The 141,370-nt window shown below is 38.1% G+C and overlaps 9 protein-coding genes and 1 long non-coding RNA gene across 39 annotated transcripts in view; 6 read left to right on the top strand and 4 right to left on the bottom strand.

The window, feature by feature from the left end:
• Positions 1 to 2,270, bottom strand: part of LOC148735418 (uncharacterized) — a 2,770-nt gene extending 500 nt beyond the window's left edge. The window contains exons 1-2 of the long non-coding RNA XR_015998862.1: positions 768 to 2,270; positions 1 to 639 (exon numbers count right to left, since the gene is read on the bottom strand). The exon at positions 1 to 639 is cut by the window's left edge and continues 500 nt beyond it. This is a non-coding gene — a long non-coding RNA (uncharacterized LOC148735418). The remainder of the gene's footprint in view (positions 640 to 767) is intronic.
• LOC111328722 (gamma-aminobutyric acid type B receptor subunit 1) overlaps positions 1 to 45,990 on the top strand; it is a 59,549-nt gene extending 13,559 nt beyond the window's left edge. For 4 of the 26 annotated variants that reach the window (XM_088753746.1, XM_088753745.1, XM_088753747.1 and 1 more), the window contains exons 3-20: positions 12,412 to 12,502; positions 26,943 to 27,038; positions 30,354 to 30,701; positions 31,312 to 31,455; positions 32,282 to 32,458; positions 33,190 to 33,315; positions 34,117 to 34,182; positions 35,397 to 35,618; positions 36,325 to 36,561; positions 37,133 to 37,196; positions 37,969 to 38,058; positions 38,836 to 38,986; positions 39,701 to 39,833; positions 40,282 to 40,389; positions 40,865 to 40,993; positions 42,242 to 42,250; positions 43,654 to 43,992; positions 44,512 to 45,990. In XM_088753746.1, the coding sequence (XP_088609872.1) occupies positions 30,405 to 30,701; positions 31,312 to 31,455; positions 32,282 to 32,458; positions 33,190 to 33,315; positions 34,117 to 34,182; positions 35,397 to 35,618; positions 36,325 to 36,561; positions 37,133 to 37,196; positions 37,969 to 38,058; positions 38,836 to 38,986; positions 39,701 to 39,833; positions 40,282 to 40,389; positions 40,865 to 40,993; positions 42,242 to 42,250; positions 43,654 to 43,992; positions 44,512 to 44,787 (2,568 nt within the window). In that variant the 5' untranslated portion in view covers positions 12,412 to 12,502; positions 26,943 to 27,038; positions 30,354 to 30,404 and the 3' untranslated portion in view covers positions 44,788 to 45,990. Of the gene's footprint in view, positions 1 to 3,732; positions 3,751 to 5,023; positions 5,043 to 8,134; positions 8,655 to 12,086; positions 12,249 to 12,271; positions 12,503 to 20,890; positions 21,542 to 24,742; positions 24,762 to 26,942; positions 27,039 to 30,353; positions 30,702 to 31,311; positions 31,456 to 32,281; positions 32,459 to 33,189; positions 33,316 to 34,116; positions 34,183 to 35,396; positions 35,619 to 36,324; positions 36,562 to 37,132; positions 37,197 to 37,968; positions 38,059 to 38,835; positions 38,987 to 39,700; positions 39,834 to 40,281; positions 40,390 to 40,864; positions 40,994 to 42,241; positions 42,251 to 43,653; positions 43,993 to 44,511 lie in introns of those variants that run through there. The other 22 variants (XM_088753754.1, XM_088753755.1, XM_088753753.1 and 19 more) reach the window with 19 other exon arrangements.
• A 2,722-nt stretch (positions 45,991 to 48,712) lies between these two features.
• On the top strand, positions 48,713 to 70,457 carry LOC111329182 (TPR repeat-containing protein DDB_G0287407). Of its 3 annotated transcripts, none has more exons than XM_022933812.2 (25): positions 48,713 to 48,853; positions 49,525 to 49,906; positions 53,013 to 53,081; positions 53,524 to 53,630; positions 54,801 to 54,934; positions 55,871 to 56,004; positions 56,905 to 57,033; positions 57,133 to 57,225; positions 57,345 to 57,401; positions 59,062 to 59,204; positions 60,710 to 60,815; positions 61,451 to 61,555; positions 62,127 to 62,300; positions 62,683 to 62,870; positions 63,326 to 63,537; positions 64,395 to 64,665; positions 65,167 to 65,272; positions 65,766 to 65,894; positions 66,243 to 66,358; positions 66,515 to 66,647; positions 67,199 to 67,315; positions 67,842 to 67,976; positions 68,154 to 68,243; positions 69,220 to 69,378; positions 70,137 to 70,457. In XM_022933812.2, the coding sequence occupies exons 2-25, from the start codon at positions 49,529 to 49,531 to the stop codon at positions 70,245 to 70,247; spliced, it is 3,396 nt and encodes a 1,131-aa protein (XP_022789547.2). In that variant the 5' UTR covers positions 48,713 to 48,853; positions 49,525 to 49,528; the 3' UTR covers positions 70,248 to 70,457. The 3 variants fall into 3 exon arrangements, with proteins under 3 accessions (XP_022789547.2, XP_022789530.2, XP_022789539.2); XM_022933795.2 differs by lacking the exon at positions 48,713 to 48,853 and adding an exon at positions 49,131 to 49,271; XM_022933804.2 differs by lacking the exon at positions 48,713 to 48,853 and having other exon boundaries at positions 49,397 to 49,906.
• Positions 70,458 to 71,599: 1,142 nt separating this feature from the next.
• LOC111329314 (U1 small nuclear ribonucleoprotein A) lies at positions 71,600 to 76,351 on the top strand. The gene is made up of 7 exons (XM_088754829.1): positions 71,600 to 71,739; positions 71,834 to 71,951; positions 73,255 to 73,427; positions 74,168 to 74,273; positions 74,930 to 75,013; positions 75,375 to 75,492; positions 76,049 to 76,351. Exons 2-7 carry the CDS (start codon positions 71,888 to 71,890, stop codon positions 76,206 to 76,208), a joined length of 705 nt encoding a protein of 234 aa, XP_088610955.1. The 5' UTR covers positions 71,600 to 71,739; positions 71,834 to 71,887; the 3' UTR covers positions 76,209 to 76,351.
• A 2,526-nt stretch (positions 76,352 to 78,877) lies between these two features.
• LOC111328713 (large ribosomal subunit protein uL11) lies at positions 78,878 to 82,017 on the bottom strand. Its single transcript, XM_022933202.2, has 5 exons — positions 81,855 to 82,017; positions 81,695 to 81,768; positions 81,227 to 81,407; positions 79,470 to 79,666; positions 78,878 to 78,937 (listed from the first exon to the last, which is right to left on the bottom strand). Exons 1-5 carry the CDS (start codon positions 81,889 to 81,891, stop codon positions 78,929 to 78,931), a joined length of 498 nt encoding a protein of 165 aa, XP_022788937.1. The 5' UTR covers positions 81,892 to 82,017; the 3' UTR covers positions 78,878 to 78,928.
• Positions 82,018 to 82,126: 109 nt separating this feature from the next.
• Positions 82,127 to 92,285, top strand: LOC111328691 (epsilon-sarcoglycan). 3 transcript variants are annotated; one of them, XM_022933185.2, is made up of 12 exons: positions 82,127 to 82,309; positions 82,396 to 82,481; positions 83,107 to 83,220; positions 84,841 to 84,983; positions 85,475 to 85,547; positions 86,301 to 86,496; positions 87,095 to 87,227; positions 87,765 to 87,982; positions 88,857 to 88,883; positions 89,449 to 89,586; positions 90,450 to 90,613; positions 92,010 to 92,285. In XM_022933185.2, exons 2-11 carry the CDS (start codon positions 82,454 to 82,456, stop codon positions 90,601 to 90,603), a joined length of 1,224 nt encoding a protein of 407 aa, XP_022788920.2. In that variant the 5' UTR covers positions 82,127 to 82,309; positions 82,396 to 82,453; the 3' UTR covers positions 90,604 to 90,613; positions 92,010 to 92,285. The 3 variants fall into 3 exon arrangements, with proteins under 3 accessions (XP_022788920.2, XP_022788913.2, XP_022788927.2); XM_022933178.2 differs by having other exon boundaries at positions 82,169 to 82,309; positions 90,450 to 90,595; XM_022933192.2 differs by having other exon boundaries at positions 82,169 to 82,309; positions 90,450 to 90,617; positions 92,010 to 92,149.
• A 1,762-nt stretch (positions 92,286 to 94,047) lies between these two features.
• LOC111328332 (N(6)-adenosine-methyltransferase non-catalytic subunit METTL14) lies at positions 94,048 to 107,018 on the bottom strand. The gene is made up of 12 exons (XM_088754828.1): positions 106,866 to 107,018; positions 103,417 to 103,587; positions 102,973 to 103,044; positions 102,265 to 102,333; positions 101,781 to 101,868; positions 101,189 to 101,244; positions 98,999 to 99,033; positions 98,395 to 98,539; positions 97,702 to 97,794; positions 96,716 to 96,931; positions 95,593 to 95,704; positions 94,048 to 94,499 (listed from the first exon to the last, which is right to left on the bottom strand). The coding sequence occupies exons 1-12, from the start codon at positions 106,929 to 106,931 to the stop codon at positions 94,198 to 94,200; spliced, it is 1,425 nt and encodes a 474-aa protein (XP_088610954.1). The 5' UTR covers positions 106,932 to 107,018; the 3' UTR covers positions 94,048 to 94,197.
• A 45-nt stretch (positions 107,019 to 107,063) lies between these two features.
• LOC111329817 (poly(ADP-ribose) glycohydrolase) lies at positions 107,064 to 123,764 on the top strand. The gene is made up of 24 exons (XM_088754826.1): positions 107,064 to 107,315; positions 108,080 to 108,206; positions 109,745 to 109,885; positions 110,607 to 110,676; positions 112,016 to 112,108; positions 112,711 to 112,766; positions 113,108 to 113,171; positions 113,811 to 113,897; positions 115,088 to 115,162; positions 115,722 to 115,814; positions 116,082 to 116,138; positions 116,265 to 116,365; positions 117,096 to 117,187; positions 118,199 to 118,265; positions 119,260 to 119,335; positions 119,860 to 119,904; positions 120,023 to 120,125; positions 120,923 to 121,001; positions 121,559 to 121,667; positions 121,819 to 121,876; positions 122,341 to 122,385; positions 122,528 to 122,595; positions 123,020 to 123,080; positions 123,406 to 123,764. The coding sequence occupies exons 1-24, from the start codon at positions 107,201 to 107,203 to the stop codon at positions 123,624 to 123,626; spliced, it is 2,103 nt and encodes a 700-aa protein (XP_088610952.1). The 5' UTR covers positions 107,064 to 107,200; the 3' UTR covers positions 123,627 to 123,764.
• Positions 123,765 to 125,395: 1,631 nt separating this feature from the next.
• On the top strand, positions 125,396 to 133,761 carry LOC111329396 (ethanolamine-phosphate phospho-lyase). The gene is made up of 11 exons (XM_022934100.2): positions 125,396 to 125,683; positions 127,572 to 127,690; positions 128,133 to 128,292; positions 128,830 to 128,904; positions 129,049 to 129,262; positions 129,834 to 129,916; positions 130,530 to 130,624; positions 131,071 to 131,195; positions 131,797 to 131,951; positions 132,600 to 132,689; positions 133,162 to 133,761. The coding sequence occupies exons 1-11, from the start codon at positions 125,526 to 125,528 to the stop codon at positions 133,307 to 133,309; spliced, it is 1,422 nt and encodes a 473-aa protein (XP_022789835.1). The 5' UTR covers positions 125,396 to 125,525; the 3' UTR covers positions 133,310 to 133,761.
• Positions 133,762 to 138,392: 4,631 nt separating this feature from the next.
• Positions 138,393 to 140,035, bottom strand: LOC111329569 (carbohydrate sulfotransferase 5). The gene has a single exon (XM_022934303.2). The coding sequence runs from the start codon at positions 139,827 to 139,829 to the stop codon at positions 138,558 to 138,560; it is 1,272 nt and encodes a 423-aa protein (XP_022790038.2). The 5' UTR covers positions 139,830 to 140,035; the 3' UTR covers positions 138,393 to 138,557.
• Positions 140,036 to 141,370: the final 1,335 nt, after the last annotated feature.

Here is a 141,370-nt window from a genome sequence, read left to right as displayed (position 1 = left end):
TGCAACATGCAAATCTTCTGCTTTGCCAGCTTTCAGTATTGAAGCTGTTTGTTCAGTATGTGCTGTGGGATTATATACATCGTTCACCTTGCTATAAAGCTTGTGCAGTACATATCCTCCAATATATTATAACCCTGCCATTTCTCTATTACACAGTTTAGTAGGGATATTGGGATTTGGTGATTCATCTTTCTGTTTGCTGTGAGCTGTCAAACAATCAGCCACTTTGGTACTAAGCAATGTTGCCACATTACTTGACAACCCCACAAAAATCTTTGTTGAATTGAGGCCTATTCTTGAATAGTACTTCGAGTAGAATTGTTCTGCATTTCCAGTTTTAACCAAACGCATATACATGGATTCTACTTCTGAGAAGTTCATATTTTCTTCATCCCAGGCAATCGTATATCTTCGTAGCTCTTCTTTTACGCTATGAGGGTAGATTTTCTTTCAATTTTTTTATCTCGTGCTTTCATTGATAACGCTTCGAAGTCTTCAGCAGTGAATTTGGCTTCTTGAGTCGGTTGATTTCCCCGCGCTTGTTCCTCCTTATGCTTTATTGTCTTGTCTTTTTAATCCAGCCTTAGTCTTGCATTTCTTTTGGCACAACTCGCAAACAATTCCCTCTTCATATTGAACCTAAAAATCGAAAGACTTTCAGTAAAAAAAATATGTTGTTGTACTACGACCGATGCCATTGCTAAGGGCATCAATAACTACAAAGTTTTGGGCGAAAATAACGTTTTAAAGGCTTCTGAAAGACGTACAGAGTCAGCTGCTTCGACAAAGTGCTCTTGTAATTCTTCCTCGTTTTCCAAAGTTTCCAATATGGCATCAAAATCGTCGCCGAACAAAAATAAGTCGTTCATGTCCTCCATGTTGTTTTGGTTCTGTGCAGGGTCATTGGTCACGTGACGTTCAAGCGAAGCTCAGAGGACAGACAATAGGCCGGCCCTTTGAAGTTTGCCGCGTTTCCTAACCAGTCCCCTCTACTAACTATGATGTAATAGAGATCTACTATCAACTGCTGTCACTAAAGGCTTAATTCAAGATAAATTATAAATGAACCGATCATGTTGGACGGTCTCAAATATTGCATATTTTCCGCGCCCTCAATCAATCGCCTATATAATAATCTTTGTCGAGCCTTAGCGCGGCAGACAATTCACAATTTCTTCGATTTCCACTTCCTTTCTAAACATCACTAAACAAGCGTTATTCTGTTGCAACAACGGCTACTTTAATTTCCCAAACAGCTCTAATTGTTTTACACGAAAGCATTTTCAATGAAACCCACTTTATTATTATTATATTTTTATAACTCAGTCATTTGAAACTTTTACAGGCACATGTATGTTTACCTGAAGTATATTCCACTATCTTGCATGTGCATTGCATTAATTTATGTAAACAATCGACTACTCTTCTTCCATTGATTTTTTTTAAGGTTAGCTTAGCTTTGCTTTGCTTTACATACACATCACATGCGCTGCCACTGTAAGGATAATTATGATCCCCATCAGTAATATTACATCATATCCCTACGGAACATTGTTATGAAACATTCCCATTTGACTTGTAGCCATTTTCTTTCAAGGTGGCAAAATATATGTAAATTGCCGAAATTAGTAAGAATTTCTAATTGACTCCAACTAGTGTGGTCATACCAGTGCTCCCCTCCCCAGTAATAAGTTGGGAAAAGGACATTTGTATGGTGCTATCATTGTTTACGTTTGGGGATATCCCATCCCTGATGTTTATTTGGCTGGATGGGCACAGCAGTACACAGGCTAATTACAAGCTTTTGGTTACTCCTCATGACTAAGTGTTAACTGGGAATTGACAGCTGGCTTAATCTAATCAATTTTCTCCTGAACATTTTTAACAAACAACTTTGACTTCAGAAATACTTCTGATAATTTCCCTCTGACATTTCTAATTTGGAAGATTAATCATCATAATCATTATGTTCTTTCCACCTCCATAAACACCCAACATAAGTTCTTTGTTTACAATTTAGGCAGCTTCTGAATATAAGAAATCAAGTTTAGAAGGTAGTTGATTCATTCAAGGCTGTTGCAATATGAGAAAAGACAATACAGTGCTTTATTCACATAAATTGATTAAATTATATTATTATAATTATTTTACCTTACAGTACTTTTGTTTTTTAAACAATTTTTTTTTTAATTTGTTTTCTAGTAGTACCAAGATGGTAATGTTACTTTGTGAATCAGGGAGCTATATAAACCAGAAGTATTCTGTTAGCTTACTACATTTTATGTTGCACATGGCAGTAAGTTAGTAAAGAAAGAAAAGAAAAAGCAAAAAGAAATAAAATAAAATGATTAGTGAGGGAAGAGCAGCATAAAAAAAGACATACTACAAATTATTCATAATTGTGATGGGAAACAAATACTTGTTGGGAAAGTAAAATTATTGCTCAGAAAAAAGATTACAGCTTAGAAAAAAAAATTACAAACTAAGGTGGAAAGTGAAAACTTAATTTATCACCATTACAATGGACATTTTGTAGTTAAACATACCTCGGTTTATTCTTCCTCTGGTTGAGCCAATTTTTGTATTTTGGGGGGCTTCAGTCCTAAACATGTTACAGTCATAGGTTTTTGGCCAACTATGATGCATACAATAACGAGTGGGGATAGGGTGTCCGTGCAACACAGGCATGTTTTGTCTTCCGGGGAATCTGACCGAAGTGCCGTTGACATACCGATTTATACGGTTCAAGCCACTGCTTTATAAACCTGATGGTGCAGCGTCCTCGGATCACCGCTTCAGCCATTCAAAAACCGTCCCATTTTTAGTCTTAATGCTTATGCTCTTCTATAAACAAAACTTACGTGCCACGGAGCCGCCAGCGAAAAACAACAATTTCATGTCGTGTGCAACTTCAGTTCAGCTTTGGCAAATTATATAATTGAGCTTGAGAACTATCCAAAAGGTGAACGGAGTTTCAAAGCTAAGTTTACAATATTTTTTCTAAGTTTTGCCTTTTTACGCTGTCGATTTGACTCACGGCGAAAACATTGTAAAAGTTAACGGCATTTTATGGTTTCGTCGAGGTGTCTGCTGACCAATAAAATACTGTATCGTGCCTTAAAAAACGTATTTCCGCGGTGTCGGAGAGATCTTGGTTTAGTGACGCCAAATCAATGACAACACAATCACAAACGTCCATCATATGTAAATGATACGTGGTAGGCTGCTGGATAACTACTGAAAATTGGAAAAGATTTGCATTTGAAACTATTGCATTGTATTGGTTACCATTTGCTTGCACTGTGAAGGTAGAGTTTTTGACTTTGAGACTCACAGTTCGGTGTTTTTCGAAGTTTGAGACGGTTCACAGGATTATCTAGGAATAAAAACACTATAGTACGAGGCTGTAAGTAGTCTTGATCAAATGGTTCATTATTGACTCGAGGTCATTTTCATTTCTAAAGTACACTTGCCAGGCCCATAGGAACAAATTTTAAATTGAGGGAGCACTATGAATAACACAGCTGTGGGTCAAATGTCCATCATGGTAAGCGGATACTTCCGGGGAGAATCCGCCCCGTTCTAGCTAGAACATTCTATAGCCATTCCGTAAATTTTTAGACACTTTTGCAACACAGTATGTTGTCAGACTCGAGCTAAATATTTTAAGCTGATTTTTGATTATGATACGGTTTGCCTTGTGGTATGAAATTTTCCGACTCCAAAGCTAACGTTCACAATTCGTCACTGGTAAGTCTTTTTTTAATTAAATTTTTCCGGCTACCGTTCTAATCAAAGGCTTTTAATCGCTAACGTCAGCGGTTTTCTTAATTTTAGCTGTTTTAAATCACGTTTTTCATACTTCTTTTATCGTGTCAGTTCTCCAACATTTAAAAAAAAAACTTCCCGTTGTGTTTTATGGCTATTCAACAGGGCTTTTAACTTAAAGACCCAATTCGTTTTTCGTGATATCGCTATTTGTATAACGATGAAGGACCACGAAGTTTCTGATTAGAAAGATGACAAATATATCAAAGACGTGGGCTAAAATTTATCGGCTTTTGATTGACAGGTCAGTTGCTCACGTTCTCCCCAAATCCTGCGAGGCTTTATCACGCTCAAAACCTTGGGAAATATGGCCTATTGCCTCAAAGTTATAGACGTCTTGTTTATCCAAATTAAAATAGCTTAAATGCATCCAAAAAAGAAAAAAATAAAGACAAAATGGTTGTTTTCAAAACGTGTACAGTATAGATTTCATTACATGTAAGTGCCTGAGTCGCACGCGTGTTGTTACTTTCGCGATGACGAGATACACGTTTCACGAAGATTAGAAATAGATATTCATGGCATTTGTGATTCACTTACGTTTGGGTTTGGGTTTTTTAATGAAGCTTAACTGGTTTTAATTATTTCTTTCAAATGTCGAGATTTTTATCAGTTGTTTGCGCGGTCTAGAGTCGACTTTCAAGATTGCCGATAATTAAATCGCAGTAAGGAAATCGATATTTTCTCACGAATAGCCAAAACGTGGTGTTGTAAAGACAGACTCGTGTAAATATACGTATTTCTCCATACGACAAACTTGAAAATCATCATATGATGTAGACTGTCCTTGAAGAAGAAACTTTCACTGACAAGCTGTCAAAGAACCCTGCACAAAGCTGTCTGCCATAATTTCTCGTTTTCGTCGAATAAATTGAATGTTATTTATGTGACAGTCTGCCGTCATGGTAGAAGAAATTACCTCGGAATGCAACTTAGAAAACGCGAATACCCTTCCAAAAAATTTTGTTGCGCTGAAATTATTTTTCAGTTATCTTTTGCGATGATTATTAGATGGATGTGTGTTTACAAACAGTGTCACATCGCTAGTTTAGGGGCAAGTTTTGCCGCCTAAGTATGCAAATAGTTAACAGTTGGCAGCCGTTGTAATCATATCGTACCCTGAAGAACTGGAAGAATTTCAAATGTTGTTTTTACACGCAAGGTAATTTAGAAGACTCAAAATTCCCAGCTTCGCCGCATTGGAAGAAAGAAAGGTATTTATGGATTTGTGTCCGTGCGAATTATCAAAATGATTTTATACGTAATCATAAATCTGAAGAGCTTAGAGGTTTGCAACCATGCATAAAGATTCGTAGCTCTAAGATATATTACATTCAAGTAGTAGACTATGGTTTGATCTCGATTCGAAGAGAGTTCGTTAAGCTTCTTTGCTCTGCTAAATTCAAGTCGAATTTTTTAACCTTGTAAGTGTTACCAATGAAATTTCTTTAATAGTAAAAGCTTTAGTTATAACGAGATAGATTTAATTTAAGGTGATATTTTTAAAGCAGATAATGATTTTGAGTACACGTTTGGTTCTTTAGCGTTTTAAGACTAGAACATGTCTTTTTTCCCCTTATTTATGGTAGCAAAACAAAGTATGAATATTTTGGAGTTTCAGAATTGTCACTTTCAATCTTAAGAGTGACATGTTAAAAAGTGTAATGTTTGATTTTCACTTTAATGTTACTGCAAACCCACGGGTCAAACAGCGTGTCATATTCGATGGCAGTAAAAACTTGGCTTTTCATTTTCACAGTTTCGGATGATCAAGAGGTTACTTTCTTCCCACCCAGTCACTAATCGACTATATCATTTTTCAAAAGCGTTTTTAAAATATTTTTGAAATATTCCCTGGCCGACTAAATCGATCCAGATCGCCTCTGATTCCGGAAGATCGATAGTTAAAACACGAAGGAAAGGTTTTATGACTATTAGCATCTTTTTTTATGAGATTATTGCGGGATTACCCTTGCCCCTCCGGCTCAGTTCCATGAGGTCACGAATTGCTATATGAACCGAGGCGAAACGTTTACCATGCGAGTGGTGAATGACCACAAATTTGGCGTTCATCTAATTCCCCAGCGGAGTTAGTGTTTTTCCCATACGTTTGACAAAGATGCTTAAAACTTTTTCTTTGTTGTCGATCAAAATATCGTCAGAATGTCTCCGGAATGGTTGGAAACGTCAGCCGAAGTCCAGGGTGACTTAGCTGCTCATAGCTAATTAGGAAATTCAACTCTTCTTGTTTGAACAGATGCCCACTTTTTACAAAAATTTGTAAAATAATGCGACATGGCATCATTTCAGATATCAGTCAAACAAGGTGTCCCTCGAAACTGCACTTTCTGCTGGTAAAGTACTGGAGATCTTTTGCAGTGCCTTTCTAAAAAATTCTGATGGGAGTCTTTAAATCTTTCTTGGCTGAACAGTTTAGGCCTGAATTAAATATGACTTTGCTAAGAGAGTTAAAGATGCTTCTCTTTTGTTAATTAGGTAAATTTATAAGGCATTAGTATTTATATAACATTCCGAGTTGGTGATTCGAAATAAGCAATCTCGTAATGGAATACTTCTGCGAATCAAAGACTTAAATCATTCAAATCGCACTGAATAAGATTTGGCCGGGTTTTGAATAACTCCAACGATTAAACTTTATCGCGAAAATTATGTAATGTTCGTTATATGAGCAACGCTTCACTTCACTTCACATTTAAAAGAAATATTCAACCGATATGAAATCTTGCGACGGCGAAAAAAGAAGAACTCAAGTGAAGGATAATCTACCTGAAGTGGAAGAAGACTTTGAAACATAAAGGAAAATAATATGATATAGCCAGAAGTCGTGTATAGGATTTTTAAGATGAGCCTGGGAGGCTGTCTTTGACAGCTGTTTAATGATTTTCTTAGCAGTGGATGTCTGTAAACATCAGATCGCAGGCGTGCGCGCGAGCACACGCAATTGTCAGCGGTAGCTATAACAGATCATGAGCAAATGTCGATCTTATAGAATCCAGATTTTTAAATGCGCGAGAACGCGCGTGGAAATTGCTAAACTCACGAAAGCTATTGCATGAAAACAAGTCCGGTGACCCCTTCTTTTTATTGTTCCAATATAATAACGTCGAAAGGAATCATCAGAAAAAAAACTAGAAGATTCTATGGAAGGAAATTTGTGAAAATTGCCTTTTTTCTAGATTTTCTGAAATTCCGCTCCGTAGAATTTTTTAAAAATCTTCGTGCATTTTCCTTTTCAAGTGCCAAAAGCAATCACTGAAAAAATTCACGGGGTCACCGGGTTAGTTTTCGAATTATTTAAGCCACAAGCTAAAAAATGCGTCTGAATAAGCCTACGAAAGCGTTGCCATGGAAACTGCTAGTGACGAGATGACACCTATTTTTGGATAGCTAATGATTATATAATTCAACCCCGTAAAAGTGTTCAACTGGCCTTGTTCAGTCTTTCTGTTGTATTCTTTCAAAGTTACAAACCATCAAAAAGATGAAAACTGATACCAGCCACCTAACTCGAAGTAGTGTGCAATTCATAATTAGCCACCTACATAGCTCCGGCTAGAAGAATTCTGTGGGGGACATTTAGGGAAATTATTTGTTAGAGAGGAAATTGAATATAAGTTTTCAGCAAGATACATACCTCATGAAACTTCATTGAAGTCTTATCAGATACAGAGTTTGCAGAATTATTCCAGTTCGGACGTAATTTAGCCAGTTCCCTGATTAAAAAGCTACGGAAGTATCTGATGTGTTGATTTTGCCATTGCGCTCTTTTTCGCAAAAACCCGTCGTGTATGTTGACCCCCATGTTTTCCCGCACGCACTAGCTATAGCTATCTCAGCGCTGGGAAATCTCAACTCGTATCATTCGCATTCGTCTTAAAATCTACAGGTATCTATTGTTTTTCTACCGTCATCAATCATTGTCTCGGTTCCACCCTTAATCGGTAAGAAAGCTAGTTGAATAAACAAGGACAGATAATGTATTGAAGCCACCTAAAATGACAAACCAAATCTAACTAAAGATAAACTTACTTCACTTCCTGTGGAAGTCTGATGGTAATCTAATGGTAATCTCAAAGAAGCATTACTTCACAGGCAATTCGACTTTTACCGCTTCTTTTCGCCTCCTTACTGTTTCGACGTCTAAATTCACAGCAGTCTCAATCGTCTGGTCTCTGGTTAAAGTTCAAAATGCTTTTTGCAGTAAACCATCGATTACATTGTTGCGAAACAATGCTGAAGAATTGTCGTCATTTTACGATATGTAAATATATATCAACTTTGTTGATATATCCAAATTATTACGATATGTACCTTGCTTAGGACCTTAGAGTTTAACAATTTCGACATTCAATTATTTTTCTTCTTCCTCTTCCGCAAACAGAGGCTATTTCGAGCTCTTACCCCAGACATCCTTTTAGGAAGCCGCTCCGTTTGTTCATTAGAAAAACAAAACAAAATAAAACCTCTTAAATTATTTTTTTTGTTGTATTCCTGGTTACTTCGAATCTTTGAAAGCCGATTTCTTCATAGACTTTGAAATTTCATTCGCGAAATGTCACTTAAATTAATTTTCTCAGAGAGCGACATAACTATTTGACCTAGCAGGTTAATATTGATTCTTTAAACAAAGATGTTATTTCAGTGCAAACTGAGGAAGTGTTTAAACGGCTTACAGTGGACTTCTGCAAAGCCAAAATGTAAATAATGGTATCCCCTCTCCCTGCAAGGCCGGAAACTTAAAGGTGACGTTGTAAAACGGCGGCCAGAAGTATCATCACAGAAAAGGCTGGACAATTCCTGACAAAGTAAGTCCAAACGAAAATTAAACGAGCAACAAGGTAAATTTTTTATAAAAGAATGTGACTGGTTCTCCCAAAGCAATGCTATCGCTTTCTCTCATCTCAAAATTAGCTGTTGACGGTTCTTTAACATGGTTTGTTCGTCTTCGAAAAACCCAGTCTTTAATTTTCAAGTTCCTCGTTTGCAATCTGACCAATCTATTTTCATCTTGAGGATAGCCTCGGCTGGTTTTCGTCGCATCTTTGGAGTTCAGTTCAGTTCTCAACTGAAATTGTCATTCTGAATACCATTACTAAGGTCCTTCGTAGTTCCGGTAGAAAACTTTGTCAATGTACGTAATTCACAGTGCGATGCAAAATTCTTGCTTTCGGTCATCTCATACTCTTTCGGCTTCACATCAGCTATTTTTCAGAGAACCATTGTAACATTGGGTGATTGCAGGTTACCCCGAGATTTATTCAAAAACTTGATGTCTTCTTTCCACGCATCAGGCATGAATTTGTATTGATTACTGATTTGTTGAAAGAAAGATTCATTCATGGTGTCGTTTCTGCATCTCAATGAGACGTTGATCGATGCTTGAAAAGCCACTTTTTCGCTAAAATAATACCACCCTGTTCGTTTGAAAGTTTTGGGGTACCTAAAAATGTTACTTTGTAGATTTTGTGAAGAAAATGTTTCGCATGCTCAAGGAAATTGAAATACAGTCAGTGAAATCAAGTAATGATTTTGAATAAACATTATTCTATTGAGCAAATTCTGAAATTTTTCTGACAGCACTGGCTGAAACGGCCATTAAAACTATTACTGGATATATCATCGATATACAGACAATTATCGTAAATACTGTAAAACAATATCATGGCCGATAGCTAGTCATTTTAATGCGAGAATGTCAGCATCATTTTTTTTTTCTTTTTGCCTAAATTTAGCATTGAAACAAGAATACTGAGTCAGCCTAAGGTGTTAAAGATATACACTCTTATAAGATGATAGGAACTTAAAAAAAGCTATAAAGAGGGAAGAATCTTTCTGTGTTTTAAAAGAAAAAATATTAAATAGAGACGTGACTTAAGGAACAATGATAATGCAACTTTAATGAAAATAGAATTAATTGGGAGTGTGTGGAGGCGTAGAATGTGAATATATCTGAACATGGGTAATCAGATGCTCTTGAAGGGGCGGTTGTGGTTATGTTTCTAAAAATACAAATGGCTCGATAATCCGTTTTTGTGCTAACGATATATATATATAAAAAACATATTTCTTATCTAGGCGTGATGTCGATTATTTTACTTGCGTTTGCTCTTCCTCATCTACCATTGAAATTACAAAAATGTTCTGAGGGCAGTAAACTTGTACCTTTTGTAGAATATTCTAATTTGTAGAGAAAATTTTTTTATTCATTTATCTAAACTTTAATATCATGCATTCATATTAAAAACCGATGGAAACAAAAATCTACCAAAGAAAAATTGAATTTAAACGTTCAATACATACTAGATCAGCAGGGATTTGCTAAAGCAAAGGCATAGAAAAAACCAGGAAAGATTTATTACTCGACGTTTCGGGGTCATCGTGACTCCATTATCAAGAGACTAGTTTAAAAACATGCAAATAAGGAAAGGTACAAGAATAGCATAAATTAGACTGAACGGTTTAAATAAACACCTTGGCGCGGATGGAATCCGTTTGCACGTTCAGTGTTGGCTTACGCATGCGAATATACAACATTTCATTAACAAGGCAATCAAATTTGCCGTTACATTTCGTGATGACGTTGAAAGCCTCCACCTCCAGCACAATAGTGCCACCTCCAGCACAATAGTGAAATGCCTGAACGCTTGATCGAGCAATTCAACGTCATCACGAAATGTAACGGCAAATTTGATTGCCTTGTTAATGAAATGTTGTATATTCGCATGCGTAAGCCAACACTGAACGTGCAAACGGATTCCATCCGCGCCAAGGTGTTTATTTAAACCGTTCAGTCTAATTTATGCTATTCTTGTACCTTTCCTTATTTGCATGTTTTTAAACTAGTCTCTTGATAATGGAGTCACGATGACCCCGAAACGTCGAGTAATAAATCTTTCCTGGTTTTTTCAATACATACTAAACAGTTTTATTTTCAAGCGATACGAGTGTGGAGAAATTGGAAGAATTTTCGAAAACCACCGAGTCGAATTTTCCCAACTGCTTCGTTTTTCAATGAAACTGTTGAACAGGAAAAAAGCTTAGCATTAATGGGCTCCAGTCAAAACACACCTATCAACCGCTGAGAGCACAGGAAAATATCGTTAACATTTCGTGACGATGACTTTTGTACATTGTTTTTGTCCACACTTGTAGAATTGCTGGAACATAACGTCTATCGCCAGCTAACGTTGTCTGTTTTTAAGGAACGGCTCTAGCAGGAAAAATTTTAACTTCCAGGTATTTTCAGCGTCAAAAATTTTCCTTATTTGATTAGCTTCCTAATATGGAAAAAGCTTGTGACTCCTTCTCAACCAATCAGGTGCAAAACTAAAACAGCTCATGTCTTGGTCACTTGCGTTTAATTTTCCCGCGCTCTAGCCGGTGAGCTAAATTTTATCGTGAGATTTCATTGGCTCCACGTAATGTCATAACCATAAGTTGATAGCTTCGATATTCAGTCGAATAGCACTCTAGGCAAAGAGAAATGTCACCCTTGTAAAGAGTCAATTCTATTGTTTTCCCTCAGCGGTTGGATTTTCCAATGAAAGTATGTTTGAATTGTTTTGTTTGTTTATGATTATTTGTGGAAAGGTGTCCTAGCTTTCTTGCGTGTATCTAGTAGCTTTAGCAGGAGATTCAAAATTGTCTCTATTGCCATGCGCTAATCTGAAATAGTGGGCTACAGGAGGTGTGCATGAATTGTTCCAGATACGAAAACGATTAAAACAAGAGTTTTAAAGTATCCTTCGGCCTAAATTGAAAAGTGGTCTATTTTCTTTCTATTGATTGGTCGACTGACTGGCATGAAGTCGCAGAAGACAGAACTGTCTCGACCAAAATTCAACAAACCATTATTTTTTTGGCTTCCACTCTACTTCTTTTATCTTTAATACTGATATTTCTTTGAGAATTGTCTTAATGGTGTGTTGCCATTCACCCTAAAACTCAATGATGGTGTATGGTAAAAGTAAAAGAGTCTTAAGGAGTATTCTTAGTGGCTAGGCTATGGTAATGTTAGCTTATAGTTCGCTTCTAGAGCGACTAAGCTTAATAGCTGGTCTGAAATACATACAGTGGAAAAAAAATCTTCAACGACAACAGAGTTTATAAACTCGAATGAGGGTCAGTAATCCTCAACATTACTCGACTGAAGACTGACACGCTCCGCCCCCTATTATTTATGCACGATTTGCACTTCTTATTAAATGCTTGCCTCTCAGGCTTTTCCCGTTTGACATCGTTGTCTGGTATTTTCCCGTTGCTAGTTAACTGAACGATTTCTACCGTCATCGTGTGTTTAATTTCTTCATTTCCATAATTGATACCGGAAAACAAGTAGCTTTTTGGCCAAACACGACCGTTTGCCTCAGCGTTAAGCTTGGTCAGTTCAACAGTCTTCGGTAAGATCCACCAGTTTGTCGCTTCAGTCGAAACGTAACGGTCCTTTCTTGGAGGTCAGAACGTTCCTGGGTTGAAAGTTCAATCAAAGCATAATTTCCGATAACTCTACCAGAAGAAAACGTTCTATAAGCAGACAGTTCTCTTTCGCCGTCTTTTCTACAGATAAGAGGAAAGAGGTCACCCCAGGAAAAGCTGCCGCATCGGCTGAGAAAGCAAAATTTATATATTCTGTACATATCCTTCGAAATATCAGGTGAGCAAAGCAACTCCATTCCAATTTTGTTTTGTTTTTTGTTTTTACATTTCATTACGTAACCTAAAATGATTTTTTCCTATATCTCTAAGTCACTGTCAACAGCTACATGAAAACACTTTTCCATTTTTGAATATTTTTTGTGCCTCAAATGCAGTTATTGAATTGTGGCCAAAATAAATGTTGTGTCGTATTTTCAATCTTCACGCAAAGCAAAAGAAAAACTTGGACTTGTTCAACTAAATTAAACGTGATGAATAAAATTTCAACTGAGATAGCAGTTGAGCATGAAAACGTTTCGAACCTGAGTAAGATTTGTAAGGAAAAATGTTTTAACATTTTACTTTTCCCGTTTTTTTGTGTAACTGTTGGCACTCCGCTCAACATAATACTGAAATTAATTGTTAAAACAACAAAGTGAATGTTTTAATTAGAATATTTTCCAAGTTGACAGCTGTCCCCTGAGCTTTAAACGTTTCCCTTGAATTTGTCCAAAGAAACTAAAATGAGAGCTAAACGTTATACATTAGTCAAGCTCTTGGTTTTTACAAACTCACGCAACTTGTTTCAGAAACACTTTGCCATTATTAGAGAAATAAAATGGTGTAAGATATACAATTAAGCCCTCGTCGCGAAACCTTGCAAATTAGAGAAATTAGCATTTTGGGAAATATTTCGAATCGGAGGTGAAATCAGTGGTCCTGTGGCGCCGAATGAGATATACGTGTGAATGTTACTGCTCTTTTATATACAACTCCCACGAGAAGAATCATCTTAAGACCCTAACTTTTCCACATGACATCGCAAAGTCTGCTCAAAGCTATCGCACTTAGAAACGGCTTTTACATAATGTAGCACTTACACACACAACCGGATATTTTAGACTTGGTTTCCATAAGGCGCTGAAAGGAACTGAAAGCAACTAAAACTGCAAGGCAAATCAGTCGCTTCATTTTTTTCCCTTTTTTTGTTGATCCTGATGCTCAGTGATATGTCGTGTTCGCATTTCATGTGTAATGTTTTATCCTCATTTTCTTATGCCCACGCAAGGTAAGGGTTCCGTTCACGAAAAAAAAGACCTGAATTTCTTCCTCTGACGAAGTTTCATTTCTGGACTTGTCCACTTTTCCTCATCCAACCCGTTGGAAACAGAAGCCGATCGCAGGAAGCTTTTTTAGGGCTCTATTTCAGAAAATTCGCCAGAATATATTGCTATTTCATCGAACCAACCACTTTTTTGGCCTTTTCTCTCTTTTCGTTTTTTAACGTCTCAATCTTATCACCATGGGAAGGTACTCAATTGCAGTGAATTCACCTGCCGTCAAAGTAGTTCCGGTGACATAACACGAACAAAGAACATTTGGCACCTATTAGATAGTTGAGTAATTACTTACGAACCATACATTTGCGTTCACGCCACATATGTGCACGATTTAAAATCAACTTTTTACTGACTGTACAAGTGAAAGGTTCAGAATAGCTTCGACTCTTTGAATATTTTTAAAAAAAAAAACTGCAGTCTGAGAGGTTCCAGCGAGACCCATCCTCTGTTTTCCTCTCGGTATCAGGTCTTACGATTTACGGTTATTTTGTCGCACATCTGCTGCGCTGACCTGTGAAGTTTTAACCTTTTTCAGAATTATATACAAACATAACCTTTTCGTTGTTATAGCCTTAAGGTGATTTTATGCAGCTACTTAAAAAGTATAATTAACTGCTGTCTTTTCAAACGCCGATGTCATTGTAATATTAATGCCTTTCGTCAACGCAGACGTGAGTCGGTAGTATTTGCGCCAAGTATATCTTTTCAGTTCGATCAACAGCTCAAACTTCTCGCTGCTCAATAGTACGACCGAGTGATAAAAAAGGTAATACTGTTCCTGTTCGGATATCTTGTCACGATCTTAGTGGATTCACAGGTTTGCTATGACTTTAACAGCTGTTTGGTAAAATTGAGAGAAACTTGAGTTCTAAAACGAAGACCCTATTTCTTCTAGTTGGAATTTGATTCTGGGTTTGTCAAAGTTTGAAAGAGTCTCCGGTCTTAGTTAGGTGAGCTGTTAGAATTCTACACATCTCCGTATTCTGGGCGCGACCCCTTTTTTCACTGGCGAATTTACTCGACAGCTTGCAAAGTTTAAAAGTTTATTGACATTTTCAGTTATTGCGTCTCTCTCCTTTATTTTCTCATTCTTCTCCAAATCGAACTCCTTATCTTGCGGTTTTATTAGCTAAGCGTGTTTTACTGGTAGGGATCAGTGCAGGAGGTATCAGATTGTCTCTATTTCAGTGGGAAACTTCCCAAGTTTCACCTGATGTGAAACTTGATTTTTCCTTGACAAGCTAATCGAATATTGATGTGAACGACTTCCGAAAGACCATGTCTGAGTTTTTTGTTTACTTTCTGATTATTTACTTTCTGATTCTGTTTACTTTCTGAAAATCAGACCTGAAAAAAAATCAATTTCTGTGACGCTGAGGTCCGACAAAGTTTTTCTTCTGTCCATCAGGGTAAGACGATATGGCGCACTTTGCGCTAAAAAAAATGGGTGATGGTGGTGCCATTTCACTTTAAAATAGTACGTGCACTATTGATGAGGTGCTTAAATCCATTTGTTGTATCAAGGAGAAAATTCATGCGAAAATGCGAAGAAACATTTGATTTTTGAAACATCCGTGAAGAAATGCTTTAATTTTTGATAAACATTGAAATTAAACATATCTGGAAAAGATTAGGGCTCTATCGTTCACGAAATAGCGATCTCTGGTTGTTTCAGCCCTGCTAGCTTCAATTGCTACAACAATCTGACTAATACGTATGATGCACGATCCTCGCAGTAGGGTGCGCTATTTATGCAATAGCGAAAATCAGACCTAAAAAAAATCAGGCCTGTACGGGATTCGAACCACTGACCTCTGCGATACTAGTGCAGCGCTCTACCAATTGAGCTAACAATTGAGCAGGCCGTTAAGTCGATTCGTAATAAACCCGTGATGATAAATTAGATACAATGAATATATAAAGTTCATATATTTTTGAACTGCGGTTATAGATACGTATGATGCACGATCCTCGCTGTAGAGGGCGCTATTTATGCAATAGTGAAAATCAGACCTGAAAAAAATCAAGCCTGTACGGGATTCGAACCACTGACCTCTGCGATACTTGTGCAGCGCTCTATCAATTGAGCTAACAAGCCAACTGGGTGCAGGCCGTTAAGTTGATTTGTAATAAACCCATGATGATAAATCCGATACAATGAATATATGAAGTTCATCACGGGTTTATTACGAATCAACTTAACGGCCTGCTCTAATTACTTGAAAGCGTACACCGTAGACTGTGTTTCTTTTCCATATTTGGTGTAGTACAAGAAGCAATTATAAACGTCATCGTACCCATCATTCTCTGCATTATACAAGTTTAACTCAAGCTCTTTTGTTCCCATATCATTTCTGTCTGATTCAAAAGCGAGGAATTATAGTCATTTGAAACTTGCTTAAAATGGTTATGTACGACCCTGTCAATTTTAAAGCTTGTAGTCTTATCCACATCGTACCTAATCGCTTGCTTCTTCAAGGGACTCTTTTCGGTAATTTCGGGAACCCTATGAAACCAAGAGTGACTAACATCTAATTTCTCCTTACAATATCACCCCTGAATCACACATTAAGGTCACGAGAATAAAGGAAATGATCACCAACTAAAGAAGCTCTTGACTGTTAAATAAATTCTCCTTGTATATATAAAGAACAGTATTAGGAATGGTCATAATCATGTTAAGGGTTAACTTCAAGTTCATCGGCGCGGATCAGCTTGTAATTTTTTTTTTTTTTTTTTTCACATATCAAAACATGCTTTATTTCTTACAACTGTGATCATATTCTTTAACGGGGGAAAGAAAACCATCTGCAATTTTCTTCGCTCTAATATGCGGCTTCATAACTCAGTGATAACACCACCCAACAAGTTCGAACTCAATCAACGCCTGGATTTATCAGCCTTCTTTTAAAAGAAAGTTTATTTCATGGTCTTTCACCTGTGAAGTTCAGTTCTTTTATTTGCTTCCAGATCCACTAAGCGGAATGAAGTCTGAAAGTAAGACTTGCTCACAATAGGCGTAAAGGGATCGGCAAAGAAATCGCGATCACCGACTTGCATACTTAAAACCAACAGACCTCCGTGGTCTAAACCTGGTTACTTACGATGTTTTTCTACTCTAACACGACAAATTGAAAATGCAGTGTATTTCACTTCAATCTGCTTTCTGTCGAAAGTACTTTCATATTTTGTAATCACCTTCCTTAATTCTGCTGAACTAACATGTCAAATTGAAAAAGCCTTCAGTTTTTTTTTCTCATCGCATCTGTCGCTCCGTCTAATATACTTATTACCTTCGAAAATTCAACTACACTACCATGGCAAGTAGCAAGTGCAACTTTCTTTCACTTCTCATCTGCTAATCTGTCAAAAATTCTGTCATATGTTGTTCTCGTCTTCGTCAAATTTTTAAAAATTAAAAACAACCATGCCAAGAGGCATAAGCAGTTCGATTGTTATAAATGCACCTCTTTCTTTACACTCATTTGACAGAGATTATTTGCATCTCTTAGATGCAATATCTAAAATGTATCATAAACCCTCTCAAAGTGATCATATGAAGTCAAGTTCGAGGAAACGAAAAACTCTTTCAATACAAAGCTTTTTCTTTGGCTAAGAAAACATGTCAAGCGTTTAACAGGCTTTCCGAAACGAGAGCTAGATCATGTCTGATTGCAATATACATTAAACTGAATAAGTATATTTAAAAAAACAGCTCTAAAGCGTCTCGTTTTCCAAATCGTGAGCCAACAATTTGGCCGCTCCTAAGAGTCGAATAAACCCTAACTTGAAACTATAAAATAAACTCTTTCCTATAATTTCGTAACAAAAATTGGGACTTTCATCAGAGCATTTTGTCATCCTAGAGGTTTGGTTGTCAATGTCATCCACAAATGACTTTAGACCATGATCACGAAACATAAAACCAAGCTCATTAAATACACAGTAGATCGATTTTAATTACTCCCTAAGCTCAGAATAATTCAAGCCATATCGTGTCGACCTTTCACATTGACTAATAAATATAAAGCAAATTTACCAAAAAGTGGAGACATTAAGAAAGCTGTCAGATACCGCTCTGACGTAAGATCAACACATTTTTACATTGAGCATGAACGCTTAGAACATTAAACTAAGGGATTTTGTCAAACTAAAACAAAGCCGTGTAATCTTGAAGATGGCATCCAATGTCAGTGCATTTGAAAGAAGCCATCCTCAACCTGTAAGGTAGAAATGACGATAATTTTGAAACCTTATCTGTCCGTTTACAATCAAAGTTGGTTTTGGGCTCAATTATATTTCTTTAATCCTACTGAATCATTGTGCACTGCTCGGGGTGCATCTAAATACAACTGTACAACTCGATACAAAGTTATAAATGTGAACTCGAAGCATCTTGCAAACCTTTTTAAATTTTCCACTGGTCGAAAAATTCGAAGGTGCACGGTTGGATGTCGTGCAAGTATTCGCTTTGGTGGAAAAGCAAGGATTTCCATGCCTGTAGGTTAGGGTTAAAAATCTTTTATTAATGATCACCTAGGCAGGGAGATTAGTCTGAGTGCGTCTTGAAGAAAAAAAGTATGAGCGAAAATTGAAGTGCGGTTTATGTAGGAGCTATATTAGCCCTACTTGATTAACTGAAAAACCTCCTCCTTTTAAGAAAATATTAATGCCATGGCCAAGCCTCACAAAACATTTTTATTTCTGGGAAACAGGTATGTTCTCAATGTTTTCCTTTCAAAACATTTAATTAGCAGATAATTTATGCTTTCGCGTGCATTATTGGAGTTTGATGCACACTGAGAAATTAGCAAACCATGAAAAAGGGGCGAAATTGTTTCTTAAAGAGCATTCGAGAACAGTTGTAACTGCTGTAGTGCTCCTTAAACTTCTCAAGTGCATCAATAGGTTGACAGGCAACTGAAGTAGAAGACGAGAAAAAAGGGGAAAAATTTTAAAACACTCGGAAGCGAATGTGAAGGGACTTGCACGAGTTTTGAATTGTTTCAATTTTTGCCTTAGGTCTGTTAACGTTTCGTGTAGACAAAGGTTCTCAAATTGTTTTTTGTGCCACATTATGCATATCTTCAGGCGAGAATGTTGCTTATTCCAGCTCCTCATTGACAGTGAATAATCGCTCTCAAATTCCGACCACGGTTGTATAAGACACCGGACCATTCATTCAAAATTACGTTTGATCTAGTCATCAAACAGAGTTTTCTAGCTTTGTTGTAGTTCTGATGTGTAGAACAGAAATTACATTTTGCAGCTAGAGCAACCTTGAAATGAAAGGAGGGAGTTAGAATGATAGAACGAAGTAGAGATAACCCAAAGATCAGTTAAAAAGCTAATAGGGACTTAAATTGCGAGGAAACAGATAATCTGGTTCGATGTACATGATGTACAGCTAAAATAATGCTGATTTTTTAAAGATATTCCGCTTTCTACGAGAAGTGGTTTACGCTCGTGTGATGCAGTGAACTGGAAGTTTAATTACTACAGGACTCAAGGTTGCTTCGGGCTAATCATTTTTACATCAAACTTTTCCATCTTAGCAACAAACGAAACGACGAAAATTAAACAGAATTTTGTTTTGCAGCTCTTTGGTGCAATTTTTCGGCCAAAGCAGTCGGTTGTAGATTTGTACGACAAAACACTGCATCGTTTGTCCAAACGAAGGGCTTCCTGTTTCAAACCGCAAAACCTTTCTCTTTTTGCAATTCTCCTTGAGTGAAAAATGGTTCAAATTATCAGGAAAAAAACAATCACGACTAGTATGATCTGGTAGAACATGCAGAATTGGATTTGAATCATGTCTGTCCCTCTCATGCCGACAGCGCATCGTTATCTTTCACACAGAGCTCAAGAATTAAATTTTTGTCAGCACAAAAGTGAACCACGCACTGCCAAGTTACACCGTGCTCAAGGCTTGCTGTTCAGAGAAACGCCGAGTCCAAGACGCCGGACAGTGAGACTGTTACCTTATTCAAGACTCATAACATCCCCAACCATACCCTATTGGGCAACGTGTATCCGTGTATACCAAACAAGAGAGTTTTCCCTGTATGACCAATAAATGTGCTACTTCGCAAACCTTTAAATTCTGTGCCTGAAGTATAATGAAACATCTGCTTCCGCCAACATATAAATGGATGAGTTATGATATTTCAACAACAGAAAATGTTAGTATTTACATTGTTAATAATTACATGAGGTGTAGAACTGAACAAATTTGTTTTTGGGCGCATCTTTGAGAAGAATGACCATGACCTTTTCTTATGCTGCATTTACGGCACAAAATTATGAAATAGGCGAAAACCTCTGATCTCACTTGGCCATCTTCGTGGAAAACATCCGCATTACCAAAATGGCATCCGATGATGTCAAGTGCGAGAGCTTAAATCATATTCTGTCTATTTTGTGTAAAAATTTAGGCTATATGAAGATTTATTACAACCCATGGCATAAAACCATTTTATTGTCCGTTTAAGTCAAAATTGAATTACTACCGAGATTTGGAAAGTAATTTCCTGAAACATTTGTTTATATTTGTACCAAAATGGTTTGAGAAAGAGAATCTTTTTGTGCTAAGGGAACAATAGGCAATTTAGTTGCATTTTTTTATGAACGAAATTGTTTTGGTACGGAATTATGACAAAATTAATTTTTCAGCCTCCATATCCCTGAAGGTGCCAAATGGGATTTTATAAGTTAAAAAATAAATTCAAACCGGGTCTGTCGATTTTTCATCCGTTCTATTCAGGTATAAATTTAGAGTATTAGCGCTTAATACGTACCTCTAAATTTCCCAGCTATCACAAGAAATCTCTTCTGTATCATCAATTAGGAGCCGTCAGGATATATTATGACGTTCATTTCTGAAGTTGATCAGCTGAAGATCTCCCTAGCGGCATCAGTCTGCTGGAGAAAAATTGGTCAGCGATAGCATTAACCTGCAAAGGGACAGTTCTGTAAAAGTGGTTCATTTAAACTGAGCAAATTAATGTTTTTTTCCAATGTTAACTAAGAGCATTTTTAATAAGGTTCACAAAAATCAACGTTCAGATGAAACTTTTGAAACTGACTGAAACGTCCGTAGTGTTTTAATAGTCTGTAAATTGCTTTTGCCGCCTGCATGTGCGCGATATATCGGCACAGTTCGCCCGCGGCACGCCGCATGTCTTTGAATGGATTAAAAGAACATTTTAATGACTAAAGTGCTTTTAAAAGGCAGGAAAATTAAGGGAAAAATTGAAATATCAATTGGATGGAGATTTCCGCTAGAAGTCAGGAAATGTGCGGTTTGAGAATTCTAGACAACACTCTCCTCGTGCATGTTTTAAACAATCGTTTTTTTCTCGGTTGGTAAGTTTATTTGAAATTCTGTCTGCATTGATATGATTCGTAAGACTCCATTTACAAAAAATTCTGTTTATCAAAAGCAAAAACACAAACAAACTATTGCATCTATTCTTCCATTCACGAATGGAGTACATAAAGAGCTATTTGGACCACATGCAGCCATCGAGTATTTTTAATTCAATCTTTTTTAACTAAATTCGCTTGATTTAAGCGATTCAACTTGGGCTGTATAAAGGCCAATTAATTGAGGTGTAAAGATGGACTAATGAAAAAAAAAAATTAGCCTAATGTAAAAAGCAGAATGACGTACGTTGTAGATTATTAATGGAAATTCTTTTCGGGGACCTCTGGTTGTCTGGGAAATTCAGTTAAAACTGCTTTGTCGACCGCGTACAGATTTTGTATCACACTGTGAAAGAAAACACCTTTTAGCTCTCGGTGGAAATAAGTTTGGATCCTTAAAAGCCATTTTGAGGCCAATTTATCTCTCCTGTGACGGTAAAAGAGAGCAAATTCAACAGTTGATAACCACAGAATTACATTGAGCCATGATGAAAAGACCGCAAACTGCAAAGGTAAATACTGTCCATTACACCCTCGTGTATGCCTTCATGTAAACAAAATTGAAATGTTGGGGATAACCTCAGTGTGTGAGAACGTTTGTTGAGTTATAAATAAAGAATTAAGCTTATCGAAGAGTTTAGTTTCAAACTGAACCTGATGAAAACGAATGAGACAAAAGAATATGTCACTCTGTGGCCCTTCGATTTAATGACAAACAACGGCTTCTTCCCTTTTTACGAAGAAGAGTTTTTCGATATCACAAATGTACATCTTCTTGACCTCTTGTACCTAATTCAATCACAAAGCTCAAATTTGACACTTAAGAGGGTTGCCTTGAAAATTGTTTGTTTCTGTATTCAAGCCCTGTCAGTTGACTTCTGTTTATAACGTAACACTTTAAAAAGTCAACTCTAATTCTAATTTTGAAATTGAAAATGTATTTGGCAAGAGAGATCCACCATACTGTCAATTGACAAGGCTTTCTCAGGCGTGCAAATGTTGTGTTTTGAACGAACACGAATGATTTCAGGACAAAAACTGAGGCGAGAAAGTAAACAACGACCACTACAACAACAATAATAGCAAAACCCAATTGAGTGTTCCTTTCTTGAAGATGCAGAATTCCAACAATTATTTTTTTTATTATAAATCGCTCAAATTCGTGCCGTTCAAATATTGCTTAAAGTTCTGGGTGACATATATAAAAGGTGATTTGTTATTCTAGAAAGTGGGTGCTGCTTTATCTATTGTGGAGCATGCGTTTGTATTTGACCATTTTCATAACAAAGAGGAGTAACAGTAAACCAAACTTTTGTCACGGTTTTCTTTTGTGGCAACATGCAAGTTCGAGGTTCATAAAAACTGAACTTTGCCTAACAGGCAGGATATTCTTCAAATTTCTAACCGACGCAAGCACACTCGGAAATCAAAGCACTCCAAGGTTCAAAGGCCGCGTTTTCTCGTGTTTCTCCTCTGAAAGGAACGGGCCGAGTCCAATGAAACGACCAACGGGCATTTGCTGTTTTCTTCGGCAATGCTCGATAAAATTTATCGTTTTATTATGGCATATTTTTCAGCTTTCCAGTTCATCATTATCAATCAATATTCCTCGGCAATGTCTTTGCGTGAACGGCAACAAAAATGACTGCATTGCGTTGTCACATTTTAAATACGATTTTATCATAGTGTATCCACTTTTTTATATTCAGCAGAATAAAAAACCTTAATTTTTGTTCAATTTTATAACTGTTTACAGAATTAAACCCTCTGATAGAGTTAAATTCTTTTTTTTTTTCGTGTGAAAGCTTTTATTTCATAAAATCGAACATTTCCGCCTACTACATTGTCATTTGAAGTGTGATTTTTCACAAACGCAAGCAGGTTTTTTTTATTGCCAAGAAGGCAGTGTCGTAATCGGTCAAAATTGCCATGTTTACTTGAATAACTTTTCCAAATAAAACATTTCTACAGCATCATTTATCAGCATTCAATATTTCACAAAGAGCAAAAACGATAATTGTCGGAAATAGCATCTATGATTAACCTGGAGTCAACGACATCATGCGAATAATTGCCTTCGAGGAGGCACGAAATCAAACTGCGTAGGCCGCCAGGATTTTAACAAAACATCCAGACTGTTCCATAATTCCTCAAACATGAAGCTAAGGCGTTTGCGCGAATAAAGAGAAAAGTACTTCTTTCCATGATTACACAAAATCCAGATCGGTTTCTTTCTGTGACTCTTTAGTAGAGTTAAAAAGAGATTTTAAAAGCTTAAAATCCTACGCGCGTATATGAGATCGTCAGCTCAAAAACTATAATTCTATACAGACGTGAGTGGTATCTTACTTAAAATAAATTTACTGTCGTTTTCGATTGGCGCTCGTGATCGCTGATGTAAATTCAGTTAACATATCATGAGAGACACAAGTGTAAAGTTAATTTGGATAAACTAATAGCGAATGTAGGTTGGAGAGGTTCAGATTAAATTAAGCTAAACAAAGCGAGCTTTTAAGATGAAGTTCAAGTCCAAGGCCATCTTCGTGGTGAGGTTTTTCGCACTTCCGCGGCTCAGGGGGTCCACAATCACCTTTAGTGAAAGAGTTCATGTAGCTAACTTCATGCAAATGTGATGTTAGAGAAGGACAGCTGCCTCGAGTCGAACAGCTCAACTCCACAAACGACTCTTTGCCTCAAGATTCTTTGTTGAACGGGCATGCACAGATTAAGCGTCAGCACTTAATTGTACGTCAACCACGTTTAAAAATGGTACATTGAAAAGTATTTGTTTTGCTTTTCTTTTTTATATATGTGAACTATCTAACAATCGAACAACTTTAGCTGCATGATTTTATCTTTCACTACAAACTAGGTATAGTTACAAGGGTTTTGCAGTGGGAGGCTAAAATTGTAGATAACTTAGCCCATTGTCTGCTAAGAGTGACTAGCAACTAATTTGCCCTTTCAATATCACCACTGAGTCAAAGATAAAGCTCACAAGAACAGAGAATATGGTCACCAACTTAAGACGCCCCTGATCTTTTTTCAAATTCTTCTTGTCTGCACCTTAGAAAATGTATAGAAAACAACAAGGAGAATAAGAAAGTCCCACAAAGTTTAGGCTAAATAACACAGTTAAGTAGCCTTTTTCTCGGTTGCAATTGGTGACTGATTTCCAGATATAAGTAACATGATATTTGATATCAATGATCTTAAAACTACCAACTAGCCAATGTCAAGAGGGAAAACCTATTCTTTGGATATATGCTGTAAGAAGTGACCCATTAGTAACGGCAGAGTGAAAATTAGAGAGGTCTGGGTCGGTATGTTCATTACACAACTCGATCCAGACCTCCCTCGCCTTTTCACTCCACTAAAATCTTAGCTACGGTTTAGAATCTATGACTAACACGAATTTAGGCTCGTAATCTCGCAGTAGGCACATTGTAGTCTCCCTTTATTTTGTCTAATTTTTGTATTGTTTTCAATACAATGTAACGGCTAATTGAGGCTTGGCCTTGCATACTAAATTTTACCGTCCAGTTTATAATTGCAATAGATCATTAAAAATTTATTAATGCTGAATGTATTTGGGTCGCTCAGAACTCGATTGAAAACATTCTGCTGCATTGTTAAGACCGAAATAAGGGCCTGATGGAAATTTCGTTTCCCTTTCGTGATGCAATCTTGCACATCACAATGCGAATACGATCGCAGCATCGAAGCGTTCAGGTATGGTAGAAATTCTGTTGTTTTGACAACTGAACCAGATAATAACAAAGATTGCGTTTAAAACCTAATGTTCTAAAAGTTTAAAAAAGTAGGTTAAAAATTCTGAGACTCATAACATTATTAGCTTTCATGAGATAGATATCCTCCTTTTCATTATTTTTCCTTTCGAAATAACTAGAGTTCCTTGCAAATGTTTATTTCCGTCATTGCGAACAATTTCGTCTTCCCCGGGTGGTCTTTTCCAACCAGCTATGTCACTGATATTTTTCGTTAAAAATATTTCATGTTTTTCTTTTGTAAAGAAATGAGTATTTCTTTGAGATATTTCAAAACTGATTTGGGCCGCAGTGATTTTGATTTTTCAAAGTTTCTAGTGTTTTATGATTTTTAATGATCTTTAACTATGGATTTCGTTCGATTCTTCTTGTCTATCCGCTGTTCTGCTACAGTTTTGTTCTATATTTTTTGCCTTTTTTTTGTTCTGAACATCCCCCAAGTAAGCATAATAAAAGTGATGCTAAGAACCCACGCAGTTCAGCAGACAAAACAGATTCACTCTGCCAAGTAATTTTAAGCACTTTTTCTCTAAAGTGGCACATCATCAAATTTGGCGTGTGACATTCACATCCTAACTGTTGGAAAACCCGAAGCGAAATTCGCTCCAACTTTCTTTTTTCTTCATTGGCGATAGAATATATATCTTCAGCGGAAAAGCAGGCATCATGTTGTGAAGTTAAATCAGAATGGTCGGTTCAAATATTGAATGTAAATCAACTATAGCAGTAGATTTTCAGATTGTTAGCTTCAGCGCTTTCACTTTTCTTTACCATAGATTTATAATTGTTGCAAGGACCCTCGCCTTCGATATTATTATGTTTTTTGCGAAAATAAAGATTACCATGATTATTATTACTGCCATTAACATAATTATTGTTTTTGTGACTAAAATGATTTTTGTTTTTAAGTGATGTGCATCGGTTCAGTTAGAATATATCGCAGATGACGTCACTATGTGGTAAGAATGAAAAAAGAACCACACGAGGCGTAGCTGAGCGTGTCGCTGATATTCCACTGAATATATCATGAATAAGAACCAATCAAAAATACTCTTATATTCAGCTTATCAAATAAATAAATATTGCTTGTAATATGAAAGGAACGGCCTTGTTTATTGATCAGGAAGCAGTTGCTTTAAATCTTTACATGACTCATTTGCCTGAAAAAAAAAAAAAAAAAAAAAAAAAAACAATGCGAAGTACCGGTCAAAATTAGTAATTTAGAAGAGCTTTTAAAAGTAGGCGATTTGTAACTCTTATATATGAAAATCACGAAAAGAACAAGTTTCCTTCAACTTGGTTTGCTAATGAAAATCACCGGGTCAATTATTGAATCATCAAACGGCGCTAACCTGCACTAATATGCTAAGCATAAAGTGAGAACCCTGTGGCGACTCGAAACCGCTCGGTGAATTCATTCGTGAATATATAACGATGTAATGAAGGCTTAAAACCTATACGTAAACACAACGTTTATGTAAACCCGATAGAGGTCTACCACCGTTCATTAAAGAGCGTTTATGTGATCTACTGATTAATTTGTTTGATCGATCCGCGAAAAATCTCTACTCTAATTGGTTTACGGTGCGACTTGTTTGTAAGTCTCTGTTAAAAGACTAAGGCGTCCAATGAATTTGTTCTCGTTGAATCTTCCTGTTTTTCTCCCGACTGAGTCCATTCAAATGTTTATATAACAATAATGTTTTTTTTGCGAATGAAAAAGAAATAGGGAGCAGGTTTTTTACTTAATTTGATTATGACGATGGTAAAATATTTACGTGTCTTTTGATTCGAGGAGTTTTGTACAATGACGTCTTCGATGATCCTTCTTTCATCTCCATAACCATTTAATACGAAGCATACGTTAGGTTTGATTTAATTGTTTTCTAAGGAGTTCCAAATCAGTAAATAATCATTCACTTTTGAGGTTATTTTGACAGCAGTAATTTTATTTATGTAAGCGTAATTAAGCATAATTTTTTTATTCACTGCTAACAGTAGATCATGGTTATAACTTTATGAGTGAGGTTGTCGCCAGGCGATGTCACAGTTTTCGTTTCCTTGTACTCTGAGCATCGTTCAAAGCTCTAAATTCTAATTACTGCCTACATCCGTTTGAATGTAGAACTGACGTACTCGCTCAGCAAGACATTTTATTCTCAAAGAAACGGACGACAAACCTGTGAAGTTTGAAAAACAGCCGGCCGTCGAGAGTTTGAAGGTAAATCTTTATTTCAGTCTACAATGTAAAAAGTTAACACAAGTAGAGTTGAGGTTTTTACACCTGGCGAAATTTAGGCAAGATTTTTCAAAATTGTGACTAGCAGAGATTATCTCCTTGACGCTTCATTCTTTTACCCCTTTGATTCTGAGTATTTGGGTATTTTAACCATCCAACCTAATTAGGACATCATTCGATGTTTCTGATTCACTTGAAGGTAATTCTTTGCGTCCAAACGAACTACTCGGCGGCTTATCGATCGCTCTTTGACTCTAAAATGTCGACGAAAAATTTTGCCAAAAAACAGTTTTTACCATTGTCTTCAAATTAGGACAAACTCGTGAATTGTAAATGGTTGCTAGGTTTTTTTTTCTCTCCTTCATCTAAAACTGAGAATAGGTGACTTTAAGTGATAGCGACAAGCAAAAATGACCATTAATGAGACGAAAGCGCCATTAACCGAACGTGCATCTGAAGGAAATATTCCATACTCGCCAGATTCGAATAAATAGATGACATCAGATATATAGACAGGTGTAGTTTTGCCTGGAGCTAGGTCTTGTTAGGCGGGATTCCAACCTTAATCCGCCTTCTTATCGATAATAATCAGTGACTTCCCACTATAGCCTGCTGTCAATTTAAATTAATTTCAAAATTGTGGTTCTAAGCTCAGCGTGTTCAATGGCTGATGCGCTCACACTTCCTTTGGGGCATATTTAATATCTCCATGCCAAAACTTGCCTGTGGCTTTGCGCGCACTGTCTAAGGTAGAAGTAATAAATCATGGCTGCATAATCACCCCAGAAGGACGAGCTGTCGTTGAAAAGAAGATATATTTGACTTTTAAAAGTCTGCAGGGTATATATATTTGGTAGGAAATATTACTTACCGTGATATCAATTAAACAATAATCAATTCGTCACCCTCTGAAAACCAAGTGGTGCTCCTCCTAATATTTTCTCCAGCAAACAACAATCATTACACAGTTTGACTTATCGCGAAAAAAAGCTGAACCTAACGCTATCATGTTTTACTTTCAAATTATACATCACATTTTTTTAAATTACATTTTCAAATATTGAGAGCTAAGGAGCGCAGAGGTAAGATGTTCCTTCAATGTGAGTACACTTTTTAATCGACGCTGTGGTGTTTGTTCATTTTTTGAAGCTAATAAGGGTTTAAATGATTTCAATTCGAAATGAACTGAAAACGAGCTAGAATTCTAGGCATAATTCAATGATGTTTAACATTTTGAGCTCGAGTTGAGTTTTTTGCGCACATCTATAGGAAGGAAGGAAGGTAGGAAGTTCTAAAGCTATGAGTGCTCCGTGTTGCTGAAATGCAAAGTGAGTTTCGGCGAATCAACGAATTTCGCTCAATATTGTTAGGGCAACCTATCGTCCAACTGCGACCTTGATTTAAATTCTGAAAGAAACGCGGTTTTTTTTTTGAATGAGAGGGAAAATATAGACTTTTTGTCAGAAGAATAAATATTTCGTCAATGTATCCGGTTTATGTGACCAACTTTTTACGGAAGCTATTTTTTCTTTGAAAAAGAAATATCATCCGTGCCATCAAATTTATGAGTCGCTTTTTCTAAGCGGAAGGCAGGCGCGTAGCTCCCTTTAAGCTTGTAAGCCAGGGCTTACAAACATTTCTCGGAATATCTAATTTTTTTCTTGGAATATATATACTTTCCCCGACCGCTCTATACTTACGAGATATGGAACAGGCTTACAAGCCAAAAATGACTGCTACGCCCCTGGAAGGTTATCAAATACTAAACCTTTAAAAAAAACATCTATCGATTGTCAACAGCACTTTTCGTGGGAGGATGAATTGATGCTTTTAACGTCATATAGTAAACACCGTTTTCGATGTTTTTGCTTGTAACAGAGTTACAAAAGCAGTTTTATCTGAATTCAGACGACGTCTTAGATTTAAATTAAAAGCATATGGGGTTATCCAATGGGTTCGGAAATTTCATTTTTTTTAACTTTTTTCTTTCAATTTTGGTGAAATTCGCTTTTTCCCTTTGCGGAACATGTTGGTAAAATGAAAAGTTCCGCGTCCATGTTCACTTGGAAATCTTGTCACCTGAAGAGGAAGACGGAAGCAAGCGGAATTGAATACAGCGTACATGAAAATAGGTCATATTCATATGGGGGTCATTAAATCAGATGCTCAAAGATTTATGTAACTAATTACACGAGCAACTGAAATTTATAGATCAACATTAGCCAGTTTGATGGATTTCTTCTGTTTTTTTTTTCTCAGCCCATACGCTTTTTAAACAGAAAATATTCAACTTTTGTCGAAGCGAAGTCCAGTTTACTCAGATTATGAAAGATGCGTTTTATCACAATTACAATGATGATGTTCGTATCGCATTGCAAACAATTTTAACTTAAGTTAAGTATTTAAGGGCAAAATTCCGCTTGCTCCAAAGAAAAATATCGGTGTTTGTCTGATCAATTCGAAATTCCTCGTACACAAACGAAATTTACATACAAAGCATCGATCCATCGTGATCAAATTTTTGTGGTGGACACTAACATGAGTGATGTACCGAAGGACGGGCATAATATATACTTTATATAGCCTCATCTCGCTAACAGCTTCGCAGCGGTTGGTTGGTAGAGCTTGCGAATGCGTATTACCTGACTGGCGTTTGAATCTTCAAGGGGACTTCGTGCATTTTTTTTTTAACATTTGTAACATTCCTCCTTGAATCGGGGTTCCTTACCTTGAGTATCAGGTCGCCCTTTCTACTGGTTTCCTGCTAAACAAGCTACGCGGAAAGTTGGGAGACTTAAAGAGTGATCTAATGTTCGAGACTTGAACTAGTCAATGGGTTGTGTTCTTAGGCGAGACACTTTACTCTCACCAGGCCTCTCTCTCCTCACCCAGGAGTACAAATGGGAACTGTCAGGGACACCTAACTTAATGCGGGGGGGGGGGGGGGTGAACCTGTAATGGACCAGCATCCCATCTAGGGGGGAGGATAATACTCCTCGTCGATTCTTGCCACAGAATTGGGATAAGCTGTGGGCCATTTGGTTCGAGTGCAAACTAAGCCTTAATCTCACCTTCAGCATCCTGCGCAAAAGCACTCAAAAGGAATAAGGAAAAATGCTTGCGAGAAAGGAGACACGCGAGGAGAGAGCTTCTCCTCGTTATTAAGCGCAAGAATTTTCACTTTCGCATCGCGCAATCGTAAGTAAATTTAAATTCTTTATAGGTCGACTTAAAACTATTTCTATTGTTACTTACTATGTTGCTTAGAAGGCTGACCTTGCCATTTTTACTTTTCAGCAGAGCAAAACATCTACGTCACCTCAGTGTCAGTAAGCTTCGAACTCTGCGATGAAAAGTGCAGCGGTTATTTCCATTTTGCTCTTACTTGTGGTGATCGGGTCTGTGAGGTGTAACGGCGCCAATAAGACGGTGAGCAGTAACGGCACCAATGTGACAAATGAGACAGCAAGCGGTAATGGCCACAACAAGACGAAGCTCTTCATTCCAATACTAGGGGAAAAGAAGCGACCTCGCGCATTCACAGAACTCGGTATACAACTGGCGATCGATGTTGCAAAGAACTCCTCATACTTTAAAGATTTCCTGGACAAGTATGAAATAGTAGCCGAACCGTACCACACAAAAGTAAGTTATGTTGAACAAAAATTCTAACAACACTTTTTTTCCCTCCTGAAACGTGAGATGATGTGAAGAGAATGAATTTCAACCTCAAAGGAAGAGGATGCACCATAAATCAAGTTTCGTCTGTGCCATTAGAAAGTATTTACGAAAATGTTCTGATTACCACGATTTGAGAAAAAAATCGTCTTCAAATTGTGCATAACATTCGACCATTGACAACATGATGTGTTTTTCCTATATTGGGACACTTTACTTAATATGAGTGACACTTGCACGATGGCAAGACTGCGTGACAAACTAATTCGCCTGTTTGGGTGCGAATCTAATTTCCCGACTGGTCCATTTGCACTACGAGTCAAAAACTCCTGAAATCTGATTGGCTGCGTTTGTAGTGCTGTCTATTACTATTGGCATCGATTGTCGAATTTAAAAAAACTTAAAGGAAACCTTTCCAAAATTTAGGTTACTCTGTAGGATTTCAAACTGTAACTGGAGTCATGTTTTTCCTATACTGACTGATGGTGAGATGAAAATATTTTTTCCCTGTTTCATTAAGAGAACTTAATATGTTGATGTGATTTGAATTCACGCTCATGTCCTTGTTTGTCAACAGGGTAAAGAAACAAATGCCATTTCTACATCTACATATTTACTGAGATACATCGAAGGCGGTTATGCATTGCTTCTCCTTGGTCCCCAAACCCCTGCCGAAGCTTCCTCGGTATTGAAAGTTGTACGATTCTACAGAAAGTTTATGGTAAGAAACATGAGACATTTTGCTATCAACTACTACCGTTTTTGGTTGAGCAGGTTTTGGGTAGGCTGAGAAGCTTCTTCTCGTTGGATTATGGGATGGTTGGCTGGTGTAATGATCAGTTGGTTAGTAAAATATGTACAGACGTACCTACGAACGGACAGACGGAGGTCAGAGGTCACAGTTCGAGAATCATTGCTTTTTTTTTTGTTTGGTTAACGTTTGAGTGTTTTACTATATTGTGGGTTGGTCTGATCGATTTTTGGGTCAGTAAGTTGGTTAGAATGTTTACTTGTCTAATATAATAAGAGAATGTGTTAAATTTATAGTTTCATGAAAATTAATGATAATTACATTGAAGGTCCATGTTTGCAACTTGACTAAAAAATACTATACAATAAGAGAATATGAACTGTTCATATTCTGTCCTATTTCAAGCAACCGTTTATAGACAATGTGATTGATTGGAAATCACATAACTTTGTTTTCGTTTGCAATTCCGTTTAGTTATTGCGTATAACGCAGTAGGCTCGAGATTTTGTGAATAAGGTTACGCGTCTGAAGGGTTGTTTCAAGAGTAGTTCGTGGTTCTACGGGCGGAGAAATGCAGATCGTTTCATTTATTTAAGGTAACGTTCGCTTAGCCTAATATGAAATTGTCAGCTGGTGAACTGCAGTTTTCCATCGTGTCTGCCACCTTTCCGCTGAGGGAGTGAACCGGGTATACCTTTTCAATCAGAGTAGTCTATGAAATTACCTAATGCCTCGTAGGCTTAAAACTAACACTTGGTGATACTTTCCCATAACGCTGTATGACGTCTCTTTGCAGGTAACGTATCTAACCACATCGTCCGAAGTTAAGGAATTAGAGGATCCCTATGGATTTACGTTTGCACCATCAGCTTCTACCTTCAATAAAGCTGTCGTAAGCATAATGAATTTATTTAAGTGGAAGAGAGCTGCCGTAGTGTACGACTTTCTAGACGAAGGGGGACTTTTTGTTAAGGTGAGAGGTCTTCTGAAACTTTCAAGTTTTTGATATCTTTATTCAAACCCTGATATGAAAATTTATTGAAGGACCGTTACACCATTACATATTTCAGGGCAGTGAGGGTGAGTTGGAAAGTTTTAGTTGATTTCATTTTAATTAGTGCTCAGTATTGTCTAATTTTTATTTATCTTTTAATTTTGAGGAAAACCTGTAACTCACGTCCCACGACTAAGCGTTGAATAATCTTTTCATGAATGTTATTATATTTTACCAGATAGACAGTTTATTTCTCTTATTTTGGTCCATTTTTAGCGTTGCTTTTTTCTCTTGCGTTCTTACAAGAGGGTGAACGCAGCCTTGAACCAAGGAAAGATGGGCACCCTCTTCCTTTTGCCTGTCTCGTTCCAGTCACCTGAAGCTCTCTCTATACGCTATCTCTCGTCTTTATGCTCACTTACGCAATTCCAATTTCTTCGTAGCTTTGTAAGATGCCCTATTGAAATTTCGGTCTCATCCTTTGAGAGTAAATTTCTCCTCATTGAGGAGACAATTTTTCATACTTTCTATTGAAACACTGTGCCTACGATTTCTTTCGTGCGGTCGTTTCACCGCTAATCAGTTTAGTGTTTAGTGGCTTTTCTATTTTCGTAATATGCACTAAATCACAACAATTCTGAGCAAATGCATGCGAGAAGAGAACTGAGGTCATTATGAATTGCAAACCGTTTCCTCGTATTAAATTGCAGGCTGTGGACAACCTAATAAAGAAAGCAGACTTTGAAATTATTGGATTTGAAGCGATAAATACTGGTGAAATCAGCTTTAAAGGGAACATCGACGAGGATATCAAAAATAAACTGGAAAAACTTAGGGTAGATACAACTTAAACTCGCTTATACTTACAGCACCGTACGTTTATGTTAGTGTTTTTAACTCAGGTACCGGTCTCATGTGCACTTACTTTTCTTCGTTCTGTGAGTTTCTTAAAAACTGGCACCCACCGCCTGTCCAAAGAAACACTAAATCAATCCTTTCTAAGGTGCTCGTGCTATCACCAGTTAACACCAGCTGTTCCCTCTGGGTTCAGTTTATTGGTATAATCAGGAGAAATATAGATTTCATTTACCACGCCTTGAGGTTGCTTGATTTGGAGTGAAAGTGCATAAGCAATAGCCTTCATTTGGCGTGAAAATATGTGAAGATATTTATACGCGGAAATTATCCGTTCCAAGAAGGAAAAAGTTTCTCGGAAGCGAAGATGGAGGAAAATTGTGAGCTTTGAGACACAGACAATGTTTAAGGACATCTTAGAGGGCACAGTTTCAAGCAAAATGGATGCTAGGGCACTTTTACTTTTCAGCGCTCGAAACAAACGTTTACAAACAGCTAAGTTTCTTTCCTCTTCTGTTACAACAACAAAATGGTCTCCTAATTTGAATCGACTCTTAAAAAATGTCTTCCACCGCAGGGACGCAAGGCTCCAAAATACTCGAATTTGAGATGTTGTATTAATACATTGTGTGTGAGCCTGGATAAATTGATTTCGCGTTTGTAATCCCTCTCGTTAAACCCGGGTGCTTTTGGGTAAAACAATAAAAAATATGTTTAAAAATAATAAAAAGGAAAAAAAAAAGAACGTAGCAACTAGGTAATTATATTGTTTCTCCATTTAGGACTTGGATAGTAAAATATTCTTTGGTGCTTTCAATAAAAGAGGAGCTAGTCTGGTGTTTTGCACTGTGAGTTTACTAACATTGTTATTATACGTATGATGCACGATCTTTCGCAGTAGATAGCGCCATTTATGCAATAGCGAAAATCAGACCTGAAAAACATCAGGCCTGTACGGGATTCGAACCACTGACCTCTGCGATACTAGTGCAGCGCTCTACCAATTGCATAAATAACCCGTGATGATAAATCAGATACTATTGCATAAATAGCGCTATCTACTGCGAAGGATCGTGGATCATACGTATTTAATACCGCAGTTCAAAATATATGAACTTTATATATTCATTGTATCTGATTTATCATCACGGGTTTATTACAAATCAACTTAACGGCCTGCTCCCAGTTGGCTTGTTAGCTCAATTGGTAGAGCGCTGCACTAGTATCGCAGAGGTCAGTGGTTCGAATCCCGTACAGGCCTGATTTTTTTCAGGTCTGATTTTCGCTATTGCATAAATAGCGCTATCTACTGCGAAGGATCTTGCATCAGACGTATTTAATACAGCAGTTCAAAATATATGAACTTCATATATTCATTGTAATTGTTATAATAATAATAATAATAATAATAATAATAATTTTATTTAAGGAGGGTAACACATGACAGTAATTCAACTGATGAACTTGTGGCCCTCAAATAAATCAAACAAAGATTTTAAATAAACATAAAGTGCATGAAAATCACCACTGGCAGGAGGCAGATCAGTAGGCTATTTAACAAAATCAGCGAGTAGAAGGTGCATGGAGGACTTGAACCCGGGCCACCGGATTACAAGTCCAGCACCCTAACCACTCAGCCACGCCGTCTCCTCTTAAGTGTTTAACCTTTGCAAATTTTCTGAGAAAAAGAATTGAACCTAACATTTCCGGCTTTATTTCTCGATCCTCTCGTAATATGATCCTATATGATTTTCACGAGAGCAATGCAATAAAAACAATGGTACCTTCATTTTTGTATCTAGTTATTATTCATCTATTAATCTGTCCATCTGTTCATTTTCTTAGCCATCTAAATACTAATTGTTCATTTATTCATCGTGTAGGAGTTTCACGTTTTATCATTAATTCTATATATCATTCCCCATGGAAAAAAAATTTTTAATAAGCTTTCAAACCAGATCTCTTAGTTAAAATAACGCTCAATGCGAAAATGAAGATTTCAAAAGGATTTGTATAAATATCTTTATACTCAGTGAATTCCAGCTTTAAATCTTCTTTGTAGTTGTACAAAATGAAAATGTACGGACCAGAGTTTGTGTGGATCCTGCATCCAGAAGCAGAGACCGTCAATGATTGGGATTCAGTTGCCGCAGTCGAGAGGAAAAAGAACAAGACTGGGGCATGTACAAAAGAGCAGTATGAAGAAGTAGCAGACAGAACTATTATCCTGGACAAAAATATTCTATATCGGACGGATGATAATACTACTACTTCATCTGGTCTGGTAAGAAAAGGATGAAAATATTCTGTATAGTACTCGAGTCCAAATTTATGGGCTTTCTAGAATTTAGACTGACGGAACAAGTTGTTTGAGATTCATAAAAGTTTACTCCTACATGATAAAGACGGGGTAAGGCATTAAGAACTTTGCAGTGCAAGCAATTAAGATTTCTAGAGCGCCCACAAAGCTTATTGTAAACATGAGTGGTACTTCAGAGAGAGATGGAAAAGCTGAAAGAATAATAGTTTAATAAAAGCATAATAGCAGATAACAATAGCAAAATACTGATAGCATAATAGCCTTGATAATTCTTAGTTTTGATTTTTGATTTTATCCAATTTCATAGTCGCTCTTAATTCACCGTCATTCTACTTATACAAGACCTTCAAAAATTTATCTCCGTCATCAAAAACAGGTTGAAATCACAGAAAAAAGACCACTTCATATACTAAATAGAGAGTGCATATAAAACCTTTGGAGAAAACCGTATTGGGAAGGAGTGGATATCATAGGATAGTTTGAAAGAACAGTCAGATGAAACACTGAATGGGATTGTGGGTGAAATTTCACCCCCAAAAAATTGCCCTTGTTAGCAATCAGGGTTCATTGTCGGCCAATCCTTAAAAAAGTAGATGAAATAGCATTTTGATGTTACAAATACCACACAACGAACAAAAAGTTTACGGAATTATTTATTTTTATCTTCCAGTCGTTACGCCAGGTGTTCAAAATGGTAGATCCCGAGCCCACGGAGGAAAATGATAAGATTGAGTTGACAACAGCTTTTGACACCATGTGGGCCATCATGCTAGCATTAAAGGAGGCAAATGCTTCTTTGCCCAGTTCATTGCCTCTGGAAACAAATGTAAAGAAGTTTTTGGGAGAGCTAAAAATAACGGAAACCATTGAGTCAAAACTGAAAAATCTGAGCTTTGAAGGACTTACGGTAACTATTTTGTATTGCTAACCTAATTGCTAACCCCATTAACGAGAGAAAATCGGCCCCAGAAATTTTTGGCATTTTAGGGCATTGACCTTCCTCTAGCATACAATACAAAAATGTAAGGATCCTATCCATAATGTGGCGCCTTAAATCAAGGGTTGCCCGAGACCAGACTCGAGGGGGGAAAGTGATACGGACCCATGATTGACCATCATTGACCATGATTGACCATCATTGACCATGATTGACCATAATTGACCATGATTGAGCGTGATTGATTGACCATGATTGATTGACCATGATTGATTGACCATGATTGACCATGATTGATTGACCATGATTGACCATGATTGACCAGGATTGATTGACCATGATTGACCATGATTGACCATGATTGACCATGGTTGATTGACCATGATTGACCATGATTGACCATGATTGACCATGAGCTCTAGCTTGTGATAATGACAATGTCTCTTTTCTACTGACACAAAAAGACAACTCTTTCAAAAACCAAGCCGTTCTGAGTTTAGATAAAAACTTAACTGTGTGTTGCTGGTAAATTTTTATTCAGGGTCCAATATCGTTTACCAGGAACGAGGAAAGAGAAGGGATAATTGGGGTGAAGCAATACAGAAGTGAGCAGTAATTGAGATTTTCTTGCGTTTGATATTTCCCGGTTGCTGACTACCGCATCTTACAACTGACAGTGCTTATGAGCATGTTACAAAGTTGTTTTTGCTCTTTTTATTTCCGCCAAGTGGGACAAATGCAGTTTGTCTTCTTTTTATCGCTCGGCTAAAAAGTTTTCTGGCGTAAGTTTTCAGGGTGAAGTATGTCCAGAAATGCAAGCAATAACGACAATGGATAAAAATCGTCAAAACTGTCAAATCCTCTAGGCTGATTTTGCTTTGACAAATTTGACTAAAACTCGTCAATTCCGCCAAGCTGATTTCGCGTTGACAAATCCGGCTTAAATCCGTCAAAATCGTCAACTCCGCCCAGCTGATTTCGGTTTGACGAATTTGACTGGCATTCGTCAAAGTGGTTAATTCCTCCAAACTTTTTTCACTTTAACGAGTTTTACTAAATTTCGCCAAAATCGTTAGATCCATGAACATTCACTCAGTTTGACGAAGTTTCGTCAAATCTGCCATGTTCATTACTGCGTGCGTTTCGGGACATAAAAGTGATTTACTTACGCATGATTTAAGTTGTTAACCGCCGTCCTGGAAATATATGCATAACTTTAAACCAACATTTTAGACCTTCAAACATCATATTATGTGTCTGCATTATGCAAAGCATTTCAGCTTTAAAAACGCAAAATCTTTCCAGGAATTAGTGATAGCATACATTTATCCCTCAGTGGTTCACTAACCATCCTGTTGTTTTTATTAATTTCAACAGCTAGCGAAAAGAGTCTTAAACAAATTGGAAAACATTATACAAAGGACAATGAGTTTGTGTTGTTGTATAACCGCACTGATTTATGGAAAGGTACAGTAAAATTAAACCATTAGAATGGCTTCGTTTCTATACCCTCCAGGACAAAACAATAAGAGCACGCATCTGCGATAGCAAACTAGTGGCGGGAGATCTCGCAAAGTTAAAGTCCAGGTATCTAGATTTAACATCTACTGAGTTTTAAGTCTTGGCCATGAGGATCACTTGAAAGAGTAAATTGATCGTGCTATGAATGTTCCGCGCCAGTTTACACCACTGAACCTAAGATTAGGCGCTGCGGGCAAGTGTGAGACTGATTCGGTCCTTGAGATCAACCTTTACTGCCAACATCAGTATGCATATTCTCCATACTATTCCCTATACATCTGCTAAGGTGCTGACAAAGAGAATTCGGTTAACAGACTTCTTTAGCTAGCGATCATTTTCTCTATTCTCGTAGCCTTAGTGTAAGATTCAGGGGTGATTCTGTAAGGAGAAATTAGATGCTAGGAACCCTTGGGGGTCAAAAGGTTCCGTAATAAAAAAAAAAGGGGGAGTTATCCGACTGTGAGCGTAGCCATGTAGTTTGGTAGCTCATCGTTTCATTCAAAGATCCTTGTATCATAATTTGGAGAATTCTTACTGAATTTAACACTTTGACTCCAAGGATCTCACTAGTAATTCACCCAACTATCTGCCGTACAATTCTTGCGAGGTTGTTTTTGTTTCTTCTCTCGTCTGTTTGCTGTAGCATTGATATTGTCAGAAGAAATTCTGTCTTGGTCCCTCATTAAATTTAAAGGGTTAACTTTGTGATTTACATTTTTTTAGATGGACAGATCCCTTACGACAGTTCACAGAAGAAATTGGTGCCGCAAACCGTCGCTATTGAACTCTTTATTGTGTTCTCAACCGCTGCATCCATTGGAATCGTGTTGGGGATAATGTTTCTGGTATTCAATCGATATTATCGCAAGTACAGGCAAGTGTATGGCACTCATGTCAACCATTACTCGCGGTTTTCTCGGTCATGATTAAGCTTCAGATTAAAACTGAACTTTTCATGACCTCACGAACGTTTGGCTGCGCGGCCCAGAGCGTCGGTGGGAGCGTCAAAAATGTGTAATTTTCTTAGGGTTAAGATATTGTTAATGCAATCCGTAGAAGGGATTTAAACTCTTTCTAGATTTTAAGAGCCATGAGTTTTTACACGCCCAACATTGTAATAACTTCTAAGGTAAAAGTGAAATCGCTGAAGCTACAAAGTTTCACGGATTTTAAAGGCGCTTCGAAAAGCGAAGAGGGCCATATAGAGCACAATTAACCCTCTTCTGTGACAAGAGAAAGTGACTGCTATAATGATGAAAAAAGTTGGGATGCCTTCAAATAACAGCGTTCGCCCTCTCCCTGCCTGGGAAAAGGAAACTTTAAAAGAGAACACAAAGTTTTCTTTCCTGTCAAGTTATGGCTTGTTCCGTGTAGATTTTACTTTCATTAGTGAATTCCTGCAAGAAAAATATCTAAGTTGTGCCACAGAACCCTCGAAAAGTACAAGATTCTATAACTTCACGATAATTTCCCTGGAAGTTTTCCCGCGAGCTTCGACTTTCAAAGATCACCGGAGACCCGTTACATCCTAGTTCTAACTCAATTTTTCGTCGTCTTCAAAATTCTAAAAACACGTATCTTGTTACAGGTTTATCCGGTTGTCTGCACCGCTATTTAATGACGTCATGGTTATAGGCTGCATCATGTGCCTTAGTACTGTGTATTTATTTGGTTTAAGAAATTTTGATGATCCAAAAATAGACATGCCACCTATTTGCAAGGTAAATAGAAAAGAAAAATGTCACCTCAGTTTTCCAACAGAAGATTGCAAGAGTTTTCAAAGAGTTGGAGTCAGACGCTTTACTTTAACCTGTTTGACAGTTATCTATCAAAATTGATGGTCAGTGCTGATCATCCATTAGAAATGGCCAATGGGTGGCAAACATTAATTATACAGATAACCCTCATGCAAAAATAAAGAACAGAGGGAACGCATTTTAAAAACGACCCGTTTATGAAGTGTAGGATTAAACTTGGCCGGCCCCTCATTGATGCTCATTTGCATGAACAGCGTGAAGGAAAAATCAATTCCTAACTAGCTAGGTTGTCGTCGGTGCAAGGCTGTCCTCCTAAGTCGGGGTCAGTTAAATATAAGTTTCTACCCCTTTACTTTTTCACCGTTCGTTGTCTTTCAAGATCTTGATAATAATGTTTTTCCTTCATCAACAGGCCCGTGCGTGGATTTTGAATGTTGGGTTTTCATTGGCCTTCGGAGCCATGTTCATCAAAACATGGCGAATTTACAAGATTTGTACCAACAAGCGCCTAAAAGTTCGCGTGAGTACTGAAAGATGATAGTTGTCAAAAGAACATTAGCTTTAATCAAAAATTATAGGAAAAACATGTTGAAAAACAAGGTTGGATGTAGTCGTAGCGTAGGATCCAATCAGGTTGTGACTAAACGAAACCCCCCTTTGGGATATCTCTGAAGGAAGGGCACTCTCTCTCTTCTGTTCAAGGGTCGACTTTGTTCCCCCTTAAACCTCTAATTAGTCCCGTTTCTGAGATCCCGCCATCTCCCTCTCATCAACACCCCCCCCCCCCCCCATATTCAATATTCCTCCTTTCCCGAATATAAACTCAAAAGTAAAATCCGAGGACAAAATAGTAGGGCTGCAATAGGCAGACAATGTTATGCGAACACTTGTACCGTGGTACAGTTTTCCACTTTTTTTCTCAGTTTGATAATCTAAATGATGGCCCCAGGTACAAATTAAACCACGACCGTGATGAATTGTTTGCTGTATTTCAGCTCGGTCCTTTGTCCGATTGGTGGATGCTTGCAATGGTTAGTGGGATCGTTTTAATTGACGTGGGTATCATGGTTGCGTGGGAGATTGAAGACCCCCTGGAATGGGCTCAGCACAACTTTACTGAGAAGGTTAGTAAAGAAATGAAAACATTACTCCACATCACTTATGATTTTTTCATTTCTCATAGTATTATTAAAGTTAAGCTTAAAGTTTACAGCAAACAACAAAAACTAAAGTTCCTGTTATCTGCAAGCAGCCGTTCATATCCTGATACGAAAATATGTCAGCCGCCGTGAATGAGAGATTTTCTTTCTATCTTCTACTTAATTTCTTTCCCATTTGTCGTTTCCGTGAACGTCGAGCATATACTCGATAACATAAAACGTATGAAAAATAGGATAATTTAGTTTAATTTTTATCAACTGAAATAGTAATGTAAATTAGTCACCGTGATAGTATCTAAATCTGACCTTTCAGGCATTGACCATTCGTCAGAGCAAATAACAAATTTCATTAACAACGCAGTCGATTAAACCAAATTATCATATCAGCCACCGATGCATAGCTACAGTTTCCCTAGAAACTCCCACCCTCCCCCCACCTTAAAACGTATGAAACAGGCTGATTCTAATCTTAACACCCTATTTACACATTAAGGACTTATAAATGTTGTAAACGTTATGATGATGATCAGCTATTCTTTTTAACAATTCTTAATCAAATTAAACTTAGACTCCAAGAAGTGCATGTGCTTGCATAACCTGATACGAGACAATTTTTTGGAAGAAAATTGGAACTTTCTAAAAAATTCAACAAGTGTACGCGTAAATACTTGCGTTCACAATTTTCAACCTTTTGTCTTTATCCGGGTTATACAAATACATACATATTCAAACCTTAACATCGACATACACTACTCTAGCTAGTAAAAAAAAAAAAACTTTCTAACCCTCGTACATTTATGAGCATCTACCTCGCTGACTGTCCTTCAATTTCGATATTTTTAGCTCTGAGACTTGATTAAGTGCTAAATTAAACAATATCCCTAAGTTGACATTTTTCTCTATTCTTATCTCTTCCCTGCTCGGGATTGTGTTGATATTTTTAAAAGAAATAACGTTTTTGTAACCTCTGAGAATGGTTTCTTCAACTGCATCACTTTAACACTGAAGTAATCAGGGGAAGTTTCAGCATATTGTCCCATATAGTTGACTCTGTGGGAAGGTCTTTCCACACCAGGCTTTAACACGACAACATTTCCACTCTCACGCACACAGGGTTAGCTCATTTCTAACTGTCTTTATTTCCGTCTGCTTACTAATGCTAACCGATCGCTAACATGAGTGTTTATTTCTCTTCCTCCTGAACACGCCCAGGATGACGGGGTAAGTTCCGCATTTTCTCAACTATTGCAGGTTTCATATAACAGCTTTCTTTTAATTTCATTCTCACTCCATTCTGCTGTTGCATGCCTCGTGTATTAACCTACCAGAGAAACAAGCAAGGAGGTTGAAATTACCGTTTCTTCCCCGTCTTGAAGTCGATATCCGTCGAATTACTTTTTAAATCACTAAGTTTCCCGAAGATATCTTAGACAGGAACCGTGAGAAGAATAACACATCGATCACTTCTGGCACCTCGTTATTTCGCAACTCGAACGACTGGAAAACACTTTTCATTTCACAACATCGTTGACCGACGCAACCAATTCTTCGTCAGCAACTCATATTTTCAAGACCCAACGAAGGGTTTGACTGTACCTAGGATCAGAAAGTGTTTGACGTATTTTGTAAATTCAATAAACAACAAAAAGCCTTGTAAACTACACCTATAAGGACCAGAATATTTCGTTTTTTACATCAATGACAAATTAACATTTATTTGGTTCCCCTAATTAGTGGCCAGGGGCCGGTTTCTCGAAAGTTCCGGTAACTTAACGGGCCCGTAAAGCTGTTCTATTTTCATTCAAGATGGGGATTTCAAAAGTTTTGAAAATGATATGATAAAACTATCAGCTAAAGAAGCAAAAGGACTGATTTGGGTGCCAGAACCTGCTTTCTTATCCTTTAAATTTTGATTTTAAAACGTGGCTTCGGGCCCGTTAAGTTACCGTGACTTTCGAGAAACGGACCCCAGAATCGTAAATTCAGGTTCTCTTCTTTCTCTGTCAGTCGTAATTAGGATTGTTTTCCAACCACCTACCCTTTAATACCTCGCATTAGATGGAAGTTCGCATACTGAACTGATCAAACGTAAAAAATAATAATAAATTTAACAATAATAAAAGGCTGATGAAGAAATTGAGAATAATTATGTGCACGGAACGTTTCTTACAGGACGACCGGTTACTTCCACGTTAAAACAGAAAATTCTTTGACGCACTTTAAGTTACGGTAGTCACAGTAATGATGTTCACGACCAAAAAAGATGTAAAGATGTAAAAAAAAGTTTCTTGAATTGAAGCGAGGAGAAGTTAATAGAACTTGGAGATGAAATAATGCGTAGCGAAGCGATGAAAACGGGTCGAGTAAGCTGTGAATAAAACGTTATAGAGCGGTATAAAGTAGTTTCAAAAACTAAAGTAAATACAAAGAAAAGCTATAATTAAAAGACGAAAAACTACAGTAAAAACAAAATCACGAAAGGAAATACAAAACCGAAAAATTATGTGGCAGTAACGATGATAATGAATTAAATAAGATAAAAGTAGAAATCTGAAATGTAAGCTGTAAGACGCCAGGACTTTAAAATTACCAGACTAATAGCTCTCCCCATTTTGTACTTACAGAGAGATAAAGATAACCCTCTCTTCATCATCGTACCAACGCTGAACACCTGTACGGCCAAGAATCTGACGGTATGGCTGGCTTTGATCTACGTTTACAAAGGCATTATGCTCCTATACGGGCTCTTCCTTGCCTACGAGACAAGAAACGTGGTGTATGCCCATCTCAATGACTCACGTGTCATTGGCATCTGTGTGTATAACGTGGTAGTGTTGTCCGCTATTGGGGCATTTCTTGCGCTGATTCTGAACAATGATCAATATGAGCAATTGTACGCCGCCTTGAGCGTGTGTATTATATTTCCAGCTACCGTAACCATATCGTTAATCTTCATACCAAAGGTAAGGAATATTTCGGTGACAGTATGGTAATAATATTGTAGCACTTTTCTAATTATTTACCAGGAAAATTTCCGCTTGAACAATGCCTAAGAGCACGTCCATAAATTCCAAGCAGGGTAGAGAGTTGGAATCAAATTCATGTTGTTAATATGTAATCAAACAATTTGGAGTGCAAGCTCAAGCACTCAAGACCATAAAGAGTATAGTGCTAAAGACTACAGCCGGATTGCACGAGCCTATATGCCTATGATAATTCCGGCATACCAGTTTATTCAAAATTGCTCTCAAAATCATTTTGATTACTCATCCATTTTGAAATTTGGTGATTAAGACTAAAGGTTAGGGGGTTTAACAACCATTTTAATCAGTATATAACAGCTTTCTATTAGTATGGAAAGACAAACGAGAATTTTCTTTAAACGAAACAGGTGGGTTTAAGACTTTTTTTCGGCCTCAACAGCCCCAGACTTTAGGCAAGAATCCTAGCTAACAATCACTGACTGTTTCATTTTGTTTCAGCTAATACATCGTGTAAAAATGAGCTCCCTCGACGATGAGGCAGGCGAATCAGCAACAAATACCAGAACATTTACTCGGCCGTCGATTGACATAACCAGCACCTACGGTGATGCCACTGAGATGGGCAGAGAGAGATACGTCGATGCTTCTTCAACGAACGGCAGTGTGAACACACTATGTGTATATCAAAATGGAGACGCTGGACTTTCTCCTGCTCCTTCACCGAAACCACCCACGAAACTTAAAGAACTGTCACCTAAAGCCCTCGAAGACTGAACGTATAAAACAATAGAAAAAATGAAATATTTAAACGTTTCAAGTGACAACAAAGATTCAACTTACCTTTCACTATTGGTACTTCTGGGCTGTTTCAAAGAATTATCGCGAAGAGAGGGACATATCCACGTTCCAAAATTGCTTCGAAGTTAGCCATTCTATTGGTATGGAGGGCAGCACGTTCTAGAGAAGTCGGTTCCTAGGATATTGCGCTGCCACTGAGCGTTTATGCGAAGCCGTTCAGATTGAATTCTGGTGACGAAACGGAGTGGATACAGTCACCAAAAACTGCATTTCGGATAGAAATTATAGAATACACATCCCAAAGTTGCGGGTGAGTGTCAACCTTAACTGATATTAAGAGAAGGAAAACTCGCGCACTTCACACGTACGCTGGTCTCAAAATGGAATTTTTAAAACTGGTACGGTTCTTAAGGTAAATGTATGCAGTTAATTTATCGAAATACTTTTGGATCTTTGATTGAAGAAAGTTGGAGGTGCAACGTAGAACATTTTTCTAGCTGTTTTTAGGCGCTGAATCTCTTTAAAAAAATACACTCTGTGGTCTATCTTTTGGAAATTTCGAAGAATTTTAAACATTAACCATTGTTCAACTGTATTTAAATGAAATATACAATTGTTATTATTATTACCAATATTATGATCATTATTGTTATTATTATTACCAATATTATGATCATTATTGTTATTATTATTACCAATATTATGATCATTATTGTTATTATTATTACCAATATTATGATCATTATTGTTATTATTATTATTGTTATTATTGGTATTATTTATTATCAGTGATTTGTGTGAAATAGACCGCGGTACAACTTTATAGACAGCCATTGTAATCATATCAACGATAACAATGAGTTTAAGTCCGTAGAAAACATCGTGCCCTGAAATGAAGAGAGAGTCCTGGACATCCTCTGTTTGTGGAACTTCTTCGGTGCATAAACGTAGGACTTTAGTGCAGTGTGTATATTTTACAACGTGGTTTGGCCATCATACCGACTCTTGCAAGTTCGTGGAGCCATTTCATTGCTTGTACATCATAAAATATTGGCAGAAATTACCTTTTGGTAAGGGCAGGAACTGAACCTCTTAACGAGACGTGCTCCATATGCGGAATTCTCTTTTTACCAGGAGAGTCATTTGTAAACCCTTCTTTGAATAAAAACTTGAAATCAATATCGAGCTTACGTTTACTTTCGATCAAATTCCATGCGAACCCACACCTTTTTATTCATGTCTGACCAGTGACAATTTTACATTTTTCCCGGGTACAAATTACCAATGAATTGCATGAGAAAGCCGAGTTTTCCATCTAAAAACAATCTAAGGGTGGCAAAAGGGCGAGAGAAGGCACGAAGCCACTGACCTCAGCTCAAGTTATTTCTGATTGGTTAAAAAAGGTGCACCAGTTTTTCGCGAGATAGCCATAAAGCTAACGCAAAGTTGAGTCAGCCAGTGTAAGCCTGAATTACTTTCAGTACTCTCCTACAAAATTGATTTAACCACGATGTTAAAATTTGACGAGAATTGATTGGAAGTGAAAATAATTCCATCATCTGCTCGGAATGTTACAACTGGAAAGCCTGCCTTCCAGGTGTAATTTTTTCCTGTTTTTGTTGTTGTTGTTGGTTTTCGCTCCTCCTGGCGTTCTAGTAAGAGGATTTACACTGGAACTGCAAGAGGAACAAAAAATGCCTCAATGACAAAACTTCCCAGTATTCCTTGCTGAAATCTTTTGTAAAAAATACAATAACGTAAAAAGAGATTAGAGTCCAAACTCCTTAGAAAATATGTATTAAATGAAATACGTGTTAAAATAGCCACAACATTCGGATTAAAAAAAAAACTGCAATAAAAACATACTACAAAAGATACACGAGAAAAATGTCCACCTCAATTTTCAATGTCAAGGTTAAAGTTCTTTGTTGTGATTGGCTACTTTGAAAAATCACGTGCGCTATGCGTGAACACAAAAAGCTAGCAGAGGGAAGAGGAAGAGGAAGAGAAAATTGCAATTTTTAAAGCGACATAGATTTTCTACACCTTCTTTCAAAACAAGAACCGATTAAAACGCAGTACTCTACAACTAGTTAGTTCCTAAACACACTAGGCGGTATGTCGCATAGGTAACCTAAAATACGTAGAAAATAAAAGAAAATTAACTGAGAAAGTCCCCCGCTGTAATTTAACAATTGCAGTATTAACGGCCTTCCCTTCAAGATATTTTCCACCGATAGCGACGGCTACTGACGTTTTCTTCGATCTTTCATGATAAATGCTACGGTCCTCAGGTATGGTATAACCTCTGCTCCTGCTTTAAAACGATAGAGGCACTTCTAATTTGCAACAGAGTACCTTAAAAGGGACCCTTATGAAAATGCAAAGCTGTGTAACTTGATTTGAATTTTTCCTCGAGCGAAAGAAGCTTAGTGCAATAATTTTTCGCTTCAAAGATTGATCTTTGAAGAGGGTTTGATCATTTATGACCACTTCAATTTAAATGCAAAATTTACGTTTTTATTCCTGCTAAAAATAATTTTAAGCGATCGACATCGAAATTACTCGAAGCCGGAACGTCGATGAAAGAGAAACTACCGAAGTAACAAGAAATTATTTCAACTACAAGAGTAAAATTTTCAGGCTTTTAAGTTATTTTGAACAGTTCGATCCTTCAATAAAGTTGCTCGATTTTAGCTCTGTTAGAATTATCAAAACAAGTCACAAGATATATCGTGGATCACCTGTCAATTTTTCGTAACCGTCACCAGCTCAGAAGAAAACAAAGCATGCATGATTTGCCAAATCCTGTAGCAACCTCGTTCCCGGGGCCCTCCTTCTTCCATCTGGCAGTCGGTCTCAATAGTTTTGCAGGAGACCCCAGTCTTTCTTCGTATTCTGCTCCTGGTGTAGAATTTTTGGGTTCGGAAGATAAGGTATCCCTATCTGGCATTGGGGCAATGCACTTGGTTCCATGTAATTCTAAAAACACCGAAAATTCGAGTTCTACATTTACACATTTTCTCAAGGGCTAAGTTTCTCTGCAGCAATCGAGCTAATATCAGATTTTTCTAATATCACTGTGAAACTATATTACAGAGAGCGAAGCTGAACACCCGTTTCTGGTGTGATGGAGAGCTCAAGTTTGTCTGTTTTGTCGATATTCTGTTGTCGAAGGAAAAATATTCGTATAATTCAAGAAAATGAAGAGTAAGTAAATCTCGTTACTTTTCTTACTTTCGATATTTTAGGGACGCCAAGTTATTTAATTACAAATCCCCGCACTTGTTGGGGAATAGCAAAAGATTATAGTCTCTTGGGACCAGTTATTATTCTTCGCCTGTGGGAGGGGAGGGACGGTGGATTTTGGTCCCTATCTCCCCCAGTAAGGAGGCTAATTAGGCTCTGTAAGATCTCTATGGTCCCCGCCTCATGATTAGCAATAAATTGGCAGTCAGTTTTCTATAGTACTCCCTTTCTACTCTGTTAGTGACAACTGATCCCCACTCCGTCCCCCTTGAAACCATGTGATCTCCTCTCAAAAAGGAAATTTCCATCCTAGCCCTCCCAGGTGATAAATAATGATTACCCAGAATGCTCCGTCACGCAACGCTCTCCTAGGGGTTGTGTGACACAATAAAACAGACTGTTCATCTGAAACGGAGGGAGTTTTACTAGCAGAGTAGCTGGTAGTGTAAGGGAGGTCTGTTATGGGTGGTTGCTGAGAAAGAAAAAAAGATACCTGCATAGCAAGTCAACGATCAAAGTACATTTGTGATGGTGTATTTTTTGTTGGTATCACATGATTTTGAGATGGCCAAGAGATGGCTAGGTTAAATTTGGGGTCCAGTCTTCCCGTATCCTGGAAGTTTTCCTGTGTTTTATTTGGTAATTGAGCTAGCAACAAAGACCTGAGATTAAGAAGTGGTCATAACCTTTTATACAAAATATTACGGTATGAAATTTACGAGAGCACGTTCGCACAACCATCAAGTTCGCCGGTATGGTTATCTTGAAGTATAAGCTCACAGCTGAGCTCACAGTAAGTGTCGGCATATTTCTTCCATCATTTTGTTGGTGTTGTCGGTGTCTAGATCTCGGTAAATGATGAGATGTCTAAATTTGCATGATTTTCGCGTGAAAATACCACAGGAAATGCGCAAAATAGTCTCGTTAACGTCCTTTAGGTGTCAATTTAAAAAAATCAGTGCTGAATTGCGTATTGAAAATTGTGTATTGTAGGGAATACACAAAGTGGTCTTTAGCGAATCGTGGCGAATTGAATACAGATATTTGAAGCTTTTAGGAGGTTTTGCACGGTTGTATGCCCACTGAGTGGTAAGCGATACTTGGTAACTGGTGGTCAGGAAGAAACTTTCTTCACCAGTTAAGAGAGTAGGTTAAAAGAAGACTGGGTCTCAAAACTGTAGGGCTCAGCATGGCCGCCGACGGAGAATTTTGTAAGTAAATTAACCCTTTGTGTTTTTCTCCATTCGTGTACGACAAAGTTGTAAACAACCCAGTTGCTACAAGCAACGTGACGTTGAAATGCCAAACAAAATCTTTTCTTCGAGTCAATAACCCAATATTATGAAAATTCATTTTTGCGTGGTCGGAGATGACAGAGTTGGTTACTGCTCAGAAAGCATAAGGTTTTGATGGTAAATTTAAAACCTCGCCGAAACGTAATCCTAGGCTTGTTTGTATTAATAGTTCTATGGGTTGTGGAACCTCGAAGCCTCCAGTTGTAAGCACCGCACATCAAACACGAGCACCTTTACCCTGTAAAACTCACGAAGGTAAAGCTGAACAGGATCGAAGTATCCAACGCAACGAACAGAACGAAACTGAAAACCAGCAACAACACGATTATATCGACAGCAGCGAATTTCATCCTCTTTCTTACGAAGAAGTTGCGGCGTTACGTCCGAGTGATCCTGAAAACATGTGGGCGATTGTGAAGAAGACTTGTGATCGAAACAAAGAATGGAGGCTGGACTCTGTGAAAAATCGACGGGGCTGGAAAACGATAAGACTATTCGTGACCTCAACTTTTCGTGATTTTCACGCAGAGAGGGAAGCTCTTGTAAAAGAGGTGGGTTTTTATCTGTAAGACTTCATACAACCTCTACAAAATAATTGATCCGCTGAACTAGCTAATTACGTATACGGTGCTTATTAAACGAAAGACGTTTTAAGCTTATTGCTTTCAAAGTCTGATTTCAATACACTTCGTTTCTCCTGTAAGATGTAAATACTCAGGTAAGTGTTTGCCTTCTTAAATGTCTGTTTCATTCTCATGCATAACCTTTAACGATAGCTCGAAGTTACTTTCCCATTCTAAACACTTGTCGTACACAACAGATAAATATGTAATGAATGTTGACAAAACAGTTGGGTCAGAACCATTTCCTTACTCATTTAAATCAGATCGTCTCTGAGAGGAAAAATACCATTCCTCCCTCAATCATCTGTTGAGACCCTTCGAAACCACAGCGAATTTCCTTCAAGTTTACTTGATGTACATGTAAATGTAGGCTGATAGTTTCGAAAGAAACTGTTTGGGGCTGCGTCGGTGGGAGTAACGAAATAATTTGGATATATCAACAAAGTTGAAATGATAAATTGGCCACCGTAACGATTACAAAAGCTGACTTTTCAAGCGTCAGCTTTTGTAATCGAAACGTCAGCTTTTGTAATTGTTACAGTGGCCAATTTACCATTTCAACTTTGTTGATATATCCAAATTATGATGTACATGTAGTCTGATCTACAAATTAATTTCTTTCCTGAATCTTGAACTTTTGACATAATACTAACTTGCTATAACGTCCTAAGCAGGCGCGTAGCGTCCTATACGCATATGTGCACATGCGTACTTGAAGTGCATGATCAGAAAATTTTGAAAACAATGTTGTGCATGCACCAAGTTTGCTCACAGTAAGGGCAAGACGCTTTGTTCTTTGCTTGTATTCACACAACTATTTCAAACAAGAAATAAAGAATGCAGTATTTTTTGCTCAGTTTACTTAGGTTTCTAGATCATATGTAATTGTGCGTACTTAAAAAAATGACCACACTACGTGCCTGCTAAGTGTTGAATATTGTTAAATGACAAGATAGTATATTGGCATGATAAACTGTAAGGAAGGGATTAGGTGTTCTGATAATCACTAACAACACATTATCATCAAGTCTTGGCAAATGGGAAATGCCTGCTGTTGTTGTTAAAGGAATGCTGGCCGCATGTCGGGACAAGTTAAATTTCAACAAAATAAAATAATGAAATGATTTAAGAAATTTTATTTTTTAAACTTGATGTTGTTGATTGTAACATGAAAAATTTGAAGTTGATGGCTTGGAAAATGACTCTCCAAAAGTTTGCTTACGTAATTGTAGGTACAGTGGAACCTCGATTATCCAGACCTCGATGATCTGGACTTTTTGATTATCCGGAATTCTTCTCTGGTCCTGTTTTTTCATGATTATTAGTGAGCTTTGATCTTCAAACTTTATGTGGTAAAAAGATTCAAAGATTATGTTTAAAGTCAGGAAAAGTGCATTTAAAACAGCGCATTACCTCCACTTTCAAAAGATCGAGTGCTCGGAGAGTCATGGAAGCAGACTTTTAGAATTTAAAGTGTGTCATATTTATTTCTTTTGTTTACATTTTCCCTTTTTGGGAATTGGATTTCGGTTTGGGATTTCCTGTTTTTTGATATTTGCTTCTCTGGTTGATAAGCCTTGTTTGTCATTTCACGTAAGTGTGAATCAATATTGTAAGCGATTTTTTTTTGTCCAGTTTTCACTTGTGATATTAAGGTTAATCTTGTGATATTAAGGTTAATTTGGCCAGTGCTCTGGCCTTCCTTTCACACAAGACAATCTAAACTGAGAGTATTAAGTTCATGGTAGGTTTGACGTTAGAATCAGTTGAGTTCGTCCAACTGAATGCGAGTGAAGATCGACTGTGGGACAAACGCTAATCTCTTTATGAATCAAACTTAATGAGTAAATTGCATTTTGCTTTATTTTGAGTCCTGCTTACGGAAAGATTTGATTTTGCTGCTCTAAGTCTGGTTCAGCGAATTATGCTTGACATTTTACCCAATGGTCGACTTTTACCCCTTAGGTTCGACCAAAATTGCTGCCTATCAGTTATATGACGTTATTAAGCAGATATCAATTTGTGGTGCTTGTGGTTATAGCTTGATAATTTTTGTACCTGTCTCTGCCTGTAGGAGACGGTCAGCACCCATGGAATCAGCATAATTTCAGAAATGGCGGCTGGTTTGGGTTAATATTCATATTTTTGATTATCTGGACTCTCGATTATCCAGACTGTTTACCTAAGTCCCAACGAGTCCAGATAATCAAGGTTTGACTGTGCTCATTAAGCCCGCTTGCAGGAGGCAGTTTGTGTTTTCAAGTGCAAGATTCAACACTGCTGATATTTGGTCACCATATCCAGTGGGGGGGAAGATTTAGGACAAGTAGCAAAGCACGGGGGAGGGGAGAAGGTAAGAAGACTCCTCCCCTTCCTTTTGTCACTCATCCCAAATGTTCCACTCATCCAATATGGTAACCAAATATTCACCAGGCTGAATCTAGCACTTGAAAACACAAAATCACTGCCTGCAAGCAGGTTAGCACTCACTACAAATTTAATGTACTCATTGGCAACAGTATAAAAAGGATCAAACAATGAATTAATGGTAAAAATGTTACTACTTTATCAATATTTGTACTGTAATGGCTTTCTACTGTCAATTTTAAAGCATCTAGTGACATTCCCATGTCCAAATATTAAAAGAAAAAAATAAAATTAATTTTAGATTAAGTTTACAATGTTCCTAGATTAATTTAGACACAAACTTGAACCCATAGGCTTTAAACACTGATTTCCATATTGTAGTTTTAATATGAATGTTATGTTGAAATATGATTTGCGACCTACAGTTTGATTTGTATTTTCTTTGTGTGAGAGATTAACTAGTTGCATGTTGAACAAAAGACAGTACAAACAAACAAGTTTGAAATCATTTATTTTCTACCTGAAATTCAATATGGACTCCTATGCAATTAATTTTGGCAGATATTCTTTCTTGCAGCATTATGTAAAAATTGAACAGAGATACATAGCTTAGGTGCAGGCTTAGAATATTATTTTGAGAAAGTTCTATCATGCTGGTTGTCCATAGGTTTTCCCAGATTTGCGTCTTTGGTGCGAACAAAGAAAACTCCACCTTGTGGAGTGTGACTTGAGATGGGTGAGTGTTTATCTACCATGAAAAATATTTAACTAACTGAACAAGGGAGAGTTTAATTAACTCAAAGATGGTAATGGCTTTTAGAAATTTCTGAAACAAAGGGCTCAATATGAAGAATGCAAACTGCATATTATTACAAGATACTACAAAATAACACCATGAAAACTTCTGAACCAGAATTTGGCAAAATTACTAGTAACAGTTGACATTTCTTATCGCAGTGATGAAATCATATAGCAAATTGGTGGATTCAGATAAAATGCAGTCCTTTGTTTTGAAAGCTAATCAAATATCATTTTAAAATTAATGCATCCCTTCACGAGCTTTTTATAGTTTAGAAAATGCATATAACAGTGAAGATCTTTTATCGTAGTTTAGGAGTTTTACACGGTCACTGGTGTTGAACAGGTACGAATAAAGTGTCTTTCTATTTCCAATTCAGGGAGTTCCGAAAGATTCTTCAACTGAACAGACTATCAAGATCTGTCTTGGTGAACTGGATCGTTGCTATGAAGATAACATTGTGCCATATTTTCTAAATCTCAACTGGTAAGCCTGCCTTATCATTGCTGCTTCTATGGCCAACTTGTTTGCTACAGCACCAGAGATTGTCTTGTGCTTGGTGTAGCTGATCACTTATTTTTCAAAAACCAATTGGATTTAATACTTCAACTCCCTTGAGTGACCAGACAGAATTTCTCCTCACAGTATTAAAGAAATACAATATCAAACAGACAAGTGATGAGAATAAATAAGTTATTTATTATCCAACACGCCAAACTATTATTTCAGTGCGGGCGAATTTCGTGGATATTTATTTACGGGGAGTGCGTGACAGAAGAATGCGAAGCGGAACGGAATTGGCGCGTTGTTGTGTTGCTGTTTCTATTTTCTTCATTCAATAAAGAAATTTTCTGGTCGTCAAGCTGTTCAGTTTTCTTAGTTCGATTCATCTAATAAACTTTGATCTATATTTGCCAGCCATTCTGACTCTTCGTCGTGGGAAATATGAATCAAATTGTCCGCCACCTTTATTTTTTCGTAACTACAATCCAATTCTTCGCTTGCGCGATGCGAGAAAACCTGGTTAACCGGTACTTTACAATAGACGAGTACAAATACCGCGTGATATTTGTACTCGTCCAAGTGTAGTTGGATAATAAAGAAAATTATTATCCAACTACACCGTAGAGTACAAATAATATCGATCCCCCATTTTCAAAGTCAAAAATCCGATTTTTGACTTTGAAAATGGGGGATCGACTTCTACACGAGTTCGACTTATACACGAGTATATTATAGCTTTCTAGTAATGTAGTCTTATCCTTTATCAAATAAAAGAAATATTTCTGAGGAATATTTCTGCCTTCATCCCTAAGATGCAAAGATCATACTTGCAAGGTCAAAGTGACCCATACAAGTCATTGTGTGATAAAGTTTTAAAAAAAGAAGTATTCTCTTTTCTCTGTAGAAAGGATTGTAGCTCTGTTAGACTATTCCCTCTCTTAGATATTGTTCAAGTTTCATGGGAAGTTTTGTTTTGGTAGACTGAGACAATGTGCTCTCTTGCAAAAAGCTACACTGACATTGACAAGTAATAGAGGCCACAATTTTTCTTCTAATCCGGAGTTTGACATGCAAATTATAATGTAGCGTTACATATTTACCACAACATGGACTCAGTGCTCAAAAGATTGTTCCCTTGTTTCTTATTCATAGTGCCCGTGCAGGCTGGATACCAACATTTGGTGACCTAACATACAATTTAGCTGTGCAGTATGGTTGGGTTTATGGCCTGTCTCTTACAGAGATGGAAATTGTTCATGGCGCGTTTCGAAAGTGCAATCCTAACGGTGAGCAGTAGATTTAACGTGTACAAGTTATTTTGAGGATTTCAATAACTGTTTCATTTCCAGGAGTCAGATTAATTTTGTTTCAGGACTCCAAATTGTACCTCAAACCCTTTCATTTGCAAGATTGTACAGTGCACTGTTTTGTAATGCGAGGGTTTCAATGAGAGCCTGTTAGTGGCAGTCTACCTCTGCCTATAAAACCTCTTAGTACTGTCTGTTTAGCCAGCGAGGAGGATCTTGTGTTTAGGTCTGGAGATCATATGGATCCTGGAAAACCTGGGAAGTCCTGAAATTTTATTTTGACATTTTCCTGGACTGGAAAATCCTGGAAAAAGACTACAGGCCCTGGAAAATCCAAGAAATCTGCTTAACTGAAGTAATTAAGTTTTCAGAATTTTACATCATGAGAAATGTATGTGGATATCAACATGCAAGTTCTCTTTACTGTTCTCTCTACATTTCATATGCCTCTTATGGGGACAATTTGTCCAACAAATGCAAAGGTTGTAAGTTGGTGATCATTTTCTTTACTCTCCTGAGTTTAATATTTGATTCAAGGGAGATACTTTTGGAAGACGTTTCGAGCATTAGGCCTTTGTGAGACTGAGTGAAGGGCTGACAATGGCAAGCAAAATAAAGGGCTAATGGCTTATCAGTTGCTCTAGCAAAGGCCTGATGCTCTAACTGTCAGCGTTAGAACTCTCATCGGTGGCCAAACTGTGTTATCAACTCAGTCGATAAAACCAAATGATCTTGTAACACCCCACTGACACAGCAGCTCAGTTTCTTTAGAAACTTACCTCTTTGTTCTCTGTACCTGTTTGCAACAAAACAAAACATTGGAATTGCAGTGAGAAGGTAAAAGTTAATCACCCCTGGCTTAACTGACCTGTGCTTTTGAATCGTGTCTGATTATGAAGCCTGGTTCCATTTCAGCTCTGTTCCTGCTCAGAGACAGTGAGTTCACTTATGCCTTACCTGGTGAAATCAAAGACGCGTTTGTAGATGACAATTCACTGTGCACTGAAAAAATGAAGAAACTTAAAGAAATGCTCAAAGAACATTTCCCTGTAAGTTTGCATGTAAACAGGGGAGAGATAAATGCACCGGTAGCTTGCAGTTTTCTCCAACACTGGAGGGAAGCTTGTCAACAATTTTTAGGGGTTGGAATGTTTTGGTTTTTTTTTCCAGTGTAATGAAATTACCCTTTTATCAAAACTATATCAAAAATTGTTGAATGTGATTTTTTATTGGTATTCTAATTTGAACACGAATAAAACAGTATAATAACAGTTACATGAGTTTCAATAACTTTTTCTATTATTCCTAATTTACAAGGAAATGCGTAGCAGCTAGAGTTGAGCAATTTAAGTCGAAAAATTTATATAACGCTTATTGAAAGCCTCTAAGCGCTTTACGATTGAAAATTCCTATTGGCAAGAGGCAGACCAGTAGGTTATGTACAGAGCGCAGCCGAGGAGTTGAACTCGGGGCAACCGAGAACAAATCCAGTGAGTGGCAGGGTGGAGGACTTGAACCCGGGACACCGGATTACAAGTCCAGCACCCTAACCACTCGGCCACGAGTAGCCGAGGGGAGAAATAACAATCAGGTCATGGGATTTCAAAGTTAACTTGCTTACCTCCTTCCAGTTGAGGCATTCGAGATTACTACAAAATTAATGCTTATATCGTAAAATAGGTTGTGGTTATTCGTCGTGGTAAGTAACACTTAAAACAAATGTAATCGTTTGCCTCACGATGTGGTCACTTGGGGTGTGGATCCCAACGCTTCGACTGCATACTAGTTTCTTTAGGCGATGAGGTGACACGTACTCAGTCGACCTCATCGCCTAAAGAAGACCAGCAGTAAGCAGTCGAAACGTCGCGATCCGCATCCAAGTGACAACATCGTGAGACAAACGACTACACTTCTCTTTTAAAATCAGTGCTGTCTGTGTTCCGTTTAAGGCTGAGAATATTGTTCACTACAAAGTTGATTGTGACGCCAACAGCGTCAAAAAGAGTGCTCAGCTACAGGATGAAAGGGAAGTGAGACTGAATGGAATCACGGGCTCAGAATCAGTCTTTTACAAAACAGTGAGTTTTTTTTTTTTTTCAATTTTGGAGTTTCTTTCAGCTTCTTTGTCGTGCTTGTAACATGCACTCAGCTTTTAATGTCCATTTGTCCTTCTTTAGGTTTACGATTTTTTCAAAAGTCGGATTGAACACCAGTATCCTCTTGATCCAACTCCAGAAGATCCCCTTGAAGCGCAAAAGACAGCACATGAGGTTTCAGTTTTGTTTTTCTTTCACACTTTCATTTGATCTTAAACTCATAACAGCAGGGTGTTATTTATGGGATTGTGTTGCTATCATAACACTCAGTTGGTTGATATTTGTTTCTTTAGTCATTTTTGGATACTCGAGGACAAGTGGTTCTCGGAAGAGACAAGATTCTTGATGAGGTAAGTTCGGACGAGTTCATTAATCAATTTAGGCGTGAATATAGAGTGGGAATCTTTTTCAGAGAGGAACGTTTTATGAAATACAGTGTGGGTACATATGTGAACGACTTTTCCCTTTTCATATATAAGATTCGGAAAGTGTTGGAAAATTTGAGGAATAGATTTTTGCAGGTTTTGGAAAAAATTTTATTGAAGCACTCAGTACGTTCAGGCTTTGTTTTTTAATCCATTTGCGAGGGGAAAAATAGAGAGAGAAAAAAAAAACAGATAGTCGAAGAGGTTGAACTGAACCTAAGCATTTGTTTGCTCTAATTTCGAGGTTCTAGGTACAGTTCTCTTAACACTCATGTACACGGTATCTCGATCTCCAATTGTATGAGGCTTTCAGTTTCAGGCTCTTAATAAACGGAAGGGGTTTCAATTATGGTAGCGTTTCCCATAAGGCGGCTGTGCCCAAAAAGGGCCCGTATGGAGAAACCTAAACACGAGAGTCTGCTTGCTGGTTAATCATAAAAATTACAATTTCTTTGATCGTGTTTGGTTTAAAAATCTCCTATTTCCACTAATTCACCCGCCAAGTTGTTATCGGGAAGTTTGTTATCTGAAAGTTTGTTATCGAACAGTTCAATAAGCCAATCACATTCAAAGTTGTCGTTTAAAACAACCACTTACAACCTTGTTTTTTAATGCTAATTTTCCCTTTCTTTCATAAATTCGCCTTTCTTCTTTTCTCGGAAGTTGTAATTTTTATGATTAATTGGTAATAAGACTTGGTGTCGTACAATTCGGTCTGGACTGTTGTGCGGGAGGTCGAGGTCGATGGTTCGAGCCCCGGCCGGACCAACACTCAAGGTCTTAAAATAACTTAGGAGAATGCGCTACCTTTCTATAATATCAAGAAATGGATAGACATTCTAGTCTTCTCGGATAAGGACGAATAAACCGTAGGTCCCGTCTCCTGCATCTATTAATTAGTTAATTTGGTTAGGCAGGGGACGTTCAAGAACCCACTCACGAGATTACTGTGATGTGGTCTGGCCTGTTTACTGAGAATTGGGAGAGAGGGGGCGTCTTCTAATAAGTTTCCTTCGAATGTTTGTAAACTGCTGATGCAGTCCGGCCAAAGTCCCCCGAAAAGTGTTGTGATGCGCATTTGATCATATCCACATGTTAATTTGCGCAATATAAATATTAAATTATTATTAATTATTATTATTAATCATATTCGGGATAAACAAATCGGACTCCCGCTGCGCGGTCGTCCGATTTTATTATCACTCGTATGATTACAAACCGAATTGGACTCCACCTAATGCTATTAGCATTACTGATAGGCAGTAGATGGCCGCCGGTAACCGGCTTTTACTGAAACCTCTGGTCAGGGTAGCTCAGACTACCTCAGACTAGCTCAGTGGGGGACAACCTCGTTCCCAGGGTCTTTTCCGTTAGTTGGGGCTGGGGCACCCCACCGCCTCAGACCCCACCTCCTCAGAGGGAAAAGGCCCGGGAACGAGGTTGAGTGGGGAAGTAAGGAGGAGGTTTGGGTCTATGTGACCCGTCCGAATTTTGTATTTTATACACCCTGTCTAGTTAGTGAATACCTGAAGCAAATTATGACAAAGGCTTTCTCATATGCTGTGCAAATATTTTGCTTTTCTAGATAGCCAACTACATTGTGAATGACACGTCCAATGCCCCGTTGCTTATCATTGGTAATGCAGGCTCAGGAAAGTCAGCCATTATGGCCAAGAGCGCCAGCGATGCTTTAGCCAAGGCTGAAAGAGGAGAACTGCCTGGTGCCAAGTAAGTAATGAAATGAACGTTATGGAAGATCGGAAATGATCAAAATCCATGCTACGGACATTGATATGACTTGAATTTTAGGATTCGATTTACGCCTTTACGCCTCCAAGCATGCGAATGCCACTCGGTAACTTTTACAGTACAATGAATTAACTAATATTTCGACGTGTGGACAGTTAATGAGGGAAGAGATGATCCTCGCAGGCGAGTTGTAATCAACCCCCGAACTCCCGTGAGTGACCAAGACAGAATTTCTCCTTACAACATCAGCACCTTGTTAACAGAGAAGTAATGAGAATTTAAAAATATCAATTAGGGGATTATTAGTTGCTCCATTACCGAATTCTCCAAACTAACATTATAAGAATTTTATGGCAGACGATAACTTGACAATTACTGATGAGTTCTCGTGAGTGAAAGCGTTAAAGAAATAGTCCCTTTTACAGTTGTGGGCTTGGCGGCCAAGCCTTTGAACAGGAGTGAGGCTAAGGGTGACCCTATTGTGATAGAGACCTGTATCTAGTAATCATGATAACAAAGTAATTTGCATTTGAAAAGCAGCAACATCTCTATCACAACAAGGTCACCCTTAACCTCACTCCTATTCAAAGGCTTGGCCACCAAGCCCACAACTGTAAAACAAAATTTAAAAATTTTAAAATTTTAAAATTTAAAAATTTAAAATTTAAAATTTTCCTGCTCGGAAAATAAGCCTGAAAAATTCAGGCTTCGACAGGATTCAAAGCTGAACTTCCCAGATATTAAAGGCTGATAGTTTCTAAAGACACTGTTTGGCGCTGCGTCGGTGGACGAAGGGCTAACGCTCGAAACGTCAGCTTTTATAACCGTAACGGTGGCCAATTTACCATTTCAACTTTGTTGATATATTCAAATTATTCCCAGATATTAGTTGGGTGCCGTTACCAACTCAGCTACAAAACGGGGAGCGAGGCAAATTTTACTATATACAATACTTACTATAAAAACTATTTACAATATTATTTGAAAAGGTAATTCTTGACTTTGGTTTTAAATGTTTGCAGAGATTCTGCTTCAGCTACGTCTTTAGGTAATTTATTCCACAGGTTTACGATTCTGACAAAGAAGGAGTACTTGTAGCAATTTAATCTGGCTGATTTGACTTTCAATTTGTAACAATGATTAGAGCGGAGAGGACGAAAAGCACTAGCATAAATAAACAAAGATGGATTTAGACCATTTAAACTATGAACTGTCTTAAAACATTCCACTAGTGATAGATACTCTCTTCGCTTCTCATAAATGAAAATGACAGTAATAATGTTTTAACCTGGAGACGATTTACAGTTCCTCATGTGCAATTTCTTTAGGTGCATTACTTGCAAGGATTACAGTTCCTCATGTGCAATTTCTTTAGGTGCATTACTTGCAAGGATTATGTTTACTCGAAAATGTTTGGTACATTGATAAATATGGTAGGTCTTTATGTTTTGAAATTAGAATGATGTGTTCATTTTATTTTTCAGGGGATCACCATGCAAAGTGTTTTTTCATTTTGTTGGGGCCACACCTGGTTCTACTGATCTGGCGTTCTTCTTGCAGAGGTTGTCCAGGGAGATTAATGTTTCCAAGGTGACAAACATGTTCTTTGCATTGCTTCCTTTCACGTGAAATTCATTTCTGTAGTGTAGTCATCTGCTTCTTTGCTGGGCCAGTCCCGAGTGGGAATCATGATGAGAAACCAAGAAAGTTCGACTGGAATATTTCGATTTCAGTGAAGTTTTCTTTAGTTTGAAACAAACATAAGAATTTCGTTATCTGCACGCTTACAATCTTCCTAAAAAAACACGATTTCCTCTCTTTTCGAAGTCGTTTTCAGCAACATATCTAATCTCTGTGATGTCCGCGATTATATTGCTTCACTCTTAGGATTAAATCGAGAAAAGCCTTCATGCAGACTTGGTAATCAAACTTCCGCTCAAGAGACTTCTAAGAATAACGTGGGTGGAATTCACATATTTTCCCGACCAGAAGCCTCCCCCGCTGCTTTGTCCTCTCAATTTCTTCAAACGGAGATTTGAATACGGCCAGCAAAGTTTCTTTGAAGACAGATCTACTTCTGGGGATAACCGCAATAGAGTAGTGTGTTTTCTTGAGGGGGGTGGGGATGGGAATAAGCGGTATATTAAAGTATCTCCATTTCACAAAGACCAGTACTCTGTAGTTAGATTCTCCCGTCAAATTTCGTCTGTGTTTTTATCTTTTAGCGAGACGTAGTCAGTGACTTGGACTCTTTAGTTCAACTAACCAACAGTCTTTTGTCAAACAAGAACACAAAGCCTTGTGTTGTGTTTGTGGATGCTATTAACCAGGTACGCTTCTTCACTATCTTCGCATTTATTTCTTACCAGCTTTAAGACTTGCTTTTAAAAACAAGGAAACTTTCAAGTAACAGAGCACTTTTGGATTGATTGTCGTAAAACAAAAAACCAAAACAATCACAACTGACAATCAAAGCGAGAAAAATATTACGTGGAGCTAATGAGAACTCGAAGTAAAAACAAGTAAACTGTCTGAAGCGCGTGGTTTTAGACTTACCAACGGTAGCTTTGCTTAACAAGAGTCTCCTTATTTTTTAAATCCTTTTACCCCAAAGATCTCGTTAGTAATTCTCCTTACTGTCTGCCATACAATTCTTACCTTGCCAGTTCGGAGAAATTGACATTGGATCAATTAAGAATCCTCTGATAGACATTTTCCTTTATTCTCGTCACCTGTCTGCTTGATATTGTATTGATATTGTAAGGAGAAACTATGTCTTGGTCATTCATGAGAGCTAAAGGGGCACTTTACTGATCCACAGCACAGCACAGCGAAGCAAAGGAAAGGGTTTGTTTCTTTCAAAAAGCATTTGACAAAAAGGTGACACTTTTTTCCGTTTAGATGGATGATGATAAAATCCAGTATTTGACCAGGTGGCTGCCAGAAAACCTTTCACCGAATGTAAAGGTGGTGCTGTCCATGATCAATGACACAGAATGTCACAGACTCCTGAGATCCTACAAGTCAGGACCAAGAGAGATCACCTGCGGTCAGCTGGATTACCAGTCTAGAAAGGTGTGGAGGGAACTGCTGAAATCTTTTGCAATTTCTAGAAACTTTGTTCTTGATTCTCACGAATCTCTAGGATGGGGACTCGAGTCGAAATCAAAACTCCATTCTCGAAACTCGATTCTCTAAAGTAGATCCTGGTGTCTCGAAAACTCGATTCGCGATCCTCGATTCTCAATACTCGATGCTCGATGCTCGATGCTCGATGCTCGATACTCGATGCTCGATGCTCGATATTCGATACTCGATCCTCGATCCTAATAGGCCAGAATAATGGGAAAAAGGCAATTGATTCACCCTAAAAAGTTGATAAAAATTTCTCATTTTCGCGTTTCCGAACTTGAGTTTATGGAGCTGGCTAAGGCTTATTTTTTTTTTATTCCTTCAGCTTATCGTTGAGAACATTCTAAGACAGTACAACAAGCGGTTGGATGAAAGACAGATGTCCATGTTGTTGGAGAAGCAAGGCTCAGCTAATCCTTTGTGGTTAACACTGGCTTGTGAGGAACTCAGGGTGTATGGAGTTTTCGACTTAATGGATGAGAAGATCGCAAGTTTGTCTGATGATCTGATCAGGTGAAAAATTCTTCAGTTTATACATTGCACTTTTTTGGTGTAATTTTCAAATCGAAAACAATCCAGGATTGCTTTGGTTTTCCCACAATCTGCTATGTGGTTGGTCCAAAAAACTCACGCCAACCTTCTAACCAAACAAAAGAAAAAAAGGCTAAAATTGCGTTACTTTTTTACGTGCGTTTTTCACGCGCCTTACAGAGAGTTCATGCGCATTTAATTGAGGTGTCGTTAGCTCTCTTCAACATTTACGTCTGTTCTCTGCAGCGGTTGTGATTTTAGTTACCTTCCAGCAAGACAACTTTGTGCGTGCATGAACATAAAGACCGTAGCAATATTATGCTACGGTTCGTCCACGATTGTTCACGTGCCACGGTTTCAGCTGGCGCGACAAAGTGCAGCAGATGTTCAACCTTCCTTTGTAATTGCATCAAATATGTCTTTTGTACTGCTTTTAGCTTGGAAGAACAAGTTTTGACTCGGTTCGAAGAAGAAAACGGTGGTCAAGTTGTAGTAGCCACAGTTTGTTTATTGGAGACGTCACGACACGGTCTGCTGGAAACAGAACTGCTTCAGATGCTGGCGGAAGAATCCACACTTACTCCACCCCCCTACGTCGAGGGTGAATCCGATCAGATCACAACGACAGAAGCAACCACGACTGACGGAGGTGGGCTGAAGTAGTTTGTCTCCTCCCCAGACTCCTCTTAAAAGATAATTCAAGATGCAGGTCGAATATCTAATTACTGAATTACTAAACGCAGAAAACGGAGGGATTTATGTCAATAAAATCATTATATCCTAAGTCAAAATTTGCTTTCTTCATTCACGTCCATATCTCAAACAAAGTAATACAGAAGTTAAGCCAAGAATCGAATTGAAACAAAGTACTTTCAGGCTACATCGTAGTTGTGAACTAAAGAGTTTGAGCACTCCGCTTCGACCGGAAAAGAAAATTGACAATGATTCATTCTTAACACTAGACTATTTTATTGATTGAAGTTATTTATAAATACAGAGGTGAGAAAAAAAGGGGGAAAGTATTTCATTTTGTTATCATATACTTACTAACTGCCCCGTTCAATTACGAAAAATGTAAACATTTTTCTACCTTTGACTTTCCTTCGATTTTTTGTTGGGATTTTACATCATTTTCAGACAAAGTAAAACAAGTTATTTAGATATCTGTATTGTAAGAATTGCGCACGCACATATTTGTAAACGAGGTTAATGTTTATGTAGTGTTGTTGTCGTTATTCACATTATGAGCTTATGACTTCAAGTAAGGCTTTTAAGCCTTACTTGGTATTAAAATACCTCTATCACAAGGTGTATGTGAGTGATAGCTTAATGAGGAGCTAATGATCGAAACGTCAACTATGGAAACTCTTTGCCGTGGCCAAGTTACATTATCTACTCAGCTGATGAAACCAAATTATCTTGTAACACCCCCCACCCCTTGTCCCCAGCGACGCAGCATTATAGTTTCCTTTATTCATTTAAGTTTTTTTTTTTTTCAACTTTTAGCTCCAGATCATAACCTAACAGTTGCAGACAAATTGGCTAAGCAGGTGGAAGAAACATACATACAAAAAGACGAGGACAAAGAAGGGAAGGAAGATGAAGCTAAGAAAGCCACCACTGGCCGAAAACAAAAGAACGAAAAGAAATTCCTGCCGGCTGTCAAATGGGCGTTGGTGTACCGAGCCTTGAAACCACTACTTCGACCGTGTGGGGACTTGGGCGAGGGAAGATTGGATTTCTATCACAGATCTATTAGTAAAGCTGTTCGGAGAAAGTGAGTGTAGGGTGTATTTCCAACGATGTTTCTCCCCTCCTCCCTTACCGCTCGTAACACGGTATATGCCTGTTGCAATAATGAAGGAGTTTTTGTCCTTACGTAACGGGACAGTAGGTTCCTCCGGAACCCCACCAATATGAGCCTCAATCTCCCTGACTGAGCCTTGGAGTGAACCCTTTTTCCGATTAGATCTATTAATAGAAAGGTTCAAGGGAAGTTTCCAGGTCTAAGACCCAATCAAAATTGTTTTACGTCAAACATCCGTTCACTTGCTTTGCACTTGCACGAGACTGCACAATTTGAAAATACAGTGTTTTGATGAATACCAGTAAACTCTGAATGCCTCCCAGTAAATATGTTATACCAACCACTGATGAAAAAAAAAAAGTTCAAATGATGGCACATGGCTTGTGTTGACTGTACAACAAAGACAGCCATTTTAATTTTTTTTTCTCTTTCACTTCAAGTATGACTGTGTCAAACTCTTTCCATCCAAAGGTATTTCTCAGGATCAGAGGGGTACACAAAACATCAGTACACTTTCTGGCATGGAAAACACGCAGAATTCTTCGAAGGAAGCGAAGATTTTGATCGCAAATCAGAGGTAAGCTTCTCTTGAAAGAGCGTCCTTTCAGATGCTGCTTAAATAATCTCCTTTATTCGGAAGGCTAGTCACAGAATTCTTGACGCCACGCGTAGGAATTCTCACGCTTTCTTTTGGTGATTCTTGTTTGTCTGACCAAAACTAAAAATTGAAGGGATAGCAGATTGATACGGAGCTGATTGCAAGGTCCCCATGAGCCGATTAGTTCAGAAGAAAATTCATGTTTGAAATAAAGCTATTTGGCTTTCGAAGTTTTGCCTCTGAATGGTTAAATCTAGTTCATGATCAGGATGGCCTTTTTTCAGTATTCGCTCTAATCTCTCAGTCGACTTTGCTCGACCACATTCTTGCATTTGTATGCATATTCTCCATACTATTTCCTGAACCACAATCAAGAGATGCTTTTAAAGCTGATTATTTCCTTTATTCTCCTAGCCTTAATGTTGTGTAACTCTGCTGTTGTGTTGAACCATCTTTTTTATATCCTTGTTAGGAACTTCCGTATCACCTTGAACAGCTGTTGGATAACAACCGGTTAACAAGGTGCTTACTAGAATGGGAGGTGTTTGAACGGCTTTTTAACGAAGACTTCAGTATAGACCTGCTCAGATCGTGGCAAAAGGTAACTCATACAAACATGTGTTCAATATTCTTGTATACAAGCCCAGAGTATACCCTCTTGCTCTTAAAAGGTGGATGAAAATCAAACATAAGTAGAACAGTATAGAACTGCACAGGAAGAGAAATTTCAACTCCATGAGTGACACAACGGATGTTGCCTTCCAAATGTTGTATCCATCAGCCTTAAACTGTACCTGAATGACTTTGGGAAGGAATGCCTTCTTTCCAGCTCAGTCTAAGAATTTTTTCGCCAATGACAAATTCAAATTTCTGACGCCATTTTGAAGAAATAGTTCCTGAGTATGGTGAGCAAGTATACTTTTGATAAAGTGTATGCGTTGTGTTACAGGCTGGTGGATATGCTACAGCTTCCGCTCTATATAAGGAAGCGTTAGCGGTGTTGCGTCAGTCAAATGCCCCAAAGGAAGAACTCGCCAGGAGAACTGAAATGGTTGTCATGTTCGTGTGAGTATACATATCCCTAATGTTCCTTTGTTAACCACATGGTTCATGTAGGAAACAAAACCCTGTTAGTGATCACTTATATGAAATTTACAGATAAGTCCTTTCACGCGCCCGGCAAAAATTAGAGTGCAATTGGTATTTTTTTTTTCAATCTAGGATTCAAGCAGGACAATATGAAGACGCACACTTGCTTTTGAATGATTTGCTGAATCTAGAAGAGGAAAGTCTCGGCGCGCGAACTGACAAAATGGCTGACATCTATCAACTTATGTCCAAGACCAAGAGCGAGGTATCATATGCGTGACTTTTTTTTATGAACTGATGATTGCGTGACATTTATTGCCAATGCGTGACGTTTGTAACATGCAATACGTTTGTGCCATATATGTAGGTGGTATTGCACTGCATTGCGTAAATAGGGACTTTAAGCAGTCAGGACGGCAACACCAAGGAAGACGTCGATTAAAAAACCAAGTTCTACTTTAATTAGAAATAGTGCGAATAAAGAGTTTTCTTAGAATTTCGAAAATGGCTGCATGTGTTTACCGTCTCTAACGGCGCCACACCTCAACTTCAGCATAACGTATATTAGCCGCGTTGAATTCCAAATGGAAATTACAATAATTTGCCGTCGCGGTTTCCGCTCTCAGACGACGCAAATTTTGGTGATTTCACGTTGTTGTCTTGCGAAGGACGGCTAAGAAATATATAAAGTTTTAAAACCCACGTGCTGGCTATTGTTCTACCCATTAGATCTCTTGTTTTGCCACGTCCTCGTTGCCGTCGCCGTCGCCGTCGTGGTTTGCTTAAGGTCCCTAATATTGCGACTTTCCTTTGCAGGTTGTAAAGAACTTCAATTTTGTGACAATGGATCAACTGGAGCAAGACAAGGAAATTGTTGAATTCTGTAAAAAGTCTCTGAGTTATCGCAAACAGCTCAGTGGCGAGGAACACGAGGTAAACCAGCAACAATTACTCTCTCCTAATCTTCGAATCAATGGAGGCACGGTGGCTTCATGGTTAGTACGCTCGAATTCGGATCGGGTGGTCCGGGTTCGAGCCCTGGCCGGGGACATTGTGTTGTTTAAATTGGTACCGGCGAATTTAATACTGGGGGGTAACCTACTAACATCCCATCCAAGGGGGAGTAGAAATACCCCTTGACGCTTCATGCTGTGAAAACTTGGTTCGCATGCAGACTTAAGTCCTCGATTGTATCCAAAAAAAATCTAACAATTCAATTCTCTCAGATTCTCAGATGCAAGTCGTGTCACGTCTCCACTGTTTGCTTCGTCTCAAACAAGTTGTACAGATGAGACAACTTTGTGTTGAGTGGGGACTGGTTTATATGATTTGTGCGTCAGAGACCAAAAAACCTCTCAAGAGTAATGCGCCTATTCCCTCTTGGGAGTTTGCATGGTTTTATTTATTGCCTTCTGTTTATTGCTTGACTATAACCATGTTCATGTCGTTACTCGCACAGCACAAGACAGCCATGATTGACATCCTCATTGCGCATCATCTGAGTATCGTGGCTGACTTAGAGCAACAGAACGCTGAGCAAACTAGAAGAGACTGCTTTAAATATATCGATGAGGCCATCGACATATTCATGAGGGTAAGAAATATAGGTTCTTTTCACGTTGCAATTCTGTTTCTCTGACGCTAGAGATAACTTCCTCGGTCGATCTTAAGAATGGCATTTCAGGTTTGTGTCTGTAATTGCTGCTTCAATGCGCTTTAGTATTTTTCATGTTTTTTTGTAAAAATGTTCCGTTTTTTTTTCCTTTTGTAGCATGGAGACATGGGACACATGGCTGAGGCGATTATGACCAAGTCATTTATTAACCCACGCCATCGAAAATATTTCAACGAAAAAGAAGAGGTATTTGCGGTTTCAATCTTAGGCCAATCTTATCTTATATCTTTGATTTTTTCCTTTGTTTTCTTGTTTGTTTTATGATCTCTGTTGCTTTTTACTGGTTGTTAAGAAGTAGTATCTCAGTCCACAAAATTTCACAAAATTTCACAGAAATGAACCTTTGTTTAGTTTCTCCATACCAAATTGATTTTAGACGCCGGGTTACCCTTCTTTCCTAGTGTAATCACTCGCACTCCTGGTCAGCTCAATGGATAGAGCACTGGACTGTTGTGCGGGAGGTCGAGGGTTCGAGCCCCGGCCGGACCAACACTCAAGGTCTTAAATAATTGAGAAGAATATGCTGCCTTTCTAGAACATCAAGAAATGGTTAGATATTCTAGTCTTCTCGGATAGGGACGAATAAATGGAGGTCCCGTCTCCTGCAGGGCTAGGGGTAGGAGACGTTAATTTCCCACGCACGAGATTACTATGTGGTGGATGTCCTCCCCTGGGGTGGGATGGGTGGGTTTCTATCTTGCGTTTCATACATGAGCCTCTGGTTCGGGCAATCGGGTAACCATGCCTTACGTAAAGACAATAAACTTCATTGATTGATTGATTGATTATTGATTGAAGAGAAAGCTTTGAGGACCAGTCAGTTATTTTTCAATTTCTGGCGTGGACTTCTCGCTAAGTGCGTGGGAGAAATTTCCGTCATATTAAACCGCGAAAAGCCAGAAAGAATATTCCTTGTTAATGTTTTGTTCACGAACAGAGAATTATAAAAATCAGTAATCTCGAACCGCAAAAATACAGAATATCGCTAATCTATAAAGTAAAACTCCCGAAAATTTTGAGTACGAAACGGAAAAATACAGAATATCGCTAATCCACAAAGTAAAACTCTCGATATTTTTCAATACTAAATGGTCGGGGATTCCTTTGCGCTTTAAACTTTGAATTTATACTATTCGTTTATTTTGCCGTTTGTTTTGTGCAGATGCTTAACAGATCCTTTGAGTTATGTCTTAAAACTTACGGCGAGAAGCACATGTTGACTCTGAGGCTCTATCTGAACATTGGCATCTTATACGAAGACAACAGAGATTTCCAGAAGGCCTATGATTACTTTGTTAAATGGCATGAAACGTGTCAAGAGGTGAACGAATCATTTAAATGACATTTGTCCCAATCAGAAATGAAAGGGAATGTGGTGTAAGCTTTTTCCGGGGGTACAGCCAGAAAAATAGAGCGAAATAGAGAACGGCGCGATAGTAGCGGCAGTGCGAAAATGAGGGAGTCCTGGGTCGAGTCGACCCAAACCTCCCTCGTTTTTTCACTTCGTCCCTTCTATCCCGGCGTTTCTAATGTAACGCGAGGTAATGTTGCCGCCTGAACCTACACAAAACGATTATGATGGTCCAGCTTGTTCGAGGGACAAGTATTGTGACCCTAACTTTCATGTTACAATGTCCAAAAAGCTACAGTGAACTATTATGCTTAGAAACATTAAGGTCAAACATACAGGAAATGATGATCAACAAGAGTTCTTGATTGTTAAACAAATTCTCCTTATCAGCGCATAGGGAAATGTGTAGAGAACAGTTTGGAGAATATGCATGCTGATGTTAGGGTGGGGAAGGTTGAGATATTTTGCTTCCAATCCTTTTTAATCCTTCCCATCCTTGGCTATCCTGGTTCTTTCTTGGTTTATGATTGCTTCTTCTGACTTTTTCTTCGTCGTGCCGTCTTATCTTTTGAGATATCTTTTGCTGATGGAAAAATATTTTCTCCGTAAAGTGTGGGTGTCAAGGGTGGTTATTTGACTCTAAAATTTTATTTTCATTTGTATCCTGTCATTGAGGAATATTAGGCCACAGTTTCAGCTGACATTTATTTTTATCCTTCCATGTTCAGGTTCTGGGACCTTCACACCCCAAAACAGGGCGCGCCCGCGATACTTTGAACGAAGCCGCGTACGTTCGTATCCGGGAACAGAGAGAACGGCAGGCCGCTGGCACGGCCTAAGGGATCACTGGCGTCAGTTATTCACTCAATACATATTCACCTACGCACCTATAATTTCAAAGCAACACTTGGGTCAGATTTAAGAGAAGTGGTAATCGATGAGAGATTCGGACAGTACTGACTTTTAGTAACCGCTATAACGACGACTTTGGGTCTAAAGGGCTGAAAAAAAAAAGACAACTTTTATTTCGTCTACTTGCTTTAAAGAAGCAGTGGTTGAGGAGCAGGAAAACTTTCACCTCCATCTGGTTAAGCGTAATGAGTCCTAGACGCGGTTTTGGTAAAGTGTATCACTCCAGGGTTACACTTTTCAGTTTGCCACCAGTTTTCCTTCCGCGTCAAAAGCCGCCCTTGTTTTGTTTTGTTTTTTTTTTTAATGAGCCCTCCTTCTCTCTAAGAAGGCCTGTCCCACACTCCCTCTTCCTATTGAATTCGCTGGAAATCACTAAACCTCACGTTTTTAAAACATAAATACCCGTTCAGGTAACGGGTGTAGCGTGTAGTCACTTTTCCACTTATTAAGTAGCTGTGTTTCTTGAGTGATGTTTACGAAGTCGAAGTTAACGTCCTAGAACCGCAGAATTAGATGCTCAAATTAGTGACTCAAAAAATGTAGCATTTTCTCGCCAGCGTGGTTTTGTGTTTGTCTCGAACCAGCTCTCGAGTTAAGTATAGCCCCCCCCCCCCCCCCTGGAAAGCTGGGGAAAATTTACTGTTTTGACTTCAACACCTCGTCATTGTATGCAAGCAGCAACACCAAAATAGAAAAATCCATACCAGTAAATCACGATTGCAAAGTTCGTAACGATTTTTGCAAGCCTCTGTCGCTTTCTGTGGTTATATAAAGAGCGAGTTTAACGTTTGTTCATATTTAGCTTTAGTTTACAATTTTTCGAACTCGAGTCTGGGCACTAAGATGTCCAAGTTATTACCTTAGATGAATCCTAATAAAATATTGAAAGATATTCCATGCTGTACAGTTCAGCCAAACCCTTTACGTGTCGTCTTTTTTTAATCGGAGTTACCATGATGAATGTATGCGTAGCAAAGGAGAGGCAAACTTTCCCTAAGCTTGGATTTGGAAAACTGGACTTTTCTAGGGTTTTTACTTAAAAAAGTTTGCTACATTTTTCTCGCTCGCCTGTATCAATTGCGAGTTCTCCATCGACGAACGACTTCCCTCCCTTCTCCTCCATTTCCTTTTAACAGACTGTGCTTTTGCCACTAAATGAAAGTTCCCATATAATCAAGAGAAATTTTATGTCGTCACGAACGAATAACGAAAAAAATAGGAGTTCCGTAGAATCTCCAAAGCGCTTTTGAAAATTTTCTGCCGGTATAGTTCAATTTGTCTTACATACCGTGGACACCTACAAAACGTGGAAGTTCTGTAGTCTCGTGGAGTCCTTCATCAACACATCGAAATCTTGAATATCCTCCCCCAATTTAGGCCATCTGGGTCTTTAATTATCATTATTCCTTCCATTTTTAGGTTTTGTTTCGTTTAAGGCATTTCATTCTCATTTTTGCGCCGAAAGAGAACATTGTAGGGACTTTTTGCCGACTCAGTTATTTTCTGCAAACAGGCTGGATACCTTGTGAACAGTTAACGGTTCATTCACGAGAAACGAGAAATAACAATGGAAACTCCACCAAACCAAACGATCTACATAAACAACCTCAACGAGAAGGTTAAGAAGGATGGTGAGTATATCATACCGAAACAGAATTAGACACAAAACTCTTCAGCTTGCTACTGTAGTAACTTGTAGTGCTCGAGGTCGAAGCGTTTTGAGACGTTCCTCATCTGAATGATCTAATGCAAAACAATGTTGCGGGTAACAGCCTTTTTTATTAAAATCACTTTCACTTTTAAATTGCACAATCTCTGAGAGAACTACATTGCGACATACGTACGCGCTCAAATCCAAAATTACTCCAAATTTAAGGCTGTGGACGTGGACATCTGTTTACTTTCATGTTAATTCTGGCCTACACTTGTAGCAATTCGTGCTATTTGCGGATCAAAACGTTACTTAAGACTCGCTTTCTGTGTTAGCTGAACCTTTAATTCCAAGATCGATTATATAAATACGTCAGACACTATCAGCAACAAATTTCGTTTCGATTTCTACCTTTGTTTTCATCATGTTTTCACAGTGCGAACAGTGAATGAACGTGACTCGCTCCTCTCCTCCTTTGACTAACCCCCCTTAGACCACACAGTGAACGTCCTTTTAGGGAGAGAGGGTAGAAATGAGACTTCACACTGAGAGTATGTATGTATTTTACAGTTGGAAGAATAACTGTTGCCTGAATCACATGCACTCTCCTGTGGAAAGAAAAAAAGGACCTGGCCTCTAAACCCTTGAGAGTAATTAGCATCTAAATTTTCCATACAGTATCACCCCTGAATCACACATTGAGGTGATCAGAAAAATGAAAATGATCAACAACTACAGGAACTCTTGATTGATTAGCAAATTCTTCTTGTCAGCATTTTAAGAAACATATAGAGAACAGTACAGAGAAAATATGAATACTGTTGTTAGGGTGTTAAAGTTAAGCGACAAGTCAAACAGCTCTCTGGTTGTCGTCATGCTTGCCACAATATTTTCCATGTCATTAACCAATTCATGTGACATACAAAATCTCCCTTGACTGTTAGTGACTCCACCTGGGTTTGTTGGATACTAAATCACTGACAACAATCCTTTTTGAACTACTCTTGCACAGACAAACAGGTTACAGATTCAACAAGAATTTTTCAATTAATGTGTAGCTAAGAGCTGCAAATTCCTGAAAAACTTTTGACTTGTGAGCTTGATCGTGACCACACCTATCATCTTTCTTGATCCCCCTAGGGACACAAGTCCCTCATGTCATCCTTTGAAATGACTAGAATCACCCAGCTGGGCTCCCATGACATCAGTTACATTATTGTATGAAAATAATTTAATTCTGTGTATTTTCTACCTAATTCTGCCTTTTTTTGTCTCATCCCCAGAATTGAAGAAGTCACTGTATGCCATATTTTCACAGTTTGGTCCAATTTTAGACATTGTAGCACTGAAAACTCTCAAAATGAGAGGTCAGGCGTTTGTAGTGTTTAGAGACTTGCCGAGCGCCACCAATGCACTGCGCTCCATGCAAGGGTTCCCATTTTATGACAAACCTATGGTAAGTTATTCTCCTATAAAACCCACAAACTCTTCAGCTGCCTCGGTATGTATGTTGTGGTTTGATCATAACTAGACAATTGTGCTTTTTAACCCTTTAAACTGAAGATCCAATTATTAATCCTCCCCATTTCTAATTCTTCCCTACAAACCTTAGGACCTTTCTTTGTGCCAAGCAAGTTTTTTTATACAATCAGACAGATAACTATATTAATTGGTCTATAGAAAAATTTTTTTACCACCACTGGGTGTATTAGAATGCTGATGAAATTTCTTTTATTTGCTTATCAATATGGAAAAAAATACACAGGCTGAATTATCTACCTTTCATTAAAGTATGTAGGACCTGTTAATGTTCAAATACTGAAATTTTACCTTGATTCAAAGAACATATTTCACCTGTTATTTTTGAGTATTTTCTGAAACGTTTCCAGAAATAGAACCCTAGTTATAAACAGTGTTCAGACTGCTTGTAAAAGTAATGAATTTAATTTTTGTCCATACAATTTTTGTGTGAGGGATATTTGACAAGGGAGAAACTAATTGTCACGAGGCTTTGAAATGAATACATGTGGCTTTGTCACTTTTTACCAACTGCATTTTACAGCCCTTTCATGCTATGTTATGCAATGGTGCAATATTTTTTGCACATCTGCATCTAGAAAGGTTTGATGGATAGAGATCTTTTTGGAATATGATGTAGGTCTCTTTAATATTTTCTGATCATGTTGCTTTTACTAGAGAATACAATATGCCAAGAGCAAGTCTGATGCAGTAGCCAAAAAAGATGGAACGTTTGTTCAGAGGGAGAAAAAACCTAGAGAGAAGAGAAAGGCTCCAGAACAAGGTAGAGAGTACATTAAACGATATTCTTTCACTTTTGACACAAGAGAGTCCCTTCAGCCATATCAGCATATAGAGCAATTTAAACATCTGTCATCTGCTTTTCAGCTCTTGTTATGATATGAAAAATTTTTTGGACTGTTGACGACAAGAGAGGTTTTCGTAATTATTTGTTTGAATCTTATGAGAGATTGGTTGAAAGGTATTGGGCAGAATCGGAGGACTGTGGTTGGGGAAAACCTGGTTTTGAATTTAATCATTCCAATGTCTGGATTGAGTGATGGACAATTTGAAAATTAAAAAATAATTGTACAAATCCCTTAATTACACAAGCATTGCATTTAGCAGAGGCTGTTTTATAGCTTCAATTTTTTGTGGGTGAAATTTTTATTCTTTATTTTGGTGGAAGAGTAGTGTGAGACAAAAATAACTTTGAAGTTTAAGGGGGAAAAATTGTCAGAAACAAACACAGGATACCTGCATATACATGTATGTTGTACAGAATACAGGGAATCAAACATCATTTTAAACAGTGTGAAAACTGGAGTGTTTTTTTTCTTTTCCTCAATTAAGGCATGCTCCTAATGAGAAAGTTATTCATTCTGACCATCAAACATGTTTCTGAATGTTTATATATATTTTTTGTGACTCTGACAACAGCTAAGCCTGCCAAGCGACAGCCAGCAGCCCAAGCTACCTCAACAGCTGTGGTTCAGCCTTTAGTTGCCCCAGTTGCAGCAAATGGTAATACTGTCCACAGTAACATCTTAACAATGGCTGTACTTTTGTTAATTCCATTACAATTGTTTTACTAGATTTTGCCTTTCTCCCAAGATGTTGCTTCATAGCTCAGTCAATTATAGCAATCAACTTCTGGAAGGCACTGGTTCAAATCAGTCAAAGCATGACCTTTTCTAAGGCTTCTTTCTGCAGTTTCTCTGCTTGCAGCTCACCTCAGGATCTTCTGTCTAGTTGGACTTATTAGCAAAATACTGTAGCAGGTTACTATGATCATCAGATGTGATGTTTTTGTAAAATGTGTATTAGGTTGTAGTCAGGTTTTAATGTTTCTGTTTGTTGATTTTGTTTTGTTTTGGTTCCACAGTCATCCCAACTCCAGTGCAGGCTGCGGTGGCAGCACCAGAACAGCCCAACAGTATTTTGTTCTTGACAAACCTGCCCATGGAGACTACAGAGATGATGTTGTCAATGTTGTTCAACCAGTACCATTGCCAGACTATAGCTCTCTTGATTGTTGTACAACCATTATTACTTACCCTTTACAACCTGCTATCAGTTTGCAAGTTCTCCATACTGTTCTCTACACATTTCCTATAGTGCTGACCCGGAGAATTTGTGGAACAATCAAGAGCTCCTTTAGTGCATGATTCAGGAGTGATATTGTACTTGGCGAAATCAGATGCTGGTTACTCTAGGGGGTCTTGATTGTAAAACAAATTCTCCTTGTCCACACCTCAGGAAATGTTTGGAAAACAGTATGAAAAGTATGCATACTGTTGATTAAAGGACACGAAAAACCCAAATGTTTGGCGATTCAAATAAATGGCGTTCAAGTTAGTTGAATTGTGAAGTTTTAGCCCGACTTTTTTTTTGTTGTTGATCTTTGTTTATTTGGAAATGGTTCAATTATTTTCAAAGTTTAATATTTTAAGTGGCTACAAGTTTACTTGTTTTGATGAAAAGTTGTTCCATTGATTTAAATGACAGTATTCTTGCTATTTTGTGTCCTTTTTTGTCCTTGGCTCTTTACTGTCACAGGTTTCCAGGATTCAAAGAGGTTCGTTTGGTGCCAGGACGCTCAGATATCGCTTTTGTGGAGTTCGAAAATGAAGTGCAATCTGGAACTGCCAAAGATGCTTTGCAGGGATTCCGAATCACTCCATCGAATGCCATGAGAATTACCTATGCCAAGAAGTGATTGGCATAAAACTCAGTTCTTTTTACATTTTCCAGGAGAATGCTATTGTATACAGCCTTTTACTGTTCGAATTTTGTTGCAAACAGTAAGCTTGGCATTCATTTACCATTTTGTCTTACATTTAGGAGATGTTGTGTGGTTACTTTTAACTAACCATAGTTGAAGTTGGTGGTGAGAACTTCCAATTCCTGAAATGCAGTTTTACTCCTGACGTTTTTTATAATTAGTAAAGATCAATTTTTTAGCAGCATTGCACTCTGCTGCCATTTATAGACTTTAAGGTGCAGCATTGCATGCATTTCTGCATTTTACTTTCTGTTCTTGTTCAGATTGCAGCATCGCACATTGCTGCTCTGTGTTATGAATTTGTAGAATTGAAAGCATTTTGTATTACTTTTCTGTGGACTTAACCATTTTTTTCTTTTTAAAGTAGCATTTAGCATTCTCTTATTTTAGATTGCAGCGTTGCACAAGGCTGTGATACGTATACTTAATGCTAAATATTGTTACCCGATGATGGTAAATTGAGCTGATACACTGTAAGCATTGCACATTAGCTGAAGTGACAGAACATGACAAGTTGTCCTAGCATTGCACATGGCTGGGGCCAGTCAGTGATACTACACTACTATAACCCATCTAGGCCTTGAAGAAGCAATCCCAAAAGTAATCAATGCTTGCTTTATGTAGAAACTTGTACCTATTAAAAACACTGTTCTTGGCAAGCCTTTATTTGCATTGTCTTTTTTAACTGTAATGCAAATTGCTGTCTTTTTTGGCACAATTTTGGTCTTGGGTCCACAATGATATAGTAGCACAAGGGAATAAATTCACAAAGCGGTAAACACGTGGCCAAGAGTAGTATTTTGGTATCAGTTACTGATCACATGAAATCCTCTAGAGTTTTGATCCTTTTTATGGACATCAATGCAGCTTAGCATTTTCTTCAAGCTTTGATGCCAGCACCCACTTCCACATTGAAACTACTAGTATTCCAATTACCATTAATAATGGACAGCTCCACAAGAGAGGCAGGGGTCTATTCTATTGTTTCATATTGGAAGCTAATGCAAATTGAAAATTGCATAACAGATTAGCATCAACCATTTTCAGAAAATCATCAGACTGGCTGGCATATATTAGGCCCATCTTCCATTCAAATTTTAGGTTATTGCAAAGGGTTTGCTCTCCTTACATGTGACAGGCCTGGGAGATTTATATGCTTGAACAAGGAAGTAAATGTTACTCAAAGGACATAAAGACAGCAGAGTGACAATAACTCTCAAAAAAGAAACAACTTTGCATATTTACAAGCACCTGCAATCATCAAGGGCTTGTCTTGACTCTTGTGATACTGAATGTTTCGCGATCTTAGATTCTGCCGCTTCAAAATACCAAATTAAGATCAAAGAGGCATTGCATATTAAGTGAGAAAAACCTATCCTTAATCAGCAATTGAAACATCTAGAATTGTCTCTTTCCTTTTAATTATGTTTCCTGGTCTTTTAATTTATTTTCATTTATTGATCTAGTCAAGCTGCACTATTTACATTTTTTGCGTTTTTAACATTCAAATGTTAAAAGCCCTGACACGTAGTTTGTAACGTACCTCAATATAAATTCAAATGTACAACAGTTAAATGCTCATTTGCAACTGAAGATATGAGAATGTCGAAACATGTCTTGTAAATTTAAACTCAAAGTTGTGTCTTTTTTGAAAGTAAATGTTACATAAATTCTAGAAAGGCAGAGGGTAAGAAAATTTGTGAAGTTGAATTTATTCTGATTTTGTTTTTAAAGACAGGTCACTGGATACCCGAAGTTTATAACAATCACATTTCCTTAAAATTATTGGTGATTCTTGAACCCCAACATGCAAACGGCCATTCAATCCACATTCGTGAAATCACTTTCAGGTGAATTTAGTACCCATTCACTTTCTTTTTCCCTTGAATCAGAAAACATTTATCAAATGTAGGGAGCAGAGGTTTTCAGGGGAGAGACATCCGAGTGGGAGATAAAGAGGACAATGTCAGGGTGTCAAGTGACACTTAGAAAATAGACAATTTATCTAACCATTACCGCAGTAGGGTAGCACTAGAATGGAATATATGCGAACCATGCGAGTAGACCACCCAATAAATCCCACCCCAGGGAAGGATATCCATCACACAGTAATCTCGTGCGTGGGAAATTAACGTCTCCCACAAAAATAGGAATAACAGTGGCTAAAAAATAGGAAATAAATAGGAATTCTTACCCCAAAATAGGAGGATTTCTTTGAGTTCTATCCTCTTAACACTCCCTACAGAAACTCTCTTCCACAACCCAACTCTTTAATATTTAACAGGCACCATGACATACATCCATAATGCATTGCAGCCCAACTTCAACATGGCAAATGCACATACATGTAAATAAACCTCCCAGAATCCCTTGCATGTTATCAAAAGCCTGTGCACTAGTTTCAGAAGAAAATCACTCAAAGGCTTCAAACTGGTCTTTCTTGACATGAAGTTTTAGTTTTTTGTAGAATTTATCAATTTTATTTGCAATTTTATTTCAAAATGTTTCTGTAAACCTAGTAAAACCCTAAAAAATTAGGAATTTCACGAAAAAATAGGAGAAAATAGGAACTTGACACCCTGCAATGTAACATGACAAAAGAGTTGATGGTTTGAATATTTTATTTCTATATTTTCTTCATTGAGGACCAAGGTTTATTCCTCCTGAAAAAAAGCAAAGAGAATGAGCAGTTGTCAGTTTGAAAACATTCCATGTAATTTCATAAAGGTAGGGTGATTTTTGCAAATGAGATTATTTCATTATGTCACAACTGCACCTTTACTCGATCAAAATAGGTTTGTCAGCCATTTAACCTTAATAAAATCAACTAGATTGTTGACAAACAAAGTGTTTTAAAACTTAATTCAAGTTTTCATTAAGTTGGAAGTTGTCTCAGGAATACCGAATTCTGAAAACTTAGTTCAAGTCTACATATTCTGGTTATAGCACCTGACTTGATTTCAAGCAAGTGTTGTTGGTTTGAACCCACAGAATATTTTACTGACTGATAGAAAGAGTCAGTTATTGCCTGATGACCACATTTTATTATGTCAAATAAGAATAAAGCAACCAAAAAGAAAACTGCAAGTCAACAGAAAAGAAAGAGCATGCATTGGCATCCTGTAGAACTAAGGAAATGCAGTTTTGTCAAAACGCAATTGAAATGAAATTGTTTAAAAGCAGCTTAATACCTACCGGTATCTCAATTTCATTGTCATTGATCTTATCAATGATGTCATGAGGAGGCTGGCCATCTACTGTGCAGCCAACTGACTGACATGTTCCAAGGATCTCCTTGACAGTGCCTGACAGTTGACGAGCCATTGATCTTGGCCTCATGGTTTTGGCAATCTCAATAATTTGATCCAAGGTCAAATTACCATTGTGTTTGACTGTTGAATGTAAAAAAGTTAAGTTGGCTATATTACGACAATATTTCACTTATCTGTTCCTTATTGGTTGTTATGCAATCCCCTACATAACACCTGAGATAAACTCAGCTGAAAAAACCTCCCATCAATTTAAACCATTTAAACAATAACTGGAGTTCTTTTTCAAAGCTAAACCAAACTCTGAGAAACTGTTGCAGAAACTTTGCATTGAGGAATGTCAAGCATGCAATGGTATCCACAGAAGCAGGAAACAAGCCCTTTCACTTTTATAGAAACTTGAATATCTACATGTATGCTCAACTCATTCAGCTTGCATTTTGGGTGCATCTCAAACACAGTTCTTTCAACTGTAATCTAAAGCATACACAAAAGTCAGTGTTTCCCTTGAGCTCCTGTGATCTTGAACAATTTTACTTAATTCCACAGAATTCTAGCCTTCACTACTGAAAGTTGTTCACAAGGTTGTCACCACCAACTGGAGAGTTGACAACCAAAAATAAGTGTGCTACAACCAGAATTAAGCAATAGAATGGTTTGAATAGCAATTTATAAAAATAACTGAGATACTACAAGGCTATGCTCTAAGGAAAATTGAATGGAGCCCAGTGCACTGAAACTGCGAAATCCAGGGTGCCCAGCATATGCTTTTTATGAAAAAACTAAAATTCCCAAGTCACCCAAGAGAAAAAGTAAGGTGCCAGGGGCACCCAGGTGCTGCTAAGCTACAGCTTTCTACTAGGAGCACCCTGATTGTTAAAAAATCTACTGTTTAAATGAGGCTAAATGAAATTTAGGCAAGGTTAAAATCAAGGCATGATGGTCAGCGGAGGGCATGCTGCGGGGCGCCCCCTTTGCAATTGCAGGGTCACGAGGTTTTCAGTACGTTTTGAGATCGTCGCGGATCCTAACGTGAGCCGCCTCTTGTGCTCCCACCCTCCCTCCTCTATGGCGGGCCAAGAGCAGGTAAGTATAAAACAATTCCACTGACTTGTCAGTGTGACAGGTGCCAGGGGGGTGGACCGAGGTTGTGTCGCCATGGTAACCTCCCTGCTGTGGGTAGTCAGCGCGACTGCCACAGTGCTATGGCACCTTCCTCCAAGCTCATCAGTGCCGATGAGTTTAATGCACAGGTAAACACATAAAAAAAATTGAAGCATTTTAAGAATTTTTTATAAAAGCAATAGAACACACTTTCTATCAGTTTACCAGGACAATAACCCACTTGGGATGTTGGGTGAGTACTCAAAAAGTTTGAAAAACACAGCTGAAGGTGAGTGAATCACAAAATTTACGGGTGCTCTCCCAATATCCCTTGTAGGTAATTAGATTACAGTCTATTGCTAAAATAATAATGATGATAATAATAGTAATACTAATACAATGAATATATGAAGTTCATATATTTTGAACTGCGGTATTAAATACATATGATGCACAAACAGGGAATGCTCTGTCTCTATAACTCTTCTACCAACCAGAGTGCATGTGACATCACTCCTATTATAAACTGATTAACCCAAAGGACAGCATCATTCACCTACTAAAAAGTAAATTACTTACTGTTTTTGACCTTCTTGCGATCCCTTTGTGGTTCTTTCAGAGCTCTGATGATCAGTGAGGATGCACTTGGCACAACTGAAACCTTAGCCTGTCTGTTCTGGATCGTCAACTGGACAGTGATACGTAAACCCTTCCAGTCCTGTGTTGCCTTGGCGATGTCATCTCCAACTTTCTTGGGGGACTGAGAGTTAAATAACAAATGATGCAATTTTAATAAATGGTAAAGTAGCATGTGTGGCATCGTTATCAATTTTTATTATATTTCTGTTGATCGGTGAGCGTAGGTTTGCATTTCTATGGCTTAATATGGTTTAAGTGAGGATGTGCATTATAAAACAATTTAAGAATTTTAACACGTGTGGTACCTGCGCTAAGATATTTCAACACGACTTTACTGCTACTATTAAAATATGAGAATAAATTCATCAGAGCCGAGTGAAAAGCGAAAAAAGGTATTATCTTTCTCACCAGGCCAAGAGGACCGATCTTAGGTGCAAGAGCAGACGTGGCACCAACTTCTCCGCCGGTTGCTCTGAGGTAGACTAACACAAAAATACACTTTTACAATACTATAATTAGAGAAACTCAGGTCGAAGTTGAACGATTTAATTCCATGTAAACAACTTACTGATTTTGATCTCGTTAGGATCGAACTTAGGAGGCATGTTTCTCAAGGATTGAGGTGTGATTTAGGTCTGATGGCTGTGTGGATGAGTTTTTTCAAACCCGACCAATTTCTCAATTAGACCGAGTGTTGCACAGCCACTGCGAAAGAGAAAGGAGAGAGGGAGAACATCCGGGATATACAGAGCGACGCGTGCAGAGAGGTCTGGGTCTTTGTTGTACTTGTCAGCGGTTATTCCCTTTAGGCGTTGTGGTTTATCGTTTTTATCTCAACGCATTCCAAAACAGCTTGACAGGGGTTAGAAATATGCAGATTTTCGTCTGTGTGATATTTTCAACTTTTTATAGCTTTAAGTAGTAAACCTGTTGTTTATATTTGCCACTCGTGGTGGCACTAACGGTCACTGAAACCTTCTAAAGCGATCGGTATCGTCGGGAGACACTTTATAGGACACCACGGTAAGCGATTTCACACTGTGGTCTTATTCAAATCATTCAGAATGATGCGGCTATCACACTCGACTTGCTTCGTTGAATACTTGCAGGAAGGGCGTTCATTGAATATTTCTGGATTGTTTAAGAAACCGTTCACATTGGGACATAATGAATCTTAAACAAGCTGGTTGGATAGGTGAGGAAATCTGCTATTAAATCTCAGAGTACAAAAGTTCACATAATTTGCTCGTGTAGCGTTATACACTTAGCGAGAAATTCTTCATCACAACGCAAAATTTATCGCCAAAGAGCAGGCATGACTTTCTTGCTGATGCAAACGTTTGTAAATTATATCTAATTTGCGTTTTTGTCTTCTTTTCTTACTTGGAGTTTTTGCCCAACTTCATTTGAAGTATTCTGTCAACAGTTGTCACATTTTAGTTACAGAAATGTATGACTTAATTATGTACACTCGTAAAATTAATTTTGTACTAGTGTCTCCACCGTCTTGAAAACAAAGTCTTTTTTGAATGGATCATAATGAAATTTACTCGTTTTCTTGTCTGTCCAATTGTGCACAGTTTATAAGAGAAATATGAGAGGATAAGTTAATACATTTAATTTTTTGAGTTGTATCTTCATGTGCGATTTCTTACTAAAAAAAAAGCCTTCTAGCAAACATGAAATTTAGACGAAGACCACAACAGGATCTCTTTGAAAAGGCAATATAACTGGACAGTATACATAATCCTTAACAAATTGATATCCTTCATTAAGGATATTGTAATAACATCAAGCTTCATCTAATATCTTTTTTTCAGGCATTCTGTTGATGTGCATGCAACTATGTAAAGCAGTCAATATCACATTAGATGCTACAGTTGGAATATTTCTTCAAAAAGAACTTCTTGTCCAAGGATTTACATCAAGTCCTTGTAAGTAGTGTTCATAATTCCATCGAAGCATCGTGATAATATTTTTTCCAGGTCTGAGGTAACTTCAGGTCTGTCACAAAATAATTCCATCGAAGCATCGTGATAATATTTTTTCCAGGTCTGAGGTAACTTCAGGTCTGTCACAAAATAATTCCATCGAAGCATCGTCATAATATTTTTTCCAGGTCTGAGGTAACTTCAGGTCTGTCACAAAATAATTCCATCAAAGCATCGTGATAATATTTTTTCCAGGTCTGAGGTAACTTCAGGTCTGTCACAAAATTGAATAGGTTTATTAAACTTTGGTAAATTATAAGTGTGTGTTGGCAAAGTGAAAAAGTAGAGCTCTTTCATATTTACTACAAAATACCATTATTGTCCACCTGGACTCTATTATTAACAAAGTTAATTTCAGGGCTGAAACTCTGATTTCCAGTTCAAAGCCAAGTACATGAAGTACTGAATCACCAAATCTTCAAACAACTTCGCAGAACAGAAAAATGATGCTTTTTGCAAAGAAATCCTAAAACTTGTCAAATAAAGAGAACAGATATTGTATAAGGTCCTACTTAGAAAATGAAAGAAAAAAAAACTAAGTTGTGCAATATGCATTGGATAACAATAAATTCTCCTCTTATTAACCCATTAATAGCCGCAGCTTTTGTGAAAAACTGTGTTTTGAAGCTAGTCGAGCAGATTTTGGGTCACTGTTGTGGTTTTAAAAGCTCAAACTTACCACAAACCCATTGACAGCTTGTACACTCGACAGCCTTTCGATCCAAATGCAAAATGGCAGCCTGAAAATCTCGGGCACGCGCAGAAAGCAAAATTTCGAGATAGTTTTTGGGTTGAAAAGTAATGCCCCACTTATGACTTTTACTTTTCTCTCTTTCTCCTGCCCTTTTTTTCCCCTTTCCTTGCCTGAAGTTTCTCCTTACTTGCTGGAAATTTAGTAGGCTTCATTTTGGTGTAGAGATTATTTAGGAAACTACTCATTATTTTCAAACCACATGCTCAGAAAGGTAGGTGGGTAATAGAACAAGATTTTCGTGCGGATTTTCAGGTCAAAGTTACATGGTTTTTTGGCTATTTCTCCAATCTCCTTCACTTGATTGCAATCATTCTGGTATCGTTTCTAAGATATTTTCAACCTGTTCAAGTATGTGCTCAAAGTCGTGCTCCAGGGTTAAAAGTGATGACGTCTCAAGGCGTAGAAAGGGTGTGGGTCCACATGGGCACTTATGGGCGTATTGGATGTCAATAGGTTAAATTGAATTCTCCAGCTAAATTTTGACAACCGGACCCCATTGTACATAGGGTGCCTGATAATGCTATTCAATAGATAAATCTCTATCCAGTGGATAAGTGATAGCAAAATGTACTGCATTACCCACCGCATAGAGATTTATCCAGTGGTTGTAGCATTATTCAATCTTCAAACAACCTGAGCCTGAACAATTCTTTGTTCAGACAAAGAGAATACTAATTCCTACAGCATGACACTGTTCTTCTGCCTCTATAGTTCTTCACGAGAACCTTTATTTTTGAACATCTCTTTATAATTAAGTAATACACATAGTCAGACTAACTGACTGACTGATCATTTTTTTTTTCTTCAAGCTGATCCTGTGAAGTTTATAGCTTCCACATCCGGATCTCCTGACCTCCCTACCTGGTTACGTTTTGAACAACGTGAAGCTTCAGACAGAGCGTTCATTTATGGCACTCCTGGGCACGGTGTGCCCAGTCAGGTTGTTTTGGAGGTAAGACACTTTCAATAGTCACTGTGAAAACAGTGTGTGGCATTTGTACCTTCAGGATTGAGTTTGTAAGATACCCTTTTTTTGTTAACAATGCCCTTTTTCTCTGTCAAGCTCCCTTTCCAAAGTGCCCTCTGGAGGCCCATCCCCTGCTCTCTGATACAATCCTTTCCAATTAAGTCCTTGCTCTCCCCTCCCTCAACTCTTTAAATGTGCTCCTCCTGCCCTCTCCAAGAAACTTCTTGCCTGGAGGAGGTCTTGAAAGTTTGCAAGCTACTTCCCTCTGTGAGGGGGTTGCGGAGTTTGACTTAGAACATTTATGGGACTATATGTGAACTGCAGTTAAATAAGTGAATATGAGAGTGATCTTTGCAGTAATGAACACCACATGATATACATTTAATAAGCTGTAGTGTTGTTGGTGTGTAAAGGTGATCATTGTGTGGTGAATCTTTTTGACACTGATGCTTATTTTTTCTACCCTTTTCTTTTAGGTTACTGCATGGAATAAAACAGACTACACAACTAAAAGACAAGATGTTGTCGTTAACATTGATACATCACAAGGTTTGCAATAATATGCCACTTAGTTCATAAAAAATTATTTCATGGACCAAGTGAAGAACAATGATGTCTTGAAACCATAATTTGTAATTTTTTCAAGTCTTTACACTATTTTCTTTTGACATTGGAATCACCATAAGATTACATTGTATTGTGTATTAAAGAAAGATTTAAGTTTAACTTCTTGACTTGTTTTGAATTTATTAGATAAAAAATTGCCTCATTGTTGTTGTTTTTGTTTTTGGTTGTAAAATCTTGTCACGCTGATTTTAGAGTTGTACCCTTAAAAACTTTGACTTGGTAAGAGAGTTAGGGTCACTTTAAATCATATTCTCTATCACAAAAAGAAGAGCAGGCACTGCAAGAATTGATTATATGCCAGTCATGTTATTCTCAGGAATTCTTTAAAATCCAACAAAAATGAAGCTGGAGGAAGATGTTCCTCTGTGAATGACCAGGAATTCCATGTGCTGCATGCCTACAGGAGTTAAGCCTGTGACCTTCTGATTACCTTTGAGCAATTAATGAGAGAATTGGAGATTTGTGACCAGCCAGGCTGATTAACTAGGTCCATGGTGACCACCTTTCTGTATGTTGCAAGGATAGGAATAAAGCTGCCCATTTATTAAAAAAACTTTACTCACTTATTGAGAAATAAATTTTTGCAACTCAAAGTACTCAATGCAAATTTATATAGGACTTTTATTCACACTTAAATGCAAATAATTCTTACTAATATTTGAATGTGAATTATAGACATTCCACGTTACCAGGCAGAGTTTTTAGTAAAAAATAGCAGTATTGATGAATTCCTGGAGAGAAAGGAAAGTGTGAACTTTGTGGAAAAGGTGAAACAAATTTGGCAGCCAGTCCCTGGTGGAGTGAAAGTAACAGCTGTGGAGTCAAAACTGGACAGAAAAGGAAGGGTACCAATTCCACCACAGAAAGAGGGGTAAGATTAATGTTGCAAAAAACTGTCTAATAAGCTAAATATTTAGAAGTTTTTGTTTTCATTCTGTGTAGGGGACAGAGAATATCCTATTTTTAATGTATTCTGGAGGTCCTGAATTTGACTATAATTATAATAATACTAAGAACACTTTGCAGTACTTGCAATGCTTTTTGTATGTAATGATACTGATAATACTTACATGTACTCTCCCCTTCAATAATTTTATAATGCTGCCAACAAGGTTTGGCTTGACTTGCCATGATTATTATATGCACAATACTTTTGGTCTTGAAATCGCTGCAATATTGAAGTTAAATGGTGTTTTTTAAAATTTTATAAACACGAAGGATTTCTTTGTTTTATTTTTTTAAAAAATAGCTGATAACTTGGTCCTTTTATTTATTCTTCAAAAAAAAAAGAATGATGTTAGATTGTCAGAATATCCTTAAGAAAAGAAGCCAAGGAACACATTGAAAGAGGTCTGGATTTTTTTTAAAGGAGAAATTAAGATGCACAAGACTGAAATGAAATTTTTGTGACCCATTCAAATCTTGGTCAGAATATCCAGTCATGGAAGAAATATCTGTGTCATTTCCAGGGTCTTTATCGCAGTTGGTGGTGCATCAACCTATGAAGTGCTCAAACAAGAATACAGAGGCTGTGCTGGTTTACGGGATTCATCCAACAGCAAGTTCCCTCCCTTTGATATTGACTGGTGTGAATTTAAGTTGGTGAGGTTTAATCTTTTTTTTTTTTTTTACCAACATATTATTGTCAAGTTAAATGTTTCCATCCTGGTTGCACATCTAAACAATCTTATGGTGATAGGACACTCAGAAATTTTCCTTTGTCCCACACTCATGACAAGACAAAAAACGTTATTTCTCAGCTCAAAACTTACCATCTTTCTCATCCTCTCTGAAACACATGATGCTGTTGACATTGCTGAACCTAGCAATATACTGTACACGACATGTGTCGTATGTGAACTTCATAATGGGCCTTGCTCACCATAGAGTCTCTGTGGCTCTGTGGCAGAGCATCCAAGCACAGAATCCAAAGGCCTAAGGTGCGATTCTTCATGGGGACTCAGAAGTTTCTCTTTGTCCCATGCTTGTGACAAGTCAGAAAAAACATCTTTCTCTAAGATACTTACCTATAGTGAGTAATTTCCAAATGGAGAACTGAGATTCATTGGTTCTTTTTGTTAAAAATAAAAAATGTTTATTGTAAATACTTCAGTCTGTAATTCAACTCTTTTCTGACAGATGGATGTGGTTGACAGTGCTGTTGTTGTCAGTAATGCCACCACAACAGTAGTCAGTGGAGAAGGATATGGGGAATCAACATATATAGCACCAGTGTTTGACTCGTCTGCCAGGGACTTTGGTAGTGACTTTCTCCTTATACTGATCTTGCCGCTTGCCGTTGTTGTTATCATAGCAATCATTCTGGCCATCATCATGTTTTGTTTCCGTGAAGGAAGGTAATCTTTAACATGCTAAGCCAAAATAGTTTTACGGTATCTTACTTTTATCAGAGTCTTTTTGGATCAGTTGTCATGAAAACAAAACCTTGGTTGTTGTTTCCAAGCAGTTTATTCCATTTCCAAAACCATTGCATCTCCAAAGGGTTATATGCTAAACTGTACAACTAATAAAAAAAAGAAAACCATGTGCTCAAACATCCTAGTAACCTAAAAAATAAATAAATAAATAAAAAAAAAAAACAACAAAAAAAAAAAAAAAAACATGTTTCTGTATTTTGTTCATGTAACAAACTCATAGTGTCCTGTCCAGAAAAACAATGATAAAATTAATGCTCTGTGGTGGTAAAAAAAAACAATCCCAACAGCCAACCAGAACAAAGAAAATTGTCACCAGGGGAGCCAATGAGAACTTGAAGTAAAAGCAAGCAAACTGGCCATAATCCCTGGAGAAAGCTCTTCCAAGTGGATTTAGTTTTGAATGTGACTGTTCAAGAAAGGAGCTGAAGTCTACTGGAGCAATCACAGAGCGGAGTAAAGCAAAACCAATTTAATGCAATCCTGGATTTACTTTCAATGCTCAATCAATTGAAAATTGTTCTGTAATCCTGCCTGTGGATGATTTTGTAAACTTTAATTTGATTTGATCCACAACACCTCATTAAATCTTGTTCATTTTTCATTTTGAAAAAAATTTTCTTTGACCTGGTCCAGACCAGTCTTTGCTGTTCACAAGAAAGAGGGTTCTCTCTCTCTCTCTCTCATACCTTAAATTTAATATTTAATTATTGTAGATTTAATAGTTATTAAATTCTGAATTTGAAATGGCCACTTTGTTAGCTACATTTCCGACATTTTCACCATTGTTTTTCAGGCCCAAGAGAGATTCTGAAACTCCAAGGTTTGTATTAAAATAATTTTGACCTATAATTTAACTAGTAGTGGTGGCATAAGCAAATGAACTTTTAATTAAATGTCTGAGTACAAGTTTTAAGACAGGTTTGTGCCATGCAATGAAATGCTGACTTGTATGCAGATGGCTTTAGATTACAGTATGGCAATGTACCCATCTTGGCCTCTTATTCTTATTTCCATCTGGTTTAAGCTAGTTATTATACCTGATTCAATATTAAACACATTTTCCCATGAACAGCTTGAATTGTGGTTTGTCACATTTGGTGACAATGTCCTCTGTATATCTAATAAAAATGTACTCAAGACAATCTTCGTTCTCTCTTACATTACTGACTTAAGCTACATTAACCCCATGACAAATTTTCTTTTTTTTGCTTCTCTATCCGTGGTAGTCTGTTTTTGCTCCAAGTGTTAAGCCATGACACTGATCAATGTACAATTCAACAGCATCAACTCATAGCTTACAGAAGAGACTTTCTTCAAAACTTAATGGGAGATATTTAAGAGCCTAGATAAATTTTACAGTAATTATCAAATGTGTTTATTCACAGACCACAGCTGTCTCATCATGACTCCATTCTAAGAGCAACTTTTCGTCTGAGACAACTTTCCCATCAAAATGGTGATGCTGTACCTGACAGTTCAGATGGTGTTCCACAGCCTAAGGACACATCCACACCTTACAAGCAGTGAGTGAAGTTTTAATGTGTTGTTTATCATGAATCAGATCAGAGCAAGAAACCCACTGCTTTTTACTCTATCAGAAACATGAACTTCACTCTGAGGAGAGTTCTGCAGTTGTAGGGCCATGTTGTTTGGCCAGATTATACTGGCCTGGAAATTCTGAAAATGGAATCAAGTGACACATCTAAACTGGCCCTCAAAACTGGAAGTGACTGCAAACACAAATTTCTTTGAAGGCCTTGTTTTAGTATTGCAGAGCAGTTGTAATTTTGGCAAGCTAGTGTTTGGTATTAATTTTTCTCTGCTGAAGTTATAGCTGTCATCTTTGATTTGTACAACAGCAGAAGGCTGGGGAGAGAAAGAAATTTGTACCAAGGGGGTGAGTGAAAGTCAAAAGGAAAGAGAGGGAGTGGGAAGGGCAATAGAAATTGTCTCCTCCCCTCACCATCCACCCTAAATCAAACATGACCGGTTGCATAAAGGATTCCTTGCTCATATTGTTAAGTTGCACTTTTAAGAGACCTGCATTGTAGGTAAGTATTGCAGCAATAGTACTGGTCAGGGGTTTCATTAATGTTTTCTGCAGGAGGGCAACTGGTTTTCACAGGTGGGCAAAACTCTTTGAACTGAACTTCTCTATAAGATAAACTTTCCTCCAGATGGTCAAATCAGGTGGGCAAAGCCGTCCTCACAACCAGTCAATTTACCTGGTGCCTGGCCCTTATTGAAACCCCTGACCAGTACATCAGCAGTTACGGTAAAATGAGATGAGAGTAAGGGGCTAAAGATGCCAGACTTACCGGCAACTTTGGCTAGCTTCTAGCTCTAATTGGCAACTCTGTAAAGCTCTCCTTGTTTTGCTCTGCAGAAAACCCCCTCCAAGCCAGCGTGAATATGAACCAGAACCAGAACCCCCCATGGGGGCACCCCCTCCATATCGCCTCCCACCTCAGCCAGGTGTAAATATGTCTGCACCTAATGGAAACAACCAATATTATCCAGGCTCTGCTCAAGGTGACTGAAGCTGGCTTTGTGAGTAAGATTTTTGATTTGATAAATCCCAGAACAGAGGAGTGGAAAACAGGTTGGACAGCCTGCAGGAAGGGTGATCTCGTCACAGCTGAGAAAATGGTTTTTAATTTCAAATTTGTCAGCTATATGGTGTAATTCAGTGCTTCTTTAAAAGACACTTCCACTGCAGTTAATATAGATTTGGAGTAGCCTGCAATCTTATGATCTGTTGGAACATGAAACTTACACATAACATATATGCATATGCATTCTCAGAACACTCAGAGTTCTTTAAAATCTTAGTTGGGATAAACAAAATAAGTCAATCAGAGTTTAACAAAATATAATTTCAGAAAATCATTCTAATTGCTAATGAATTCACTGAGTATAGTGTGGGACAGTAAATCTCTGGTTTTTTTTATCCAACTCAATCAGAGAACACATCCCTTTTAGACTTGGACCTGCATGTACCTTGTGTTGTCGAGTTCATCTCATGCATTAACATAGTTTTTTTTGCCTCTCATTTACCCCTCTGTTTTTGGATGAGCAATTTTCTGGTGAAAAATATGTTAAAAGAAGTTAGAAAGAGATTGAAACAAAGATTGAACCCACAAAGGACAGCTGGGCAGCTAGTCCTTGGTCCTAAGCCATATGAAAAGATTGGTCCAAGGCAAAACCCTTAATATTTTAAACATGCCTGAAAGACCTTTCTAGGCATTTTTAATGTCACTGGGAAAAACTTTTACTAATAATTATCTTACAGTAACATAGTTCTAATTAGTTCAAACATTAATTTTGACTCACTACATATACATCAAGTTATCAATTTTTTTCATTCATGGTGTTCTCCTGTTTTCCACTCTCATCTTGTATAGCACACTTCAATTCATTTACATCTAACTACTAAAAAAGTTTAACAACCAGAAGCTACTAATGCTTTGGTTCTTAACCCCTCTACACACTAACATTAGTATCTACATGACTCGTACTCCTCTTTATATTTTTCTTTTGGCACTGGATGTCTGGAATAATTTGTTTAGCAATCAAAGCTTCTTAAGTTGGCACTCACTTTTTTTTTTTGAATAAAGTAATTCGCTGATTCTGTAAAAATGCCAGAAAACCCGCCCGTTAATGCTGGATCTCAAACAAGGTTCAAGCTCCCTAGTTGTTAATATTTTTGTAATCAAATGTCTACCTGTCACAACAGGTGTAATTTTTAATAAATTATAATGGCTGTAAGCCTTACAGCACACTAAATGTGTCAATATTCCAAAAGAAAATCAAACTAAAAGCTGTCAATCTCTGAAGATCTGTTTTATGTTAGTCCTGGTTCAGTTCCTTTGAGTTGTTGTACTTTTTTAATTGTTTCAATATTATTAATTGCTAATTATTAATTGCTAATTATCTTCCTTTGCAGATGTATCAAGGCATCAGCGACCACCTCCATTTATGAACAGTGGGAATGTACACTGACCATAAAAACATTTATTGGAAATAGGCCTTTGGTTATCAGTGGCTTAAACTTTGCCAACCTTGTGCATTAATTTGTATTTTTGTACCTTTTGTAATAGTGGAAAGTTTGAGGTATCAGAAATTTTAGTAACATTGGAAGATTTAAAAAACACAAGGTGAATCAAATGGGTCAATGGGATGCACAGAATGCAGAAATGCATGTGCACAGAGTAGTGTTAACCTTTACATTTTAACATCAGTATGCATATTCTCCATACTGTTTTCTAAACATTTTCTGAGGTGCTGAGGAGAATTTGTTTAACAATCAAGAGCTTCTCTAGTTGGTGATCATTTCCATTATTCTCATGACCTTAATGTGTGATTCAGGGGTGATATTGTAAGGAGAGATTAGATGCTAGTCACTCCTGGGGTAGCCTCCTACACAAACGTTCTTTGGGCTCGTCACGCAATCTTCCTCCCCCATGAAGCCACGTGGGGGAGGAAGATTGTGTGACGAGCCCAAAGAACATCTGCGTAGGAGGCTACTCCTAGGGTTTAAAAGATTCATCTCCTGTGAACTACTTAATTTGTATCAGTAAAGGTTGCTATGGACTACCAATAGCAGTTCTTTCCCAGTTGCATCTTGCTTTCTAGTTTTCAGGAAATGATTTTGTTACACTGATATTTTTTCATTGGTTCAATGGAGAAAAGCTGCTCCTGGTAGTGTAATGTTGCCACTGCATAACCAATGTAGAGTAACTTTGCTAGTATAAAGCAGCTTTCTTGTATGTAAAAGAAGGGAATCTCTGAATAATTTAACCTTTGTTAGTGTGGTGTGCGTACTAAGTTTATAATAAACAGGTTATATTTTGTATCTTCTGGTGTCTCCAGTTCTTCTGTTCAGGTGAAAAAAGTCAGCATTTTAGCCAAGTGGCTCACCCAACCAATTCTTCCTCTGGTCTTTGTTGCATAAAACAACTAGAAGTATTGCTACCCTGGATGTGATGCCAGTTCATCACAAGTTACTACCCCTCTCCCCCTACCTTCTGAAGTTTAGACAATAATTATTAACCTCTTAAAACATGGTTGACTGTAGTTTAGCATAATATGGATGTCAGCTCAGTCACAGAGACCATTACTGACCATTTCTACAACAACTGTTGAAGATCAATAAATTATGCCCTATAATACCAATCATGAGGTCAAGATGGCTGGATTTTGGCCAAGTTCTTTTTTGCCTTTTAAATGGACGAAGTCAAGGTCCATAAAAACAGGGAAAAAAAAAGAACAAGACCAATATCCAACCATCTCAACCAAACAAGCTTGGTCAAAAAAGGATTTCACTTTACAAAGAATTAAGATCTTGTTTATTTTGAAAGACAGGATAGAAAGCCAACTGCTTTTGTAGTACAATAAACCTCCAGGAGTCATTTATGTCTTCTTTATTTTGACTGTGTCCACTGCTTTCAGCGACTCCATTGCTGACAATGTCCAAAAATTATGAACATTTTCGTGAGCTTGCTCTAAGCAATTTTATTTCTCGTGCAGGACCCAAAGTGAGCCAGATGGGCACCTCTGGCCTGCTAGGGTAGTCAACAGAACACAGGATTTGCTTCATATTGCCCATGGGCATCCCCATGGGCATCCCCAAGGGCAACCCCACAGGCAACCCCATGGGCGACCCCATGGGTGACCCCATGGGCGCTGCCAGCCATATAATCACTGTAGACACTATGAGAATAGAATAACTCATTGCTGCAGTGATTCTAGATTTATTTTATGAAAAGAAAAGTTATGAATATCATTACCACTTGACTGAGTTTCTTTTGAAATTGCACAATGGATAGTTAGGCTAAGAAGAGTGATTGATTTTTCATTTCTCCTTCCCATCTTCGACTTTTTTTAAGAAAATGTTAAGTATAAGAACAAAGGAGCTGTTTGTCCCTAGTTTCTTATGGGACTCCATAAGAGGCCTGAGTTAAAAAATTTTGCATCAGTTTGGCCAAACATTGCTATCAAAACTTCATGGTGAATGTTTTTCAGACGGAGGCTTGGAAAACCAACTGGAAAGCATGTAAAACATTGTGCAAAAGGGCTCACATTGTTTCACAAGTTTTCCAACTGCGTTACTTGCTTTGACTAATGATTCCCAACTATCTTACAGAAAAGCTCACAAAACCCCTCCCACCCCTCCCTTGAAACCCTGCTCCCCTCATCATCCCCCCACGCACCATGCCTCTTCCCCGTGCACCCGGTCCTCCCCTTGTGGCAGTATTACCACCCCCACGTCCTCCACCATCTCCCTTGTGTTTTCCTGTGGGAGATTTAGGTCTGAGTGTCTCAATTTCTTGTGTGCTGCCAACAATAAGGTCTTCTGGTCCACTAGCAAAATACGAGTTGTACAGATCCGCAGAGAAGTTTGAACTTGAGAGACTGGGCCCCACTGATAGCCAGCCTAGGAGACATGAAACAGAAACACAAAATTCATCATCAAACCTCAAAATTTTTTTTTCATCCCATGCTTGTGAATAGAGCAAGAAACATCCTATCTATTTCATTACCAAGCTAAAAATCCCACGAGTGACCAAGACAGAATTTCTCCAAACAATATCAATACAATGACAAGCAGATAAGTAATGGGAATATCGAAAAAAATCTGTTAGGGGATTAATAGTTCATCCAATAACAAATTCTACGAACTAGCATCATAAGAATTATATGGCAGACAGTAAGGAGAACTACTAATGAGATCTTGAAATTGAAATTGTTTATTTAATTGCACACAAGATGAAGTACTAGCCCAGCTCACAAGCAAGGAATCCTAAGGTCTGAAAGTCACTTCCTCGTGTGGAATAAGAATTTTGTCTTAGTTTATCCAATGCTTGTGACAACATAAAATAAATTTTGTTCTTTAATCAGAAAAATGGTTTAACCCTTTCAGTACCAGAAGTGATTAACATGTTACTTCGCCCAATAATATCCATACAATGTTCAGCACACAGGCAATGAGAATACTAAAACTTATCAGGTACAAGTTGTAATCTTGATCTAACACCAAGTTCTTGTAACTAATTTACAAGGAAATGTCTAGCATCTAGTGGGGAGAATTAACAATCAGATCTTAGGAGCTTAAACTACAAAGTAGCCTGTGAAGAAGCTAGTGCATGGTTTCTTTCAAATCCAATATATATATCTTATTAATCAAGCGCGAGGCCCTTACTGGGAGAATATTGGCCCGAGGTCCGCACAAAAAAGACCGAGGGCCGATATTCTTCCAGTACGGTCCCGAGCAAGCTTGGTTAATAAGAGATTTATTATACGACTGAAGTTCAAAGGGACACAAGTGCGGTATCATTCAGGACCATTCGGGACAGTGCCTGGTCCAATACTGAGAGAATGTTGACCAGCAATAGAGCATTTTGATTGGTTGATTTTAGTTATTGGCCCTCTGACTGCCCGAGTCGTGTAGTAAATAATTATTGTCACATTGACTGAATTTCACACAAATCTGAGGTCAAACTATTGGGAGAAAACAATTGAAAACTCACCTGGCCTTAGGGTATCATCAACAGCAAACAAGTGAAGCCGACGTCGTCCTAAGCAGAAATGCTCCATAATATGAAATATCTCTGTTGGTTTTTCTGTGCTCCCAAGTTCAGGCTGGAAATGTGTGGTACAACTTAGTATTTCTGTCAACAATTCTCAACTTACACCAATTAAATAATTTAATTACTACTTTTAATTAATATGCTCAAGGAAAGATTTAAAGGAAAACAGGGGATTCATTATGTTAGTCTCTGCCTTGCTACATCAGTTATAATAACTTCTTGAAAACATGCTATTTCATTCTCTACAAGTTACAAAAGTTGATAGTGAATAGTGAACCACAGCATCTGAAATTATATAACATCCCTGCATTTCCTATCATCCAAATGTACAAAATCAATGCACTTTCATTCCAGATTAAATCCTATTTGACTTTTCCATTCCTGTTATTCAACAATGAGGCCGCTAAAGTTATTTTAAATAGACCATTCTACTCATCCTCCACTGAGGCGTTAGCTGTTCTCAAGTGGCTGCCTCTAGAGAAAAGGCGATTTCAAAGATGTGTACACGTATACAAATGCATCAATGGCCTAACTAATCACAATATGGACTTGATTAGACAAGACGTACTTCATAGGCATAATACACGTAACAACGGCAATTTTAGATTACCGCGTGTCAAAAGAAATTGGAGGAAGCAAAGATCAAAATATCATGCCGTTTCCGATTTTAACTCCCTCAGTCAGACTATCAAAGACTCAAAGAATGTCAATAGTTTTAGACGTAATGTTTTTAAGTTTTTAATATAGCTACTTACGTTTAATTTTTATTTATACTTATTTTAATATATTTTTGATTTTTAATTTTTTATGCATTTTTTGTATCCTTTTAATCTCTTTGCAATTTTATTGCTTTCTTGTTTCTACTATACATATCTAGTTTCGAGGTCCTTTTTGAAAAGCATATCTGTTATGAAAAAGTTTCCTCAATAAAGATGATTACCAATGAGAGCCCAAAAGAATTCCAAAATAACCAAACTGAATCAACTCCATTCAAGATCAAGATTTTTAGGCCCAAGCTAGGAAGATTTTCACCAGTCTGTTTTATAATCTAACCACAACTTACCTCTTCAGTGATTATAAGATCGATATCAACATTTGCATGAATGAAATCTCCATCAGTACTTCTCCGCACAGTTCCTTTAATTCCCATAAGGCAGTGTTCTTTAGTATGTTGAAATATGGCATCTGGTTCAAGGTATTTTGTGTTTCCAGGATTAGTTTTATTTGTTTTAATCCAACAAATGTCCTCACAACGACGAAAGCCCCATTTCTTTAGGCACTGTTGACAAAAGACAAGTTAGGGGTGGTTGGAAGAGATTTAAAGGAAACCTGCGATGGACGAACAACAAAAATGTCTTGGATTTTTAAGATTGATTTCTGGGTGATAAAGTTCATTTTGTGGGCTGTACCCACATCAAATGTCATGTGACAAAAGTGATTAATATGTAACTTCTCCCTATATACATTATCTAGCAATCAGGTAATCTGAGCACTCAATTTTATCCAGTAGAAGTCGCTATCTTGATCTAGCAGTTTGAGGTGAGAATCAACAACTGGATCTTGGAAATTAAAGGGTATATCTCACCATTAATTAGCAGGTCTGTGAACGTACCAAAAAAGCTACAAGTATTTGTCAAGACTTTGGGTGTATGACAGCCTTTCAGTAAAAAACATTGGAGATTTTATCAAGGAAATCATGTTTTTTTTCATTTCACAGTTCCATGTAAGCACTTTGAATTGATAACAATTGTAGCACAACTACTGTGCCATTGTTTGTCTGTGGTCTGTGGTCTGTGAACAAGCCAGAAAGCTACAAGTGTTGATCAAGACTTTATGTGTATGAGAGCCTTTCAGTGAAAAAAATATGGACATTTTATCACCATGGCATTAATTGTTTTTCATTCACAGTTCCATGTAAGCATTTTCACATTAATTGTAGCACAGTTACATTGTTTGCCTGTTACTATAAAACAAGACCTTAAATAACTTACAGGAAATTTAAAGCAAAAAATATTTATCGATCATTTTCCACATATTTGAGTTCTTTACCTTTCTCCCTTCATTGAGTCCTTCATGTGAGCCACACCAAAGAAACAGGAATGAGCGTTGAGCAGCAACTTTTTCTATTTCTAGCTTAAGAATCTGCAACAGTGCAACCAAAAAATGTGAACTGAAGTAACCATATTACAACTACTTCACAAGTGAAACAAGAACCTACTAATTTCCCTTAAACAGCTGGTGTGCAGCTAATGATCTGTACACCAAATCAAGATGTCTACGCCCAACCCAGCACAGCAATAATTATGCTGTGTTCTTGCACACAACACTTTTCCCAGACATTGCCCCCTCTCCACACAATAGTGCAAAAGTGTGTGGATGAACTGTCAGGGAACCTGACATAATTCTAGGATTAGGGGGTTAGTTCCTAAAGAAACTCTGGTGCTACATTGGAGGGAGGTATTACAAGATAGTCTGGTTTCATCCACTGATAAAATAAAAAAATTGGCCCTTGTAAAGAGTTCCAAAAGCTGACATTTACAGCCCATGCCCTTTGTCCGAGCAAATGGCTAAATAACTTGGGGGGGGGGGGGGGGGGCTAGTGCTATCCAAGATAGGTCACAGACCTCTAATTATACCATGCTAGAGAAGCTGTAACAAGCTTCCTGATCAGAAGTTAAGGGCCGCCCAGCTTCAAAGACTGAGTACTTAATAAGGTTTTACATAGAAAGGGATACAACTGACCTCATCCCAGGTCCAAGGTTTCCAGTTAAAAGTAGTACCAGCTGCACGTCGTTGATATTCCTCCAGGGGTGGGTCAATATACAACACATCAAACTTACATTCAAGGTCATCAAGATCAAACATATCCAGGTCACACTGAAGATACCTTAGAAAAAATTAAAAACTGGCATAAGAATGAAGGGAAACAGGAAAAAACACCAAGTTCTTCTTTTAGTCACCAGAAATCAACCTTTAGGAAAGGTAAATCAGTAGAAGAAAACAATTACCGGCAGATCTTTGGAGGTAAAATTTGAATAGAAATTCAACCAATTACACCATCAATATTATTTGTAACCATGTATAAGTCCCCATAGGGTCTGTGAGTTATGTCATAAACTATAATAGTTTTTTTTTTGTGTGATGACATAAGACCTCAGGCGCGGCTTGCTCAAAACACCATTAACCTAACCCAGGGTTAGTTTCAAGTCATATTGAGATAAACTCCAACAAAACCTTAGCTCTTATACACACTCTACTACATGAAAAATTAAAGCTGGGATTAACTTTTAATCCTAGATTAATGTTAACCCTGTTTCGAACAACCAGCCCTGTCTCAGTTACTTACATTGGGGGAGTAGCTCTCTCTGCAATGATCTCATCCTAAGAAAAATTTAAACATGATAAAATGACAACAGCATTTAATACCAAAAGAATCAATCATCAACAGAAGTACAAATTGATTAGGCCCAGTTCTGATGCAGAACTTATGCTTTGGTGAAAGAGAGAAATTGTGGGATCAAAACAAAATCACACTTATTAGGCAGGCCTCGACACTAACGGTAGCCAACTAGCCACAGACTAGTAGAAATTCAGTTTTGGCTGATGATTTTCAGTTTCCACTAGCGAGTTTGGCTCATAAACAAACTGAAATTGTGAAGGTGTAGTCTGATCGTCCGGGTGAGTGTAGTCCTGAGAAGGACTGTTGTCTGTGGTAGTGACTGACGTTACGACAACCTGCGCGGAAGTCATCATCAGAGTCAAGTGAATGATTGTTGTAAGTAGAATGTTCTTATTCCAGTTCGTGTGAAATGATCGGTTGGTTTTGCCATGATGTTATTGGCTGTAAGACTCAAGTGACGTAAGTCGGTCGTGATTGGTCTGTTTTGATCTGTCGGTAAAGTTAGGTCGTTCTTTTTTGGTCGTTTGTGATGTTTATGTCGTGAATGAGTCGTTTGTATGGGGCGGGTAGTTGTTGACATCTGTTTAGGGGAGTCTGTTCTAAGTTAGTAAGCTTTCCAGAGTCAGTCGTTGAAAATAGTCAGTGCTGTAGGTTAGGCATTGCGCAGAGTCCCAGTCAATGTTGTGGTTGGTAAGTCGATGGTGTTCAGCAATGTGATTGCTGACATCACCTTTCCTCGTCGCCCGTCTGTGTTCAATCAGTCAGTCTTGTTGTGAGATTTCTGCCAGTCTCACCGATGTAGGAGGCTTGGCAGTCGGAACAATTGATCTTATAAATCGCTCCCTGTCTTCGTCTTTGTCTTTAACGTTGGTTAGTAACTGACATAGTGTGGTGATGGGTTTGTGGGCAACACGGATATTGAAGGGTAGTAAGATGCGCGAGATGTTTTCAGACATGCCTTTTATGTACGGTATGGTTGCTGTAGTTGTAGGGGTTGCGATGTCGTTTGTTTCGGTAGTGGTAGTGGGTCGGTGAGTGTTTCGTCGGATGAAGTCGTTGTTGCAGTTGTTCTTCGTAAAAACACGGTGGAGGTATTTGTTCTCGTCGGATAAGCTGTCTGTCGAGTCACATACTAGTTGTGCGCATCATGTTAGAGTTCTGATAGTTGTGGCTTTGTGTGATGTAGGGTTGTAGGATGACTCATCTAGTAATCTGTTGGTGTGTGTCGGTTTCCTGTAAACTGTCATTCGTAATGAGTTGTCGTTGTGGCTTACCAGGCAGTCTAGAAAAGGAAGTTTGCCATTTTCTTCGACTTCTCTGGTAAACTGTATGTCAGCGTTTTGTTCGTTAAGGTGGTTGTGGAATGCGTCAATTTCGTCGTGTCGAACGGCGGTGAATGTGTCGTCAACGTAACGTAACCAAAGCGGTATCGTTTGTGGGCAAGTCGAAAGGGCGCGCTCCTCGATGTTCTCCATCACAATTTCTGTTATAACAACAGAAACTGGAGACCCCATGGCAGTGCTGTGTAACTGTTTGTAGTGTTTACCGTTGTACTGAAAGTAAGTAGACGTTAGGCAAATGTTTAGCAAGTCCATGATGTCGTCTGTCGGTAGCGGTAGTGGGTCGGTAGATTGTCGGATTGCAGTCTCAGTGCATTGTAATGCTAATTGAAGTGGAATACTTGTGAACAGTGATTTCACATCAAATGACACTAGTTTGTAGTCGTCAGGTATCTGAACAGTCTTGGTAGCATTAATGAAGTCTTCAGTGGATTGTAGTTTATGTCTGGATTTGTCAGTTAGCGGTTGTAGTATTGTCGTCAGGTACTTGGATAGTTGGTCTGTGGGAGAGCCACAGAAACTGAAATTGTCATGACATCTAAGTTATCAGTAGCCAGCCACTTGGCTAGTAAGTTGAAAAGTTAGTGTTGAGCCCTGCTTAACCAATTTAAGTGGCACACCCTACTCAACTGAATCTTGAGTCAACCCTAAAAAGACATTCAAACTTGATTGATTCCGATGTTAATTTTTTTCATATACTTAATAAATTAAAAATAATTAGGTTACTCATATTTGAGTACAGGAAAAGTTTGAAATGTAAACTGGACCTTAGTGAAAAGATAACATTCAGGGTCACCTTGAGTCTGATGAGTTCCCTGAGTTTAGGATATTCTTCAAATCTATCAGCAAGTCCTATGAAAAAGAACAAGACACAGTCATTTTTTTCATTAATACATGCCATAATGATTCTTTTTTGTATCCTTAAACAGCACATTGCAAATCCCAATGTTTTGATAACATGGTGCTTTGTGTCTAAAGTATAAACAAATAGAAATTTGCTTAAAAATTCTTTAATTAAACTTCATATCCTTAAATAAACATTTCCCTTCAAATGACACAATTGTCAGAAAAAAATTATGGCTGGCAGTCATAATTTTATTTTGACAACCAGCAACTATTTTAAAATTTTGGGTTACCAAACGGCAACTTTGAAATGATTAAAGGCTGATAGTTTCTAAAGAAACTGTTTGGGGCTGCATCGGTGGGGGTAACGAAATAATCTGAATATATCAACAAAGTTGAAATGGTAAATTGGCCACCGTTACGATCATAAAAGCTGACGTTTCGAGCGTTAGCCCTTCGTCAGAGTGAATAGGGGAATTGTGGGTTGTAGGCCTTGCCACCCTACTACAACAAAATCAGACACTTTGTTTAAAGATAGTACCCACCAACATCTCGGATGAAGTTGTGAGGCCTTTGTCCTGTGTCAACAAAATGCTGACAGTAATCATTGTGAGGGTTGGCACTTTGAGTTCCCTGAACATTTAAAAGAAACTAATTATGACGCAAAAACTTTTTATAAATGTATTATTTAGATTAAACATTCTCATCTCAGGAGGGTTACAAAATCATTCAACTGAGGCAAACATTTCAACTGGTGAAATTTTTAAAGACTAAAAAAAAATTTAACTTCTTCAGACTTGTTAATTAATTTTTTGCATTTAAAGTTATGGTTATAACTACACTTTTGCAAAGTGAACATTTTTAAAAACATAATTTCTAGTTGAAGAAAACTAATTTGTAAATTTTCACACTTTTTCATATAAATGTATTCTATAGTTATGTTCAACCTTTACTATAGAACTTGAAGAAATGCATGGAAGTACACTTCCTTTCTTCTTTAAGAGTCTTAAAGTAATATCTATTATATACCTTCAAGAAGTGGCTGGAATCTTTGTACACAACTTCCTCCACATCTTCCCCTTCATAGTCTTCTTTGTTCTTAACAGATTAAGGTTAAAACAATTGTTTGAGCTATCAACTTCACAAGTACAACTATCAATTAAAAAAAAATGCCCTGAGGCAACTTTTTAAGAAACAATATTATACAAATATTTTAATTGACTATCACAGACTTGCAATATCATTGCAACATGGTCTTGGAGAGTACAACAAATGTCCCTTGAATAAACTGTTTTAAATGAACACACCATAACAGATACTAAGGCTATAGTTCTGGAGCATTTTTCAGCTGCAATCAAAGCTTTTCTATTTTGAAAGAAAGTGTCTGACAGAAGGCTATCCAATAATTCTTGAATCAATATTCCTTAATAAGGTACATTTTTAGTCACCAAAAAAATTATTTCTACTAATGATGATTCCACCTTTATAGAAAAATCAGTTAAGTCTCTTTTATACTGAGGTTAACCCTTCAATTGCCAGAAGTGATTAATTTGTATATTCTACTTACAATTCCAGGTAAGGAGAAAAAACAAGCTTATCTGCTAATTGGAATTATGGTTTTGTAACACCAAATTCCCCTGTCCAATATACGAGGAACTGTATGTATAGAAGTCAGTAGGGTGAAATACCAATTAGATCTTGCGACTTAAAGGATTAAACAACTTTGGCACAACCTACTTTATTTAAGTCTTCAGTATTCTCTTGTGCAGTAGTTTTGCCTTCTCTTCTCTCTTCCCTGGATATCAGCACCTGAAAAATCAAAATCTTATATTAACCATCCATGGAAATTGTACTACATGAGCAAGACATTAAAACTAAGCATAATGTGTGTCTTTATCTACAGTGATTTATTGTGATTGTTATAGGTGATTTGAGGGATATGATTTATCCCTTTAATTCCTACAAGTGATGGACCTGTATCTTCCCCTAGAATATCCATACATTATTCAGCAAACAGGTAATGAGAAATCTTATTTGTATAAACTTCTTAAGTAGAAGTTGTTTTCCTGATCTAACATCAAAATCTCACCAAAATCATGAATGGGACCCTTCTTTACAGAAAAAAATAATAATTGATCAGAAGAGCTCTTAGTCATATGTAAAATTTTCCCAATAACCAACCTTGGTTGGACCTGCAGGGACACCAGGCAAAACAATGTCTACGGTCTTTGGATCACCTCCTGAATGATGTATGTCATCCCTCTGTTCTCCTGTTATCTTGAGCCGTTTTCTTTCTTGTTCCTCTTTACTGGTCAGCAGATCTCCAATGGAATCACCTCCTGAGGCACCAAGCTAAATCGCCAAAATGTACATTTCATGATCAAGGGCATGGATAGAAGGGGTGCCAAGATACATAGTACTCCCTTAAATGCAGTGCTCCATGCTGTGACAGTGCTTTCAATAAGACCTGGCACCCGCCGGAGCTCCGGCGGCTATTCTGTTGTGAGTCGCCGGGTATATTTCACCGCGCTCAAGTCGCAGTCGCCACGCTAAGTCGCAATCAAGTCGCTCTCCAGCGGATGTTGTACCGAGGTAGCCACCTATTTCAAATCTTATTGAAAGCACTGTGTGACAACTTTGGTTGCCATAGATGTAAGAAACAAGTTTTCATAGTGTAAATTGCTAAAAAAAGTTCCCAATGGGTGACCTATCTTTCCAAATGTTTGGCTGGTTAGCAGTCAAGTTGTCCAACTGGGTGACCTGACTTCTGACAAGATGACTGTTGGGTGACTTGACCAGTTACCATTTGGCTAGCTGTGATGTCTTAGTTATAGTCTTACAGTACTGCATAAGAGCTCGAGGGGCATTGGGGTACATGTTGCAGGTAATTTTTTTTCTAAGGTAAATTTAATTTTTCACTAGGTACAATTTTTTAACCTGGGTATTTTTGCAAAACCAGCAAAACCAATAAATTTTCTCATCCCAGTTATCAAAACCCCTAATTAATCCAATAGAGTGGTCACAAGTGGAGCATATAGAGGTTTGGCGACTATTTGAGATTGGTGGGGGCACATAATTGCCCCTCAGATCAAAGGGAAACCAGAACCCAAGATGGAAAAAACCAAAAACCAGATTGGATACCAAATCCAAAAACCTAAAACCAATGCTAAAAAGTGGAAATCCCACAAACCACATTGAACACCAAAACCAAAAAACCAAAGTTTTTTGGCACAAAAACCGAAAAACTGATCTAAAAATAGCCAAAACTGCAAAACTACTCTTGGTTTTAAGTTAGAGTAAGATTTTAATTTCTTTCTAGTATCTTATAATTTATTATATAATTAGATACTGATGAAATACCAGGATTTCTCCTTTTACTAAAAAATCATATCTTCACCGCGCACAGTGAAGATACTATTTTTATCTTTCACGTGTGAGGATATTGGTGTGGCCATGGTTACCAACATAATTACCCAATTGCTGTTTCGAAAATGAATAAAAAAAGTTGTCTTTTATGTGGAAATTTCATCAGTATCCATATAATAAACAGAACATTACATGGCCGCTTGGGGATTCGAATTTTATCTTCTCGTGCTGAATGTATCTCTCACTCGTTCGCTGCGCTCACTCGTGAGAGATACTTTCAGCACTTGAAGATAAAATTCGTATCCCCAAGCGGCCATGTAATATCCTCTATTTATAATGAGTTACAAATTTGCCTTCTTCACATGTCACACAAAAATATGGCTGCCATAGTTTAACATAGGTAAAGAGGTAGCAATTTAATAAAAAGAAGAGAGGTGTAGCTAGCAGTATAGCATGTGTCACAAGGGTATAGCTAAGGGGTTCCCAGGATGACCATGATCCTCCCCCCCCCCTTTGTAAAATTTTTATAATCCTTTCACCATGAGTCATTTTTTCACCCCTGTGCTGGCAATATTTATGCATTTTTAACAAAGTTTGAAAATATTATAAATATTTATTATCCAATTGCACTTTGTAGAGTACAAATAACACAGTCACGAGACGAGTACAAATATCACGTGATATTTGTACTCAACAAATATCTCGGAAATTCACTCGCACTGAAATAACAATTTGGCATGTTGGATAATAAGTCTCTTATTAGATGTTTTGCTGTGTAGCATAACTGATTATTTTTATGAGTTGTGCCGTATTTTGACAAGCCTGTAGGGTGAGTCAAAATACGAACAACGTTCTTTGTATTTTGACTCACCCTACGGGCTTGTCAAAATACGGCACAACTCATAAAAATAATCAGCTATACTACACAACAAAACATCTAATAAGATATATATCTAATAATACTTAATAATAATAATAATAATAATAATAATAATGATAAAAACTTTATTTAAGGAGGATAACACATAACAGTAATTCAACTGATTAACTTGTGGCCCTCAAATCAATCAAACAAAGATTTTAAATAACATAAAGTGAATGAAAATCCCTACTAGCAGAAGGCAGACCAGTAGGCTATTTACAGAGCGCAGCCGAGGAGCCGAACTCAGGGCTACCGAGAACAAATCCAGCGAGTAGAGGGTGGAGGACTTGAACCTGGGCCACCGGATTACAAGTCCAGCACCCTAACCACTCGGCCACACCGCTTCCTATAATCTTCTACATAGTTCTAAGCTACAGAGATCAAATAAATGATAAAAATTCATCATCAGTTTAATTGTTTGCAGTTTGATTGTTTTCTCGATGTGTGGAAGTATTCATACAAGTACTATGTTTAAGGATGTACTGAGTAACTCCTAACAGCCTATAAGTAATCTGATACAGTACGTACTCAGTGCGTCCTTGTGGCAGTCAAGGGGTTAAGGAAACAACCTACAATATTCAGGTTGTGAAAAATAATGTCTTAGCCCAAAAAGCCCTTGTTGAAAAGCCTACTTTTTTAAAAAAATATCACATTTAGAATAACACTGGATGAAGGTTGCCATGACAATCTGGTGAGTGCCCTCTGTTTGACACAGTGTGACCCCCCCCCCCCCCTTGAAAAATCCTGGTTATGCCCCTGTGTCATGTTTCCATTACAAGGGTGTTGCTATTTTTATAGGTGCATTAAACCTCCAAATGTTATGGTCCATTCTTGTCCCAAACACGGGTTAAAAAACGGGTCTCGTTTCATTCTACACAGGATAGTTTTCATTAATTAAAGTATTTGGACCAAATAGAGTCAGGATTTCCAGTCCTCCAAAACGAACACATATCAAAATATGGCGTTAGTTCCCCTCCCGACCCGGTCTGTCTCGAGATGTCATTCCGTCTCAAGAAAAGGCAAGCCAGCATGCTCCAAAATGTAAAGGAGTGCAATATTTTAAATTGAACAAAATCGCGCAGAAAAATTCATATATACCCACATACACTGAATTTCACGCTTGTGATCCTTAAAGTTTTACTAAATTTAGCACTCTCGATTTACATTACAGCCCAAGATGGATATGAAAATGATTAATCATATGCACAACTGACGATCTCCCTAAGTTGATCCCTCGCCACTTAAATTACTTGAATAATTTATCGATAGCTTTTCCATTTTTTTGCAAAGATTAAATGACCCCATAACACAATTCCCTCGAGAAACGTTAAGTACATTTTACCTGTTGCGCAAGAATTTGTCGTCGAAGCTTCGACTTTTCTCTAATCTGCTTCAATCTATCACCCATTTTTTTCTCCTTGTAGCATTTCTTGGAACCTTCTCAAGAGGCCGCCATTTTAAAAACCCCCACTGATGTGCTTGGTAACCATGTCTCTCTTGGCGCGAACTTGGTATCCAGGCCAAGAAGGCATCGACCCGAAAGAGGAGTTTAGTTTTTTCGGGTACAAGTTTCGTATTTCATGTTAATTGTTCTTGAATCTTTTGACAGTTATGCCTTGACAGCGGGCCAAATCAACTAGTTCCTACTCTTCATGCATTGGAACCTTAGCAGGAATAATGAGCATTAAGTTTAATGCGGATCGAAAGCGTAAACGGCTCAAACAATCCAGCATCGAGGAGAGTTTCAAAAGACATCGGACCATGATGTCAAAGGTGCCCCTTCACCTCCTAGGTAATTCTCATTTCTTATCGATCTAAATCAAGATACCTTTTTCTCAGGAGCTTCACTCTAAGATTTGTTTTTGTCGATCTGAATAATCCTTTTCTTTCGGCCACAAACACATAATAGCAATCAGATGTTTTCGAGTGTCTTTTTAGAATTTTTTTTTTTTGGGTGTACATAGCAGTTTTCAAACGAACCCAAACGTGTCCTCTGGTAGGGCTGAGATAGCTAAAATGAATGATTAATGAGTTACAATCAATATTCGTTCTCTTCTTTCCGTGCCTCTGATGGCGACATGAAAGCACAGTGATCTAAAAACAAATTGGCCGGTAGGTACAGAAATGAACAGAAATCGTCCATTCATGTACAGGAATCCACATTAGTTGGAGGCAAAATGAAGGCTATCAAGAATAATCGAATGAATGATCAAACAAACGCATTGTCTACGACAGCTATTATCGGTCAGTTAATTAAATTAAATGATATTTTGAGCTTTCGCGGTACTCAAATGGCGTTCGTGTAAGCTAAGTTCTAAGGGAGGCGAGATACATTCAATTTTTTTAGGTTTTCTCTTGAGTCAGTCTCTACGTGTTATCTTAGCGATGATCTCCTCGCTGATTTTCAAGGAAACTCTGCAATTTCCTAGTTTTAGACTTTGTCGCGAATGTTTTTACAGTATTGTTTTATTTTATTTATTTTTGCCACTTAAACTGCGAACTTTGAGCTGTCCACATCACTAACCCTACATTTAATTGCTTTTCTGCCCCTACAAGACGGGAAAGAAGAGCTCCCAATGGAAAACATCCAACACAGTTCATCTCCATTAGAGATGGTCAATGATCAGGAAGGAGATCTTAGAAAGAAAAGGGCTCTTCTGGCTGATGCTGCAGAGAAAAGGAGGTATGTCTGTTCAATACTTTATCCTTTCACATCCCAACACCAGCATCCACTTTTCTTGCATTTCCTTTGGTACTGACAAGGAGTATTCCTCTAACCATCAAAGCTACTTAGCTTGGCCATTTAGCAGTATTACTGTAAGTGGTAATTAGATGCTGGTCACTCTTTGAGTTCTTATCTTTGTCTGCTTTACATCTCTACTTCTCCTGGTTAGCTCAATGGATAGAGCGCTGAACTGTTGTGTGGGAGGTCGAGGGTTCGAGCCCCGGCCGGACCAACACTCAAGGTCTTAAAATAATTGAGAAGAATATGCTACCTTTCTATAACATCAAGAAATGGTTAGATATTCTAGTCTTCTCGGATAGGGACGAATAAATGGAGGTCCCGTCTCCTACAGGGTTAGGGGTAGGAGACGTTAATTTCCCACGCATGAGATTACTGTGTGATGGATGTCCTCCCCTGGGGTGGGATGGGCGGGTTAGGATTGATTGTAAAGCGCTGTTGATCTGTCATTGTAAATAGCGCTCTATAAGTGATAAATTGTTGTTGTTGTAATTTAGCTCTGAGATTTTAGTTTTGCTATAGCAGAGGTGTTCTAGACTACAAGCAGTCCCTCCTTTTCAGTGAAGTCTATTGCATGTGCCAAAAAAAATAAGTGAAAAAAAAAATCACTTTTTTCAACAACTTTTTTTCTTTCGTGACAAACTTCACCAAAAAGGAGGGACTGCTTGTAGTCTAGAGGTGTCTCCCCAAGTATGCCTAGGTTTTTTTTTTAAATTTTTACTTAGAGGGGGGGGGGCCACTTATGGGAAGGAGGGCCCTTTATTGAGAGGGGTGTATTAAGATAGCTCAGCAATAAGGACAATAATCAAAACAAAAGATAATACAGGTGAAGGAACTTTGCAGGCAAATAGAGATAGAAATAACTGGAAATGGAAAAGAAACTATACTCCTAATTTCAGTTTAGGTGAAGCTCAAAAAGTTATAAATAGAGAGGCAATAGAAACAAGTTTTCCTTGTATCTCTACTATAAAGTAAGGGAGGGGGGGAGTGCTTGTGTGAAATTATGGCCAAGGGGGGGGTGGGTGCATATTCAGGGAAGTAAGGGAAGAGACAGTTGAAAATTTGTCTACCTTTTTTTTTAAACTGATTTTGGAGTTTCCAGCTTATTCTCATATAACAGGTGCTCATAAAGGCTATGCAGTTATTTGTTGTTGTTTCATTGATCATCTACGGGTTTATGTCGAATTAATTTGATGGCCTGCTCCCAGTTGGCTTGTTAGCTCAATTGGTAGAGCGCTGCACTAGTATCGCAGAGGTCAGTGGTTCGAATCCCGTACAGGCCTGAAATCTTTTTCAGGTCTGATTTTCACTATTGCTCAAATAGTGCTTTACTGCGAAGGATCGTGCACATATACGCTATGCAGTTATGTTAGTTTCAATCTACAGTGTCCCACAAAGGTACATGTGTTTGCTTGTCCAGAAATAATAAGCAGTGTACTTGCTATGTTTGATGATGAACAACTCTCCCCATCTTTTAGGGGTGCTTCAAACACAGTGTGTACTTCAGTAACATCTACAGCAAGTTCAGACATGGTTGTTGAAGGTGGAAGCAAAGATGAATTAAGTGATAATGATGACAACCTCGTCGGCTTTGACGATTCTCCTTTAATGTTCACAGAGTTAGTATTAATAATTGTAACAGTCAAATATTAGTTTTAGTGCCCGGCTCACTCATATCAAGAAATAAATACATGAAGATTGAATGGTGTAGCTAATGTTTCTGGTAAGTCACCAAAATACTGAAAAGGTACTCTTGGGCCCTTTTCAGGATGGTTCAGGTAACTTAACAGGCCCGTTACACTGTTCTGTTTTTATTCAAGATGGGGTTTTAAAAAGTTTTGAAAATTATACAATAAATTTATCAACTAACAAAACAAAATGGTCTGGTTTGGGTGCCACAACCTGCTCTTCTATTCTTAAAATTTTGATTTTAAGATAATAGCTTCAGTCCCATAAGTTACCAAGACTTTTGAGAAATGGGCCTCAGAATAGTTATCGTAAACACTCAACCCCTGACATCAGTATGCATATTCTCCATACTATTCTCTATACATTTCCTAAGGTGCTGACAAGGAGAATTTGTTTAATAATCAAGAGCTTCTTCAGTTGGTGATCATTTCCTTTATTCTCCTGACCTTAATATTTGATTCAGGGGTGATATTGTAATGAGAAATTAGATGCTGGTCACCTCTAAGGGGTCAAAGCGTTAAATCTCTAACTGTTTCAACTCTGACCTCTGATTTGCTTTTGATTTCTAAGTGTCCTTGTTTAAGAAAATGTACTGTACATGCAAGTGCACCAGTTAATCCGTACATTGAAAATAATTAATTTTTTTTTCAGTTCACCTAGCCCTGTGCCTGCTCCAGTAGAGATACCATCCATTCAGGCCACTGAGAGATTTGTTTCAGGAGTAAGTTTAGAGTACATGTAATTATGTGTACCTTGGATAGTTGGAATTTGGTAAATTAATATCCCTTTTCTGATGACAATCAGTGTAAATGTCATCTTTTTTATTTTAAAGGAGGAATTTACTCCAAAAAAAGAAACATTTTGCTTTTTAATTGGCTATCAAATTTAATTATAGAATAACACAATTGATAGCTTACTGCGGTTTGTGATTCAAAGAATAATTCAAGCATTGGTCCCTTTCAACCCTTAAAAAACTCCCAGAAGTGATCAACATGTAACTTCTTCCCATAATATCTGTATAGTGTTCAACAAACAGGTGTTGAGAATAATTAAACTTATCAGGTAGAAGTTGTTACCTTGATTCAACACCAAATTTCTACTCTTAGTAGTTACTAAACTATGTGAAGGTGTAGTCTGATCGTCCGGGTGAGTGTAGTCCTGAGAAGGACTGTTGTCGGTGGTAGTGACTGACGTTTCGACAACCTGTGCGGAAGTCATCATCAGAGTCAAGTGAATGATTGTTGTCAGTAGAATGTTCTTCTTCCAGTTCGTGTGAAATGATCGGTTGGTTTTGCCGTGATGTTATTGGCTGTAAGACTCAAGTGACGTAAGTTGGTCGTGTTTGGTCTGTTTCGATCTGTCGGTAAAGTTAGGTCGTTCTTTTTCGGTCGTTTGTGATGTTTATGTCGTGAATGAGTCGTTTGTATGGAGCGGGTAGTTGTTGACATCTGTTTAGGGAGTCTGTTCTAAGTTAGTAAACCAGCTTTCCAGAGTCAGTCGTTGAAAATAGTCAGTGCTGTAGGTTAGGCATTGCGCAGAGTCCCAGTCAATGTTGTGGTTGGTAAGTCGATGGTGTTCAGCAATGTGATTGCTGACATCACCTTTCCTCGTCGCCCGTCTGTGTTCAGTCAGTCTTGTTGTGAGGTTTCTGCCAGTCTCACCGATGTAGGAGGCTTGGCAGTCGGAACAATTGATCTTATAAATCGCTCCCTGTCTGTTCCTCGGTTCGTCTTTGTCTTTAACATTGGTTAGTAACTGATGTAGTGTGGTGATGGGTTTGTGGGCAACGCGGATATTGAAGGGTAGTAAGATGTGCGAGATGGTCTGTGGCTAGTTGGCTACCACTAGTGTTGAGCCCTGGTAGTTGTAGCTGCGAGTACAGCATACACAATAACTAGTACATTTGTAGGGTTTTCAGTAAAGATTTTCTGTCAGATGAAACTTAGGAATGATCTGTGCATGTAAATGCAGATATTTAATTTGAATTTCAATCAACTTTTAAACTATGGTATAAAAGATTGTTCTGACAACCAAGTTTGTCATTTTACTCTCACCTGCAGGGATCTCCTCTTGAAAGCTTGAACAGGATTCCTTCATGTTCCCCACCATTACCACCACTAGATCCACAACCTGACCACACAGTATTAGTCAGAGTAAGTAAACTCTTTCTTGGCCATTGATAAATAGAGAATGATAGGTGGGTGTATGTAGATATTGAATTTCTCTCCAAGTGCTCAACTTGATATCTAACAAGTATTGCTAAGTTATCCAGTTGAACATGAGAAGAGAAATTCCATTATCTGCTTATGTATTATTTTAATTGTTTATTATATAAACACCATAGGTCTTAAATGACAAGAAAAGTCAACTTAATTAATGATCGTAAAAAGAAGGATTCAAAATCCACAGAAAAAAGTCATTAAGTGTGTGGGCAATTAGGCTCAAAGAGTTTTAAATTATTACAAAAAGTAAACAATAAGCATAATTTTAAATTCATAGAATGCCTTGATTTGAGAAAATTTGAGGCACAAAAGACAAGGGACATGTTAGCAGCTAATTGGCGATATCAAACACATGTAAAAAAGTTTTCAAATTTTACAAGCCTACAGTTATGGTTATTCTCTGGGCTTGTAATCGTTTATAAAACACTGCAGTTTACATGATAGAAAAAGACCTTTTGCTATGTGATACCATGAGCATGTGGGAGTTTTTATTTATTCATTTTTTCCTAACTTACTATAATTGTATTTTTCAGCCCTCTCTTTCAACTGATTTTGTTGAACCTCCCAAACCCTCTCACAAAAACTACAGGTAATTTTTTTTATTTGATTTGAGAAATCTGATCTCCATTCTCAAGCTTTTTTACAATTAAACTTTGTTATCTTAAGTGTATATTAAATAATTTAGTTTTAACTATTTCTTTGCCTAAAAATTTCAAGATGACAGCCATGCAGTCTAAAACCCTTTTTTCTTCATTATAGCAATTGATTATTGTTAAATTAATTATAGCTAAATCAATTAGCCATGGATTTCCCTTCTTTTATTCAGCTTGCAACACGTAGATCCCCCTTTAAAAGAGTTCATTGTACTCCTAATTTGTTTTTTCACTCATAATGATTAATAATCAAATTGTTTTCATGATTTTCTTCTAGAGACAGATGGGATAAAAACCATGTAAGGATGCCTTGCTCAAGAGAAAACCTTTACCCAGGACAGGTGATCATTGTCTAATTTCTCCTTACAATATAAGTATATAGCAAAGCATACTTGTAAGTGAGGGAGAGTTAGAAAAGTGATCAATTATGATTATAACAAGTATTTTCAAAGAAAACTACCAGAGGAAATAGATATATTTTTTAATACTGTGAAATCAGCAGTGATCAGTCGATGTTTCTTTGAGCTTCAGTCTGCAAATAGTATTTTAGAAACCTCGTCAAGGTAATTTAACTTTATGTCAGAGCAACCGTGTGGGTAGTTTGGATAACGTGTTATGGACTAAAACATTACTCTTGCAATACTCTTTGCTTGTACATTTCATTTAATTATTTGGCTAAGAGTAGTATCTGAAGGGATAGATTGAAAAAAGGAAATAATTATTTGTCCTTGGTTAAGCAGTAGCCATGTTGCTGGATAAGCAATAAATTTAAAATTGAGAAATTTGTTAACTTTTAGCTGATAGAGAAATTCAGTGCCAAAATTGTAGAAATTGCACTTGAGCAGAAGAAAATGTTCAGGCTGCAATTTGTCGAGAAGATAAGATGTCAGACGGTTGGAGTGAAAGGCTTAATAATTCCCAGTTTGTAATGGTAACTCAGGCTAAAATAAAACCTTAACTTGTTTTTTTTTTTCCTTCAGAATTGTGAAAAGAAAATTATTCAGAATAGATGGGAGCTAATTGAAGCAACGTTATTAGGATCAATCACAAACTCAGTTGAACTACAGGTAAGATCCTAAAACAAGATGAATGTCAAATAAAAGGAAATTTAGCATAAACTGTGTGTATGTATAGATTAGAACAGGGTCCAGATCTCTACAAAAGAAGACTCTACAAAACAAGCACATTAAGAAAAACCAAAGAAGTGTCAGAAATTCCCACTCAGGTGCATTTGAATGCAAGATGAAAGGAATTAACAGGAGTTGACCCAGCTCTGGGATATATCTCAGAAATTTCTGGCACTTTTGGCTCTCTGAACACTTTTGTAATGTAGAAAGAAATGACAAAAATGCATCCACACTCTGATGTCTGTATAATCATTCTAAGTAGTCTGCAGCCTTCCCCCACTTCTAGTCAGTTTGGAAAACCACTGACAACACTCCAGAACAAAAATTGCTCTTTTAAATCAGCCCTCTTTATCCCATGGTATCAACAAATATTCTCTTGTTTTATTCTTGTTTTTTACATTATTGTATTCCCACCAGTAGTAGTATATATAGCTCCATCTTTCTGTTTATACCAAAAACAACTGGCAGTTCCTCTATTCACTCTGACTTAAGGAACTCAGCCTCAAGAAATATTAGCATTTTTATTTAATGGATTCCATTAAATAAAAATGCTAATATTTCTTGAGGCTGAGTTCCTTAAGTCAGAGTGAATAGAGGAACTGCCAGTTGTTTTTGGTATAAACAGAAAGATGGAGCTATATATACTACTACTGGTGGGAATACAATAATGTAAAAAACAAGAATAAAACAAGAGAATATTTGTTGATACCATGGGATAAAGAGGGCTGATTTAAAAGAGCAATTTTTGTTCTGGAGTGTTGTCAGTGGTTTTCCAAACTGACTAGAAGTGGGGGAAGGCTGCAGACTACTTAGAATGATTATACAGACATCAGAGTGTGGATGCATTTTTGTGAAACTCTTTATGGTGACCAATTTACATTTACCAACTCAGTGAAACCAAATTATCTTGTAATACTGTAATTTGGTAATATCAACTAAGTTGAAATTGTAAATTGGCCACCGTAAAGAGTTAAAAAGCTGACATTCCAAGCATTAGCCCTTCATCAGAGCGAATGGTACTTATACTTACTGATATAGCATCACAGTTTCTTAGAAACTAACAACTTAAGAAGCAGTGTGATCTATAAGTAGTTGATTTTTTTTCTGTTTCCCTCTTTTTTTGTCCTAAGGATGCAATTTTAAAGTACAATGCTCACTACTCCAAGAGGTGGAACTTTGAAGCTCTACACAGCTACTTTAATGAGGTAAATATTAAAACCAGACCAGACTAGGCCATAGTTGCCTGCTTACTCTAGGTTCAGTGGCATGTAGGTTCCTTATTGATGGATAACAGTATTTATCCTGTAGAGACACAGATTCCATACAAAGTGCTGCTGCCAGTTCCATATTTTTCAAAAGGTCACCTTAAATCATTTATTGTTCCCCAAAACTTAAAATTCAGTTGCCTGAAGAAGAAGAAAGCTTGTTGGCAATCATTTTATCAATTTGCATGATGTCTTAGAGCTTAATACTGAGAAGAAATGATTATGTCAGTATAACTTTAGACCATGAACATAAAGTAATGAAAATATCACAATTTGCACTATGACAGATGAAGGCGTGTAGTCAGTTTGGTCACTTGGACTCAAAGTTAGTTGCCAAAATGCTTTTTCAATTACCATTGAGATAGAGAATGGTTGTCCGTAGCCTAAAATCTAATTGCTGAGAGAAACCACCAACCAGGACAATGTAAATCGTTGTCTGATGATATAACAGTCTTTTTCCTGTGCTTTCTGTGTTCCATTCAGTGAGTATTTGTTTCAGGTACTGGATGTCAGCCAAAGAAATGAATTTTTCAGCAAGACATTACCAGAAATGGTGTCTCTTACTCTTCAACTTCCCACTTTGTGTACACAGGTTTGAAAATATTTTTCATTGGAAAATCTGATGCAACATTGTTAATTTTCTTTTTTTTTTTTCACCTAGTAACAAGGTCACCTACAAACTAATATGAAGCATCTGTCAGTTTTCTGTGTCTGTTTGTTAGAAACAGACTTGAAGACAGTTTATGAACACTATGCAGTTTCAATCAGAACTTTTTTTATGAGAGTACCTGGATCACTTAGTTCTTTTTTTTAAGAGCTGTAGCCAATTTCATTTTCCTTTTGAAAATTTTATTTGCAGGCCATTCCTCTTTTAAAACGGCAACAGAATCACAGTATAACAATGAGCCAAGAGCAGGTCAGAATAATTTTTTGTGGAAGGATTTTAAAGATATTTCTGACTGTGATTAATATTATTTGGTAAGAGTAAAAGTACTTTGGCTGTTTCTTCACAAGTGATATACAATGAACTATTATGTTACAGGCTGCCTGTCTGTTGGCCAATGCATTCTTTTGTACATTTCCAAGACGCAACTCTTACAAACACTCCGAATATTCGTCATTTCCAGATATAAATTTTAATAGGTAAGTTGTTCCTGTCATTTTAAAAAAAAAAAAAAAAATACCATTTGGCTTTTTACTTTAATAGGGAGTGTATTGAATTATTTAAGATAAGGAAAGCTTAAAAAATTAAACTCTAACTGCATATACCACACTCAAGATGGTTGGTTAGAAAGAAACTTTTTCAAAATTTGAGGAGAAAGCAAGCATGGTGCACCTCCCTCCTCACCCTCCCCTCCCCTCCCCTCCCCCACCCCTTAAAAAAAATTCCCCTCGCACTTAGCTCATCACAAGCAAGTAGATCTGACCACTACCCGGCTGCTATTTCAACCATTTTGGAGAAAAATAGTTCTTTGATACATCTCAGAGTAAGACCATGAGTATTGATCCGGCCGAACCAATACTCATGGTCTTAAAATAACTGAGGAGAATTTACTACCTTTCTATAATATCAAGAAATGGATAGATATTCTAGTCTTCTCGGATAAAGACGAATAAACCGTAGGTCCCGTCTCCTGCAGGGTTGGGGCAGGAGACGTTAATTTCCCACGCACGAGATTACTGTGTGGTGGATGTCCTCCCCTGAGGTGGGATGGGTGGGGAGGTGAGATCGTTACATGGACTGAAGCGGCTGCCAGAGGCGCCTGATAATGCTGATGTCCGATCTCAACCTTATCATTGTAACTAGACACGTTTGTTGTCTAGAGTGCTTAAGACTTTCTTCTTTCTTCTTATCTCTCTGTCTGTATTTAAGATTATTTCAAGGCGGGAAGGGAGGAACAAATTCAGTCAAAACAGAAAAACTTCAGGCCATCTTTCATTACTTCAAGAGAATCATCAAGGAGAGTAAGTGATTAACACTACCACCTTGTTAACCTACTATCTTTTTTTTGACAGCTTTTCTTATGTATTCAGTATATAGGAACCACTACAGACAGACAGTCCTAGTTTTGCTCTTGCGCTAATGCAGCGATTAATTTGAAGCATCCCTCCTGGACAACCCACGGGCATTAATAGTCCATTTTACAGTTGCGTGCTTGGTTGCCAAGCCTTTAAATGGGAGTGAGGCTGAGGGTGACCTTGTTATGATACAAACCTTGCTGCCTTTCAAATGTAAATCACTTTGTTATCATGCTAACTAGATACAGGTCTCTATCATGACAAGGTCACCTTCAGCCTCACTCTAAATCAAAGGCTTGGCAACTAAGTACACAACTGTAAAATGGCCTATTGGACTGTTGTCCGTGTCCCGTGGTGGGGAATTGTAACCTTGCCTTGCTCAGATTCGCGCGGCGAGTTTGATCGACGACGGAAATCGAAGATGTCGGACATGCCAGATATCGCGATTTTATAAGCCGATCGTGGCAATCGCCGAAAATTGCAATCGCTGCAACGATCACACCTGGCGATTTTCTCCGATCGCCGCGATCTGCATATAAAATTGCTAAGTGTTTCGCCGGCTTTGGAGGTAAGAAGTCCGCTTTTCTAAGAAGATGGTTCAGAAGTAAGTTTTCACAACGAAGATTGATGTTCACAAGAGAAAAACTCAACAGTGGCACCAAAATCACTCAAAGAATCGTTAACTACAAAATTGTGCTTGGTAGAGCATTTGAACGCAATTTTGGCCCGGGGGCTCGGGAATTTAAACGAACCAATCTTTAAAAGTTCAAATATCTGCCCGGAGTGAGGACGTTGAAGAAATGAAGGTTAATGGCTGCCTGAAATAACCACGAGGGGCTGGAAAAACAAAGCAGCCATTCTGTATATCGATTCCTATAGGCCATGCCTTTTAGATAAATCAGTACTAAATCAGCTTAAATTCCTCTGTAAGTGTTATTATTAATTTCTCTTCCACAGTGCCTAAGGGAACTATTACTTTTCAAAGACAGGTTGTGGAATCTTCTGACATGCCTGACTGGGAAAGGTAAATATCGTTATTAAGCTAAATGTGTTAGTCGTAACTAACATGAAGTGCGGGCGTCTTTTTAAGACAAGTCAGCGTTACGAGCTCGCAATCGTTTATCCGGACGGCCCTGTTGGAATTAGAGTTGAAGTAGACGGTGTGGGGAGGGGCCAGGAAAGACGAAATTTTTGCTATTGCCCCACCCCCTACCCCTTCCTTCCTTTTAATCATCACTCGCCCCCTTGGTAGAGATATCTTTTTTACTTAGCCATCCTTGTTTTGAAGGCAAAGACGGTAGCTGTAACTTTCATCAAGAAAATACGAGGCGCTCGCTCGCCAAAATCTCCTAACCGGTGGCCATAGATTTCTTTGTGAGCTAGTCTTGAGAATTTGGTTTTGTATCGAAGTAATTCTTTCGTTTGTAATCTTGCATTGGTAATTATAACTGACAGTGCGCTCAAAATGTATGGTAAATAATTTTCAACGAAGACTTTGAACAGTGGGTAGTCAAGGTAGTTACAAAATGTCTTGCGGGAAAGAAATATCGGAGCAAGTCAATCAGTTTGTAAAGATTGCCTCTTAAACTGATTTAACTTAGCAGTAAAAGACTTAATCAGTGTGTCTGATCGATAGGTAGCAGTTTTGTACCTTTATGAACAACTACCAGAAAGTTCAGAACTTTGCAATAATATCTCCCATTTTTGCAATGAATGGCAAAAAATGCTTTCTGTCTGCACGGTGCTTCCACACACTGTCCTTTCTGGTTTCAGAACGCCTAAATCCTCCTAAAATATTCTGCAGAAGTTTCATATGTTCCAAATTGATATTTAACTGTGGTTGATTTGAAACGTGGTCGCGTCAAGATTGTCGAAGCATCCTCAGTCTTTTCTTTTTTTTTGTTGATAACGTGAGTTCCCATCTTCAGATTTGTTATTGAACCAGTGAAAACCTTAAGGTGTCCCATCATTATTATGCCATCATTATTAACTCATTTCCAAAAATGTTGCTTTTTCAGATGTAATACGCTGTTTGGAAAACTTCACGTCTCCACTAGTGGTACAATTGAAGACAACGGAACGGGATTTCTTCAGGTTTGTGTTATGAAAGTAAACTGCAACTGACGGCAAACCACTCACTTGTGAAGTCCACATTTTATTTCCCGGACTGTGTTTATATGCACTTTTATTTAAGCTTTCTACAACGGCCACACCCATAGAAACGGAATGGCCACCAAGGTTCGTCCTAAGAGGCGAAATGTAACCTCACCAAATCAACTGACAAACAGTGTAGCAACATATACCTTAAAAACTGAGTTTGTTTTATTGCACTATCCGCATGTCTTGAGTGTTGTTTAGTTTGATAATATTTGAGGACTTAAAAAAAACGAAAGGTCTACTCTTGATCAAAAAAAAAAAAAAAAATAAAAAAATACAGCCCCCAAAAAATTGCATCCCCACTCCAGCTCCCCATACAGCCACTCCTTTACAACGGCCATTTTTGTCTGTCCACAAGATAGCCGTAAAGGAAAGATGCGACTGTTTTCGTTCCTGTCCTTCATTATCGTCTTTGATGACCGATAAGTAACTCATGTGTGCGTCTTTTCATTTCGTTTAAGGTTGATTTTGCAAACAAGTACATTGGTGGAGGTGTTATAGGCGAGGTGAGCTTTTACTGACTGGTTGAGTTAACTTCTCAGCGATATATATTTACTCTTCAAACTAGTAGACACCTTCGACAATTTTTTATTTCTAAATCAAAGTGATCCGGTTTTGTTACAGGGTTGTGTCCAAGAAGAAATACGCTTTCTTATATGTCCTGAACTGATACTTTCACGGCTGTTTTGCGAGCGGCTTGATAACAATGAGTGTCTCATTATAACAGGTAATTAAGTAAAGGCTGAGCACGATAACATAACAGACCCCGGTATATACCGACCTGTTAAATACGACTAGTTATTTACCAACTGCGCGCAAATTTTCTGGACGCGGTGGCCGTCGTATGAACGTGGCTCTCAGTGCTGGTTCAGTATACTTTTGGGTAGTGAATCCGAATACTAATGCATCCCATGGCTTGCAAGCGTTTTTGCTTAAACTTGTGGTGTTTTTACTTTAGTGTCGCAAAGCCAGAAGCAGAGAAATCATAAGGGCCAATCGGGGCGGAGGAGCCAATGCCAGAATCTAATTTAAAACAAGCGTAGTACCTCAAGCGCGGAAACACACGAGTGACCAAGTTCTCTTGGCTTTAGTTTACGTCTAATTGGAAAGGAGGCTGGCGCGAGTTTTGAATGTACTTTAGTTTTGCTTTACTATTCTGTGTGATTGATCTACAAAATTCGCGCCAATCTCTCAACCAATCAGATGCCAATCATACACTTGGTCGCACGCATTTTTCAGCGCTTCAGGCAGTTTGGTGATTTTTACTTTGAATTTCCATTGGCTATCTAAGTTATTTTTCCTTTCTTCTGATTGGCCGTTTTGATTACTTTGATTTTTGTTTTACGACCATCAATCGAAAAGCACTTTATCTCAGTTAGTGACACTCAATTCAAACTTGCTCTGGCGCCTTACGCCTTTTTGAGCAGTGATTCAGAGAGTCAAAAACCTTCTGTTCTAGTTTACGTTATCCTTCAGTTGGGACTAGTCTTTGTTCGCACGATTAATAAGCACTTTGTATTTTAGGCGCAGAGCGTTACAGTGATTACACGGGATATGCGCACACGTTTAGATGGGCTGGTAACCATAGCGATAGAACAACAAGGTATCTGAGTGCTGCTGTTGAAGATCTCAAGTCACAAGTATCTAGAATTTCTCATATTTCTTCACTCCATAGCTCGCAAAGTCTGGGATTTGTTTTCATAAGCGAAGGTCTCGGGCAAACGGTTGCCAGAGTTGCTCAAAATTATGATGTGAGCGGAGAAGGTCTGTGTATCATCGTTGTCGTTTAAAAAATATTGCAATGTAAGCGCTGATATATTCCCCTGAAAAAAAGGAGGCAAAAGAGAGTATCGGAACTCGAACGCAACATTTCCCAGTCATCGCCAACACCTTGTAATGGTCAGTCGCAATGACGTGTGGTTAAAATATATGTTTCGTCGCCGATCATGGCTTTTTCAAACAGGGGGCTAGGCGTTTTACGAGTCTCGGATTTCACTTTTTGCTGGCCTTGATAAATTAGAAACAAAAAGAGAAAGAAATAAAGAACAGATCAATTAGTACTAACATCTATATTTCGCATTCCAGAGTTCTAACTGTTTTCCTACAACTTTGAAGTTATTTTGTGCCAACGTATTTTTCGCTCTCTCTCGTTTTTTTTAGGGATTCTTGGGGAAGACGGCACTCTAAGATCGTGGCCATAGATGCACAAGTATTTCGCTGTTATACCGATCAGTTTCAAGATGGTCTACTCAAGAGAGAACTGGACAAGGTACAGTGACCCAGATAGGACTCGAACCAGGACTACTCGATCTTCCTTCTCCGCAAGTTTGCTAGTTCTCATTTCCAACTTTCGAGAGAAAATTGTCTTCCAGAGTCTTCAGTCTTTTATTGACGTATGACATAACACTTTTCTCCTACAGGCGTACTGTGGGTTTTACTCCCCCGTAGAACGGAAATATCTTCCAGCGATTGCCACAGGTGAGACGAATACAGCTATAGCAGACATGTTCGTAAGTTTAGAAATACGTCGAGGCTTGCATCCTGTAGATTTACTACATAGAAGTCATGTGATAAGGCATTTCAAATTATTCTGCGTAATCAGTTTTGTTGGAAAGTGAGAGATACGTCTACGAACCTTTAAAACGCGTTTCGAATGAGTGTCGCAAAACCTCAACTTGAATAGTCACAACTGCCAAACAGAACAGTGGAAAAAACTATTATACCAGCCAATAAAAACTCAAAGTCAAAACCGCGGGAAAACGCGGTTGACCAGGTTACTGATTGGTTGATAGGGTGAGGCGACTATTCGTGACGAATGGCGCGGAGAGTGTTGAAGACAAACCAACGCAATCCCGTTTCACTTTTGACTCCCAAAGGGAAATCAAATTTATGATGCAGTCAACACAGTAGCTGTTAAACTTACGTTTCTCCTCTCTTCGTAGGAAACTGGGGCTGTGGCGCCTTTGGAGGCGATCCTAGAGTCAAAGGTTTGTTCGGTCATTTTTTTATTTCTTCATTAACCCTTTCAATCCAAGGTATGATCAGTAGGTAATTTCTCCTTACAACTACGCTGTTATTGACAATGGCAGTGTGAAGGTCCTAAAGTATGTCTTTTTGTAATGTCTTCAGGTTTAATTCAAATGATGGCGTGTGCTACCGGGTCTAGGGACGTGGTTTATTTCACGTTTGGAGATGCTGTAAGTTGCGACTCGAGAAGTGGCAATGAGATTGCAAAGTCATTGTGAGAATCACGGAAAATGCTAACAGACCATATGGTTTCACTTTACAGTCGTATTTTTAGTGATTTGCTTTCATTGAATGAGGAAAAAATGTGTAGTGAAATAGTCTTGAGCCACGTTAAACGGTTATTCTATGTTTAATGCGAAATTCGACCAAAGATTACGAGGCGCGAGAGAACGCCGGTTAGATTTATGGAAGTCTCGGGATTTCTTATCAGGAAAAAAGGGATTTTAAGAGAGCCATCGAATACTATGGAGTTATCGATGGAAGTAGGAGAAAAAGCTAAAGGGGGCAAACGTTGGTGATTGTAAGCAATTTGTGCCCGGAGTTCTCGTATTTGATGTTCAGAATGACTCCCCGACACCTCTCTATTTCTTTCAGGAATTAGCGGAAGATCTTCTCAGTATCCATTCGTTTATCACAGAACGAAAATTAACAGTTGGTAAGTGGGAATCATATTCAAGAGAAGTGCGAGAATTGCGTGAACTTTTGATAACCGGTTTTGGTTACTTTGTACAACATAAAAAAAAGGTACCTTTCGCCAGGTAAATCTTGAAGTTTGTCTTGTAACAAAATGTCAGTTACGAACCTGTTGAAAATGAGTCCTGAAGTACGGTGAAATAAGCATTCTTCACGTGCACTTTATCGGAAAAATTGCCAGGTGATGTAAGTGCTGTTATAAAGTGTATTATACCCCATCTCCTAAAAGCATTGCCTTTTAAATTTTTCTTCATTTTTGGTATTTAAAATTAGTAATTTGTCCTCAGGTGATGTTTGGAAGCTGATGCAGCGATACGGAAAACAAATTCGAGCAGCCAGCTCCGTGACAGTAAAGCTATATACATTTATACGTCAGTTGCATAAAGATTACGAAGATGATACTGATGATGAACAACCTGAGAATAAAGAAGAAAATGCCGCCACCTTGAACTACAGTCTTGAAAATGATTGTGAATCTTACAAATCAAACTGCAAAGATGTTGTGTGACGGCAAGTCCCTCGGATCGTTTCGTGGTTAAGAACTGAAAAAGGGCAGCGGACTGCTTTGTATACTTAAGTATTGTGTGACGACCAGGCCCCAGCTAACGGTTACGTGACCTCGCGAAACTGATAATCATGCGGTGAACGCACCCTCCGTCAGAAAGGCAACTCCAAAGGCATAAGAAGTGGTGTACTACATATGTTCTCCATATAGTGCGTGACTCTTAGACAATTAAGTGTCACGAAAAAGTCAAATCGATTAACGCGTGAGAAATTGTAGTCCGTTGATGCAAAGCCAAAGGGAAGTCCAAAAGCAGAAAAGTTATTATGTGACTACCAGTTGCGTGATCAAGGGCCACGAAAACCGAATGACTGCCGGACATAACTGTATTTATTCGATTAAGCACCCAACCTCGAAAAATTCCTCCACCCCCCCCCCCACAAAAAAAGGAAAAAAAAATTTGAAGATCACAAGAGGAGTATTGTTAGTCGTTTCTTCATTGGTGAACAATCTCTGAATTCATAATTCATTGTTTTGTTGCAAAATAAACTTACTTCTTGCTGAAAATGATAAAAGTTTGTTAAGGGCCCATCTTCGAATAAGCGCCCACTTTCAAGGTCCAAATATTTAGTAAGCCCCCAGGGCACTTAATCGAATAAATACGTAAGGGAGTTTGTGTGTTTCGTTAGCAATTTATTTTCAGACTGTTATTTATCGGTTTTAATTAGGAAATTAAGATCGAGTTGTTAAAGAGAGGTATATTCCTATCTGGTTGTTGCAAAATTAAAAGCCAAAAATAATTAAATTTAAGCGTTTTAAAAATTGTGCAGCGTGAAATCAATGTTAAATTTGTTTAAATAACAAAAGTACTTGTTTGAGAGACGGTTAAATCGCACGGTCAACGATCCAATGGCAGATATCTTTATGTTTGCATCCAATCATGGAAACGACTATTTTGAGGTAAGAAATTAGATACTTTAAACAAAGACTCCGTTTCCAAATGTGCTGTTGGTAATTTTTGCACAGACTCAGCTGTAAAAAGTTTGAAAAAGTGAGGGTAGAATTCAACTCCATAAATAAGAACGCAAAGGAGAGCGCTTTTTGATCACGCAAAAAGTACGCGATGCGTTCCTATGTTATTGCGTGCAGACGTTTCTAATCACGTGATGGCTGGTGTGTGACAAGTTGACAGCTGCATCTCTAAGGAGTTGTTAACCGGTAAACAAGCACAATACGGGTCAAAATACTTCTTTGAAAATTCCATATTTCTTCAGTATATTGAGTAGCTGCTTGAGGATACTGAAAGATTACCATCTGAACGACTTGTAGACAGGTTTCTTTCCTTTCCTTTCTTTTTCGAGATTTATAATTTACAGTCACTCACAATGTAACTAGAAAGCTTTTGAACTTTCTTTCGCAATCAGCCCATTTTCTCTATTTCAAGATGTGGTAAAGCGTGTTTTAAAGATATTGATCCGGTAAAAGGAAGTTAAGGGTTTATTTTTGCGGTCAATGTAACGAAACAGGTTTGGCGGGAATCGGAAATGAGTGAAGGTCAACTTTACACCGTATCAAAACAGCTTTGTCTTTCTGAGCTTGTTAAATCCTCGTGTTCTATCCCGCAAAATATCCGACACTTACATATCTAATTTCAATTATTTTAAATTTCTTTTTCCTGTCATCGGAAAGGGAAGTTTAATTTTGAGAGTGAGAAACCTCCTTCCTTCGGCCAGTGACGTAATAGAGGAAACTTGATTGACCTGTTATTTGTAAATAAGAAATCTCGTGACAACACGCGGCGAAAATTTGAAAGAAGAGATCTCAACTCGCCGGCAAAAAAAAATTTCGCTTTCCTGTTTGTTCGACGGGGAGGTTTGAATCTCGTCAAAAGAAAAATTTATTAACATGAGCGTGGCGAAGAGAGCAAAGCTCGATGTGCCGACGACCGAAACCCATGAGAAGCTCACAAACGGCTACCATTGCACGAACGGAATCGAAAGCGAAAAAAAATCGCACGAACTCTCCAAGGACGAGATAATGGGACTGCGAACTGCCTACATTGGGTAAGTTTCGAGGGTTAATGTGTTCATTATGAAAACAGTAGCTACAATTACTAAAAGGCACGCGAAAGTTGACAACGATTATGAAAAGGATTGAATTTCCTTAGAAAACGACGTGGATTTTCTGTTTCAAACGGTAGTAAAGGTTGCCACTCGTTCCGTCGATCGGTCATTGTGGTTACGTCGTTTTCTGACGGCAATTGTAAGCTTACATTTCACGACATTCCCGATCATGGCTTTAGAAGAGTAATACTACTAATTTAGTTTCTGACTTAGAACAGCGAAAAAATACATGGAATGTCGGCGATTTGTTTTACAATACGTTTCAAGCATGGTTTTGCGAACTTATTATAAAACTGATGATGTCGTTCGTATCGACCTCTGCTTGCTGAAAGAATATTCCGTAAGCGGTTGACAGGTTTTACTGGAGCTGAACAATCAAAGTCGGATGTTAATCAACGAATTGTCCACGTAGCTTGTTTCTTCATTGGGTGAAATGTGTTTCGTGTGTCAACCTCACATCCGGTTCCACGTGCATAATTTCTTTCTATATCCAAGTGTTTTTTTGCAACCACTGACCCATAGCAATTTTCAATTGTTATATGACAACCTTAAAATCAAGCTGTTTTATGATAGCATTGGTGATGCATAGCCAGGGAACACAAAGATCTGTCTATGACCCTGTCCCTGGCATAACGAGTCCATATATAAAGGTACTTTTGAGCTGACTGGAGGTATCTATAAGGACATTGTGGTCAACTGTGAGGTCAGGTGGCTGACATTGCCATAGCAGAAAAGAGTTTTATCCTACTTTACTCCCAATATATGCATGGCTCAGCTTGTAGTTCTGTTCTCTAGCTCCTCATAGTGTTCTATTGTAGTAGAAAAGCAGAATTTGGTTGGCTTTTATTAACTCTTTGACCACTAAGAATGACTGCCATCTAAATTCTCCTTACAATATCATCCCACCATCATACATGACAGGACAGAAAATGCATACACTGTAAGTACCTCCCATTGTCCCATACAAAGTGTTAGAAAACTTTTCTAAGACTTTGTATGGGACAACGGGAGGTACTTACAGTGCACGCATTTTCTGTCCTGTCATGATCAAGGTCAGAAGAATGGAGGAAATGGTCACCAAAACAGACAAAGTCCTGATTGTTCTAAAAGTTCTCCTTGTCAGCACAGCAGAAAATGTTTAGAGAACGGCGTGGAGAATGTTCATACTGATTTTAGTTTGTAAAGGGTTAATTCTCTTGTTGAACTGCTAAGGTTTTTTCATATTTGTAAGAGAGAATTCTGTTGTTTTTTTTTTTTTTTACCCTTTATCTCCTGAGATCTGATTGTTAATTCTCCTTTTAAGCTTCAAGTTTCCCCTGTATCAGGTAAGATAAGATCAAGATAACAACTCCTACCTGATGAGTTTCAGTATTCTCAGTACCTGTTTGTTGAATAGTGTTTAGATTTTGTAGGGAGAAGTTATAAGTTAATCAATTTTGGGAGTTAATGAGAATTGGGTCGATGAGAGTGTTGGCTGGATAACTAATATATGTTGAATAGAGCAGTTACACATTTGTCACTATGTTAGGAATGGAACTTATAGAGTTAGAGTTTTGGTTCTGAAGCTTGATCAGGTGGAGGGTAAATGGTTTGGTGATACTTTTCTTTTTAAACTAATACTGTGGGTAAGGGCTTTTTTTAATCATGATATCTTTCTCCTAAGTTGTCTGAGCTGCCTGAGGGTTTTAATTTAGAATTTGAAGGCTCAAGATACATCATTGCTGAAGAGTTATTAGTTTCACCAAGTCTCTCTGTAAAGTAACATATTTAATTTTTTATTTAAGAAGAAAACTGCATGCATTAGAATTTTTTTCTTTGTTTTGTACAGGAAAGCCTGTGAAGTCCATTTCAAAGAGAATCCAATCAAAATTGCCTATGCACGAGGACAGTACATGTATGATGAAGAGGATAACCAGTATCTGGATTGTGTCAATAATGTCACGCATGGTACGTCTGTAAAATTTTTATCTGTTGAGGGATTAGAAATTGCTCTCAATGAAATATTGGTACTATAAAAATAGAACAAGAAACGTCTTTTACAGAACAGTAAGCCTCAATAAATTTGTAAATGGTGATGCAGGCAGTAAAATATCAGCAGCATGGGAAAGATCTGTCCAATTCTTAACCTAAAATATGAACAGCTATGGTAAAAAAAAATAAAAAAAAACTCAATCTAACTTTTGTGTGCATTCCCTTTCTAGACCGTTTTTGATGTGAGTTGGATTTTAGTTTGTCTGCCATTCCCTCTAAATGCAATATCTAAATTGTCAGTTACTTTTGTCTAATTAATTTTTTTTCTGGTAAATGTAACAATTGACACAAAATTATCATAATATATAATGTTTCCCAAATTCTTACATTTTTAAATGACCCCTCCTTTTCTCTACAGTTGGTCACTGCCACCCCCATGTTGTTAAAGTTTGTCACGAGCAAATGGCCACCCTTAATACCAACAGCCGTTTTTTGTATGACATCATTGTTAAGTATGCACAGAGGCTGACAGCGACATTCCCACCTGAATTGAGCCAATGTCATTTTGTCTGCACGGGGTAAGTTCACAGCTGGCAAGGAACCATGGTCCACTAGTACTGACCTCAAACACTTGAAACTATATTTGGTTTTGACAAATGAATTGTTAGTAGAAATCCACCACAACTGAGAGTTTTAGCCTTTTGGGTAATGCTTAAAAGATCAGCTGAAGGAGCTTCCTGCAACAGCTAATTATATATTGAACTCAGTTGAGAAAACTAAATATGCATTCATAGGGTTGAGGTCAGAGCCAGTGGACCTGGTTGAAAGGAAAAAATTAGTATCCTATTGCTTCAACAGTAAACTGTTCCAAGGATGCTATTGGTAATTTTCTTACCTTAGAGAATTAGACATTTTCCCTTTCAAGCAGCTGACAAAAAGCTACCTGTTATAATTCTCATTTCTAAACTTTGCTTTACATTTAATGTGTTAGTAAACTGTGGTAGAGATGAGGAATTTCTTCACTGTACCTTTGGTGAACAGATATATCTATTATTTTCTTTAAGCATCTGTTTGGAAATTACATGTTTATGCATTTGTCACATGTTTGTTTACAGATCAGAAGCAAATGATCTTGCTCTGCGAATAGCAAGACAACACACCGGTGCTGATGATGTTGTCATTGTAGACAGGTATGGAACTTTTATTGTGTAATTTTGTTTATTTGTTTGTCTTATCATAATGTCTCCTTATTCATAAAATTGATGTAAAGTGAAAAAGAAACAAGACATTTCAAAGGGTTAAAATTTCAGATAGCAACTTTTTTTTTCAACCAGAGCATATCATGGCCATACCACAGCATTGATTGATATCAGCCCTTACAAGTTCAGAAAACTGGGTGCCAAGGGCAAGAAAGATTATGTCCATGTTGCTCCTACTCCTGATCCATATCGTGGGATATACCAAGGAGAAGCCACACCTGAACTTGGAGAAAAGTATGCCTTAGAAGTCAAGAAACTCATTGATCAAGCACACAAAGATGGAAGAAAGGTATCTACATGCAGTTTGGAATCAGATAGAAAACTGTTATTATGTGCCATTTATATCTTGGTGTAGATGGGACTCTGCTAGGAAATTTGGGAGGGGGGGGGGGAACTGTACAGCCAGATTTCTTCAGAGCAGTTTTCCACATCTGAAGAGAGGAATAATGACTAAAATGTTCCATGTTTTGAAAAAAAAATTTGCAACACACACACCATATTAAAGACCCATGCCGGTGGAGAGTACAAATTTGTACCCAGTCTTTCACTAACACTCCAACAACAATTTTTTTTTTCTCTTGAGATTTAAGCATCTTCTGTAGAGATTGTACAAACTAATTAGTCTCTTGGTTTTGACCACAAAAGTGGATAAACATTCACCTCTTACTCCACACTTTATCCACAACCGGATGGAAACCACATGTACTGTAAGTAACTCCCAAAGTCGCTCACAAGAAAAGTTTTCTAAGGCTTCATAAGGGACAACAGGAGGTACTTATAGCACACAGCATTTCCTTCCTGTCATGATACTTGATGAGTGGAGGAGAGGAGTGATGTACAATGTTCATTCTGACTTGTAGATTGCAGCTTTTATCAGTGAATCAATGCAAGGTTGTGGAGGTCAGGTAGTCTACCCACCAAACTACCTGAAGCAAGTCTACAAGTAAGTGAATTATTTCCTTAGTATGAAATAATCTCTGGATAAAGTCTCTCTAAATTCTCAGGGAAGTATTTAGAGGCATACCAAGAAAACACATAGTGATATGTATTTTCCCCTGTTAATGTCACTTGTCACACTCAGTATAGTTGACCCTAATTCCTAAGATCTTATTAGTAATTCTCCATTCTTTTTGCCGTACAATTCTCATAATGTTAGTTTGGGAGAATCTTATATTGGATCAACTAATCATTCCCTGATTAATATTTTTCTTTATTCCCATCACTTGTCTACTTGGTATAGTGTTAATATTGTAAGGAGAAATTCTCTCTTGGTCACTCATGAGAGTTCAGGAGTCAAAAAGTTCAATGCTTTAATTTGGTATTTATAGATTTGAAAGATATGTGCCGAAATCACAAGTTTTCGTGCAGGATCTCGGAGACCCTAAAGACTCCTTTACAGTCCATTTCAGCTTTGTACTTCTAGTTTGATGCCACTTATTCTCTTTGGAATTTTTTGTACGATCAATAAGTGGCTTGGATTTTCATCAGCTGGTTTGCCTGTGATCAGCACTTTCAAATTGATAAAGTAATTTTAAACCAATGATTGTTAACTAAAGGTATGTACGAGAGGCTGGAGGAGTGTGTATTGCTGATGAGGTTCAGGTTGGATTTGGACGAGCTGGAAAACACTTCTGGGCATTTGAGTCTCAAGGTAAGTGAGACACTACTGGTAGAAGGGTGGTGGACATACCTTACATTTACTGAAGTAGCAAGTTTACTTTTAGTATGTCCAAAGAAAATTATTTTGGTGCACAAGACACTAATAGCAATGCTTTCTTGTATTTTCTCTTGTTTTTTTTTTTCTTAATTTTTTTTTCTCCCTTCTCCGATTAACTCGTACTGCATTTTTATGGACTACCAGATGTTTCCATACTAGTCCACCAAGTCTTCTACTCTGTGACCTCTAGTATGGTGGTGTGCAAATCCAAATGTCTAGGCCAGGACATAACTGTATTTATTTGACCAAGTTACTCCCTCTCCTACCTGGCCTTTATTACAGGATACTTGCACTATTGTGTAAGTGCTGGCACCATGTGTTAATGATTACAATCATAATCATGCTAGAGTATGCCAGATCATAACTGTGCATTTCCCTAGGTGTTGTGCCGGACATTGTTACGTTAGGTAAGCCGATTGGTAATGGTCACCCATTGGCACTAGTCATTACGACACCTGAACTTGCAGAATCATTTGCTGCCACTGGCATGTCCTATTTCAATACAGTAGGTTTTCTCTCAGTTGGTTTGTGATATGAATGATAATTATCTTGAAAGTTCCATATTAAACACTTAGTCAGTAGTTTTGGAGGGTGGGTTTGACAACGCTAGTGGTAGGCAGGGGCAGCATCAGCAATATCCTCAGCAGTAAGGTGGTTGCCATAGCAACTAGTCAAAGCCCACATCTAAGCACCTGACAAATACAACGGAGGACAAAGTGTCTAGGAGTGATCTTGAAAGCATGATAGTGCATAATTTCAAACCCAAAGTAACCACGATTTATAGAATTTCATTGGCAATCTCACAATAGTCTCTTGAGTTCTATAGCCACTTAGTAAGGAATGTTACAGAAAAATGATAAACTTGACTTGATTGAGTAGGTTGCCACCTTGTGAAATCCTTCCTTCAAAATTTTTGCCTGCACCCCTCTTGATAAAATAAGATCACCTCTGTAAAATGTGACTGTAGACTTTATGTTTCTTGGTACAGTGTTTCAGTTTCATTCTAGAGTACCGTCTGAGTCTTTTTTTTAAGTTCATGGTCAAAGATTTTACATGAGAAGTTATGTTGTTTAAATTGTTCTTAACCATTGAAAATTGTGTTGCAGTATGGAGGTAACCCAGTATCATGTGCAGTTGGCAATGCAGTTTTGGATATCATTGAGAATGAGAATCTTCAACAGCATGCCCTTGAGACTGGTGATTACTTAAAGAACAAGTTGCTACAACTTCAAACCAAGCACAGGCTCATTGGAGAAGTTAGGTAAACACTGATTTTTTCATCATCAGTCAGTTGTCTGTCACTGTCCCACTTCCCCACAGATGAGGTTCTGTGGCCTTGCAAGGGTGGGAAGGAAAAAAACCTCTGAAGCAGGTATACATTTTGGTAATGATACAATTTGCAGCTGGTCCCTATGTCAGACTCCCCCTTCCCCTTCCCCGGTTGTTTCAATTTAAGTACCAATACCAATTTTTCAGTTTCTTAAATTGTTGTTTCAACAAAGTGCATTTTTTTGTTTCTCTAATTACTACCTTGTTGCTTTTTATTGTTTCATTGTCTTGTTGAAGTGTTTTTAAGTCCTCTTAAGAGTTAATGTCAAGGAGTGTAAATGGGAACTGGTGAACTGTATGGGATACTCGGGGAAATACTGATAGTGGGCAGGGGGGTGGAGGATGGGGGATGATTAACCTGCAATGGGTTAGCATCTCATCCAGAAAGACTAGCAAGGTACACAAACACTTCCAAGGGAGGGGGGGAAGGGTGATTTTCATGTCAAGTGCTAATGTTTTGAGAAGCAAAGCTCTCTCATTTGAGAAATTTTCTCAGTAAAGTTTGTCAGAGATTTTCGTCTGTGTGCAGATTAGACCTTTTCATCTTAACCTGATGTTTTTTTTTTTTTTTTTTTTCAAGGGGGATGGGGCTTTTCATTGGAGTGGAACTGGTGACTGATAGAACAACAAAACAACCAGCCGCAGAAGAGGCAAGAAAAGTGGTATACAAGTAAGAATGAATACTTTGTGTTGGTCTCGGTGACTGGACCATCTATTTCTCAAATTGCCTTGCATAAATAGGCCATTCCCACAATGTTTATGCATTTGTATGACGCATTATCCAACACTTTGCGGGGGACTTAAGCCAGACTGCAGTGAGTAGTTTACAGTTTTCTGAGGGAAATTTTGCAATTTAGGAAATTTAGGGTGGCTAGACTCCACAACACCGGGAGCTACGTTCTCTACTCTTTGCGATAAGTGTGTGGATTCTATAACGTCCCCTGCTAATCAGTACAGGGAAGGTGCAGTAAAAGGGGCAGACGGTTTCTCTTCGTTATCCCAGAAGACTTGAATGTCTAACCAGTCGTAGATGTCATTCAAAGGCAGCACATTCTCCTCAGATATTCGAATCAAATGTTACTCCTGGGTTCAAATCATTTACTTTGTTTCTCCACCCGTCTGATAATAATCATTTTTAACAGGGCAAAAGGTAAATTTGTGCTGCTATCAGCCGATGGACCTGATAACAACGTGATCAAGATCAAGCCTCCAATGTGCTTCACGAACACGGATGCTGACCGAGTGTGCTCGGTTTTAGACGAGGCACTGAGAGAAATTGAGGAATGCTAGTGAAGAAGATTGCGAAGGAGAGGGCTAAAGCGAGCGATGATTTTCTCTTTTAAAATTTTTTCACATTTTTGTGTCGTCAACGCATGCCCGGGGGAACTACTAGGGTAGATAGAATTCTGGCAGTGAGTGTAATGGAGTCGCCACATGCTAGAACTTAAAGATATTTTTGTCGATGTTCTCTCCGGCTAAGACTAGAATTGACACAACAGCTTGAATTCTACTCTTATTTATATTTAATATAAAAGCGCGATTCTTTTTTTTTTTTTTTTTTTCATGAATTAAGCTGTATGCCGTGATATTTGAAAGTGAATTTTCAAAGAAGAACGCCAAGTATTACTAGTTGTTTCCTATAAAACTTTAAACTTTAACATCAGTATGCATATTCTCCGTACTGATCTCCACGGTGCTAATAAGGAGAAATTTGTTTAACAATCAAGAGCTTCTTTATTTGGTGATCATTTCCTCTATTCTCTTGAGCTGAATGTGTGATTCAGGGATGATATTGCAACGAGACATTAAATTCTGGCTCCTCGTGATGGTCAAAGGGTCAATAAGGCAGCAAATTGCATTGTAAAAAGGTCAGTTCTCGCCAAAGATACTGGAATCCCTTTAAAGTAATGCAAACACTATCGATATATTTATTCGGAAGTTTTTAGTCTTTTATACGCCATACTTAATTTAATGCCTTTGCTCAATTTTAATGGCATCCCTGTTTGTAGTATAGGTTTTGGTAGTCGCTTATTCTAGAGTCTAGATAAATACGAAATAGTTATTTTAAATGACTTTACATGCTGTAACGTATGGACAAATATGTAAAAAGTTTCTGTAAAATGGTGCCACGAAATTATCGTGTTATTTCTATAACGAAAAGAATTAAACGGGTAAATACGTTGAGATATTTATTCCATAATTTAGTCCCATTTATAGATGAAAAGTCTCCTTGACAAATGTTCTAAGTGTTGCGCCGACCTTCTCCTTCCCCGGGAAACTCACGAACATTTGCCTTTCGTCTGAGCCTAGGGGGTGGGGAATTCGAATCTTGCCTGACTGGGGTGGGGAGTCTGAACCGAAAGTACCTAGTCTTTCCAGCGGAAGCTATCTTTTAATACGGAGATGTTTCAAGGCAAAGAGTTCACTTTCGCGAGCGAATGGCTCAGTTAGCCCAATGGATAGTGCGTTGGACCGTTGTGCGGGAGGTCGAGGGTTCGAGCCCCGACCGGACCAACACTCAAGGTCTTAAAATAATTGAGAAGAATTTGCTACCTTTCCATAAAATCAAGAAATGGTTAGATATTCTAGTCTTCCCGGATAGGGACGAATAAATGGAGGTCCCGTCTCCTGCAGGGTTGGGGGCAGGAGACGTTAACTTCCCACACACGAGATTACTGTGTGATGGATATCCTCCCCTGGGGTGGGATGGGTGGGTTAACTGGGCTCGCTGTAATCGGCGCAAGCTGTTGCAGTGTCCCTGCCTGTCGGCGAATCTAATAAATTAAGTGTGAAGGTGTAGTCTGATCGTCCGGGTGAGTGTATTGTATTGTATTGTAATCTTTATTTAGACACGATCAATTCATCAGCCTATAAAAATACATATCACATACGCTAAGATATTTAAAATTAAAACTACATACTATAACACTAAAGCTGTTTTCCGTGAATGCCGTGCGTTAGACTTAAAAAATGTCATTGATCTTACGTTTAAATAACCCCAGAGACTCTGTGTTCCTTATATCGCGTGGTAAACTGTTCCATAATGTGGCGCCATTGTAGCTAAAGCTTTTTCTGTAATAATTAGTGCGCGGTAGTGGAACATTAAGCTTATTTTCAGAGTCCCTGAGGTCATAAGCAGAGTCACGCCACGTAAACTTTGAATATAGATACCTTGGAGCTAGCCCGTGCAGACATCTAAACATCATGGTGGCTTTATGGATTTCCTGCTGGCGTGCAAGATTTTTCCACCCTAAAAACTCGAGTAGCTCAGTTGCATCAGCATCATAGTTAGAGAATGTCAACACACGGGCTGCTCTATTCTGCAATTTCTGCAGTTTGTCTCGTAGCGTTTTCCCACAGCTACCCCAAACAATGTCACAGTAATCAAAGTGAGGTTTTACTAAAGCTTGGTAGATGAGATGTAAGGTTGATGCTGGGATCAGGTGCCTAATTCGCTTTAGGGCCCCGATACCAGAGGCGATCTTTTTCGTTAGTTTTTCGATGTGACTATGCCAATCGAGTTTATCGTCTATTATTACACCAAGCGATTTTGTAGCTGAAACCTGGCTCACTTGAGTATTGTTCATTCTAATTGTTGGTGAAGCTGTGAGAGTATTCAGTCTCTGCCTCGACCCTATTAGCATGAATTCGGTTTTAGTCATGTTCAACGTGAGTTTGTTCGCTTGTAGCCAGTTGAAGACGTTTTCTAGGTCTTCATTTAGACAAAACTGAACGTTCTCAAGATTGCTTCCCGCATATGTGAGGTGCGTGTCATCGGCATACATTCTCGGTTTACAATTTGATAAGCAATTTGGAAGATCGTTGATATATAATAAGAACAATAATGGACCGAGAATGGTCCCTTGAGGGACGCCGCAAGTCAACGAGTAGCTACTGGATAGCGACCCGTTGACAGAGCATTTTTGTGTTCGGTTTTCCAAATATGACTGAAACAATCTGAAAGATTTTCCACGTATACCATAATAGTTTAGTTTCGATAGAAGGATCTGATGATCAACAGTGTCAAAAGCTTTTTTCAAATCTAGAAAAATGACTCCATTGATTTTCTCGTTATCAATATTATATGCCCAAGAATCTGTCGCTTCCAACAAAGCTGTTACAGTTGAATGATTAGCACGAAACCCTGATTGGTTTTGACATAAAATATCGTGCTCTTCCAAATAGGCATATAACTGTTCATAAACTATCCTTTCAAACACCTTCGCCATTATTGGAATCACCGATATTGGGCGGTAATTGTTAGCATCACCGCGGTCACCTTGTTTATAAAGAGGGGTAATCCTTGCATATTTCCAGTCGTCCGGGAACGTCCCTTGGCTAATAGATTGATTGAAAATATCACATATCGGCACACAAATGAGATCAGCACATTCCCTGATAAGCCTAGCAGATATTTTGTCAAGGCCTGTTGCCTTTGACTTGTCTAGTTTATTTAAAAGTGAAAATACTTTAGTTGGATTGGTGGGTTGGAGCTTAAACCGTTTATCTGTTGCGGTAAGATATCTTTGATAGCTACCACTATCACAATTTATCTCACTGGCAAGTTTTGGACCAATATTAGCAAAGTGGTTATTGAATTCGTTTGATAGCTCCAACGGATTAGTTATCGTTAATCCGTTCACTTTTAGTGATGCCACTGGCGTTTTCCCAGATTTTCGAGAAGTTAGCTCGTTTATAGTCTGCCAGGTCTTTCGGGAGTCGCTGGTTTGCTTATTAAAACTATTTTGGTAATAAGCTTGCTTAGCTGAGCGTATTTGCTTATTGACTATATTTCTTTGTTTCTTAAATAATACCCAATCGTTAGGATCATTTGTCTTGCCAGCTTTGATTTTTAATATGTCTCTATTATGCATAAGGTCTTTCAATTCAGAGGTAATCCACGGAGAACTCCGTGAACGAACGCGCATCGTTTTCAATGGGGCATGTTTGTCAGCGATAGCCAGAAATGTACATTTCCATTGCTGCCACATCACGTTTGGGCTGGAAGACTCGTATACATTATCCCAACATTGAGATAGAATATCATAACGAAACTTTTGGTGATCGAAATTTCGGAAATTTCTGTATGTAATAGAATTATGTCCGTTAGACATCCCATTCAGGGAAAGTTTTCTATATACATACACCATGCTATGATCACTTATTCCGATATGACAAACTCCCGAACAAGCAATCTTATCCGAGCAGTTGGTATAGATTAAATCAATTAGAGTTGATGAGGTGGGTGTTATCCTCGTCGGTTCAGAGATAAGCTGCTCGAGTCCGTAGACATCAGCAATACTCCTTAATTTGGATGTGTTATTGTCATATCGAGTCGTGATCATGTCACAGTTCATGTCTCCCAGTACAAAAAATTCTACATTTTCACTATCCAATCTCCCAATTAGGGATTCAAAAGGTGAAAAAATGCCAATAGGAGAGTCAGGTGGTCTGTACCAAGTAACAATCACAAAAGATTTTGAATTTGGCTTATGGATTTCCAAGCAAAGATTTTCTAGTGTATCCATGTGTAGGTCATTTCGTACTGTAAAGTTGATTGAAGTTTTTACATAGAAGCATACCCCTCCGCCGCATTTTGTTAGTCTATCGCGGCGAACTATTTCGTATCCCGGAATATGAACTTCTTGATCTCGAATATTCTCGTTCAGTTTCGTTTCATTTATGGAAACAATATCGATATCATTATTTGCTAATATGATTCTTAATTCGTCTATATGAGTAATTAATTGATTATTATTGAGTGATGCCATTCTAAAACCGCGCAAAGGAGGCAATATTGAGTGTAGTCCTGAGAAGGACTGTTGTCGGTGGTGGTGACTGACGTTTCGACAACCTGTGCGGAAGTCATCATCAGAGTCAAGTGAATGATTGTTGTCAGTAGAATGTTCTTAGTCCAGTTCGTGTAAAATGATCGGTTGGTTTTGCCGTGATGTTATTGGCTGTAAGACTCAAGTGACGTAAGTCGGTCGTGATTGGTCTGTTTCGATCTGTCGGTAAAGTTAACGACAGTAGTAACGACCTAACTTTACCGACAGATCGAAACAGACCAATCACGACCGACTTACGTCACTTGAGTCTTACAGCCAATGACATCACGGCAAAACCAACCGATCATTTCACACGAACTGGAATAAGAACATTCTACTGACAACAATCATTCACTTGATTCTGATGATGACTTCCGCACAGGTTGTCGAAATGTCAGTCACTACCACCGACAACAGACCTTCTCAGGACTACACTCACCCGGACGATCAGACTACACCTTCAGATGTTACCCCCGGGTTCAAACCATTTACTGCACTAATAAATTAAAATGGTTCTGTTTGATAACGAATGACTGAATGATAGCTCTCGGCCTCGAAAATTTATTGTGATACCACAAGAAAAGAAAAAACGCCAAAAAACTTAAGGTAGCTCAAAATGGTTTTGTTTGGTACGAACTAAATGAATCGAAGCCGTTTGCTATCAAAATTTTCTGGAATACACGTGATTTATCTTTTAACATGGAGGTGTTTCAAGGTAAAGAGTCACCTTCGCGAGTTGAGAAATTTAAAAACCAGTGTTTCGCTTCATAGTCATCGCTGAACAGTGGAATCTTGTCGTTTGCCAATAGGTCATGCGACATGTCCACAGGCCGATATCCCATCAGGCGCATCGTGCCTCGACAGTAGTGCTCTATCATGTTGATTTCGTGTGGATGTACCTTCCATCTCCAGCGATTTGCCGCTGCCCAAGCATCATCTTTTGTGCACGTGACTAAAGGACCATCTAATTCACGATTACAGGCTTTCCTACTTTGCTGCGTGGTTTCGTTTAACCATGCGCGTATGCTATCCAACACAGGCAAACCAGCAAAATTGTAAAGTCTGTCTAACGTTTTTAATGGTTCCATTGCCAAATCCTCGTACCGCAGAAGTTTAATCCGTGCACGCAAAGAGTCCGGTAACTTCCTAACTAGTTCCAAATTCTTCTCCGTTTGCTGACACAGCGCGTAGCTGTACACCCTCGTGCCTAACTTAGAATCGGACCCTCCTTGTTCTTTAAAAAAACCAATCTGAAGTGAAGACGGGATTACTGCGCGAGGGTCTCTAACAAGGAAGATAATCTTGCAGTCGACGTCTTGCGAGTTACAAGCGGTTAAAACTGTTTTCATATTATTCTCAGGAATTCGAGACAGCAGGATTTTCAAGACAGTTATATCGTATTTATCCTTACAAACACCACCTAAGAACTGGTTTGACATAGGAGGGCAACGTTCGGGACTCCATCTAGGATCCTTCATTTCATAGGGACAGAGAGGTGGTGAACCCATTGCATGGCTGACGCGCGGGTGAGCTGGTTTGCGGTAGTAACTTTCAATGTCCGCCAGCATCTGAGGCTGATCGAATCTGCATCGAACGAGGGAGGCTAAAAGCTCTCCTGCCAGCCTGTTGTAACTAGTTTGATTCGTGTTCTTCTTGTGAACTCGTTGCGCGGTTTGTAACGGTTCGTACATGTAAAACACTGAAGGATGATGGTTGAAAATATCTCCTGTCAGAGTAGACCCAGATCGACCATGAGACACTATGATTAGGTTTCTACGCGCTGTTTCTGTCGAACCATCGAGGAATGTCTTGAAACCGCCGAAATCATTGCTTGAAATTTCATTGAGCTTTTCATCGTGGTAATCCAAAGGTTTTAGGGATAGACGAACAAAACAAACGCATGTGAGAAAAATTGTCACAAAGCATATCCGAAGAAGCTTCGATCCCACTTTCTTCTTAAGCGGTCTTGCGAGTCGTATCATCAAGGTAAATTTTGTAGTTCACGGCAAACATTTACAACTTAATGTCCTGAGATGTTGACTAAATAGCAATTGGGTGACCAGCACATTGTGATACGGTTTCCAAGGCAAAATCAATCTGTTTTGAGAAGCACGAAAGTGTCTTTCAAACGATCTGAACTTGCGCATAATATAAGGGCATAGCTAAACCCGGTGGTCAAACGAGGAAAACCAAGGGACACGTAAGGGCATGGAAATACGTTTTATTGCTATTGAGTGTCGAATTTCACCTCAAAATACCCAGTGGGTCATTTGTCCATACTTTGTTACTTTTCATGAAAAATTTTTGTACGAAACATTTGTTGTCAGGGTTTTTTTTGGTTCGCTCTTTAATGTACTGAATAAATCACCCAAGAGTAAAAAGCTTTCATTAATCCTATCATCGTGTTGTAAATGTTTATTTTCAAATCAGTCCAGACTGAATGTCTATTTTTCTCCCGACAACAACGACAAATGCATCTCGTGCGATGCCACAGATTTCTTTTACACCAACCTTTCCGAGCTTCCGAAAAATAAAGTAGAGGGCAATGAATAAAGGGGTAAAAATGTAAAGAAACTGTGGTACTACGTCCGTGGGAGTAACAAGGTAATTTGGTTTTATCAACCGAGTTGACAAAGCTGACGTTACGAGCGTTTGCCCTTCGTCAAAGCAAAGACCTCGAAACGTCAGCTTTGAAACTCTTTACAGTGACCAATTTACCACTCAACTCAGTTGATAATACGAAATTATAATGTGGAGACTGTTAACATCTTGAATTCCCGGTTAGCTCAATGGATAGAATGGATAGAATCTCTCGGTTAGCTCAATGGATAGAGCGCCGGACTGTTGAACGGGAGGTCGAGGGGGTTCGAACCCCGGCCGGACCACCACTCAAGGTCTTAAAATTACTGAGGAGAATGTGCTACCTTTCTATAACATGAGGAAATGGATAGACATTCTAGTCTTCTCGGATAAGGACGAATAAACCGTACGTCTCGTCTCCTGCAGGGTTGGGGTAGGAGACGTTAATTTCCCACGCACGAGATCACTGTGTGATGGATGTCCTCCCCTAGGGTGGGGTGGGATGGGTGGGTACTAGGGCCCACAGTAATTGGCGCAAGCTGTTGCGGTTCCCCTGCCTGTCGGTGAAGCTAATAAATTAAAAATTAAAAGGTATCCGATGAGAATGACGAGTTTCCTGGCCGAGGTAAACAACTGCGTACAGAGGAATGAAATAGTTACATCTTGTGAGTGGAGTTCTAGTGCATTTATTCTTCCCTTTTAATGTTAACACCAACTAGCAAACGATTACACCACCGTGTTCCTTCGTTTAAAAATGAAAAAAAGAGCCGCAGCTTTACATCGAGCTTTTCCTTTGATTGCTTTGGCTGTTGTTTTGCGTCTCCATACTTATTTCATTATTGATCTGTATCAAATAGATTCCCCCGTAATTGCAGTCAAACCTCTATCAAGTGGCACCGTATTACGCGGTCACCCTGTATTAAGCGATCGATTGTCAAAGTCC

This window comes from Stylophora pistillata, chromosome 3 (genome assembly GCF_964205215.1).
Source record: "Stylophora pistillata chromosome 3, jaStyPist1.2, whole genome shotgun sequence".
Taxonomy (NCBI): domain Eukaryota; kingdom Metazoa; phylum Cnidaria; class Anthozoa; order Scleractinia; family Pocilloporidae; genus Stylophora; species Stylophora pistillata.
This window is presented reverse-complemented; position numbering and strand designations above follow the sequence as displayed.

Coding starts and splice junctions, on each gene's coding strand:
- LOC111329569 (XM_022934303.2), bottom strand. CDS start 139,829: ATGATACGACTCGCAAGACCGCTTAAGAAGAAAGTGGGATCGAAGCTT.
- LOC111329182 (XM_022933812.2), top strand. CDS start 49,529: ATGGGTTGTGGAACCTCGAAGCCTCCAGTTGTAAGCACCGCACATCAA. Junction 57,226..57,344: donor CGCAAAAGACAGCACATGAG/GTTTCAGTTTTG, acceptor TTGTTTCTTTAG/TCATTTTTGGATACTCGAGG. Junction 67,977..68,153: donor CCATCGACATATTCATGAGG/GTAAGAAATATA, acceptor TTCCTTTTGTAG/CATGGAGACATGGGACACAT.
- LOC111329396 (XM_022934100.2), top strand. CDS start 125,526: ATGAGCGTGGCGAAGAGAGCAAAGCTCGATGTGCCGACGACCGAAACC. Junction 125,684..127,571: donor CTGCGAACTGCCTACATTGG/GTAAGTTTCGAG, acceptor TGTTTTGTACAG/GAAAGCCTGTGAAGTCCATT. Junction 132,690..133,161: donor GCAAGAAAAGTGGTATACAA/GTAAGAATGAAT, acceptor CATTTTTAACAG/GGCAAAAGGTAAATTTGTGC.
- LOC111329817 (XM_088754826.1), top strand. CDS start 107,201: ATGAGCATTAAGTTTAATGCGGATCGAAAGCGTAAACGGCTCAAACAA. Junction 115,815..116,081: donor TTCCCACTTTGTGTACACAG/GTTTGAAAATAT, acceptor TTTTATTTGCAG/GCCATTCCTCTTTTAAAACG. Junction 118,266..119,259: donor GACATGCCTGACTGGGAAAG/GTAAATATCGTT, acceptor TTGCTTTTTCAG/ATGTAATACGCTGTTTGGAA.
- LOC111329314 (XM_088754829.1), top strand. CDS start 71,888: ATGGAAACTCCACCAAACCAAACGATCTACATAAACAACCTCAACGAG. Junction 71,952..73,254: donor CGAGAAGGTTAAGAAGGATG/GTGAGTATATCA, acceptor TCTCATCCCCAG/AATTGAAGAAGTCACTGTAT. Junction 75,014..75,374: donor TGCCCCAGTTGCAGCAAATG/GTAATACTGTCC, acceptor TTGGTTCCACAG/TCATCCCAACTCCAGTGCAG.
- LOC111328332 (XM_088754828.1), bottom strand. CDS start 106,931: ATGGGTGATAGATTGAAGCAGATTAGAGAAAAGTCGAAGCTTCGACGA. Junction 101,869..102,264: donor ATTCCAGCCACTTCTTGAAG/GTATATAATAGA, acceptor TTAAATGTTCAG/GGAACTCAAAGTGCCAACCC. Junction 101,245..101,780: donor CAACTTCATCCGAGATGTTG/GTGGGTACTATC, acceptor TCTTTTTCATAG/GACTTGCTGATAGATTTGAA.
- LOC111328691 (XM_022933178.2), top strand. CDS start 82,454: ATGAATCTTAAACAAGCTGGTTGGATAG. Junction 89,587..90,449: donor ACATCCACACCTTACAAGCA/GTGAGTGAAGTT, acceptor TTTGCTCTGCAG/AAAACCCCCTCCAAGCCAGC. Junction 90,596..92,009: donor TTATCCAGGCTCTGCTCAAG/GTGACTGAAGCT, acceptor CTTCCTTTGCAG/ATGTATCAAGGCATCAGCGA.
- LOC111328713 (XM_022933202.2), bottom strand. CDS start 81,891: ATGCCTCCTAAGTTCGATCCTAACGAGATCAAAATCA. Junction 81,769..81,854: donor TCCTAACGAGATCAAAATCA/GTAAGTTGTTTA, acceptor TTTTTGTGTTAG/TCTACCTCAGAGCAACCGGC. Junction 81,408..81,694: donor AGATCGGTCCTCTTGGCCTG/GTGAGAAAGATA, acceptor TTTAACTCTCAG/TCCCCCAAGAAAGTTGGAGA.